This window comes from Pagrus major, chromosome 2 (genome assembly GCF_040436345.1).
Source record: "Pagrus major chromosome 2, Pma_NU_1.0".
Taxonomy (NCBI): Eukaryota; Metazoa; Chordata; class Actinopteri; order Spariformes; family Sparidae; genus Pagrus; species Pagrus major.
This window is the reverse complement of record NC_133216.1, coordinates 21,800,525-21,944,703: the sequence shown is the minus strand read 5'-3', so window position 1 is coordinate 21,944,703 and position 144,179 is coordinate 21,800,525. Positions and strand designations below refer to the sequence as shown.

The 144,179-nt window shown below is 41.0% G+C and overlaps 2 protein-coding genes across 2 annotated transcripts in view; both read left to right on the top strand.

Moving 5' to 3' along the window:
• LOC141020067 (cilia- and flagella-associated protein 337-like) overlaps positions 1–10,399 on the top strand; it is a 31,636-nt gene extending 21,237 nt beyond the window's left edge. The window contains 6 exon segments of the mRNA XM_073495116.1: positions 4,092–4,194; positions 4,337–4,402; positions 6,937–7,150; positions 9,093–9,290; positions 9,501–9,514; positions 10,225–10,399. Of these exon segments, the coding sequence (XP_073351217.1) occupies positions 4,092–4,194; positions 4,337–4,402; positions 6,937–7,150; positions 9,093–9,290; positions 9,501–9,514; positions 10,225–10,399 (770 nt within the window).
• A 21,809-nt stretch (positions 10,400–32,208) lies between these two features.
• zbbx (zinc finger, B-box domain containing) lies at positions 32,209–88,987 on the top strand. Its single transcript, XM_073495104.1, has 21 exons — positions 32,209–32,341; positions 34,755–34,898; positions 35,375–35,488; positions 44,166–44,259; positions 44,863–44,914; positions 45,556–45,665; positions 49,271–49,366; positions 55,741–55,986; positions 57,693–57,918; positions 59,857–60,010; positions 64,426–64,526; positions 69,559–69,680; positions 69,842–69,900; positions 70,526–70,728; positions 71,311–72,120; positions 75,656–75,840; positions 77,993–78,161; positions 81,377–81,541; positions 83,815–84,054; positions 84,241–84,319; positions 88,738–88,987. The coding sequence occupies exons 2-21, from the start codon at positions 34,834–34,836 to the stop codon at positions 88,814–88,816; spliced, it is 3,369 nt and encodes a 1,122-aa protein (XP_073351205.1). The 5' UTR covers positions 32,209–32,341; positions 34,755–34,833; the 3' UTR covers positions 88,817–88,987.
• Positions 88,988–144,179: the final 55,192 nt, after the last annotated feature.

Genomic DNA, 144,179 nt, shown 5'->3' with positions numbered 1-144,179 from the left:
CCCTGTGGCACTTGATCCCATTTGCCAAGCTGTTACATCAAGCAGCTCAAGACTGACAGCCATCTTTAATCAAAGAAACAAAGGACTGTTACATGGATAAATAAAGAAAATCCTGACAAAAGATAATCAGAAAGACCTGGTCTGTTAAGGTCTTAAAATGCGAACACAGCGTGCTTTGAAACACCAGCATTGCGCCTTCATCACATTCTTAGATTTTTCTGCCTGAGGGATTGAACTGGCAGTCCTCCAGTCACTGGTCCACTTCTATAACCATCAAACTACAAGACCCCTGCATCCAATTTTCCCCCAGTATGCTCTTCAGTTTGTGAAGTTGTATCACTGTGGTTCTCGTATCGAAAGTTCAGTTTCAGTTTACCAGTCTGAGCGAGCGGAGCGCGGGCACAAACTGCAGACCTTTTCTCTGGCCTTCTGAGACGCATCAGCCCCAGAGGTAAGTATAGAGTGTGATAAAGTGAAGGGATGGAGGTGGAAAGGTAGATAAGAGTGGCTGCTCTCGACGCCTGGAGGGAGAAATGGTTTGGAAGGAAATGAGTAGCTGGAGCTGGAACAAAAGCACAATTCAGGAACTGCTCTGTGAACTTGGAAACTTCTTCAAAGTTCACTCCCAAATTTCTTTGTCGGTGTGTTTCGGCTCCTCTCTCCGCCTGCTTCCGCCCTCTTTTTTTTTTTTACCTAGTCTCTAACTGATGCTCCCTGTTCGCTTCTGTTTATTTTTTTCACCTCACCTCCCTGGTTAGTGTGCCGCATTTCTTCCCCCACCCACTCACCCACCTACACACACACACAGCCCCACGCTACACCCTCCAACTCCAATTTTATCCAAATGGCCAATTTATATTATGTTTATTAGAGCTCTCTCAGTAGGAGTGAGAGGAAATGAGACAGTACTTTCTGTCTGTCAAGCATGTGTGTGCAAGTGTGTGTGTGTGGCTGCAGGATTTAATGTATGGATATGTTAGAAAGAGATTAAAAGTATGTATTTTGGTGTATTTAAAGTGTATATTTGCGTTTTGGTCTCTGAAATGTGACAGTTTGGTTGCATTTTGGGTCTCAAGCCAAATCACTGCAAACGTTTGTTTAAAGTTGATGAGAAGAATTTGACAAAACAAAATCCATGATTTAATATTTTGCATTTCTCCAGCTGAGTTTTTGCAGGAAATCCCCCTTTTATCTTTATCTTCATTTCTGTCTGTCACTCAGCCAAACGGCTCACTATATTGATGCCTCTTGACAGCTTGTCTGATGAATGCAAATGATTCACCTCATAAATGGCATTTTATATTATAAGCTGGTGCAGCACTCTGTCTGATAATGTCTTTGGCATAGAGTCGATGGTTTCCTGAAGAAAGACGAAAGATTAAAGACTTAATGAGTATCAAACCGGTGACTTTTCAGGTTTTGGGGTGTTTTTCTGTCATCAGAGGTCCTGATATATCCAGATCAACATATGTCCCAGCCAAGAAAAATCACAAAATGATGTAATTCATTCATAGATTCCTCCTACGCTTTAATAGCCTGTGTGTCACTGTCTTTTCCCCGGGCCTTTGGGCAAATGTGAGAAAAAGAATGAATCACATTCAAGTCTCGATTTCCTACATTGCCACAACTATCTTGGCAAAAGGTGGATGTGAACCATCACTGTTATTTTCCAAATTAACTATTTTCGCTAATTCTTTCTTCCTCAAATCCACCGAGCACAAAGACGGCGTCTCAGGGCGATGACGCATGAATTTCAGTTGCCAGCACATTTCTTCAGGGTTGCAGTGACTGATGCAGTTTGACATCAAAGCACGCGTGTTGCCAATTTATGTGCGAACGCTGCCAAGTGCCAGCAGTGGTGGCATCATGGCCACCAGTGACAAAAGTCAATTTAAAGTTCTGTTGGACGCACACATTCTCAGCACTGTGTGTGTGTTTGTGTGTGTTTTTTTGTACATGCATCTGTTTGTTTGGGTCTCAAGTTGAATCAAGTTGCAGCAGGAACATTTGGCTCATGTGGGACTGAAGCCTCCTCATTCATATTCAGAGTCTTCGCTAAGTTCCGCTTGGCTTCTCGCGCACAGACACCGTCAAACACACACAAACACACACACATCCAGAAACGGCACATGTAAACAGGGGTCCTGTGTACCTCCTTCAGTCACAACTTACCCCTTTTCACTCTTCCTTCTTTCCTCGGATCCCTTAATCCTCCATGGCTGAACACCTTCCAAGCCACCAAGCACCAACTCATCTGAACTTTGATGGACGGCCAAAATGTTTTAGAAATGGAAATGCGGGCGTAGAAATCAGAATACTGAGTGACAGCAGTGACATCTTTTTCAAAGGGAGTGCGCTCTGATTTATACATACTGTATATTTCAAATTTTGTTGTTGACAAGTTAGTGAGTTAAAGGGAACTCCAGTAATTTCACACACCAAAGTATGTTTACAGGTCTGATATAGAGTATAACGGCAGATGTGAAAATAGTGGAGGAAGCTGTCAAGTCTGATAAATGTCAGGTGATCTCATTTAAGTCAATGTCATTTGAGGCTAAAAAATGACATGTGACCATTGACTGAATAAAATATGGCTGGAATTTCGGGCCCTGAAAAACAGTTTACATCAAACTGCATTCTTTCTAATGACCAGTAGAGGGCAACTCTACTAGATTCAAAAATACATCCAATTGTATGTAAGCTTATGAGAAAATGACCCTACTTCTCACTTCTTTTATTACCTCAGTAAACAGTTTTCTAATGAGTTTATGGTCTCAGTCTGTAGTCTCAAGTCTTCTTCAGTACAACATGATGTTGATTTCCAATTAAGATATCCTCTGCAGCTCCGCCCTCTCATCCACTCATAGTCATTCTTGATCCATGAAATCAAGATGGCGACGGCCGTAATGCCAAACCTGAGAAAATAAAATGTTAGTCCGCAAACCAGTGGGTGATGTCATGGTGGGTTTATACTCAGACCTTGCCAAGACCACTTCTTATCTCTGCTTGAGGCTAGTGGCTCAAAGCTATATTAGCCACTACTAGCATCAACCTCTGACCTAATTGTTTGCGGTTCATAGTTGCTCCCACACAATTTTGGAAATGAAGGCACCAAGAGAGAAGAATGTATGGAATAAAAAAGATGATGTCTTCGGTTCTGCTGCATTGATTTTTATGTTATAAAAAGTGCAATGCTAAGTTGGTGGAATAATCTTTTAATAAAACAGAGGTATGACAGTTGTTAGTGTGATCATGTACACACTTTCATCCAATTCTCCTTCCATTAATGAACATGTAACCCTGTACTTACAGGCCTTTGTGCTGTGTAGAGTTTATTAGAGCACTTTTAAAAGTTAATGGCGGTGATGTTAGTCCATTCTGAAGCTCAACATTGTGTAGATGATGCAGGTAATCTTCTACACTTCCTCACCTTATCCCTCCTCCATATCCCTCTCTGCCGCACACACACGCACACACACACACAAAGACAGCATGATAAAAGTCACTTGAAATACAGAAGCTGGCCCTGGGCTGCATGAATAATGCAGGCGACCCACACTCTCATAAACTTTATACCTCCTATTGCTCACACATACACACCTCCCATAGCTAACACACTCCTCACATATCTCATTAACTCCTGCTGTTCAACTGTCGAGCCACCTGATGAGATTTCTGCTTTATGTGATAAACACATACACACACACACATGCACACACATGCACACACGCACACTTTCTTATATATATAATGTAGATTATTTGAAAAGCACTCTCTCTTGAGGTGAGTGTTCAGGTTTGAGTGGGGGAACAGATGGTAGCTGGGGACAGATGTTGAGCTTTATCTCCTTGAAAGTGGTTTTAGTGGCTGGCTTGCATGATTCAGCAGCACGAGGAAAGTAAAAGTGTCTGTGTTGGGGAGAAAGTTTGTGTAGATAGTCGAAATTTATTTTAAAAATGTGACATTATCTGACTTAATTACAGGAAAAGCCTCAAGTTTTGCTGTGATTTTGTTCATACAGGAATGCCAAAAAGCAACATGCAGTGTGCTGGATTTTATATGAAGGTCTTACTCACTTCTGACATGTGCAGGAAGCTACGATGGAGAGATTATAGTGTGGAACAACAGCACAGAAAAAGCTTTGAGGAAACTGCGGCCACATTCTGAGCACAGAGAAGGCAAGAAGCAGCTCACTTTCACACACAAATAAATTCAACGCTTTATTTTGCAATTGTGAAGTAAATGTTTCTTGCGCTCTGCCTGTAATCTCTTGTCCTTTATATCTCAATGCTTTGCTGAACTCCGATTTTCTAGGTCATATCCCCTGTTCTCACTTCATTGTGAATGGCAAAGAAGACTCCGATAACTCCATTGCCATCACTAGATTGTTCTTCATACCGGGGTGCACGTCAGGTAAAATGACTAAATGAAATGAAACATCACAGCGTGGGTTCTTTGTTAAAATAGATTCTGTAAGATATGTAGACAATGTTGGACAGCATGATTACAAATTCTTTTTTACCCAAATAAAGTCTGTATTTTGACCTGAGTCACTCTGTTGCTCAATTAAACACGTCATCTTGCCCAAATTCATGACTGAATAATAATAATAATAATGATGACAAATTCATGACTGAAGAAACAGACTGACCTTAAAGCACAACACAATGTCATACCGTTTTACTTTGTTTATATTTGGCGGACCCTGCCACCTTTCTAACTCCAAACAGTGTTCTGGGGACCTTATTTACCTCTGAGAACAGCTTGTTTATTCAGTTATGGAAAAAATAAATATATCTCAGTTTGTATAATCACCTCATTAATATAGTGAATACTAAAATTCTGAGTTTGAATTTCTTCTCCAAAACTACACGGTGCCCCTTTAAAAACATAACGCCTTCCCAACTCTTAAACCAGTAGGTGATTTTGCCTTTTAATTTTAAGCCTTTTTAAAAAAATATCCTGGCTGTGTGTATGTATATAGTTTGAGTGATGTGATCGCCTGCAATTTGAAGAGTTATAGTTGTTGCAAACACAGTGAAGTTACTTGAGCGAGTTGAAAGAGTTCCACAATCAAAAGCCTTTTTTTAAATGTCAAATACACTGCAGCGTTGTTTTTGTTGTTGAAATACACAGTTGCACATACACAGATGCACACTTGCTTTAAGACAGGAAGAAGTTATGATACAGTAGCTACACATCAATGATTGTTTGATGTGCAGAGTTTGCTTCAAGTTTTTCCAATTTTTGAACAACTTTTCATGTGCAGCAACTCCAGGTCTGAAGTTTACTTTTCTTTCTTCCTCTTTTTTAACTATACATGTGGCTGCTTGGGTTTCTACTCCAGTTTGATTTATTCTCAGTGTAACTCCTACAGCATCTGCTGCTTCTCCTAGCTATGGCTGTCTACCTGCTTGGTAAAAAGACACGATCAGCCTTTGGACCCTGGCCTTTATGCCTGCTGCTCAGACAGAGTGTATTCATGTGTGTTGTTGAGACTCAGCCCTCGCAGGTTGTCAATAAAACACCGTGTCTGTGAGCTTCTAGTGTCCCAGATCCAACTCAGTTTCCAACCATAACTTTGGCTAACATCCAGTCAGCTGTGATGAGGAAACCAAAAACTTCCACTTTTTGACTCACCATCTGAGCAGCCGCTCTCCTCGAGAAAAGGCTTTGTTGCTGGAGAGTTTGACAGAATTTTGGCTAAGGCACTGTCTACTTTTGCAAATGCACTATCTCTAGCCAGAGGCTAGGAGATTGGCCCCCAGATGGTCTTGTGGGTGGTCAGACCTGCTTCCTCTATTGATACTGTATCTGTTTCTAACCTCAACTTCCCTGCCATGCTGTCTAAAATAAGAACAGCGATACATCATCAGTGATTGTTCCGATCGTTAAGCTTTTAGAGATGTTCTGTGGTTCAACACGAGGTTGAGGTGGTGCCTCAGGCTGTATTCAAACCAAATCAGGCGTTACAGTGATTACACCAGGGTTGTGCAGCAGTGTGGACAACACAACGGGCAGAGTATCATCATTTGGTCTGTGAACTTTGCCTGGATGGCGTCTGGTTTTAGGCTCCCTGCGTGAGAGCAGCAATTCTTCCAGAAGAGCTTTCTCCATCAAGTTTGCTTGCTTGTAGTCTCCTGGGAGCACGATGTTGTTTGAGGCACCGTGCAACATAACAACTTGATGCAATTTGGCCGACCTCTTGAATGTTTGTTCATGTGTTTTTTTATTGTCACGACAACCTTATAAGAAAACCGCAGCAGCATACGTAAATGCATGCATGCATTCTCAAAATGAATGGGAAGACTGTTATTTTTATCACAACAACTGATTTGATCTAGATGAGGCCTAACAGACAAGGCTAACGCATCACACATCACAGGCTAACATTGCAGTGTTACCGTGGCACACGTACCAGACCTTTGCCGCAGTTTGGTTATGTTTTGGCCAGAATAGTACTTGATTAAGGATAGGCAACATAACTACTTGGTTAGAGTAAGGTAAGAAAAATACTTTCACCACGTTGCTTCTGTGACGTCCATTAGAAACATACATACGTTACCTAGGTACACTATGTATGTGACGTTACTTCACTACGTTGGTAAGTTAAAATAACCAACCACTGACATTTGGTTTCACACTGGATGTTCTGCAACAGTGTGCATACGTTAATAAGAACCCATAAAATCAGTTTTTATACATTTTTCAGACGAAGATATGTGCTTGGTGTGAAAAGGCTTGAAAACGTAAATACTCCGCCAACAAATGGAGTCTTTTTTTCCCTCAATCCCAAGATTTACATGCAGGGTCTGACCTCTGTCCTACCATTCATCTCATTGACATTCTGCTCTTTTCATGTTTGTACTATTGATGCTCTATATTTTCTTTTGTTTTTTTCAACTTATCAAACACTCCTGCAAAAGTCATGCAGAGATGAATGTTCTGTTTTCCACCAGGTGGTGCAGATTTGGTGTCCTGTGGAGGTTCAGGTGTGGTCAGACTCTGGAGCACCAACCGCAGCCGCCTGGTGGGACAGTTCACAGCTCACCACAGAGACCTGGGCTCTATTGTTATGACTGTGAGCCCCTGTGGAAAATATCTAGTCACAGCTGACAGAGAGGGAACACTCAAGACGTGGGACATACAGGTAGGGTTTGTCGCGCACACATGCACTATAGATTGTACATCAGCTGCAGCGGACCACATGAATGCACACTGAAACTACATCTCTCCATGACATTTGAGAACAAGAGACTGAGTGACAAATACAGAGAGAGTGATGGAGGGTGGTGAACAAAGAGCCAGAGGGAGGGACAGAGATCAAGAGACAGGCTGTAGTAGACAGTGATGAGAGAGTGAACCTCGATATTTCCATTAGATCAGGCATGTTGTTCACTCTGAAAATGACAGCACTGTCCGTCATTTTGAAGCCCCGGCAGCTTGCTAGAGTACAACCAGACCAGTCAATCATTTAGAAAATCTCCACTGATATATTGGCAGAAAAGGCAATGTCCCCATTCTTGTTGGCATTTTATCTTAAATTATACAGGGAGTTTAAATGAATAAAAGGAGTATTATTTGCATTGTGTGTCCTCTTTGAAATGTGTGGAAAAACACTGATTTACTGTGACATTTTTTGGCAAATCAGCACTAGAAGAGGATAAAAGCATTAAAGACTTACATTGTCAGTCATTTCAGCCAAGTTAGCCTCTTAGAGATTCAGTTTCATGTATGATCACTTTACACACATAACACACGTTTGGTAGCTGAAGAGTTCCTGACACCTCAAAGAGGCCTTTTGACTTTGTGACTCTGAATATGAAGACTTAGATCGCGCCATCGGTATAGGGCACAGCTGCATCACTGTCATGCCCATAATCACAGTAAAAAGAACTCCCTCTCGGGTATTATTGCCACAATATTCACAGCTCAACTCTCTGTCACAGTTTATAAGAGGGGATGAATTCAAATGGGTGCGTCTCATTTGAATCGCAGTTTAATTAATGGTGATTTATGTATATATGTAGCCGAGTTGAAGAAGAGTTGGACAAGCTCAGTGCTCTGGTAGAAATCCTGTCCTTCGGCAACTTCGGAGCACGCTTTGGAAATCATCTGGATGACTAACGTGATTGCACAGTATACAGTGTTGTGCTTTCAGAAGCACAACTTCACAGTTCAGTACAAGGTCCCAACCTCATGGTGGTTGTTTAACACATTACAAAACATGCCAAAGAAAGTCTTTGATGACAATAATTACAACAACTGTACCGTATGTTTTTGATAATATTTCTTGCAGCAAAATGGATAGGGCCAAAGCTCATATTTCCTTGCCATATGAGCTTTCTAAAGCCAAAAAACACAACGGCAAATAATGTAAGAAATGGATAACGTAATAGACGTGTTTCCATTAACATATTTTTATGCAGATTTTGAAGTATTGCATCAGAGAACTTTGAGAGTAACAGCGTAAAAATGTCCTAAATATCGCAAAAAGTTCTGATGTAGCAAACATTTAACTCCCATGACATTGACCTCAGCTTTCTCTGCTCCGAGAGAGGAAGGATCTCTGTCCTCTGTCGGCTTCTACCCAGATATTCCCATGTTTTGTTTCCAGCTCTCGACATGTACTTTTACTCGGTTTATTACAACGAAGAACAACATACCCTGTAGGCTACTGCCACGCTCTGACAAAACAAGCCTAGTTTATTCAGCTCCAAACCAGCTGATGGAAACATTTTCATTTGAATTCTCTTCTTTTAAATTTGGGGACACTACCTTGAATAGATAAACACAATAAACACAGGACAGTCTGTTAGCTGGAGCTAATAAAATCTGTTGGTGACTTTTCAGCTGGTCACCAACAAGATATTAGAAAAGGCTTTTATTAACCTCTTTGCGAATTCAAGGACCCATCATTTTATAAATTATAAAGAAGTTGGAGTGGTTAATTTGCTTTTGTAAAGAGCTATGTGCTGTGAGAGTAGATAAAGCTCTTATAGTAACAAATGAAATTCCTGTTTTTCTGCTTTTTGTAATGATATTCTAGCCAAATCATAGATGACGTAATCCTTTGCTCCTCTGTCCTTCAGGATTATTGTCTTCAACCAGATGACGGAATAACCAAAGAGCCTCCAAAACTACTGCGTTGTTTCCGCCCGCACTTCGACCGTGTGACTCACCTGGAGATGTTTTTCCAAGATGATAGCCTCCTCCTCCTCTCGGCATCATCAGACTGCAGTGTGGCTCTTAGCTACCTACCCGGAGATACCGTTAGTCTGTTCGGACAGGTACACAAACACACACTTTTACAGGTCATTCAAGTACACTGCGGTAGCTTGAATTGCATAACATAACCTGCATGTTTGAACCAAATTGTTTTGGATGGCGGAGATATTGTTCGGCACCACACTGTCAAGGTTAACGGCCTCAGATCCTCGCAGTTCAAACGTACAGCTGTGCAGGCTGCCTCTGATAATGCCTAACCTCCCTCTCTGCAGGGTGCTGGTGGGTGGTAGTATCCAGTTGATGAAATGGATGTGAAACACAGCATCAAGCCACAGTTAGTCATGAGTGTGTGTGTGTTTGTGTCAAAGGAGGCCCATATTAAGTTAGCCTGGGGCGGTGTCTGCTGAGTGTTGCTTCATTTCAGTTCGCCTCAGGCCCACACACACACACACACACACACACACACAGATGCACAAATACAAAGAAGTGCATGCTTGAATAAAATCAAACACCTACATAATATACTGTATAAAATACGACTAAATGTTTACATGCTACAGTGTAAATGCACATAGCTGGTAGACAAAGAAAAATGTGTTTTATTTTGAATGTTTTAAGAGAAATGACTTAATTAGACTGGATTCATGAATTGTGTGTGTATTCTTTATCAGATGCAAATAAAAGACTATATCCACATCCAACATATCAGCTCATCAAAGGATGCACTGTCAATCAAGAATATGCTTTTGTGCAAGGAGAAAATACAGAGACAGTGGCTCACATTAAAGAGTTTCCCACCACAGTTTGATAAGAGTTCCTCAGGCAGACCGGGCTGTGTGTTTTAAGTCCCCAAATCCACACGAACCCAGCAAATTTACTGATTCAAAGGAGCAGTCTTGTGGCCACAAGGTTGCCTCAAAAAAAACCCCAACAAAACTCACGCTGCTCCCACACATTCTTGCTTTTTTTTTTTTTTTTTGGTCTTCGCTGCTGTAGGAGGAGCAGTGGTGCTTGGAGAGACCTCGGCACCCACAGCAGGAACCGGAGCGGGACCGGGGAGAACACGGAGGGCAAGAAGACCGCAGAGAAGGAAGGAAGAAATCACCTCCAGCTGCCAGTGAGAGGTCCCGAGGATCTGGCACCTCTGCAGAGGTTGGACAGGGAGAACTGAACTGAAATATTTTAACTTTTCTTGCAAGGATTTGGCAAGTTAGATTGAAATTATTTACTCTAATTTTTATATATATATATTTCAACAGTTGCACGAAAAGAACTAGGCCATTGTCTGCCATGAAGTCACAAAAACTCAGAAAAAACGGCACTAAATTGGAGCTTTTTCACATTTTTCATTTCTCTGCCTCGGGACAGTGTGGTGTGTAACAGGGACCGTCTTTCACAGCTGCACAGAATGAAATAGCATTTGTGATGCTCCCAGATTCTTACTCTGATGCTTGGAGAACAGAAAGAGATCACATTCAACATGATTTTTTGGGGAATTAGAGTGTGCCTCATGGTTTGAAAGTGATTGCACTGATGTAACATGAAAGTTGGTAAAAGTTGATAGTCTTCACTGGAGTTCTCAAAGTCAGTCTCCTATTCATTGCTATGTAGTAGCTTCGGGGCTGGTGCAGAGATTTGACAACACACATGAGAGGTTTTGATTATCTGGTTTTCCAGTTTTTCAATTTTATCATCATTAAACTAAGACTTAAACATTACTTTGAGTGGACTGCATCTATTTAACTGCACTTATTAATCTTGTAATTGTGTTTACAGTCATCCAAACATAGGCAGTTAACTGGACAGAAGCTTCCAGGAGAGACGGGGTTAATGAGTATTTGACAACCAACCAAGACACAAAATGGCACCCAGCCTCAGCCTGGCTGATCATTTTGTGGTCCATTTGTCTTCATGCACTCTTGCAGTTTCTGTTCCTTGCTTCATTGACTTTTTGGTTACATGTACTCACGTTTAGCACAGAGCACTGAGTCTTTTTCCACAAGAACGTTATTGTCATGTGACGTATTTATCATCTCAACGCGATGTGAAGGGACCACCTGAGCTACTCTTATCACAGGCTTTGTACATACTTTCCCCACATTTGACAAACCCAGCATTGTGCTATCATGACATTTGTTTATTTGTTGATTGTTGTCATGCTAATTTTGATTTTGTGGCACAATTCAAACGGTATCAAAAAATTATCTGCCACCATCATACATATTTTTTTGAAATAAGGTCCCATGGTGGTCTATTGGAAGGGGCGTGACTTCGCCGCTCTATACGTGTTGAGATATTTCAATCCGGACCGACTGACAGACAGACCACCACTGTCATGTGTCATAGAGCCACACCTCTTGATTGTCCAAGACAATCATCAAAAAGACAGTCTGCTCCTGCAAAAAATACATTTGATATCATGTAACGCAATAGAAAAGTTAACAATAGCAGTTTCTAAGAAAACTAATTTTAAGTCAATGTTGTACCAGCATATGGCTGTTCACGTTCTATCATGTCAGGACGGAGTGGCAGATCTGTACACATCAACACTACATCTTTTATTTTCCTCGTACCAAACATTTAAGCATTCAGGCTCGGGTCTGACATTTTCATACACACAACATGAAGACAGGGAGGAAGTGCAGTAAAAAAATACCTTAGAAGCTTCTCTTAAGAAACTAAAAAGTTGCCACTGCAGTCTAGTGAGGAACGTTTAGACATATGTTTTGCAGTTATAGTGAAAGATGTCCTCTTTGAGTCAAGAAGAAAGATGTCTTCATCTCAAGTCAGCAGTAACGCTGTGCCCGCCCAGCAGTATAAAGCTCTGTAGTGATCATGGTCACACTTGCTACATTTATTAGTCCTCAGTGATGGTGTCTGTGAGAGACAGTTTATTATGTTAAGCTGTTAATAAAGGCCAATCAAACATGTTTGCCCTAAAAGCTGCTGTCTTTTTTTTACCACCAGAGATAGTTATATACATGTGTAATATTGTAATATTTAGCTGTAATGAGATGTAAAATGTAAGGTTATGATTTTAACCTAAGCCCACAAGTAATCCTTACATGACCATAAATTCTGTAACCAATCAAAAGGGTAATGTAATATTAATCTGCAGGGTAATAGTTTCAGAAGGATAATGAAAACGGTAGATGTGGAGAGGAGAGAGTTTAAGTGTCTCAGCGAGCCCAAGGGCAAATCAAATGACAAAGGACTCCACATTTTAAAACAATAGCCAACTTCTGAAACACCTGAAAAGTGTGAACCGGAGAGAAAGTGCGTACTGGGAATCTACAGGGGGAATCGATACTGACTGTGTGTGTGTGTGTGTGTGTGTGTGTGAGAAAGAGTGAGTGTGTGTGTGTGTGTGTGTGTGTGTGAAAGAGAGAGAGAGAGAGAGTGAGAGTGTGTGTTTGTGTGTGTGTGTGTGACAGAGAGAGAGAGAGAGAGAGTGTGTGTGTGTGTGTGTGTGTGTGTGTGTGTGTACTGTACTGAGCTCATCAGAAAAGTTTGTGTGGTTGATTTGGTGGAAGGGCCAATTGGCAAGTCTACACTGGGCTGCCAGCCAGCTACTGGGCATGAGGTGAGGATAGGGAATGGCCTCACTCCATCACCAGCTGAGTGTGTTTGAGTGTTAGTGTGTGTGTGTGTATGTGTGTGTGTGTGTGCGTGCATGCGTGCGTCTAAATAGCCTCAGTCCATCAGAGCAGCCATTTACCGGTGAGTGAGAGCGTCAGGTCTGTTCCGCTCACTCCATCACTGTGTGTGTGTGTGTGTGTGTGTATGTGTGTGTTTGTGGGCAATACAGGAGTCATGGATATTGATGGGTCTGGGCGCTCAGTCTAATCTCTGCGGCAACACAAAGTACTCGAGTATCCTCGGGAGAAATAAGACACCCTGCCCTGTGACACACACACTTGCTGAGATGAAAAAAAACAGAAAAGTGCAGGGTTTAATCTTTGTGGTTTTACACTGCCATAAAGATCACTGGAAATTATAACAAACTAGATTAAACGAGCGAATATTGGAAACTCGTCTGATAACCAAACGAGTCTGTGAAATTTAGAAGTCGTTAAATTTAGCACCAGCTCCTCACACACACACACACACACACACACACACACACACACACACACACACACACACACACACACACACATGATGTGGAGATGGAAAAGCAATTACAAGCAGGCAGGTTGATTTTGATTTTAATTGGAGCCCTTGCTGTGAGCTCCACCTGTTATCGTCGACAGCCAACAAACATAAATGTGGAGTTGTCAGTCCTGCAAAACTCTTTCACTCAGTTTAATCGAAAGTCCTGCGGCCTAATCACCAGGTCCTCCTCCAAGTTCTTGTAATTAATTGGTTGAACAGTTTTAGTAGGCAGTGGTGGTGATTGGCAGTATTTAGTAAAAATGTGTTTTATTATGAATATGAATTTTGCAGGAGTTTTGACCGTACTGCCTCTTTGAAAAACCTAAACATGCAATTGGATTTCAACTCAGTGTCTGTAGCTTTCCTACATCCTTCTCATGGCGCCTGTGGCAGCCTCTTGGCTTATTCTGTCCATATTTTTTTCATAGAAATCGTCTTTTGTTTTTTCTTCATATAAACATGCAAATGAAAGCATGTGTCAGCATAGCTCTAAAAGATTCACATTCACACTTCTTCAGTTAGTGAGTTTTTAAGGTTTGCTGTGCTTCTCTGGTTTTCATTTGAAAGTCATGAATCATGGTTTTCTGCTGTGTATTTGATCAATAAATTCAGTTATTTAAAGATGTGTTGCCAGCGATTTGGCTCTATGGACGGCTGTGTTGGTCAATCAATTCATCACTTTGACCCACACTGAAATATCTCAACAACAACTGAACTGATTGCCATTGACATAAACTTAGTGTATACAGTATAATCCATCCAAACCTCTGATGCATGATTTATAACATCATTATATAACATAGAGCTAGACCAAAAAAAATGACTAGGTCAATATATTGGCTGATATCTGCTAATTACCTCTGCCAAGGAGGTTGTGTTTTCGCCCGTCTCTGTTTGTTGGTTGGTTTGTCAGCGGGATGACATAAAAACTTCTGAACGGATTGCCAAGAAACTTGGATGGAAGATGAGTCTCAGCCAGAGAAAAGGATGGATCCAGAAATTTCTTAGCACTTTGTTTAATATTGCGAGATAGGGCGTTTCTCAAATTTTTTTTTATTAATATCTCAGAGAGAAATGAATGGATCTTGATTATAAAAAAAATCAGGCAAATTTAAGTGGTTGGTATCTCTTTCATGCATATGCAAGATCTAGTAGATTTAAATATGTTTTATTTGATATGGGGCTTGGCTTGATTGTATTAAAGGTGACTAGTGGGCCTTGGCAGAGGTATGCACTCTACTGAGTTGCAGATATATTTCTAGTTATTGGGCAAACAACAAGACATTGCAGCGCAGAAAAGCTAAACAACATTGAGGTAATTAAGGAATAATGTCATCATTACCTAGTTCATCCACCAGAGAGCATGGGAAGGTTTATGTTTTAAAACGTATTGTACAATTAGCCGATATATTATTATCAGATTTTGTAAACTATCGATATCATGGCCTCAAAAATTCAGTAATGGTCAGGCTATACTATAACCAATGCAATTGCTGGAAATGTTGGCAATGTATGTTCTGTAACCACAAATATATGTTGAAACTTTACATTTCTTTATGTTTCAACTTCAAGCAGAGTCCATCACAGAGTAGCAGGAGTCCCATTTCACTTGTAATGTGGTGAGAGTAAGGATAGTTGACTGACAATACCATGGCAAAGGATTTGTTGTCAAACTGTGACTAGCCTTCAAAATAAAACGTGTTTTGCCAGTAAAAGGCTTTTAATGTGAAGCTGCAGCTGTAGGAAATGTTTGGTTTGCATTAGCAGTAAATTAACACAGCACTCTACACACAGTGAGTGTCTTTTCTTGTAAAAAGCTGGTTTGCTGGGTGTAACCGGTGTTGTCAGGAGCTTATAAGTAATAACATTTCATCACAGAGGCAGCCCGAGTTGTGACAATGCTGTGCTTATGGTCTGGTTAGGTTTAGGCACAAAAACCACTTGGTTAAGGTTCGGAAAAGATCATATTGTGGCTTCACACTTACAAATGTTGAAAGCAGCGGTCTCTGGCTTGGCCACCATCTCGCCCAGCTGGTACACCACCACCATCACCTCCACCTCCTGGCAGGAGGAGGAGGTGTGCTCATGTTGTAGATTAAGCTGCGACAGTCATGACTTTACACCTTGATTCACACTAAAATTCTGCCTTTTTCTACAATTCATTAGTAACTTAACAATCAGTCTTTAAACTTACTATCTAGACAGTTTATTCCTTCACACATACCTGCCTGCTGATGAAAATATCTTTGCATGTAATTCAGTTTTCCACAGTTAAAATGAAACCTGCCTGCTTCATTCTATGATTTAATCATTAATTTCCTCTCATTATCACCCCTCCCCCCAAACCCAACACATCTTTGACTGATGCTGAATTCTAATGGCAGAGTTAGAGGTCATTATCATTACTGTAAACCCCACAGCACATGCACAAACACACACACACATAGCAAACATGGGCACTCTTAAATATGCTGCTGTACATTTCAAACACCCCCCTCTTCTTCCTCTTTAATCTGCAATTCAAAGTAGGTCCGGCGTGCAAATGTTGTGTGCCCAAAAATGCCCAATTAATTGTATCCGCTGTGTGTAAAATATGAGGCCACTGCACAACTGTTGTGTTTGGAGAGAGTGGAGTTAAATTGCTGGGGAGTGGGCTGATGATGCCAGCCTACCGCTGCATGCCCCTGAGCCGATGGCAGTGTTAGCATTTCAAATTGAGTTACACGCTAAACAAGCAAAGCAGCGCGCGAGCGCTAACTCATCTGTTTATAGCAGGGCCTGCCTTGTTTGTTCTCTTGATGTGTGTGCTCGGGTATAGATTTGTGTGAAAGAGTGTGTGTATCTGCTTCTAATTCTTTGTCTTTGTAATATGAAAACAAATTACATTCTACCATGTGTGTGTGTGTGTGTGTGTGTGTGTGTGTGTGTGTGTGTGTGTGTGTGTGTGTGTGAAGGTATCTGCATGTACTCGTATTTTCTCCTGTCCCCTTTCCTAGGAGTTTGTCTATGGGGCTAAACACTCATCATGTAAATCAGCAAGCTATTAGGAGCTGGCTCCTCTTCCTCTGCTTTCTTATGAAGATGAATAAGAACCGAGCCAGTGATAAAGGAGAGAGGAGAGGAAATGAAATGAACTCTGTGATTAAAGTGCACCGCTATATGGGCCTCTTGGTGCAGTATACTTATCTTGTGTGTGTGTGTGTGTGTGTTCACATAATTTGCATGCCTTTCAGCCATGGTTTATTCTAATTTAGTCGTGTCTGTCGTTTTGCACAGTTTTTAAGGTGACATTCAAGTTGAGTATATCTCACACTCCGTTCCTATAGCACGTGCATGAATCTTAACGGTTATAAGCGTGTGACCGTACATTACACACATGTTCGCATCATTTGTGATACCATTAAATTGCAATTCCACAGTTTGAGTTCCAGTACTTATTTCCTTCAGAGAATGAGGTTCACTTATGGGTGATTTTAACTCATAATTGAGGTTATGGTAATTGCAGATATACAGTATATTGTGTGTGCATGCATGTTCAAGCACATAATTGGCTAGAAGCGCCCAGGCTTCTAATATTGTCTCATCTGTTTGAATAGTGCATAAATCTCTCTGCTCTTAAACTGTGTTTCTAAGATAGCTTCATTTGTATGTATGAGTTTGGTGGCAGGTGAAGTCGTCTGTGTGTGCATGCACGTTGCAGCTCCGCCTGCCTTATTGCAGCTCTGCTTGCCTTATTGCAGCGTAATTACCATAAATCAAATTTACATTTGTCATGTAATTTAGTTCTCATCTTGGTATTGCCTGGTTAATTTGAGCGTCCACCGCAAATAAGATTTATTGTCATACAGATTAATAACTGGAACACACACACACACACACCACCCCCACACGCATGTCTCAAGGGAGCTATCATAATACCACGACTGTGTGTGAACATCTGACACTTCAAATACAGTATTTCTCCCCACAGCTTTCTCTCTAGTGTGATTACCAGGCCAATTTACTGAGAGCGGGTGTTGTGACTCAGACATGTGAGATGGTTGGGATGCACCGCGAGGACTCATCCACGGGACAGATGTCACAACACGACTTCCAAACCGAAAGTGCTCCCATGTTTGTGTTTGGTTTGAAATGTTTCAAACACATGTCCACACAGAGTTATAAAACTTTGAATTTTCACGACCGAATGCACTACTGTATGTGCAGAACGTTCAGGAAGGACTTGGACTTGTTTGTATCTGAATCCTCCTGTGCTTCCTTACTGCGACGACAGACGTGCACTCGGAGCCAAAACCAGAGAACCGGAGCCAAAAATAAAGCTGGTGGGAGCCAGTTGGATGAATCTACAAATAAACATCATCCTTAAATAACTTCCGCCTTTGTGAAACAAATATAACAACAAACTAAAGGAACACTTTGTGATCATTTTCTTTCCCGATGTTTGCTTTGATTGACTTATTTTAGGTATCTAAAGAGCACAAACAGCAAGTCTTTTGGGCAGCGTGGTGTGTCGGTGATAGAAAACAAACACTTCATGTGGTTTTTGTAGTGCAGAGAGAAGAACTGATCGATCAAACTGTTGGAGCTAAAGTTAGGTATTCCTCCAAACAAGTCTTATGTTAACAAAGCAGTTATGTTGTGTTTTCACAACTCATATTTTTGAACTCTCTTGGCTCCTGTTGATAATAAGAAGAGTCCATGTTGTGATGGATAAAACCAGGACAGAATTAGATGACAGGGATTACTAACTAATAATACAGGGGTATTATATAAAAATAAATCTTTCTTGAGCCTCCTAGGTGACTGAAACACTGCAGGCTATGGCTCCAGAGGAAGCTGCATGTAAGCTGATCAATAGCCTCCACTTATTTCACTCAGTGGCTAAGTTGCATTGTGAGTAATGCAGGCGCCGGGCTTTTCAAAGACAGAAGAATGAGCAGAACTAAAAAATCTGATATTTCTGGTTCTGCTGTATCGATTTTGATCATTTGTTTTCAAACTGTCAATCATGAGTCCAGTGGTGTTATAGGAATGCAGTGCTAGACCAGTGGACTGCTTTTCAAAATCCGTCACCTACATTACCCACAATCCAACCAACCAACATACAAACAGCCATGGTTTAAAACTTAACCTCCTTAGCAGAGGATGCCCCTTTCTTGCCCAATCATGATACTATCACCTGTTACCCACGAACCTGTTTACCTGTGGAATGTTCCAGGTGTGGACAGGTGTTTTTGGAACATTTCACAACATTCCCAGTCTTTTGTTGCCCCTGTCCCAACGTATTTGAAACACGTTGCTGGTAACAAATTCCGAATAAGCAGATATTTACAAAAAATCAATGAAGTTGATGAGGTAAAACCTTAAATGTATTATCTTTGTACCGTTTCCAATTGAGTATATGTCAAAACACGATTAACGAGTGATCGCATTCTGTTTTATTTGTTGTTTTTACACAGTGTGACAACTTTTTCGGAAATCAGGGTTTAGGTTTGCACCTCAGGGTAACGTTAGCTGACACCATATCTATAATTGATGGAAAGCAACAAAATTTTGTTTTAGTTTTTTGGCTTGTTCATCCATCAGTACGCCTGCACATCTGTCTAGCCTGTTCACTTTCTATCAACTAGATCCACTAGTATTAATCAAAACAACGGCTTTAAACCCGATGCCTAAATGAGATGTTCATTTCATTATGATTCCTGCTGCACTTGTTTTCACTCATGAGAAGGGATTGTGAGAGAGGGTACATTTTGACCACGTTACGGGCTGTTCCCACTCTGGCATGTTATGTACAGGAAAAATGCCACTCAAATTAGGCCTGTTTGCTGTGTTATTGTCCCCCTGAGAGAAGGAATGTGTGTGTGTGTGTGTGTGTGTGTGTAAAAGATTTGGATAAAAACCTAGAAAACTTTACTTCTACCCAATGTGTGTGCACAAGAGAGCCTGACTACATTTTAACATGCACTTGAAAGTTTTCTCTGTGTGTATGTTTGTGTGTATATCTGGATTGAATCAGCACAGGAGGGATATTTGACTTAGAGCAGGAAGATGCATGCTACCAGAATGCTAAGCAGCGGTTTTAAACAGTCTTAATATTGAGAAAGTGTAGGGCAATAAATTCCCTTTGACACTGTGCGCTGCTTCCCTGGGGTAAGGCTGCTACTGATCAGCAGGTACACACACTCTTTGGTTGTAAATACTGATGCCCTCACTAGTCAAAACAGGTTTCTTTTCCACTTTATCTACCCTAGTCCGTCCAAGTGTGGAGGAGGGAGGGAGGGAGGGAGGGGGGAGAGGAGAGGCCAGAGGGAGAGGATATATGTAAGATGAAGGGAAGTGTGGAGAGAGAATCAAGTGAGGGAATAGCCGATGAGGGAGGAAACAAGAGGGCGAAGATGAGAGGAAGCAGAGAGAAGATGAAAAGAAGAGAGGGCAGAATGGGGAGATTGAGAGAGGGGAGGTGACTGGCGGAGAGAAATGGGAGGAAACGGAGACGTAAAGGAGATGTGAGAGTGTCGAGGTCAGGGAGGCAAAAGAGAAATTGTAGATAAACAGCAAGAAAGATATGTGTGAGGTGAGGAGAGGACTCAAAGAGATGTAGGGAGATGTTCATTAGTGTGTGTGTGATGTTGTGTGATTTCCTCAGTTTAAAGGTGCACTGTGCAGTTTTGGGGAAGAAAATTTTAATCAGAAGAGAAACATCTTCACTCTTTGTTTTCATGACTGAATAAACTGAATAAACAAACTAACCTTAAAGGACAACAGAGTTTCATACTGCTTTACCTTATATGTGGCGGACCCTGCCACCTTTCTAGCTTGAAACAGTGTTCTGGACCTTATTTTCCTCTGAGAACAGCTTGTTTATTCAGTTATGGAAAAATAAACATTTCTAAGTTTGTAGTATTGCCTCGTTAATATTGTAAATACAACAATTAAGAGTTTGAATTTCTTCTCCAAAACTACATAGTGCCCCTTTAACGAGGAAGACGTGAATGTGTGAGTGTTCCTCCACATCATATTTCATGTTTCAAGCTAGGCTAATGACCTCAACATCAATCTGCATTTGTGAGTTTTAACTCTCTTTTATTTTATTTATTTTTTTATTTTAACCCTTATTCCATGTGGAAACATTTCTGAGCTCCTGATCCAACACGCAGTAACACTTCTCAAACATCGTTCCGTTTGGTTGCGATCGCCAAATTGGCCCCAACAGTTTTGGGAAGATCAAAACTATAAAAGATTCAAAGTTACAAAAACTCAACAGTTCGATAGCCTGGGAGCTATGGCGTTTGATGTCTATCCTCAGATCGCTGAAACGTCTATGTAACTTTAATTCTGTCAACTCTCAGGATGTGAAGGTAAAGTGCTGCGTGTGCGTGCACGGGAGCTCTGCTGTGCACAATCCCGCCACTCCACACATATAAGTACTCTGCACTCCAGACATCCAGCAATAAAGGTCCCGTGCCATCTATAGGCAGTTCAGAATGGAGAATGTGGCATAAATATTCATATATTATTACTATTCTGGAACCATAGCTCACTACTGCAGCGTTCTCCTTAAGGCCACAGTGAGCTCTTCAAAGGAAATGGATTTCTGAGTACTTTAACTATATTATAAAGCCCTGCATTTTAAAAAGCTGTTATGTCTATGTGTGTGTGCGTGTGTGTGTGTGTGTGTGCACTTGCATAGTCCACATTGTCTTTTCTGAATGCTCAAAACCCTTTAACTGAACCACTTTAGTGTGCAAATCTATAGAATATTGCATCTGAAAGTGCAGGAATGATCCACACAGACTGCTCCAGGCTGCTGGCTTAACTCCTTTCATTTGCTATAGGCTCTCCGCGCACAAGCCCGCTCACATGTGTGTTGGCTCAGAATGCGGTGTGACAGTTTGGCCCCGTGGTCACATCCCTGTGGCTGATATCCCCTAATAATCTCCCTGCCGTTTCCATTCAACCGCTTACTGGATGCATGTGTGTGTCGTTAAAGTATTATAGGATGTGTGTGTAGAGATGGAGATAAGAGGAGAAAGCGCGTTGTGTGACGGCACATGAGACAAATCACAAATACGCAGTATTCACAGATTTTTAGCCGGGTATTTAAATATTTGATGCGACTGAAATATTGAAGCCCTCCACCTGCCTGCAAGCGTGTATCTTTTCCAACCTCTCCTCACCTCCTGTTCAAGGTTTTTTAAATTCTGGACAAGCCTTCAGATCTCTCTCTTTATATATCTCTCTCACTTTCTTTCTTTCTTATCTCCTTCCTTCTGTGCCCTTTACACTCCTCCGTGTCCCCCTTTCTCTCCCCAGTATCCTGTCTATCACTGCCGCCCTCCTTGGCTCAAGTAATCTCCCTCTTTACTGTGTCTCACCCGTTCTCTCTCATCTTCCATCCGTCCTTTCAATCTTTGCTCTCTGACTGCTGCTTGTTTCAGTCTCTCTGTTCCTATCAGCCCCCCCCCACTCATCTGTCCGTCTCTCTCTTTCTCCCTCACACCTTCTCTCTCTCCGTCGCTCCCTCTCTCGCTGTCTGTTCTTCCATGAAATTAAAGCGCTCTAAGCTGCTGTTTAATCAGAGCCTGTTTGGGAAAGTGCTGCGATGACAGAAACTGTCCATCCTGAGTGCTGTGTGCATGTATGTACTGTATATGTGTGTGTGTTCATGATTATAATTCTATATACATACGATGAACTGAAAAATGCACAAAGATGCATGTTCCTGAATACCCCCCATGTGTGTTTTTTTCATGTGCATGGGTGGTGAAAGTGTTTAGACGGCCATTAATCCAAAGATAAGCAGTATTAGCAGGTGGTGTGGCCTGATACTGTGATGATTAACTAAGAATCTGGATTGTTTACTGTTGGGGGCTGGATAAATGAACACAGATCAACAAAGCTAATTAAATACCATTTGCCACCACAAAATAGTGGTTAATGTCTCAGTGTTTGGCATGGCGGAGGTGGGGAAAGAGAAGGCATGATTGAAGCCTCTGAACCTCCCACCGACTGCTCCTTAGAAACACTGATTTTGTTGTTGCTTACGCTAAACCAGTGGTTCCCAAATGGTATGCCGAGGGAATGTGTTCATTTCCCAATACAGACGCAAATCTATACCCTTAAAAAATCCTTTTAAAACCTTCCAAGGAACCCCAACAATTTCTCGGTCACGAAATTGTCAGGTGGTGGAAATTAGAGTGCGACACTTCAAAGGCCTTGACTGACAGCCAGGGAGAGAGGGAGGACAAAGAAGGGGGAAAATGGATCACCTTTTTGTGCAGAGCAGTTCATCTCATTTTTAATTTTGTGGCCTGTTTGGTTAAAATGACTGTGTTGCTGCTTTTTTGTAATTTTACAAAGTTTCAAATGAATTTGTGAATAATTTGAACTGCACTAGACTTTCTTGCTGAGAGTTACATGAGAAGATTAATACCACAAGTAGGAGTTTAGTGTGGAGCTGGAGTCTGGTGGTGATTAGCTTAGCTTAGCATGAAGATCAGAGATTGGAAGAAGCTAGCTGGGGTAAAAATAGTTTAAGAAATCTCACACTCTTGCACCTCTAGTGTTCACTAATTAACATGTATATTGTTTGTGTTATTTTATTAACAAACAAAAAAACAGAAATGCAAAAAAGAAGGTTACCACTTATCTTGAACTGCACGTAATAGTGAGCTTTAGAGGCTTTTAGGTAGATTTCTTCACTTTGCACATAATCAGGCAAGCTATTTCCCTCCATTCTCTATGCTAAGCCAAGCTAAGCTAAGCTAAACACCATGAGAGTGGCATTGGTCTGCTTCTCTAACTCTTGGCAGGAAAGCAAACAAGTGTAAACTCAACACCATTTCCAGATCTATCGTACCAGAAGCTTAAAATTGATCTGTTTTGGAGGTAATTATTGTATGCAAGTCAAAACCATGAGAACAAGTAGTCATAAATGTGTGATTTTACACGTATTTAAAATAGTCTGCCTACATCGGAAAGCTGTCTCAGCTATGATGTTTGAAAGGTCAGGCCATAAGCTATGCTAAGTAAATCAATAGCCCTGTAGATTCGAAACAAGTGGACTTGAACGCACCATACCTTAGAGAGAAAGTTTGAGGTTCACCTCCAAGTTGCTTCAAATAGGTGTCCAGCGGCAGGAGGGAGATCGACAGTTGTGCTTGTGAGTCACATTCTTCATCATCATACCCTGAAGCATGATTGGCTGGAAAGAGGTCATGTGGCATGTTGGGTCCATATTTTGGTATCCTAGCTTCGACCCTGGCAAAGGTAGGGGGGTTTTATTTGCTTCTCTATGTGCATCCACAATCTGAATATCTTTCCTTGTCTATAGTATGTATCCTACTGTGGCATGCTTACAGGATCCTGTTTACAAAACCCATCCCAGCACACAGCCGTAAACTGTACAAACTGCTGTGCCCACAGAGAACACACACTGACAAGTACAAACAGTCATACCAGACTCAGTTACACAAACACAGGCATTAGTCAGATTCTGTTGCTACATACATAGAGCTCGGTCTCACAGAAGTTGCACACAGGTGTATGTGCACACTGTCATAGACACAACAGACGAAACAGGTATGATTGATATAAATTGTTGTCTAACTCATCATGCATGCATTTTGTGATTTTATACCATTAAATACATGCTCACCACACTGAATAGGCTACGCATTTTCTAAATATGTTTGCACAAGCAGGAAACAAATGACATGTCATTTGTGATATATCGTGCTGATCACGTTCCCAGAAGTATTTGAGCATTTCCTGAACATGGTGACCACTCCCCTCCCCACCCTGTATGCAGGAAATCACAATGATAGCTCCAGAGGCAACAGTCATTCATCAGGCTGTAGCTCTCATCACTCTGTTGTAATCAATCCAGAGCATGTTCCACCTGCAACCTGTGGATGGCAGTAGAGGTGCAGCTCACTCACAGACTACTGTGATTGTGTGGCTGCGTGCAGGTGTGTGTGTGCACCTGCAAAAATCTGTTTGTGTTTGTGTGAGTGAGACAGAGTGAGGGAGAGAGGGTGCGCTAGAGTGATCAAGCAGAGAAAAAAAAAAAAAGATTCCAGCAGTGAAAGGTATTGGAGTTTTATTTTACCTGTGCTCCCACGCACATTGTTTTACAGACATTGGAGGGAAAATTGTCTATTCTAAATCTTGTTTCGTGCCACCATTTGTCTCTATAATCCATGGCAGAACAATAGGCTGATGTGATCAAACAGTATCAGCTTGTTCCCTGGTTATTAAACGTCATGTCTGACCCAGATTCCTACGCAGCAGTTACTGTCACACTCGCTACCTTTCCTAGAGTTGGATATAATAGAATGGGGTAAAATAAAAAAAATAAATAAAAAAGGAGTGACACGTAATTTTATTTCGACGCAGCTTTAACAAGGCAGTCAGTGTTGCTGTCAAACCTTGCACCCTAAGCCAAAATTAGCAATTCATCATCGTTCAACGGAGGATTGTGGTTTACTGTCCTCCAACTAGTCTCTCTGCACACCTTCCTTGCCCTTTCTCACTTTTTCCTGACTGCTCTCATATAATTGCTCTTTCTTTCTTTCTTTCTTTGACGTCACCACCTCCTTGTCCGTCTGTCTTGTATTTCATCAGCTGATCATCGGAGTCAACAGTAGAATGCCATCAACCAGTCTTAAGCCCCACTAACTGTCAGACTCTCATCTGAGCTTTGACTGATGTATGCAATCCTTATGTATGTGCTTTGTGTGTGTTTAAGTGCCTGAGGGTGTGACAGAGCCATCAGCCTGAGCTACTCCATATGATGAAGGGCCGCTCATGTGCTTTCCTCCAGTGAACCCCCCCCCACCCTCATCTTCCTCCTTCATCTCTCACGCTCATCCATTTCTTCCTCCGTCCCTCAACCTCTCAATTTCTCAGTTGGCCTTTGCGTCCAGCCCTCTGGCCTCTGTCCCGTCCACCAGAGCTCTCATTACCTCTCTGTCTCTGTGACATCCGATGACAGGCTGGCTGTCACTTCCTGACACCTCGATATTCTCCTCTTCCTCTGTTGCTCTGCTGCAACCGTCTTTACGACTTAATCCTTCTCACTCGACTTTTGCTCTTTCTTTCTAATTTCCTATCTACCTTTGAATCCATATACACACTATCTCACTATCTGTTGGTCAGGTTCTCTGTCATATAGTCTTATTCTCATCCTTTCTTTCCATTTCTGCTACTGTCGCAATATTCTGTCATATTCCCGTCTCTCATGTATCAAATGTCAATGTCAGTCCTGTTTATGGTGCTTAGATATATACAGCACATCAGCAAGTCTACAGCAAATGTCATATATTTTGCCATATTTCCTTTTTCCGAAAGGCGGCATCCATATTTATTCAATTCATTTTTTTCTCTTGTTTTATGTTTTATTTTATCTAAAGGCAGAAAACACACACACACACACACACACACACACACACACACACACACACACACACACTACATCAGCTAATCACACACCTTGTGGGACCTTCAGCGGGAAGTCAGAGGAGAACGAAGACATCATTAGAAGCGTCAGTATGTTGGACTGTCTTCATGATGTCAAGGACTTCTGTTCATGTCCTCGTCCCACTGTGGCCCATAGTGATGCTGCTCCCTGGTCTCGCCTCTCTACCTCCTAATCATGTAGCTCACATCTTCAGACTGTCCACTAAGTGCGTCTCTTCACAGTCATGGCCTGAGAGAGAGTTTTCCTGACGAGAACCTCAGTGGGAAGGAATCTCATCTCTCATTATTTTCAGTGGATTGGATCTGCTGTTGGATGTTCCGCACATAACACCACTGAGGGCAAATTAGTGTTGTAGTCGTCGAATCATCTTCTGTGAGAAGTTATCTCGGTTTTTAACGAAGGAGCTCTGCGGTGGCTGCAGGCTTTTAGTGCACAGCAACGATAGCAGCCATGAGCAGAGTTTTTATCATTAAACAGATGCCCCCGGTCCCTGATGCAGGCCCACATGGAATCTGTGGCTGCAAAAATTTCAACGACGACTCCACAGATTTTTTCCGCAGATTTAAAACAAGTTTCTGCTTGTAAAACTCAGAACATTAACACATCTCCATCCCCTTGTGCATGTGTGGCACAGTCGCTTTCAGTTGGTGTTAAGATGTGGTGCAGTTTGACAGAATGTTAAAAAATTAATTTACTGCTGAGGAACTCAATACTGAATATTTATATCAACCAGCTTGAGATCATTTTAGGGTGTTTTAATGTATTATGTTTGCTTATTTTTGCTCATAAACAACCTTTGTCATCTAAAATGAATATTGTCTATCAATCTACAAGTAAAGAAACATTCTGCTGAATTCTGCAGAGCTTCATTCTGCGTCACTGCTGAAAACTGTAAAAAAAATAAAAAAATAAAATTAAAATCGACTTAGGCTGGCAGTGGTTAACTATGTAAAATTGAACACTTACATTTGACCATCAAGGTGTTAGTGTCATTCAGTCAAATGTCATATTATTGCAATTACTAAAATGAACCCCTTATATACTGTAATAACTATAAATTTGAACCTCATGGAAATATGGCACACTTGACTCAGAGTTCTGAACATTCTGACTCTGTTAAAATATGTGCTACATTAGGACGGGAACTTCACTAGTCAAACTGTCCGCTGTGAAAAGAGGCCTGTGGTTGTATGAAGGCCGTGCATATCCACTGTTTACCCACACAGGTGTGTCACTTATTTTGGCTGATCATTACTTGTTACCCTTATCATTCTCATTGGTACGTTGGCTTCGGTGACCTCACTTAATTTCCCGCATAGCTTCGCACCAACTTCAACCTGAAGTTTAATTAACCAGAATAATTGAAAACATGAAAACACCTGTGTGGGTTTTGAGATACCTGGAATAGGACAATTCATCAGCCCCATCTTTTTGCAGAATCATTGTTGCCATTACTCTGGATTATCCACACAGCTTACTGTCAGCAGCGTTCTTGGGTACTATGTCTTCAGTAGAAAGTTTAAATAAAAGCTTTTCAGAGTGGATTATGGGACATTGTTGTGGCGTTAAATGTTTTATATGTAAATTCTTCAATGCTGTGAGCACCTCAAATAAAATTCCAGTCACCTTCATAGGGCATTTTCAGAGCACACATTTTGACTTGTCATAGTAGAAGAAGTGGAATTTCTGTTAATGATGGCTCTGTTCCATTTAAGTGCCTCAGTAAGTGAGTGTATGAGCAATATCTGGACCCTGCCACTGACACATCTAAATGTAATTCAGCCATCATTAATATTATTAATTACACCTGTTCTTCTCCCCACGGTGACATGTCAAAATGTCTGCTGTGGGAAGAGACTCCTGTGCTGCAGAGGAGGCAGAAATCTCAAAGATGGATTCTTTTTATTAAATTTTAATATCATTGCTTTATTAGAAAGGTTCGGCTTAAAGAGGTGTATTCTGGGATGTGTGTTACTGTTGACTGATAAATCTTTGAGGACGCCGTACTGTACTTAAGTACAATTTTGAAATACTTTGAGAATTTCCAATTTTTTCGCTACTTCATACTCCAATGGCTGTATATATTTTTTTACACTTAAAGTTACTTCTTACATAAAAAAACATCCTAATGATGTGACACAATATTATATACTCTGAACTTGGCAGTGCTGATAAACTATAAACAAAGATTTTTTATTGTACTGCCTGATTTTTGGCTAGAATTTTTCAAAAACATGTTGAGTGCTGAGATACAATAATGTTTGTTACTAGCTGGCAGCCTTACTGTTTCTGAGTCAGATACAAGCACCATCCAACTAGCAGTATGTCACCCATCAATGGCTCAGAGTGTTTATTGGTCAGTGCAGTGCATTGTGGTTGTTGTACTGTAGGTTATCTACCTTTTGAGCAAAAGGGAATATCATAACCACTTGTCTCTGTTTTCTCTGGTCATGAAGCACCAATTTCAAAACTATTTGTATCTTTCTACTGCACAGACAGTCCAGTTTTATGCATGGGCTATCTTTCCATCAGTGAAATACTCCTTTTAACTTGGGATTTCCCATCACCCCTCTGCTTCATCAGGTGCCACATCTAAACACATGTATTCGTTTTTTTTTTTTAAAATGTGAATTACACATTCACATACACATTTCCTGTCTTGCTCAGATATCACAGTTTTCTTCATAGAGGCTGTTTTGCAATGTGTGAGCAATGGCTGTTCAGAGACTTCTTATTCCTTGGCTGCTCATAAAGTAGTTGGCCATTTAGTTGTCTTGAAGCATGAAACAAGATTAGTACTGTTCTTTGTTTTTGATCTTTTTGCATCTGTCTCTTTCTTCTCTGTCTTTTCTTCTTGCTCTTTCAGCTGGTGTAATGATGTGACTCGCCAGCATCACTGATTGACTTTAATTTATACATCACATATTCTTTTTGATTTGGACCACTTTAGTTTGATTTGGTGGGATAATTTCAGGTCAGGATCCAATTAGTATGAGACTTAAAGATTCCCCTACCATTCATTTTCAGTCAGGAGCTACACAGTGGCCTGGTGGTTAATGCTGTAGCCTTGACAGTCAAAGCAAGATGGTCCTGGATCATGCGCCCACTGCCGTGTGTGAATGTCTTTCTGTTGCTCTGGTTTCCTCACACAGTCCAAAGACCTGCAGATCAGGTGAACGAGCAGATTAAAATTGCCTGTATAAAAGCATTTGCCTGATGTTAATCCGATGATGGACTGGTGACCTGCTTCCCTGCAATTTGTGCATGCAGGGATAGTCTCCTCCCCCCTGTGACTCTGAGCAAGAATAAGTAGATATACAAGATGGATGTGTGAAAGCTCCCTACCTCCTTCTTCAAGGTTATTTAACAATTTCCCCATTATTTCGTCAGTAGACTCCGAGGATTATCTACAACCCCCCTGTGCATACCAGGAGTCACAAAAACGGTGTCGACTCTGGCTGGCTGACTACTTTCTCTCTCCGTCCTTTCTCTCTGTCCCTGTTGCTGCTGCTCTGTCATTGCTAAAAGGTTTCCAACCATTGCCAAACAGTCAATATATATCCAGCGTGAGGCCGCCGAGGAAGGTTTAACCCAGCAGATGACATTCAGTACAGCGCCATAATCATCGCCTCCTAATGAATTAAATAGCCTTGACATTTCACAGCGTGCTTGTCCTTTTCCTGCAACTGCTCGGCTGTTGTATCCCTCCTTTCATGCATTCTGTCGCTCTCTTGTTCTTATTCTTTCTCTTGCAGTGTTCCAGGTGCCTTCTGGCCTCTTGCACCCCCCCCCCATTACCCTATACTCATTTCTATATCCCTCTCTCCCTCCCTCTTACTCCTTCCCTCGTTTCTTCTCACTCTCATTGGTATGCTACTGCACGCCCAGCTGTCTATGCAGGCAGAGCTGAGAGAGAGAGAGGGAGGGAGGAGGGAGGGAAAGAGGGTTTGGAGGGTGAGAGTCACTGTTTAGCAGCAGAGACAGAATCCAGCTGGAGGGTCACGACCCTAAATGACCGTCCACGCTCACACACACACGGGCACGTTCAATAAGTCATACACCCGCACTTCCCTGATGGCAGGAGCGATAGGTCATTCGCCAACAATGTAGGAAGAGAGAGAGAGACAAAAGGAGAGGGAGGGAGAGAATGAGAAAGCAGGATTTAGGGATGAGGTGGAGGTGTGTTCAGCTGGGCCATAATTGTCCGGTGGTTTGGCAGGGAGGCTGGCGAGGAAGGATGGAGACATAGAGAAAAGTAGCAATGGAAGGGGCATGGCCTGCAGAGGAGAGGTTTTGTAACAGAGTCAGAAAGTTTCTTTTGTCCTGGAATACAGATGAGGGCTGGATGGATGACTGCCTGGCTGCACTGTTACGGGACAGACAGACAGATAGACTCATGTATGCACAAACACAGCCTCGGGGTCTGTCTGAGTTTCCTCCGTGAGGCACACAGATGAGTATGCAAAAACATCACAAACAAAATATATAATAATAAGCAACACTTTTATTATTGTAGACTTAAAGCCATTGCCACTGAGTATGGTAATGTGGTTTCCAATATTGTCTTGCTTTTAAAGATCCCCTTCATACGTGTGTTAAGGCATATATAAAAGTTCTCTAATGTGTGTCTGACATGGGTTTTGCAGAAAAAAAATTGGCACCTACTCCATCTGCCTTTAACTGTTGGACACAATATGTCTCCTACTTCACTGTTATGCCATTCTCAGTGTTTGTGCAGAGGAGGCTTCAAGTTTCCACATGACAGTTGTGTGTATTGTATATTGGACAGGGATTTGCTTCCAAACCATTTGTGATGGCACAAGTCATGCTCGTCATCCTACCTCTTGAAAATCTGACTTTCTACAAGCACAGATAAAATTTACACTTTCAGTAGACGAATGTTAAACAGCCCTCTAGGGTCAAACTCAAACATTCAACTCTGTAGGAACAAGAAGAAAAGAAAAAACACAGTTTTGACTTGAGGGGGATTTTTTAAAATTATGGTGGCATAAGCCTTTGTATTGATTTAAATGAATTTATTTAGAGTGCAAATTAATATTCTGAAAAAAAAAACCCTTATCAGAGACGACCTCGAACATTTGTTTCTCTTGCTTTTACTTCTGAAATACAATCACAAAAAGCCTGATAGATTTGTGATAGAACTTCATTAAAAACAAGATCAAGGAAGGATCATATAAAATATGGAAACACAGAATTGATCCTGTGAAAAATGTACTTTTAAAGGTAACGTTAGTATGGATTACAGTTGTAATTTTTATAGAATGGTCAAGGAAAGCATCTGCTATTTAATCTTTTAGTATATTTACACTAGAATCTTCTATGTTCTGATACAAACACTCGATACTGCTGCAGCAGGACTTTTTTGTGCTCTGTTTTATTTATATGATACATTAAAAAGTTATTTTGTAATTCAGAGCTTTATTTTCCTTGGGAAATATCATATTAATGAAGCAAAATGGGCAAATTCCATGCCGAATTAATGCTTTCCTAAATGTTTAATGTTAAAGCGATGTAAAATTAAACATGAAAACAAAACTTTTATCCTTTATATTGACCAGATTGTATTGCAGTGTAAATAGTTAACTATCTTGTCAAGTCTTGTTTTATTCTCTGTGGCCTGTCGACTTTTGAATAATTAAGATGTCTCTACTCTTGTATATACACTGTAGACTTTTATGTAATAAACAGACACATGGTGACTCAGTTTTCCTGCAGACAAACAAACATAAGCACTCTTGCGGACACACATGCACACTGTATTCATCACTTCGGCGTTATCAAATTCATTCTAGCACATTTCTCTTATGGGATGAATGAGAAATTATTTTGCTTCTGATCTCTAATGATTGTCAACATGAAAGATCTTAACAAGATCATCTTTGAGGACTAAAGACAACTCTGAAAAAAAAAAAAGGGTTCAAAGCTCCAATCAGAGCTATAACATTTATCTTGGTGCCGTGAGGATTTTAATTAGAAGGGAATTCCCGCTGCCCATGATTACTGAGGCAATATGGGACTTTATGTCTTTGAATCCGATGTTTATTCCCTGAACAAATAAAAGCATACTATATTAATTCCTTTAAAAAGTTGAACATTAGCTAACAAATTCAGTCAGGGAAAAGTTCATAACAGCAAACACATGGGGAAACTAAACAACCTCCGGTAAAACCGAGGATAGGTTACATAATAACTGTCAGTGGAACAGCGCTCACCAGCTGCGGAGCTATCGCGAGAGGGGCACTGGTTGCCACAGTAACGCCAGCCCGACACAAACGCCCTGAGCACAGAGGCTGGAGCATGCCGGCGGCGAAAAGCTGAAATATTGAAATAAAAACCGTGAATTATTTAAATATTGGGCTCAGTTAAATGACAATAAAGCAGGCTGAATGTAAAGGTGAAAGACTGATTATGCTGTCATGAGCGGGTAAACCGAGGACAGTCACAGAGCATAAGGTAAGTCGAGTATTTTCAGCAGCTGTGTGAAGTAAGTTAATGTCCTTCAAGTTACGTTAAAGTTAACGTAGAGTTATGAGCCCTGGTTAGCTTTACTAACTCTCAGTTATCGTGTCTGTGACCTTTGCACGACAGTTGCTTAAGGCTTTTTAGGTGAGCCACTGGTAACTTTAGCTTTAGTCAAATGCCTCTTTACACAGACTCCTTCCTGGTAACTGTTGCGCAGGAAAGCTAGTCTACCTAACGCGAGGGTCAGCTAAATGTAGCCACATTTCCCCATTTGACTCTTGTTGTATGCTAGTCATGGGCAAATACTTAGCTATATTAGTTATAATAGGATAGAAACTTTAGCAAAGACAATTTTGGCTTGGACCAAGGCAACTGAACTAACTTATAATGATACATTTTCAGCCATTTTTGCCAAACAAACAAAGATGTCCACTGTGAGTGTCACCTGAATGCTACTGTAATGAAGGTGTAGCGTTGACAGCTGCTGTTGTCAAGAACAACTACAGGCTTCAGTCTGCCTACAAAAGACCATTTTCACCTAAGCATAGCTATAACACAGGTGTTGATAATGTTAATCAAGGCAGCTACATTGTATTAAGGTTTCTGGTATAGCGTCAAGGGCCATTGTTAATGATATTACAAGATGAAGTAAAAGATTGAAGATTTTTGTGCACACAAAAGAATTATATCACAGATTTTGAGGACAAAATTGTTAGTGTTAGTGAGCACTTCTCCTTTGCCAAGAAAATCCAGCCACCTGACGTGTAGCATATAAAAATGCTGATTAAAAAACATTATTAATGCACAGGTGCTCTTTGGACTGGTCCCAATAGCTCAAAGCACTTTACAACACTTGTCGCATTCACCCATTCACACACACAAAACACTGATGGCAGAGGCTGCCATGCAAGGTGCCGGCCTGCTCATCAGGAGCAATTTGGGGTTCAGTATCTTGCTCAATGGCACTTTGACGTGCAGCCGGGGGAGATTTGAAGTCAAACCAGCGACCTGTTGTTTACTGGACGACCTGCTCCACATGTACCTCCTGAGCCACAGCCGCCCACACAACACAGTGCCACAAATGTTGCAAGTTCTGAGGGAGCATGCAATTGGCATGCTGACTGCAGGGATGTGCACCAGAGCTCAACCGTAGGCCACATGTTACCACACCAGCCCAGGACCTCCGCATCCCGCTTCATCACCTGCATGATCGTTTGAGACCAGCCACCCAGAGATGGTTTGCACAACTGAAGAAATTCTGCACAAACTGTCAGAAACTTTCTCAGGGAAGCTCATCTGCATGCTCGTCATCCTCACCAGGGTCTTGACCTGACTTGCATGGGCAAATGCTCACCTTTGATGTCATCTGGCAGTTTGTAAGTGTTTCCTGGATGAATCCTGGTTTTCACTGTACCGGGCAGACGGCGTCAGGGTTTTCCCTTGCTCAAAATAAAGCAGAGGTCTGCTGTTAACTAGGAATTCCTCCTTACAAGGAATGTGTTTTTGGAGTTCTAATAATTATGATTGAAGAAAATGATAAAACATACCCTTTTCAACATTGAGCTAAGTACAACAGATAAAGCTAACATGTAACTTATCTGTTTAACAGCAAAATTAGTCCATCATTTATACTGTAACATAAGCTATTGTATTTTCAAAAGAACACCTGTGCACTAATCATGCTGTTTAATCAGCATCTTGATATACTACACTTGTTAGGTGGATGGATTTTCTTGGCAAAGGAGAAGTGCTCACTGACAAAATTGTGCTCAAAATCTGAGCGATATAATTCTTGTGTGTGCATAAAAAAGGTTTAAATCTTTTACTTTTTACTTGAAGGGTAGTAGATAGAGTAGTCAAGTAAAAATGCCCTCTCTGGAAAAGGTCTGTAAGATAGCTATCATTCAAGCTGACCTTCTATTAAGGTTCTGATTTCAGTCTGCTATACTGTACTGTTGTTTTAGTCTGGTGGGTGGAAGTTTCATACAAGGTAACAATAAGTGAAATGTCAGGGTCTTTGAGGTTACCCACAGTGAGTGAAACTCACTGTAGCTAATAATCACCTCCACCTAATGTCACTTTGCAATAAGCTGAGCAGGCTAGCAGGTGTGGCTGCCTTGCTCTCCTGCTCTAACTACTGTATATGTAATATCTACCTTACTGGCTAATTGGCTTTTACTGATGAAAAGAGTTGCCAGTAATTTGTCAATACAGTAAGTCTGCTAGATACAATTTAAACACACGGGATCGCCTGTTTTAGCTGCCTCTTATACATTTGAGCAAAATCCGTGCCTGCTATTTTGCTCATTTCACTGCAGCAGTGTTCATGTATGGCAGTGCGTGATTTAGCCTAGGCTCAGTGGGATAGCCAGTTTGATGCTGTTATTGTTGGTTTTTATTGCAGAAGAGACTCTTCGGAGAAGAAAAAAAATAGCCCAACGAGGGACACAAGAGGAATACCTGAGCCTGCAGAAAGAAGAGGCATGAATTCAAATGGCTTTGTGGTGCTTCCTAACAACAAGGCCAAATCTGTCAAGCTCAAAGCCAGGTAAGATGAGATAAGATCAATTATGTCATTTGAGGCATTAGGTAGAAGCCCATTAGGGTTACTTGGCTGCCATACTGTTTCCATCTGTTCCTATTAAAATTCTGCCCAGAGAATGAGCATTTGACAAAATGGAGTTTCAGGCGAGTTAATCATGCGACCTGGATTCTGATTCAGAGCAGTGTATTTGTTTTCTTCGTATTGGGCAATGCAAAATTGAGTCCAGTCTCCTACGTAGTTTCTCATTTCCAACAGGTAATTGACTTAATTGATGTCTGCCTTGGCGGCAACCCGATCCAGTGACTAATTGATTAAAGTATTGATCAGTCGTGGCAATGGGGATCTGCTAGTGCAGCAGATGAATTGAACATATTGATGAAAGCCTGGCTGCCCAATCTGACAAAGTAGGTCATTTGTATGATAGATTGTTATTGATTGATTGCATAAATGTGAGTGTGTGTGTGTTTATGTTGCCATAGGAACGTGCAAGAGCTGCAGTTGAAGACGGTGACTCTGGGCCAAGAGGGACAAGAGATGGAGGAGAAACTGCAACAGCTGAAAGAGAGCATGAGTAAAGAGAAGAAGGAGAGAGGGTGAGTATTAGTTTAGCAGTGAGAGAAGAAAGGAGAGGGAGAGACAGAGGAGGAAAGAGGGGCAGACCTTAGTGGGGAGGTGAGAATGGAAGTAAGATAGTAGAAAGCAGAAGTAGAAGATAGGGTGAGTGAGAGAGGGGACACAGGGTAGTGAAGTATGTGCAGGATGGGCTGCAGCAGCTGTAAGAGGAAACAGAGCAAAGGTAGATTTAAATTCCTGAAGGCAAGTATCAGAACAAGTAAAACGGTCTGTAAAATCTCATAGATTTGCGGCAATTGCAGGTGTATTTTTGGACCTCACTTCTTCCCAGAGATCCAGTGTCGCCTGTGTGATGTCAGTCAGTTGGCAGTTGGCAGCTTTGCCATGCCTCCATAACAGCACCACATGAAAGTGAAAAGTGAATATTGTCTTCTGAGACGGTAATTATAACACTTAGTATTTACTGAATAAAAAATGGTTGCTATAAAAGTAACGTTATTTACATACTTATTCATTGTCTTGTCACGGTCTTTTCTTTGTTTGTTCAGCCATGACCGTGAACAGTAATGTTAACTGTTTATTCCCAACGCTAGAGACCGGGACAAACAAAACTGATATGTCGCATGCGAACCACCTACCCTCTCTGGCCAACCAACCACGTTATGTTATTACTATAACACCAGGAAAAGACAACACTCATGCCATTTCACAATACAGCAGAATCCAAATTCTAAGACCTAAGATATATAGTATCATATCACAATAATGATTTTTCGACATATTGCTCAGCCCTACCCACGAGCAACAGGTCTCTAAGAATGGAGCCCTCCATCTGTCTGCCTGTGACTGTCCAACACTTTAACACAATGCAAGATATCTCAACAGCTACATGCCTGATTTTCTCGAGTACTGGAATATATACAGTATTTGATTTGGCATGCTCTGATACTGAAATTGTACCATTATCTTGGTCACAGTAACTGCCAGTGTGAGCTTGAAAATTATAAAGCTACCATCTGTGGACAGATGGGGAGAAAAGAGACAGAGGGAGGCCAGGAAAAGACAGGAACCAGAGAAGACAGAGAAGGAAGAGGGGGAACCAAAAGGTAAAGGGCACTGCTCAGAGAAAGTCGAGGGACAGTGGAATGAATTCAGCAAATTGGTAGTTAAGTGGCTTAATGTATAGATGCTGGATAAAATTAAGTCCAGACTGTCACAGCTAAACACATAGAGAACAGAGCAGGTGACAAATGGAGAGACAGGAGTCGGTTAGGCAGGTACGGTAAGGTGGTGAAAAAGACTCCAACAGCTGTAAAAGAGCAAGCAACAAGAAAGCCGAGACACTGAGTAATAGAGATGGATGGAGGAGGGGACTAAATGAAAGCGAGGGGGAGGTCGATGACATCTCTCCCTATAAAGGTCAAAAAAAGGTTCCCATGAAAGGAAAAAAGGAACGGTCAGAGAATTGAAAAAGGCCACTTATAGATGAAGTAGGTTCATGCTCATAAATGTAGTGGACGATTCTAAAGGTCAGTGCTCTAATGCAGCCTCCCTCACTGGAATCGATGGCCAACAATATTCCCCTCGTGTCGCGTTAAAAGGACGGCATGCTTAGCACAAACAGAGGACGCAAGAATAAGCAACAGTAAACTGAAGAAGGAAAACTAAACTGGAAGATCATATAATATTAAACAAAAAGAAAAAAATGCATGCTACCACATGACAAGTACCCAAGTACTCCATTCATATCAGTTTTTCTTTTCTTACTCTTCCCTCTCATAATCAAAACTACAACTCCTGATTGTACCAGTCTGCACTGTGTTCTGCTTGACATTCTTTTTGTTTTGCCCCTGTAATTTCCACTATATTCCCAATAAGGATTAAATTTGTTTATAGCATGCAATACATTAACTGTCATAACTCCTTAGAGTAATTGCACAGGATCTACAGAGGCTTAATTATTTACTGGTACAACATGTGCACTGGTGCCCAGCAAATGCTTGTATTTATTTCTGTAAATATCTCTCCCATATTTGTTTCATTTTGAGAGGCGAAGGCAATGATAAAAGGCGAGAATTAAAAAAAGGTGAAAAGAAAGTTTCATTATCTTTGAAAGTTTAAGTTCAGCACAGTGGAACCACATGTTATTCCCATGATACTATTCAGCGAGCATTTAGAGCCCAGCCGCTGTCCTTCAGTTGATAGTCTTTCATCTGAAAAACGAAGAATAAAAACAAGGGGTGCTCTTGTGACAGTATTAAGAGTACAGTATTAACTTTATAGATTAAGAATTAACACAGTATCTTTGAGGTTTTGCACCTATGTGGGTGAAGGCCTTTCTCATTACTGAGAACTGCAAGTTCGAAATCGCACACTCTGGAGATTGAACAGCAATTATTTGGACTGTACTTACTTAGATATGGACTTTGAATTGGACCAGTAATTTGGCAGACATGTCTTATCTCCCAAATCCATGACATCATATTAACACAAGTCTACTCTTAACTTGCCTGCAGTAGGAACACATTGTGATCGTGTTCTCTTTGAGGTAGATTAACTGTATTTCTCTCTTGTAAGGGCCAGGCCTGCATGTAATGAAATTGCCTGAGTCAGTGTGCAAACTGATCATAAGCAATGGAAACATTCTATTATGATCGGTGTCATCATGACAAAGGAGATTATGGTTCGTCTGTCATTCCGTTTTGGTGATCCAGAGTGGGCAGAGTACTCATCCTCGTGAGTATTTCTTAACTGGCTGTAGCTAGACATATACAATCAGCTGAACATCAGTTGTAATTTTGTCTCCAGTATGTTTTTCAGTAAAAAAAAGAAGTTGAATTACAGAACAGACATGTGCACCTAGAATCACACAAACACATGCTACCATCAATATCTAGTGGCTCATTAGTAAGTGAGTAAGTGTTTGTGTGACGCTTAAAATATAAAAATCGTATGTGCCCTTCTTTAATTGACTCTCACAAACAAAAAAACATTTATTTTTGCTACACGTTTCATTATAGAGTATGTACCTTGCCCATTACTGTGACTATCATCCAACAAATTCAGATTGAGGGGCACCCCAGCCTGTGTGAACAAGAAATTAATTTGCAGAATGAAAACAAACAGTGGTTATTAACGTGATTGTTTGATTCTCTGTTCCCAGCTCACCTAATTTCATTGATAAGTCTGGAGATGCGTTACCCAATGTGAAGTTATGGAGAACATCTTAATAGAGGTGTATATCACAATATATAAGCACATAACTTAGACACAGTTTTAGGGAGAGGCAGAGTACATATATTACACACAGAATCCTGCAAAATGTAACAGCCACAGAAAGGTTATATACACACACATACACACATTTACAGCCAGCACAGCTAATTACAATATCAGTGATTTAGAGCAGAGGTATGCTGAGAGGCACTCGTTCCACATGATGTATTTCCTTTGGTTTATATTCATACATCACGAACAAACAAGGAAATGCATATTGTAGATTATAATTGTAGGTTAATGTACTTATTGTTTTAGGAGGTGTGTGTGTGTGTGTGTGTGTGTGTGTGTGTGTGTGTGTGTATGTGCGCGCCTGTGTAAATACTACTTTGTTTCTCAGTGGAGGTCTAGCTCTAATTAAGAAGCCATACATCAGTATGGGGAGAGGGCCATCTTGTCCAGGCTGCACCAACGATAAGCACATAAACACAGTGTTTCCTGTCACACTGAAATACTGCAACATTTACCGCTCCACCAGCCCACAAGATACGACAAGGTGTGTGCGTGGCTGCCTGTGTGTGTCACTTGATACTAGCCCTCCATAAATAATGGCACTTTGTTGTTTGTGTATTTTTTTTTAACACTTTGCCCGTTACAGAGAGTGCTACACTTTTTTAGATCTGTATGTCTTGTCCTCCTTAATCAACTCCTCTCGACCGCTACAGGACAGGACTCCTGCTTAAACCCTGCAGTATATCTCTGAAATATCACTAGCCCGAAAAAGATTTTAGTGTGTGTGAGAGGTGGAAAGATACAGAGAAAGTTTGTGTATGTGCTCAAGGTAGAGTGTGAAGGCAGGAGAAGAGGCTCAGCTGGCTGTATGTCAATAGATGAAATAGTGCACTCTGGATGTGAAGTGGCTGAAAGGTAACTGATCAAATGATAACATCATATTTAGAATAATTCTTTTTTTTTTTTTTCTTTTCAAATTTTTACTTCATGTTCATTGTTTATATAGAAAATAAGACAACTTTTCTTTTCAGACAGGCCATTCTTGATAAATAATGCTCTGCTGGTTTGTTTTTTCATATGCAACTAATCAGTCTTGACTGTTCAGAGCTGTTGTCAAGTAGAACACTTCAACACCCTTTTTCATTTCTCGGGCTACTGCTGCTACAGCAGAGGACGGGAAGCAGGCAGTCATAGCAAGTCCTTTGTGCCAGTTGAGATGGGTCAGAAGATTAGCTTTTTATATTTAACTACTGCCTCAAAGTTACTTCCAAACACAGTTTGTGTTTTTTCATTGCTGTCTGTTGGTCGACATTCTTGAATATACATTTGACACAGTGAGCAGAAGGTAGGAAGAAGAAGGATGGAAGGAAGAAGACAAATTTGTAGAAGATGTGATGAAGCTTAAAACAAATGAACTGGTATTGAAGAGGAGCAGTCAGGGAGGAAATTACCTTATTAGGTACTAAAATAAAACAGATGCACATGTCCTGTCAGGCTTTTACAATTGAGCTCCACATTAATGTTCCTGCAGTTCCCTCCTTCCTTTTATCTGAAAGCTGTGTGTAGCGATGCAGCAGTCCCTCAGATGTGAAACTCGGCTTAACAGTTTGAATCAATTAATTGGTACGCCTCTAATGAAAAAGAGGAAACAACTTCTCATCAGCTTCTCTCTGATTGACATGGGAGAGAGCAGGAAGGATGGGGAGTTTGGCGGTTAATCAGGTGCTCAGATGTGTAGGTTACCTGGATTTTCTCTAAGCTCCCTCCCTTACATGTGAGTGTATCTTTGACAAGTCTGTACTGGAGATCTTCAAGCTGTGATTTATGCTCAGGCTGTGTTGTGTACTGTGTGTCTGTGTTATGCACCACTCTGTTTTTCTCTCTATCTGCTCCTCTCTTAGATCGCAGAGCTCCCAGAGTCAATGAATTGTTCATCTCTGTCTTAGTCGGGCTACACACACACACACACGCACGCACACACACACACACACACACACACACACACACACACACACACACACACACACACACACACACATACACACACACACACACACACACACGCACAGAGTCTCTCCCCCTCTCGTACCCAGCCAAAGAATAAGCGAACAAATTCAGTTTGCTGAGAGGAGGTGCGGTATAATCACTTTGTGAAGAGTACACAGGCGATAATAAAGCCAGAGCAGCGGCTTGGGGCAAATGCAGTACATCATTCTCTGCTTTGGCCTGCCCGGATCGCAGATTTAATGTAGCTTTGTCTTTAGCCCTACACAGCTTACAGACACTAGCTCTTGCCTTATCTAAAAGTACAGTTGAGGAACCCCCCTTTTCCCCTGCTTTCTTTGCTGTCTCTGTGCTGTGCTTTTCTTTCTACTGGCTCTTTTACTGCCTCTTTATTTCAGCCTTCATTTATTCTTTTTTCTGTTTTTGGCCAACATGTGTTGTTGTCTCATTTCCTTCAGGTACCTGTTTCAGTCTGTATGTGTTAGAGCTGCAACAGTTTATTTTGTTGATGAAAGAAAATCATTTAGATAATCGACCAATTGTTTAAGTCATTTCTCAAGCAAAAATGTAAAACATTTGCTGATTCTAGCTTTTGAAATGTAAGGATTTGCAACTTTTCCTCGTCATTTAGTCTTTGGGCTGTTTTTTTGGGGAAAAGAAGCAATGTGAAGGCGTCACTTTAGTCTCTGGAAAATTGTGATGAGCACAACAATGTGACATATTATAGACAAAACAATCGATTCATCTTGAAAGTCTGCCATTTATTGAGAATAAAAATAATAGTTTGTCAAGCCCTAATATGTGCTGTGTGTGTCTGTGTATGCTGGACTAAAATGTGTTCGTAGGATTCTATGTCTGAATTGTTCTTGTCTCTAGTAAGTATCTCTCCCGTCTAATCCGTCTCTGAGTTCGCCCTGTCCTCTCATCTCACCCTGGGAGAGAGGGAATCGAGAGAGGACACGATTACTTTGGCATTAGACTTCAAAGTGTGTGCGTTTGCATGTGCGTGTGCTTGCGGGACGCAGATGTTGTCAGTTCTCCCTTTGGGTGAGATGGGTCAGTTAAAGGTGATAGCCGTGTATACGTCTGTGTGCATGTCCTTGTGTCAGACATGAGTGTGTTCAACTACGACAGGTGGTGTTTGCCTCGGGTTGAATTGAATCTTTTGGCGTCTCCTCTCCTTTCATTTCAATATATCTTTTTTATCATTTAGAATTATGAGCTTCCTCTGAGCTAATGTGAAAGTGTTCTCCTCACTGTGCTTCTTCTGCTTTGCTTTTGATGAAGAAATGTTTTTTGATGAGGTGGTATTAGGTGTCTCGTTTGATGTTTGTTTCCAATGTGCAAGCTGTGACTCGGAGGTTGTCATCTGCTATCCACCCACTAGACAGTGAAAGGTGCAATGTGTGATAGTAGTGTGTGAATGCGTGTGTTTTTCTTTCTTTGTGTAACAGGTGTAGTCAGGTCACTGCATTTCTCTCTTGCTGTCTCTCTCGCTCTCTCACACATGTATAGACACACGCGCTGTTATGCTTGGTTAAAAGTGTTTGAACTTTGGTCATGCTGATTAAACTTTACAGTTTGGAGAGGTCTGTCAGCTGCACTGATAGTCTGTGCAATAGGTTAAGATTGTTGAGAAGTGTGTGTTTGTATATTTGTGTGTTTGTAAGACGGAGAAACATCAGCTGCGGGAATGTGTGTGCATCTGTATGCTTCTAAAAACAATGTTAAGCCATTATTATTGTGAAGTGCGTGTTGACTCACACAGTATGTGTATGTGTGGGTGTAATTGAGTGTGTTTCTGTGTGGATTAGATAATGAGATCTTTGCTAATGCAGAGTCCGCAGAGATACACTCAAGCACGCACATACACTTTATCTCTCCAGGCTGCCTGTCCTGAGGGGACACCCTGTCATCTCTCACCAACAGGGGTGTGCCTCAACTGTCTCCCCTAGCGACAGTCCAGTTGCCAAGGTGATGTGGCCAGGGCGATTACCTGACGCCCACCCTCAGTGTCAGCGCAGCACAGCAACGGCGTCAGGGCTGTTGGCAACTCTTGCCATCACACACACACACACACGCAACACACACACAACACACACAGATAGAAAGAGACACTCTCTCATACACACAAATAGAGTCAGACTTCCTGTGCCTTGACAGGCTGCCAGCTCAATCCAAAATAAACTTCTTTCAAAGACAGCCAGACATCACAATAGCATAAATAGCATAAATAATTCAACAACATGAGCATGAATAACTCCCGTCTAAATGAGGATCCCTCTCCATTTCTCAACTTTCTGCAACTGACAGGATCATCCTGCATGAGTGTGCGTGTGTATGCACACGTGTGAACATTTGCATTCATGTTCTTGTATTTGCATCTGTGTCTGTGTGTGTTAATGTTGGAGTCAGTATAATCATATTTCTTCTGTTTTTATGTGTGAAGTTCAATAGACCTCTGTTGTCTGCAACAAAATGAAAAACAATCCTTTTGGTCTTAGACTGAAGTGCGCAATGTGAAAATTTAGGCCCCTGTGACTTTGTACGTGTGCAGAATTTATGTTGGCAGGGCCAAATTCTTGTGTGTATGTAAAGGCGTGTGGTAAAGTGCTTTTCCTTGCTGTTCAACAGTAAGTCCTCTTAACAATAACACAAGGACTGACTGATAACTTAAACACTCTTTTCTGTCTAATGGAACAAAGTGATTTTCCAAATTTCTTTTTTTTTCATGGATTTAGTCTGAAGGACTTAGGATTTAGTTATGTGGTGCTGTTACGCCTTTTTCATGCTGATATTATTTTCTTTTTCTTGACATCAGTTCCTTCTCCTCTTCTTAAGCCTGACACTGTTATTAAAATGCTTCAGTCTCTTCGAGTACTTCAATGGATTAAAATGCATTAACTCTGAGTTTTGTTACATCTATCCTGCCGTCACTTTACCCACTTGAAAATACAAGAATACCAAGGTGTTTGCAATGCAGTTTATGCTTAATCCCAGGTCTAATACATTTTTTTTTTTACAGTTATGTGTGCTCATAAGGAATCTATCCATTCATTATGCTTTATTGGTTCATACTGTATGCTATGTGAACAGTTAAACCAAAGTCCTCAAATACAATGTGAAATTGTCCTAGAAAAACTGCTCTGTGTTTTTCAATGTGTGTGTGTCAATGAAGGATCTTGATTGTTGTGTTTTAAGCTCCATACCCAGATCTCCTGAAGTAGAATGAACATTAGAGTGACTGTTTTCGAAATGGAATATATGTCTTCATGAAAAAAAGAAGCATGAGAAAATCAAATCAAGGACTGAAACAGATTTAATCACTTTCTGTTTTTTTTAGAAATTGTAGCTAAGATACTGTAGATGAGTTATGCATGTCTAATTCAAAGAGGTTGTATTTAAGATTGCTGTTTCATAATTGCCAAAGAAAAACTCCCCCTTTATCTCTCTCTCTTTGTTTAGGCATTCTGGATGGAAGTCTGGACAATGTGATTCTTTAATCAGTAATGCTCTAACAAACAGCAGCAAGAAGAACAAGGAGATCATGCTCCAAAAGGTACCAAATGCATTAATCTGTATGTGTGTATCATTTGGTAATTTCTGTTTCCATGCACTATGTAGATGTCGATGTGCCTGCATCCATCAAAAGTCCACTGCCCCTCCTTTTGTACATGTGCACTTCGCACCCTGCCCCTTGATTTGAGAAGTTTGTGCCCTGGATCTTAGGGGAGGCACGCTAATGTCTTTGAGTTTGCACTAGGAAGAAGTTACTACTTTTCGAAAGGTTACGACTGCCTGAGAGCAAAAAGAACAAGAATGATTGAATTCTCAGTATTTCAATTTCAGCAGAGGACAGACCCTGCTGTTAAATGCTCTTTGTAAAAGGTGGTGGTAGTATTGTTGTCAAAAAAATTAAGTCATTTTATGACAGACTGAAAATATATTGAAGAACACAATGTATAGAAAGTTTTTGTTTATTTATTAAATGGTTTGCAGATTAAAACATGCATGTAAAAGTGCAAACAAGAATATGATCACAGAGTATTTCATACATACAAATGTGCCTATGTATACACGCATAAACAAAAAGGAGTGTTAGGAAGCTGAGAGCTTACACAAACTGTCGCCACTGATTTGTCGCTCTCTGTCTCCTCCACAGCTGTCAGCAGGCAAGGTGAAGATCCGAGTGCTGAAGGATGAACCGCTGACAGGTGAGTAGTTTACAGATCCAGCCTGAGCTTCAGCTGTGGGTTGCCTTCACCAGGTAGACTTGACACCTTTGATACACTGACCTGTAGTGAAATCCTTTCTACCCACCACATAGAAGTTAGCATTCAAGAGCAGCTACAGTCCAGAGCAATGCCCGGGGAACCGGTAAAGGTTCAGTGTCTTGCTCACGGTTACTTCTGTGAGGTGGATACTTGCCATCACAGGCGCTGGACTGTGGAGTTCGCTTGTTAAAGATCGATCTCTGTAACCAGTAGCCAACCTTGGCAGATTTATTAATGTTTTGAAAATGCCTGAGGCACAAAATCCCACCCTGACCTCTGAATGTTTTAGAACGATACACATGCATGTGTTGAATGTATACAGCAGCAGTTAATGCAACTTTATTTGGTTAATCTTTAGTGTGTACAATTATTGTAAGAGTTATATCCTTTGTGTTGTGCTGTTATTTACTGCATGATACATTTCACACATAAGTATATTAACTTTCCTTATGATTTTTTGTGTATATAATTTACTGTATGTTTGACACACTGTTGGACTAGGCAGGAAGTCATTTAAATGTCAAACATATTAACTGAAATCCCCTTGCCAAGTGTTAACAATACTACCCTTCCTTGTTCAGCCCCACCTCAGCCTCCACCTCCACCCCCTACCACTGGTCTTCGGGCGACAAGAAAAAATAGGCTGAGAGGAAGATACTGTGGACAATGTGAAGTCAAGACTGCTGGACTGGTATCTGTGCACACACAAACAGACATTGACATGCACAAAAGACGGTCATAAGTGAAAGAGAAAACTGAACATTTTGTAACTTATTTTGTGTTTGGCAGATACAGAATTTCCTCTGTGGATTGAAGCTCTGTAGCTCTCAACAAACATTAACCTGACAAAAATAAACAAACAATCAAGCACGACCCCACTAATAGTTACACACATTTACAGGTAGTTAAAAAAAACAGGCGTCAGATATACAGTATATATAATAAAATATGTACGCAGAAAACCATGCATATACCATTTCCGAAATATACATACATTTATAAAAGAAGAATGTGCACTGAGAATGTGCACCTCACACATACTTCAGACCAGATGGACACACAGTTTTAAAAAATCACTCCGAGGCAATAATTTAATTTTACTTAATTCATGCCGATATGTCCCTGTTACTGATCTTCTTATTTAATCCTGAGTTCTGAAGCACTTTGTAAAGTCTGTTTCATTGTGTGCTATAAATTAATCATTGCGCATCCTTCTGATGTTTGATAACGATCATTGAGATATGACGGCAAAGATGGTTTACAGGGACATGTGATGCATTAATGGTATGGCCTCTATAAATAGCCACGGCTGTGTGCAATGGTTGTAAAGACCGTTTTGGTGCTGTTGGAGAACCTGTGGCGGTGGAAATGAGGTTTGGCACGTGCGCCCGGTCCCACAATGGCTCAGAGTCATAAAACAGAACCAAGCATATGTGAGGAGTTTTATGCATCTGGCCCCAGGTGTCAAATAACTTGATCTACACTCATAGCTCTCTCCCTCCTTCTCTCTTTTTTTATACCTGTCCATCAACCTCCATCTATCTATTCAATTGTTTCTGGTGCTTTACTGTCCCCTCTGTCTCTTTCTATGTTTCTGTTCTTTCTTTTCCTCCTGCATTGGCTATTATCTTCGTCTGCCATCCAGGTGCCTGCTATCTACCAACCTCCTTCCCTCTTTCTCCTTTTATAATGCATTTCCTTTCTTTATTTCTCACTCTTCTGCACATATCCTTGTCTGTCCTCCTCCTATTCTCCATCTCTGCCTGTTTCTGTCTGTCTGTCGCGACCCCATCCATCATGTTTATCAGTCTTTTTCTCTCCTTTCCCTGCCTCTCTCTTGCTCTCTCTCTCTCTTTCTCTCTCTCGCTGTTCCTCTGCTGTCCTATCTGTTGGTCTATCTGTGTGTTTGTGTTTGCACTGATAACAGTTTAGCCGGATCTGTTCATCGATACTCGAGACCTCTGAGGGCACCATTGTTTATTCTTTCTCGCTCTTCATCCACTACTGCTCAGGAGGTGGGACCGCCGCCTGCAACTGTATGTGTGAACCAGAGGGAGAGAGAAAGAAATGAATGAAAAGCCCTACTGTGCGTGTGTGTATTTGTGGTGCATGTGTGTGTATAATGGACTGTGACAAACTGAGCTGAGTAACACATGCTTGATGACCAGTCGCTCGCACATCCCCGCCCTCTAGATCCTCAGCTACTCATGTGTAATTCCTATCCTTTGTCTGACGGCGAAGCCAGCCGAGTTTAGTATTGAATAACTGATGCTTCTGAAAGGGAGAATGAGAGCAATGAGGGACCGAGAGAGATTGATAGAGGGAATGAAGGAGAGGGAGGGGTCGAACTGATTGAGCTGACAGCCACCATTTTTCTGCCCCTTTTGTTGTGGAATACATTATTTTAAGTGCAGCACACACATTGCGTTAAAATGTAATGTGGTAATTTGCTTGATAGTGCATTTGATGATGATGGCGCTGAATTGTCCAATGAAGGGCCCAATGCCCCCAGTGCCCCATAGTGATGGGTGTAATGGCAGCGCTTATAGTAGTCTGGGAAAGCACATAGACTAAACACACACAGATACACACGATCCACTCACACGCGCGCACACATACACACGCGTTTTGGATAGCCCGGGTGCCCTATAATGATGGCAATAATGGGGAGCGTTATGACTCTGTCTCTGCCATTCTGTCTGGAACTGCACTTAAGCACACAAATGCACACACACGCACACAGGCACACACGCACACACAATCATATAGACATCTGGGCTTGTTGTAAGCTATGACTCACACATACTGGCGCAGACTACCAAAATCACATGTGCACACACACAGACACACACACACACACACACACACACACACACACACACACACACACACACACACACACTGAGCACCTTGCCTTGTACTGTATTCCAGAGTCATCCAGGCAAGAAAGGGAGCTCATTTCCTTCTGCATAGCACAGGAGAGCGCAGTGATATGCCGCTTACAGCCTGATAGGGATGCCTAGTCTCTTGGGAGTGGTTGTAATTTCTCCTCAGGTCTGAGAAGGGAAATTAGGCTCTGCTTTAAGGGACCATTAAAGGGCAATGTCGCTGCTGCAGCGGCTTGGATGTGCACGCACACACACGATCACATAAAAATACAAATAAAAACATTAAGTAATATGATAAAGAATTTAAAGGCCGAGAAGATGAAATGAAAGAATTAAAAGAAAGGAGACGGAATCTGCTGGTAGACATTTGGAACGACATCTGTTGATCCACAATACATTTATATTGCCTTGTTTAGCTCCATTTTCTATTAGAATAAGCAATGGGTACAGAAGTGGCAAGAAGGAATGTTCTAAGTCATTAGATCCAGAACAGTGTCACACTAAAATAGTGAAAGCCCCACTGCAGAGGAGTAGAATTCATACTGTTCCCCCAGGGAGTGCACTTAACTATACTCTCTGAATTTGACATGGTATTGATGATTGATGATGAAACCACACGCCATAATGAAAAATATAACTGCATGTCAAACGAAGGGAACCAAACGAACGGTGGCTGTTTGTTTACGGTTTGTTGTTTCGTGAATTTTAAGAAGCCTCTGTCCTTTTCTCCCTCCCACCTTCCCTTCCACAAATCCTCCCTCTTCATTGGATTTCTCCACTCCTCCTGTCCTCGTCCGTGTGCTCCGTCCACCCGGTCTAGGCCTATCTCTCCAACCTGCTGATGCAAGGACTTTTCCCCACTAATAAGACCGGATTCTCACAGATAGATATGATAATGACCTCCCTTAAGATGCATTCACACACGCACGCACGCACGCACACACACACACACACACACACACACACACACACACACACACACTTAGCACATGTACACACAGGCCGCATGTACACACACACACATGTACACACACACACACTAATACACTCTCAAACACACACAACCGCGCACACACACCTTGCAACATCCTGCCAGAGAATCTATTTCAATATTCATCTCTCCTGTCAAAGTTTGTTTGGCGAGGTTGAGGTGAGAGGAAAGGAAAAGATATCCGGCTTTAGGTTTCAATCTTGAACAAATATTACTTAAGCTTCTGCCTGTCAGTGCAGATAGGTATATGTATGTGCACATGCACATACTGCACATGCACATACAGAGCCACTCTTTTTTAATTTTCTGCTTCCCTAAGACACATAAGTACACAAATCTTCACTTCCATCTCTATCACATATTCACGCACACACACACATACACACACTGACTTTATTGTGTGTCTCTGTATTGTAGATGTGTGCTGAATGCACAGAGGACTACTGCATTGGCTGCTTTGCCAAATTCCACCAGAAGGGGGCACTGAAGCTCCACAGAATCATCCCCATTCAGGTGAGCATGGTCCCACGTGCATCTGATCTATCTCCTCTCCTCACTGTGCCTGCGTCTCTCTGTCTGTCTCTCTCTGTCTCTCTTTCTCTTTCACAGATACTTTCAGTAATATCTGTCCTGATCCCATTCTCCTTCAGCTCCACTCATTCTTTCTTTTCTTTACTCTTTCTTGAATCCCTGACTACAGTATCAAACTCCTCCCCCCCTTTGCACCCTCACTTTTGTATGTGCACACACTCATACACACAAAATATTAACTGGAATGTATGTCTGCACTGGCTGTGTATGTGTTTGTCTTCATTTGTATTGTGCAGTTGCAGGTTTGCAGTATCCTACTTGTGGACAACAAAATGGATGTTCCTCATTAGCAAATGCCTTCATCACAAAAGCTCCTTCTGGTCACTCATATGTACCCACTCAAATGCACACGCACACGCACATGCACACACACACACACATGCACACACACACACACACACATGCGCGCGCGCGTGCGTGCGCAAACTAAGACATTATGACACTCACATTGAGGGCAGGCCTCGGGCAGCAGTCAACCCAAGACCAGCAACTGCCGTCAAAGATAGAACAGAGAGACAAGACAGCAGGTTAACTGCATTGAGTTTAATTAAAGGGAAACTCCACCAATTTTACAAATTAAAGTGTGTTTACAGGTCTCGGGGAGCACTACAGAATATGTGAAAAAAGTAGTATAAAGCCTTTTGTGGCTTCAGAGGAAGCTGCATGTCCTCTGATAAATTGCCTCCAGTGTTGTCACTCAGCAGCTAAGTTGCATTGTGGGTAATGTAGGTGCCAGGTGTTGAAAAGCAGTCAACTGGTCTAGCATTGCACTCCTGTAATACTGTTGGACTCATGATGGACAGTTTAAAAACAAATGATCAAAATTGATATAGCAGAACAAGAGATACCACATTTTTTTCTAAGTTCCACACATATTCTCCCTACATTACCCATAATGCAACTTACCACTGTGTGACATCACTGGGGGCAATTTATCAGATTACATCTAGCTTTCTCTGGAGCCACAAAGGGCTTTGCATTTTTCACACATGGAGTAGTACTTGTGAAAACCTGTAAATGCACTTTAACATGTAAAATTGAGTTACCCTTTGAGCCAACACACTTGTGTGTAAATAGAAGCAGGCAGTTCGTTCATTTGTTGGAATTAGATGTTAGTATGGTGTTTGAACTTTTTGGGACTACATATTGTTACTTGATTTTACTATGCAAAGATATTACGATAATGTATAATTTTTGTGTGCATTGCATTCGAAGACATGTCTGACAATTCTGATTAGTCTGCAGATACAAATCTATGTATGTAGGCACGTATTCATGAACACACACAGATATGTATACCTAAAATGGACACTGCACCAAGAATATAGTACAGGGCAGCTGTAACCACCTGTGCAAAGTACACTCACATACTGTACGCAAGCACACACGCATGCACACACACACACACACACACACACACACACACACACACACACACACACACACACACACACACACACACACACACTCAAACAATGGGTTGTATTTATCAAGCAATGGCCCATTAAACCAAATCTGTGTGGAAAGCATTTTTATTAGGGGCACCTCATTATTCCAAAGCTAGAACAAATAGCTATTATAAGAGTATGCTATATTGTGCAAAAACCCTTTATCTATATGGATTTTTAAATAATTACCTTTGATGTTTTAAATCATGTCATATTTAAACTGCTCAGTATCGGATCTTAAGCAGATATTTTTTTCTTTGTGTTTGTCACTAGATATAGATATGTTTAACCCACTAGTAAACATCCTGTTGCATTGTTGACATCAAAATGCACTAATTTGCTGCCTTAAATAGGCTTTGCTTGAATCAGCTGCTTCTCAGATGAACTCTCTCTTCAAATTATCAATGATTTGGGGTAGGACAAGTGAGTCCACTAACCTTTATTTTTGCTTTTAAGTGCGTAAGAAGCACTGTGACTGTTATCAGGTCTGATGCTGCATATTACTGCAGTGACCCATAATGTTATGGCCCTACTTGGTAGCAAGTCCAAGGCGGGTCTTCACTATTAACCAAGCTAAATTTATTGGTTGTGGTCATCCAGGTGACGAGAGAAAAAGCACCCTTTCTTTCCATTTTCAGCTAGAGAACTTCAGTAGCTCATTACTTGTTCTTACTCTGCTCTTATTTTGTTCTGAAGGGATGTTTTTGTTTTCTTTAACAGTGTTCCTTCATGGCCACTGACCTGTCTTTTGTGTGTGTGCTGGTATCCATGTTTTATCTAGTTACTCCAGGTTCGGTTGGTTTATGTGCATCTTCAGTTTTCTGCTAGCTGTACTGTTTTTTGCTCCCAGGATGTGTGAGATTTCGGCAGCTTCTTTTCATGCGATAGTTTTCTTGGGTGCTATTATTTTCATCTAGAAATTCTCACAAGGAGATTTACTGTGCTATGATGTGTGCTTTGTGAGTGTGCATGGATATTGCTGTGTATAGTTCCTGTACATCCTGTGATTGGTCTGTCAAAAGGTGTTTCTATATGTGTATATGACTTTATATATGCCTGTGTGTTGGTTTGTGTTTATGTATAAAACAGCACACTATTAACCAGGCCTTATGCAGTGTAGCTCAGCTTATGTAGCCATCTCTTTATTCAGTGCTCATGTGCTACCTGAGTGCTGGTTGGGTCAACACACTCATATATTACTGGGTAGCCTCCATGGTGGAACAAAGCCATACTCACTGACAGAGACAAAAAGTACACACATAGAAACAGCTCTGTGAAACCACACAGGACAACTCTACCTCTCTCTATATCTCTTCATCTCCGTTTCTCTCCTCACTTCAGTCAGTTTCAAACACATACAGTACACATGCATAGCCTTATACAATCACACATGGAAAACTGTGTATTTTGGCAGGACATAAAGACTGTGGATTATACACATGCAGCTGACGCAGGCATCTCTTTCTCTCCTCTGTTAATCCTGTTCCATTTGCCATGGAAAAAATGAGGGAGGGAGAGAGAATGAGAGTTAGAGTCAGAGAAAATAATATTAATTTCATCAGAACGCCGTGTTTGCGCTTTTTGTCAGTGCCTCATTAGCTCCTGTTTCATGCCTCACACACACATACCTGGTTCAATTAATGTTTTCAGAGCAGTTTTGGTATTTTATTTAGCCTCACCTCTGTGTAGTATCAGATAGGTGTGGTGTGCTGCATCATAACAATTCTGATGTCAGGTAATTCTTAGTTATACAGCAGTAGATGAGCAGACTTAATTGAGCTAATTGCCTTGTTGCTAACCGCCTGCCCATCTCTCTCTCACTTTCACTTGCATGCTGTGGAAATGCAAAGGGTAAATTTATTTTCCCCTTACTCCTAAGAAAGGCAAGTCATAGCTACCGGTTCGTAACCTGACGCGCCAATAGTTTGTTACACACAACCATTTGGGGAGTCGTCCACAGAAACTGTTCCGAAAAGGGCAGGCACTTTAAAAAAAAGAAAAGAAAATACTTGGCAGGTGATTGGACGAACCAATTGATCAGCCAATCAGAGCAATGAACCGTGAGCCAGCTGGTAAATCAATCTCTTGCTGAAGCCAGTCGGAAGAGAGCGAAATCATCTTTTCCGTTGAGAAAAGCCTTCCCTGCTTTCAATGAAATACACTCTCCAGTTCTGAAAAAACTGATGCTATAGCAGCAGCAATTAGCAACAGCTATCGTTGTATTCAAAATCATCAGTCGCTTCTCTCGCTGGTCGTCACACCTAAACCATGCCCGTAGCTAGATCATGTGATCTTGCAAATCCAGCAAATCTTGCAAAAGGTAAGCTGATTCAACTGCTGAACAGTATCTTGGAGCTGGTATATTAGGGGTTGCCCCATGTAGATGTGGTTGATACTTCTTTCTTTTGATACTCATGATGGAATATGGTGGCTTGAACCCTACAGTAGGTTGCCCTGACTGAGAGACAGTCATCTTGTGCAAAAATACCTGCGAAAGACCCAAAGTACTGTTTTAACACAGTCTGAACATGGTGGTGATACTGGCATGTGTTTCTTTGTAGGCATTCATTGTGTTGCAATTGGTTGTACACACAAAAAGTGACAGGAGTTGTCTGAAGAATAAAAAAGGGAGCTTGAGAGAGAAGTCCATAGCAGTGCCTACTCTTACATCTCCACACACCAGGCCATTGTGTGAAGTTGGTGCGATTATTGGATTGTATGTTTGGGAAAGTTACAGATTGGACTCAGCCCCTTTCATTTATGCCATCAGAGAGTGGGTTTCAGATGCTTTGTGATGATCTGAGAAGCTTTTAATTTGAAGCATACCAAGGCCTCAAGTGTCCATTGATGTGCACCTGTAAGCACAGTTGGCTGGTGAGTATAAAGAGAAAGGAAAACAGCTAGAAGGGTATCGCATGGTTTGAAACATCTTGCAATGCAAAGATTTTCTTTCAGAGAGAGTTAAGATGAGGAAAGTAGTGTCCCCAGGCTTGTTGGATTGTTTGCAGACAAAGATTTGATTCTTAAAGATTTCATGGCCATGAGCAAGTTCCCTCCCACGAGATGCTGAATGAACTAATTCAACACATGGATAGAGTGTCACAGAATGAGCTGCACTCTGCTTTCATCACTGATGAGACCAGAGATATTTCAGACCAAGAACAAATGTCTGTCTTTGCCAGATTGGGCGTGTACAGATTCATCCACCCATAATGACTTTATTACCGTGTGCAACTGTTCAGGACCAGATGCAGGATCTATCAAAGGTGTAAACAAAGAGCTTCTGACCAGGAGACTTCAAACATATGATTGTGCTTCTGGCCTAGAGTGGAAACTGTCTAGTGTTGCCAAAAGAAGGGATCTGAAAGTTTCATTAGTGAAACTGCCAAAGTCACCACAAAGGTCTCTGGGCTGAAGTGGCTCATAAGAGTAATTTTGTGAGGATTAAAGTGATCCTATAACTTTCCTCAGTACTCAATAGATTGCTTATGTCCTGCAGAACCTGGCTAAGTCTTGTCACACAACGTCAATCTCTGTGAAGGTGCTGTAGTCCCAATGTCAAGGTGTCAGAACTGAAAACCAGCAATAAAAGGTATCATAAAGTTACAGAACTTTTACTGTAGCTTATTTGCCTGAATTCTGCATCCATCTTTCTCAAGTGTCTCAGTTCTTCCACATTTTCCCAACTCCACGTTTGTTTGTGTGTTTCTGGCGGACACCTTCAAGGACAGGATAACAGTGTGAGGACAGGTTAACCTCAGCAGCCCTACTGGTCTGTGGTGATTAATGGAATAGAGTAATGAATTCAGCCTGTGGTATAGAGAAAAGCAAAAAGCTCTAATGGATTGTGCTTCCCATTTTTCTCTTGTCTATAACTATGGAGATATCTGATCACACTGTTAATGAATTTTTTCTAGGTAAGAGGAGAATTGACATATGTGTGATGTGTAATTGGGTGGAGTTTGTCAATAGATCCATATTGCTTTGTGGTTTAAATGGGATGTAATGTATAGCCAATATACACGACGTGTCACCAGATTGGTCATGTGATGTGCATTACCTGTGTCATCCTGCACGGACTCTTTGTGGTTTCATTTACATAAAATAAAGGTGCATACGCTAACTCTATTAAATGGAGTTCATCGTGACTTTCAAGGTTATGCTAGTGATGTAGATAGGAGCACTTAAAATGATTAGGTTGTACCCTCTAAATGGGGCTCATGGCAGCTGTCTCTAGTGGCCTCATCTCATTGCCCTCATGTCGTTAGAGCACCTGAAGTAGAACTTCCTTGGTAATATACTTAATTATATGAAAATCTGTGGAAAAGTTGTAATCGATTAATCTCTTGTCTGCAGTTCGACAGTTCTGATGCACTGTTGTTGTTGTTGATCACAAGTTGTAGACAGTGGGGACAACAACAACAATGCTGATGAAAAGTGTACTTTTTCAGTCTTGGGGCTATATTTTTCTCAGAAAGCACAACATTGCCTCTCCGAAACGAAAAAAATAAGACTATTTTTACTGATAGACGGATAGAACAGGTTCTTCTTCTAGTAAACATTCAACAGGGGGTTGAGCAATCCTATAAGTACCTGATGTATGTGATGAAACATTTCAGAGGAATAAGCTTAATAATTTCAACCTCTTAAACTTAAAACGCAAACATATACAAATATTTTCTCATTTGATTCTGATTCGGGTAATTTCCCTGCTTTATTATTTTGTTTTTTATACAAAATGTGTGATATCTCTCTCAGGTGCCAGCTGCCACCATTTTGTTCAGTAACAATAATGTTGATGCAACATAATAAAATGTATATCTCATACACTATGGCCTCCTTTTACAGACAGACCTACAGACCCATGTGAGCTCTCGAGATGTTGTCAACTGCTTTCAGAAACAGATTGATCCTAGCCCCGATCCCGGTACCTTTACAAGCCTTAATCCCAGTTCCAGTTCCAGTTCCAAACCCAGTCCCAGTCCCAGTCACACCATCAAGTCCAATGCAACTACCAGACAAGGAGATGGGAGGCCAGAAGAAGGAACAGAGGCTGTGGCAAAACCTATGCAGTTGCACCTTTATCCCAGCCAGGTAGGTGGTAATTTTGTTACTGTTACTTATTTAGTCGCACACACACACACGCACGCACACACGCATGCACGCAGACACAATGTTACAGAAATACACATACTGTATACTGTATGTGATCAAGGGCTGAGTTGAGGATGAAAAAATACAATTGCAAGGAGATACATTTACATAAATTGTGTATGTACTGTATTTATACACACAGTTCTTCAACTTACAAGCAACATACATACAAAATATACAGGCACATCCATACACCTACTATAACTTAATACATGACACAACATTGTAGGAACCAGCACGACGAGCCCTTCACTGATTTTGCTCCCGTGTAACAGTTAAGTTTTTGTTTTTTACAAAACTTTTAGGAGATTCCATAAAAATATGTGCTTTACTTTTACCGGCAATTGCTTTGTAAAAATAGGTGTAATTTTTCCCAAATGGTTATCGACCCATGAGTGAAATTTCTCTCCATATGTAGTTCCCTTGCTGCGACAAAACAGCAGAAACATGTCAAACAAGCCTGTGCACTGTGTGTGCTTTACCTCTGCACCCTGTGAGTCAATTGAAAAGACTTCAAACAAAAACCTAATTGACGCCATATCCACAGGCTGTATCTACAGGCAGGCTTTTGAACTGCTTGTACCTTTCGACTAAAAAATACCCCCCAACAGTCTAAGTCTGGCAAAAACAGTTAGATTGACATTTCAGTCTCTTTACACCACAGAGCTCAGTTGACCTTATTCACACAGCAGTCATTTCAAACAGCTGGGGTCAGAAGGTACTGAGAAGATCGGTATACTGTATATATCAATCTAGTGTTTACCTTATATGTCCAGTCCTCAGTTAGAGCGAAGACCTATCAAAATGCCACCAACCTGAAAAATGAATACGTTTTAAATCCTGATCATTAGTGTTAACAGGCTGAGTATGTAGAAATATTAACTCACTGTACAGTTTACCGCTCAAGATTCTTGAGATTTTCTTCATATATATTAATGGGTCTACATTGCACACAATTTCCCATTTAACATTTGAAAGTTTAAAGAAAACTTCTCATATATTATAAAGGAGGGCCCAGGAGGAGAAACTGTCTACCTGTCTCATCCCTGTGGATCTAAGGTTTAAAAGTTATGCTGTATAGTCGTGTTTTGAGCAGACTGTGTTAATCTTTTCACCGTGATTTCCTGAAGCTTGACATGAGAAAATTCAACTGCTGCCAAATGCCAACTGATGTTTTATTTGTTCAGCATGAAACTTATGGATTTAATGTATTAAACTATTCTGAAAAATAGACCCCCATTCTTAAGAATTACAAAGCATTGAGCACCTTCACCTCATTTGATATGATTTCCTCACAATGTGAATACAGCTTGCATGTGGGCAAACTTTAGGGACATGTTTGTCCTTGTCTTTGTCTGCAGAATCAAGAGACTATAGTGTGCCAGCAGCGTTGAAAATCTCATTATTTGCCCTTTACGTTATTTTGCACTCATCAACCAATGCATATTCAGTAATGCACACAGTAATACAAATGAGATGTTTCTCTGTTTGCAGAAAACACAATTTTTCTGGCCAGCATTTGATTCATGGTATCGCTTACCTTTAGTAATGATGTAGATATACAGCAGGGAAGGTTCTTCGCCTTACAGTGGATCTTGGCCATCCATTACTTTAACTTAAATCAGGAGATATTTGTTTTGTTGCAGGTGTTGGCTGTGAATCAAGGAAAGGAAAAAAAGGTAGAAATGACTGAAGAGGGGCTGAACAGGGACGATGAAAGAGGAGTTCCCACTGATCTTCTCAGAGGAGAGTACAATGAGGAAGAGTCTGCGAGATCTTTCCAGGAGGCTCTCAGACAGTGGAGAGTAGAGAAGAGTGATGAAGCAGGGGAACCCATGAGTGAGGAGGCAATGTGGATACCTGTCCTACCAGGTGAACTACATAGACATGGTTGCAGGCACACAGACATATACATACACAAATAGCAGGATGACCTAATGGCTAGAAAGACCACCCATCAGTTGGAGGAACCAGGTTTAATCCTTTTGTCGACAAACATCCACAGTGCCACTACATATAAATGTAACCAGTATTTTGGATGAGAATGATGAGGTTATGAGCCCTGTCTTTTATATCCATATTACTTTTTCTCATTGACATCTCTTTTCACCCTCTTTGTCTCTCACTCCACCCCTCTCTCTCTCTTTATTAGTGGTCGACTTTTCTGAGCACCTGTGCAGTCTAGTCCAATGCAACACAATAATAAAAAATGAGTCAGTCCAATATTCATCTTCTACTCTTGTCAATCTCTTACCAGGCTGGAAAGCTCTGAAGAGGCAGATATGGGTGATAACTTAGTACACATAGTTGTTTAATCAATTAGTAGTATAAAATATTGATTAGTGGAACTTAGGGATGCAACAATACCAAAAACTCTCGGTGCGATATCATCACAATAAATAGTCCACGATACGATATTTATCACAATATTAAAAAAACAAACAAAGAAAAAGCTCGACCTAATGAGCCTAGAGACACTCTTGCAGCGAAGAGCTGCTCCGGAGAATGAGTGACCCTGATAGTAGCAGCAGAGGACCGGGAGAATCGCAGAATTCGGTATATCGTTACATCCTAGGTGGAACTTTAAGTGAAAAAAAAAGAAAGAAGCAAAATGCAGTACTTATTCTGAAGAGTGGTCCCATTAAGATGTTTTGCACACCTGGTATGGTAAGTTGTAGATTGTCCAAGTGCTGCTTAATCTAATTCTCCATGTATATATAGAGTTTCATATTTAGCAGCATTTCTTTTGTTTTGCAGGTAAAAACTAATTCTACAAAGTACTGTAACTATGACTATCAGTTTAGACAATTCCCTAATCATGTCAAGTGCAGGTAACTCAAACTTGTGTATTATATGTATTTACAGTAGTACTTCTTTCACTACATCTCTCTCACCATAGGTCTTTTTCTCTCCCGTTCTCCTCCTTGCCTTCCATTTTCACCAATTCCTCAGCTTTCCAGCTCCCCCTCTCCCTGTCTGTGCAATGATCTGTTAGGGCCTTATAGAAAGTGCTTACCACTGCAGTAGGAGGGTAATCCATGGGTGTTGCATATTGAGATAATGAGAAGAGTGTTTGGGGTGGCCCTACTCCACACCACAGCACTAATCGCCTCAGCTGTGTGCATGCGAATGTGTACAAGCTCCACTGCGTCAGGCAATTTTTATGCCTTTTCAAACATACTGTGTTTCTACACGTGCGCATGTGCAACAGTGTTTGTGTGTCCAGGTTGATGTGGGTGTGTATTATTAGTGCTATCATTCCAGGTTGTGTGTGTTTGTGTCTAGGTGTTTGTGCTTTTTATTAGGCCTCCTATTTTCTCTGCTTTACTGCTTGGACAGACTCTGCTCCTCTCTCCCTTCGCTCTGCTCTGCAAATTGCTGCTAGCCCCTCCAGCCCTAATTATTTCTGTCAAGCCAATGGCACCCAGGCCCAATTTAAAGCCACCACTGTGGACTGCCAAAGTGTCTGGAGTACAATCATAACATTTCTCTTTCTTACAGCCATCGTTCCCTTTCTATAATGCACTTACTATGTATCTCTTGTACTGTGTACATCTTTTTCTTATTCCCAGGGGGCTCTCTCCTGTCTGTTTGTGTTTTGGCACTGTTGGTGTGGTGACAAGGTGTTTTCTCACTTCTTGAGGGAGGTGTTTTGAGGAAGGTGTTGAGAAGCTGGCAATAATGTTTTCCTGCTCCTTTTCTTTTCCTTTGTCTGACTCTTTCCTTTCGGCTATGTTTTCCTCCTCCTCACTGTCTTACCTTAACTTTATTTTTGTGTGATCTCCCCTCCCCATATTTCCCCCGTATCAGTGTCAGCTATGGCGACCCAGGCTGACCTCGCTTCAGACAGAAGAGCTGAAAGACGAGGAAGAGGAGGTGGAGAAGGGAGGGTACCTGTCAGGGTGGAGTTCACAGAAAACAGCCTTACCTACTTGGACAGATTGCTTCTCAAGAAGCACCGCAGGTACACACACAGACGAACAGAAAACAGAGTGCATGTACCACACATATATTCTAAATCATGTAGTGGCAGTAGGCTCCATGAAAAGCTGTGCTTCTCCCATCTTCATTATGCCTGACCGCTAATCTTTTTTTCTCTTTCAAAATCATGCTTTATAAAACATAGCTAACTTGCATTTGCACCTTTACACTATTCCTTAATAATGAGCAATGTACATGATGATTATCTCACTTTTTCCACTACATACAAGTAGTACTCAGTATGGAATATGCACTGACAACAAAGTATCTAAACGGGATCGATTCAGGCCGTGTCTACTCATAAACAGATAACATTAATTAATATTTTAGGAAAATGTCATGAACAACTCAGAATTAGAATCAGAAATACTTTACTGATCCCTGTGGGGGGAAATTATGTAACCTCTCAGTGTCTCCCTGCTCCCTTTATTACCTTGATTTCCTCCTGTTCCTCTCCTGGTGCCAGCTGATGTTTCTAAGCAGTTGCAATTGCTTCTTCATAAAATGGGATCATTTCCAAGTCTTCTAGTATGGACTTCTTTTTCTTTGAGGGCTTAGAGGTAATGGACTTACTGTATTCATGCATTAGTCAGACTGAAGTTGAGTGAGTTCTATAGAGAATGGCAAGTTCCGACTGTGATGTATTGTTGAGGAGTGCAGTGGATATTACACATGAAGTCTTTCCATTTGACTCAATATGACAAATGAGCCAGGAGCTAGAGTTCTGAACAGGTGTGGTTAATTAGGTGTAATTGTTAGCATGTTGTGGGTCATAGCAACAGATACATTTTCCCTAAATTTATTGTGAATTTTAGGTTGGTCCTGTTGAGATCAATGATCTCTTTTTTTAAGGGAGACAAGCAGAGAGACCCAAACCTCCATCCATTTCCATTTCATAAACAATGCAGATGATCTCATGTCAGGCATAGATTGTTAAGTTACATGTATGTAGTGCAGTGCTCTGTCATAGTGTTCAAATTTTAAGACTGTAGACTACATGAGATTTTTTTGTGTTTTACTTTTTTATTTTTTATATGTTTCTTGTGTATAATTTTTAAATATTGCATCACTGTGTCATTTTTTTCCCCTCACTTTTTTGTCTCCAAGTGTCCATGGACATCAGATAATTATAGTATACATGCGAACCCTTTAACAAACAAGTGTCACATAGTGATTGGTTGAGGTCTCTAACTGTACAACTGGGAACACATCTTTTTTGCCACTTCCATTACAAGGACACAAATACACTCATGTGTGCAAACAAAATTTTCCCATCACGCACACCTTATCTTGCATGCCTCTCCTGACTCTCTCTAGTCAACCTACATAAGCCACCAGTGTACAAAGCAGTTTCTCAGCACTTATTGTGCAGTAGACTGCCTGAGGGCCGGGCTTCAGCAGGTCCCATTATTATAGCCCTTTATTTAAGCGGCTCCTTTTGGGCTGAGTAGCCCACTGGAGAGCAGGCCAGAGGAAAGGAGAGCAGAGTGCAGTTTTAGGCTCGCTGACTGTCTGAGCTGGAATGCTCAGGTAGTGAGCAAGTCCCCAGCTGTAGCAGCCTTTAACTGTGGAATAGACTAGAGAGCCAATCTAGAGTGCAATAAGCCTGCAGCGGTGATGGTGGCAGAGCTTAATGGAGAGACAGAGAGACTGGCTGGCTTGCAGAAAGAAAGAGTGGGAGGCTGAATTTTAACAAGCTTTTGTAATAATGGAAAAGAGAGTGAAGGAAGGAGGGAGCATGCAGGAGGAAAGAGTTTTAAAGAATTTGCTAAAAGTGTTCAGCTATATTAGAGTCATAAACTCTATCACCTTGTTAGATTTGTGGATAGCCTGCAGGTTACAGAAAGAAAGCTTGCGACCACGGGGGGCATCAATCTGATTTCCTGAGCTGGCTGGGCAGTGTGGGTGGGGTAAGTGAATGCTCGCCTTTCCATCAACTGCCAGAGTCAAAGTATCTGTGATCAAGGCACTGAACCCTGAAATAAAAGTCTGCACAGGAATAGAATTGAGATCTGAACTAGCCCCTGCCTGCATCTGTAAGACCTGACCTGACTGCGTCAGACTTTGTACTGACAAATTTAAAAACCCAACCTTGGCTCAATGAAATGATATATAATTTAGTTATTTGTTGTCGAAGGAAAAAGACATGATTACTTTTGAAATCACTTCAAAGTATAGGTCATCTACAAGGCATATATACTTACTTTTAGATCAATAAAAACAGCTTTCTTGAAGTAGAAAATAACAAATCTGGGAGCCAACATGTTAGGCCTACACACAAAAAGACACCTGCCTGTGGCTTGGCCTGCACAAAACACGCATATTTTAAAAAAGCCATAGAGCCATTATTTGTTTGGTGAACATGGCTCCAATAATATGATCATGTTTCTCCATGTCTGTGTAAGAAAGGAATAAAGGCAGAGCCATTACATTGGTGAAAAAGAGAACAAATTGAAACATTAAGAAATATTACGCTTCAGCACACATCAATGCCAGACTTCCTCTAAACAACTCTAATAACAAAATGTAAGTCCAGTGGAATGTTTTTTAATCTCGTTTGACTGTAATGTGGATTTTTTTGGATGGTTGTTGGGTTAGATGCCTCAATTGAGTTCTGTTGTTAACCAAAGGTTTTTTAGGTTTTGGACTTCACTCGCAAACTATCCTAACTCAAACTTCCCAAGTTGTTGATTGATCAATTTATAGTAAAGTGTGTATAGTATAGTGTAGTAGGAAGCTTTAAAAGTCCCAAGAGTGTTGTTCATTAGTGAAGTGCTGAACAACGCATGCATGTTAATATAAACTTTTGTTTGCCACAGAGCTTATTTTCTGCAAAAATCGCAAATCCATTTGAAAAACCCAGGTTTTTTGTCAAGCGAACCAGGGTGTGTCATCCCTGCAACTCTCTATTGTGTTATAAGTACAGACATCTCTGCCTGATCTGAAGCAGTTAATTTGACCTGCACCACAGAGTCACTTAGTCAGAGTAAAGTAGAGTTTTAGCTTTGAGTACATAAATAGAATCTTGAATAGTTGGAGTAATGGTGAAAATATTGCCTCTGATAGATGTGGTGACTTCCATGAAGCACTTTTGGCACAAATGTCAGATTTGATTGAACTTACCCTCTGTCCGCTGGGCAAATATAGCAGCAATGATGGTCCTACTGAAGGGCTCATCTCTGCCAAATCCCTCTTGCTTTTGCTTTATTGTAGGGGCATCAAACAAGGGTATTTCCATTAGTCTGAGAGTTGCTTAGATAATGATTAAATGAACTGAAATATTGTTTGTATCATCAATAAAACTGACAAGCTGAGAAAGCATGCATTATACATCACTTAGCAGTGTAGCAACTCCCATTCATGCAAAACTACAGTTCTATTATTTGTCTAGAATCTAGTTAGTTATACTGTATCTCACTTTGTCCATTTCAGAGAGATTTAAAATAAATTTTACTCTAGGGAAACTCTCCTAGCCCTTCCTTACAGGGTATAGGGTCATGCGGTAGTGATTCAAAATCCTTCCTCAAAAACACTTCTTCAGGGTTGGTTTTGAGCGCTGTGGATTCTTAAATCATGTTCAGTTGATTAAAGGTATTTTTACTCTGCGCTCCATCTTGTTTTTCTGTCTAATTCAATATTATGTATAACATATATTCTGTGATAGGATGGATTCAATCGTGTATCTCCAGAGTAACTTGAAAATGCAAGACCAGAGGACACCAGGAGGAGCAATATGATTTTTTTTCCCTACAAAAGCCTAAATGCAAACAGCCTAAGGCTAGCAAGGCTACTGCATGTAAAGTACTGTATGCAGGGAGAAAAGAGATGGACGGATGGAGCAAAGGGATAGGAAATGGGATGTGAGGGACAGGATTAAATATAACCCTCAGAGTACATTAAATAGACAGAGAAAAGATAAACATGGCCAGGTTTGAGGAAATGGATTAAGTAAGAGGAAAAGATATAAACTACAAGTAACTTCCCTAGTCAGCCCTTATGGGCAGCCTGGAGCTTCTCACAGAGTCTCTCTCACTGGCCTTGCGCTTTGGCCAGATTTGACCGAATGAATAAAGGTAAGGGGGTGAAATAGGGACAGCGTGAAGGACACATGTGTGTGCTGTTTAGGTGGGGCTACAGTGGATTGATCAGATAAGAGAATAAAACCCAAAACTTTATATATATATATATATATAATATATATATATATATATATATATATATATATATGTATATATGTATATGTATATATATATGTATATATCTATATATATATATATATATATATATATATATATATATATATATTATATATATATATATATATATATATATATATACATATATATATATAAATGTACTGTATAAATTAATTTTTCTCGTTTGTTGTTTCGTTTGCAGAACACCGATCGAAACGTATCATCCCCTGTTGGCCTTTGGTGCAGATTTAAACTCACTACTTAACAAAAACCCAGAGGAGGACACTGTTAGCAGCCTAACAGGTAACACATATGCACACACACACACACACACACACACACACACACACACACACACACACGTCTCTATGTCCATGAGCACCCTTTGACACTAAAATAGGATGTTGACATACCGCCAGTATGACAGTTGTGTGCACAATTTTACTGATGTACATACTCAAACAGGCTCTCAGACTGAGCAAAGATGCAGCTAAGGACGGAATAGTTTGACAGATAACCTGCACCGCATGCACACACTCTCTCACACACGCACACACACACACACACCACACACACACACACACACACACTCACATAAACACACGCTTGTAAAGTAAAAAACCTCTCCCTCTCAGCGGGTCAGACGTATCAGTGCCTGCCCACTCATCCATCCGTGGTGGTGTGACGGGTAATCACTGCCTGTGATTGTGTGGGCAGAGGGCCGTTAGAGGCGGGCTCATGCCTGACAGGTTGCACTCTGCCTGGGTAAGGAATGGGGCCAGGGCGAGGGGGGTGGGTGGGGGTTGGCCTGTAAGTCTGAAGCTCGAGGCCTGGAGCTCATCAGTCAGGGGAGTGTCCTGGCTGTCTGGCCCCCAGCCGAGGCTGTCAGGAGACGGGTAGACTACGGTTATCTCTCCCCTTCCAAACCTCTGGACCCTGGGGCTGTCAACTGCCTCTCATCACATCAATCAAGATTCACTCCAATCTCGACCTTGTTAGGATCTGCAAGTCCTTGCTTGCCCCCTTCCCCATAGCTGTCCATCTCAAATAGTTGTTTCTTTGAAAATCCACGAGGTCAAAATGGTTCGCTGTGCTCCTTAAAGACATGGTTAAGATGTGGCAATGCAACCAAATGGACAGAGTTTTGACTAATATTTCTCAGTAACTGGAGTGCCCTTAAAGGACTATGGTGCATATTATAAATTAACAATATCTGTTGTAGCTCTCCACTTGCCAGATCTAATAAATCAGAGATGCGTTACCAACAATCTAAAAAGTAACACTATACAGCCTTAAACAGCTCCTGTCTCCTCAGTATTAAAACTTTTATGGATGGGCAGCTTTGTAGTTTTTCACTTCTTATTCTCCCTGCCCCAGCATCTTTAATAATGCCAGCCATTTGATCACTGGTTGCACTTTTATAAATCCCATTCCAAACATACAAATCACTCTTCCCACTTTTTGGTTGATTCGTGAAACAAGCTTTTGGCGAACAATGACCTCAAACAAAACATTTGTTTTGAATAAGGACAAAACACCAAACTTTAAATGGATTTGTTGTTTGTTGCTCGACAAAACAGAAAATTTAATAATAACTTCCAGATACTTAATGATGGTGGGAAAGCCATTAAGAGACTGTTTTGGTCAGATCTTGGTCATTAAAAGACTGAAGGCTGAAATTTCCGCCATTTATTTTAGAGGATTAGAACATTTGTTGCAAGTCGTTATATAGTTATATTTAGTGGAAAATGCTCTGCTCTTGAGAAAGGAGTGTCTCTTAACCTTCACTATCCCATGGCCCGGTTACTTTTGTTGCAAATTTTCATTAACCCAGAAAGTTGACAATTTGATATGAGAGTATGGTACACCTTTGTTATGCTTTTTGTAAGGGTATGGGGGGATGTATCAGTCGTCCCATCCTTGCTTGTGAACGACCTTTCGAGGATACCCCTTTCATACCCCAATCATTATACAAATTTCCCATTCTTAATTCAATATTGTGTTTTAATAGTGCAGTGGAGAATTTCATATGCTATTTCAAGTCTAGCTGTAGTCTACAGGGCATTTAAAAATTGAGAAAGAAGATCACCAATTTCGATTGTGGATTGTGATTGCAGTTGATTTTATTTTTTCCCAGATTGCCCACACCTATTACATACACATATAGTTACACACAATTTAATGGACAGATTTGTATATATGTGAACTCTATTTTGTTTTTAAGTTAAGGATTCCCCATAAAGGCAAACTGGCAGATCTGCACACATCTTTGGAGAAAAAGTAAACTAGGCAACTTTACTCAAAACTTGTACCATATGCTTGAAGCAAGTTAGAGAGAAACACTAGTCATTGCTCACGCTCATCTCTCTCAAGCCATTCATAGTTAAAATGGGTATTTTACTTCAGCTCTTAAAATATACCCATCATTGTCTCCTGAAAACACAGTAATTTCACGTCATGAATTTCATTTCTGTCTGCTCATTGCTTTAATAATTGATATTCCATTGTTTCAGTGATATGCAGATGTGAGGAAGACAGAAGTGTCTTTGGGAAATGTAGCGCTGTTCAGCAGCTGATAAACTATTCCTTCCACCTGCTTCAAACTTTTCTAGCACATGCCAATTACAACAGGTGAGGTGCAGAGTTCCTCCTCCTCTTTGAATATGAAAGGGTGGGATATGTGTGTGTCCATGAATAATAAAAGGCATTTCTGGCATCATGTGGGGAGCTCCCCCTTGTTTTAAATTCTCATTTTCCTGAGCTGTCAGACCCATGTGGTGATGTGATAGAAGGATTGTTAGTATGAGAGAGAGCAGGAGAAAGATAAGGAGGCGGCACAGACGGGTAACAACGACAGAAAGACAAAGACTTAATATGAATAATAATATTCATTCATATGTATTCATATTTCTATAATATAGAAATAATATGTATTAATTTGGCATCAAAATGTCAAAATACGACTAGACCTTTGTTATATATTTTGATGAGTTGCACCTACATTATCCTAAATGTTTCCAACAATGTTCAAACCTAGAGAAATCCACAAGTTTACTAAAGGTAATGGTGCGTTTCATTAGGTCACAGCCACTACTTCCGGGATGGGGAAGTCACAAATTAAACTAAATTTAAGGTGAGTAAAACTTGAAACATTACCTCATCTGTGAACAGTTGTGCCTGAGTCATGTCAGATACAGTATATTGTCATCAGCAGTGGTGGTTCTTTAATGGTGTATACATCAACAGTGAAGCGAGTTTGACTGCAGGAGCATTTTAGTGTTTATTTGTGTTACTCATGCAGTGTTTTTCTGCCTCAAACAGCCATCTTACTTTACTGTACACTATGTAAGCTATCATTAGTGAGCAATGGCACACCGAGGGTGTGTATGTCTGTGTAGTTAACTTCAGGGCAACTGTTGGTGAATTCTGGTGCTCACCAGAGACTCTGCTTCTCTGTCTTCTTTTCTTCTGTCTTCTCTGTAACGTTGTCCTTGAAGTAAAGTACATTTTCCCACAAGCTCCAGCCGCCAGTCAACATTACAGAACATAAACACCCGAAAACGGAGGTCAGCGCCGCTTCACTCAGGTTGATAAACAAGAGTAAAGATAAATACACTTTTTAATCCCAAGAGTTCAAAAGTAATCTCTGAGCCCTCCTCCCATCGGCAAACGGTTCCAGATCAGAGCAGAGTCCGAAGTGACTCTAGTTGTTTATTCTTTTGGTCTGTTTCTAATCCAAAATCTCTAGCCAGCTTTAAGCAGCTGAGCAGTGGTTCTTGCCCCACATTCAGCCCGCCCCTCTATGCAACACTCTGCAAACAACGTTTGATTTATTTTGAAAGAGAGCCCCTTAATGCCAGAAGTTACATATTTAACATCCAAGTCAAAGTGTTTTTTTTTTTGTTTTTTTTTTTACAATTTATTGCTCTGTTTTTTAAAATTTCGTTTTGATATCTTACTTTGATCAACTGTTAAAGACTGTGAGATGCGGTTGAAAGCTCGAGAAAAAGGCCATAAGAAGATCTAAAGAAGAGATTTTTTAAATTTCTATAGTTTCATATAGTTGGTTTTAATTTTTTTTAATGTCAGATCATTATTATTGTTTTGTTTATTTCAATTTTATTTTAAATGTGACCAAGCAAAGTTATATGGGTTGACAATGTGCACCAAAGCAATATTCCTCTTAAGATTTCCTGAAATTATGCTGACAACGTTAGGTTTTGTTGTTAATTTGCAGGTTTCTAATTCTAAATATTTTTCTCTATGGAAAGCAGTCAAGTGCCCTAATGAATTTTGAATTACTACATGTATATTTCCAAAAAGACAAGACAGGATAACTTATCTTGTCGCCTCATATCTTTACCCGTAGACAAAACCACAGACGACTATTTCTGCTGCACAGTACTTACGGCTCGAGATGATAATTGCTTCGTAATCTTGCAACAGCAGCATTAAAAAAAGATTTAACCTACGGTCGTTATGGGCTTCTGCATGTTGTTCTACATATGGATAGCTGCATAAATAACCATATGAGCTGAAACTGTCTTCTGATTTTGTTTGATATCAACACATACACACAAGTAATCATATAGAAGTACATGTACTGTAGATTGACACACATGTCTGCTGTCCTTTGAGCGGCAGGGTAGTCATCCCCTGCTGTGTTGGCAACACCTTTCAGCTGAAACAACATATTAGATTAATACAGACCCCAGTGTGCAGCTCTGTATGACCCTGTCCTCTGGAGGAGAAGGAGGAGGAGGAGGAGGGTATAAGAGAATTAAATTTCCCTGTCGGTATCAAGTATCACAGCATGTCCACTGGCATTTTTCACAGGTAGAAAAGTGATAAGAGGTACTGGAAACAATCACCTGACAATACACTCAGAAGAACTCATCTTTCTTTTGATGTGTTTCTTTAAACAATAACTATTGAACTTGATTTATGCAGTTATCAACAATCACAATGACTGGCTCTAATTACCTGGGCGTTTTTTAATTAAAAGCAACAGTGCATACCTCTCTGACAGCTTGGAGGTGGATCTTCCATTATGTGTCCATCATTGGCAATTCCAGTTTGTACTTCATGAGGCCTGTCCCTACAAATGTCGAATGATTTCTGGAATCAACTATGATTGTATCAGTAAAGAACAAATTAACCTAGACTTCAAATCATTTCTCTGAGTCTAAAAGGATTTAATTCTGGAAAACAAATCGTAGCAGCCACGAAAACCAACCACACAAACATACAAACAAACAAAATAAATGCCCTGACACATTTCATTACTGCCTTTCTCTCTTCCTGTTTTGATTTGTGTGTGTGTATTATGTTATAGCTCAGGAGGAGGATTTTCGTCGCTACTGTGCGTCATTGTTTGCTGTACCTGTCAGCAGCGGCAGGACTGAGCCTGAGATTACTACATCTGAATCGTGCCTCACCATAGAAGTCCTGGATGAGGTAAAAATGACTGAAGCATTTTATTTTAACAAAAGTCTTTCACCTTCATGAACACACAGAGTAAACATGCACTTCACAGACACCAGCTTATTCTTTCTTTCCATTTCTTGCTCTCTTTGTCATCCATGTGTGACGACAGTGTTCTCTTTTGTTTTCTACAGAGAGACAGAGACGTAGATGGAGATGTTGTTGCTGAGCAGAGGTCAGACAACAACAAAAAGTGAGCCTCAATCAAAAAATAAAAGAGGCAATTCTGCACTGTGACGTCAGAACCACATTCACTGGCTACATGTGTCTAGACTGTAAGAGAGATCAAGGCTTTTCATCTGCAAGGGAAAGTAATTCATCAGATTAAACAGGTCACCATTTTTTATTAGATCGATCCTCTTTAGTCAATGTTACTCGTCAGTTTTGGCATCATAAATACATGTACTTGTTTTTGAAAGGCTAAACGCCAACAAAGATTATTGAAACAAAAGATTTTGTGAGATAAGAACATGTTGTGAATTTTGTAAATGATTACATCTATCTTTCTCAATTATTTTTTCGACTTTTGCAGTTTTCAGCACTCTGGAGTTTTTGGAAACTAGTGTACTAGTAGAGGCGTGTGAGATACTAGTGTAGCCTAATCAGTGGCTGCAATTGTGCCGAAATATCAGGTCAAAACAGAATGAATAGACTAGCAAAATAGAAAAACAAAAGCGGCATAACACTGGAATGTTGATTATGAATATGAATGTCAAGGTTTCAAAGCTTCAAACTATTTAGTACAGCCCTCACTGTCAGGAAAGTTTTGTGTAACCATCAACAGGTCTCTCTCACAAAGACCTCTTTTTTCCACACAGGGTTCGCTCTATTCAAAAGGTCCTCAGTCAGGTCAGAACACCTGTGCCCCAAACAGCCTTAACTAGTGGTGGGTCCTCAAGAGTCAGCCTCTCTTCTCCCAGTCCAACACAAACATCCAGGCAGTCTAGATCACCAGCGCAACCCAATGTTGCTCAGAAGCTCCATCTATCCAAGACTGCAGGAGCAGAACACTCAATGAAATGTAAGTGTGTTTTTTTGTGAGTAAAAGGGAAATGCTTTCTCTGGTTATTTTACTGGAGAAAAACACACTGTTTTAACGTATTCTCCAGTCTATTATGTATAAATATGACATGAACAATCGCATCAAGATTCATGCAACTTTTTTGGCATATTTGTCATGACTCTGCACTGGAACATTAGGAGAGATGGATGACAGTGATGTATTTGTTAAGTGGTGTGACAGGAAAATTAATAATGGCATAAACATGTTTGAAAGCTATTTAAAATAGATGGCTGAAAGAGGTATATGGGTGGCTGCAATGTCAATATATTATATACAGAAATAGAATTCTTAACTGTAAGGAAGTTGAAGGAATAAAATAACTGTCTATGGTCGTATAACAACTGAAAAATATAATTAAACATTTGAATGTTAGTGGTAAATCAGTACTGAGCTTCAGTCAAAGACAAACATTGTACAGTAGTCACTATACTGGTGAAAAACTCCCTTGTGTATGCTTTTTTTAATAAAAAAAATTATGGGACCAGAAGCCTGCAAGAGCTACTAATATCCTTATTGTTATTTGTGTTATCTTTTGCACAGCTTCGTCCTCTAAAAGTAAGCCATCAGCATGCCCCACCGCTGAGACTCCAAGGACTTCAAAGACATTAATCAAGACACCAACCTCAACGTCACAAAAGCCAAATTGCTCCCCCACTGTTCATAAATCAAAACCTGACCATGGATCAACAAGATTTTCTTCCTCTCCCTCTTTACCACACTACCAAACTGAGATCCCTAAATCCTCACACACTTCTGTCTCTTTTCCACAAGATGTTTCTTCTTTGGCTGGTGCCAGTCCACCAAACCCAGAAGAGCATCTTTCCCTCAGGTCTACCTTCACACTCTCACCATCAGGCTCCACTGAGTCAATCTTATTGCCCAAAGTTGACCAATCAAACCCATTTCATAAAGGCTCATACTCATCACTGTTACCAGAACAAGCCCAATCTTCCCAGTTATTCCCAGAACCAATCTCATCACCGAAGCTGTCCCAATCCCCTCCAAGCAATCTGGAGTCCTCAAGGCAATCCCAACATCCCCTCTGTGACCCAGAGTCTCTCCTATCAGATAATCAACTCCAGCCTCCCCTGTCACCTGTGTCTTCCAGTCCAAACCCAGCAAGAAAATCACCAAGTCCACTAAAATCCCTATTCCGTGTATCTCTATTTAATGATTCTCCTCCAGATGCATATTCTAGACAGAGGTCAACTCCAACAAATGAGGATGCTCCAGACCAAGAATCAACTCTGTCACTTCAGGATGCACAGTTTAACCCATTACATCCCTTAAATGTTATCCATAGTCCTCATTCAGCCGTAAAAATGGAGGAGGAAGAGGAACTATCAATAGGTAAGTAAATTGTAATAATTTCCTCTCTTCGTCTGTATGTGTTTATGTGTGACTGGATGGTGCTGAGATGGTGACAAGAGCACCAATTAGACACACAGAGTTTCCGTTTTTTTTAGTTAAATGTTTGCTAATGGTGAGTAAGTTTACTATTAATAGTATTTATAGGAGAGTTCTTAGATGAGTTTGGTAAAGGCAGGGACACTCATCACAGCTACTGAGCTGATTATGAATATGATTTTGCCGTGATGACTGATCGACCTAGTTAGACCGGATCTGTCCTAGTATGGGTTATCTGGTGTTGACAGTCGGAAGATGAGATCATATAATGTCATTCTCATAAACATGTTTGATATTTTGCGACTGACATTGGCAACTGATGACGTCACTTATGTGTGGCCCTGGGGAGACAAACCTGTACATAAACAGCTTTGTCTGGCCTTTGTTTTATGAAATCTGAGCTAGTTGGTGGAATCAATCTTTATGCATGGTTTGTCCGGTCTTTGTAAGATTCAGCTGGTCTTCAGATTTGTCTCAAGCTTATAGGGACAGGTCACCCCAAAATCAAAAATACATTTCCCTTTAATCTGTCTTTCATCAGTCAGGTATTTGTTCTTGTTATAGCTGTATCAGCACACTTCTGTAGGATGCAAAGCTACTCGATGGTCTTGTCGTTTGGACTTCAACTATAGATCTTGAAGTCTGTTTCTAATTGGGGGCAGTGACTACAACTGGAGCATCAGGTGCCACGCCTACGCTCTGTCACCACGAAGACAAACAAAACTCCTCACTAGCTACATAAATAACAACACATGCAATCAGAAATCAGTCCTCCCACATTGATGTGTCTGCCAACGATACAGTTCTGTGCTCGGATGGTCTCTCTGGAGATTCATTTCTCCACGAAAGATTCCTCATTATTCAAAAAGCATTTGCCAATTTACACCTCATATAATAAACAGCTCCAACTAAGATCATGTGATTTGGAAAGAGCATTTCCACCTCTACTCAGCAGTTTAGGAACATTTCTCGTGGCATAGATCGTGAAATTGTTCTTGAACAACTTATCAAGAACAACTTTATTTTCAAGGCCTCCTGTTTGGCAGAGCTTCATCAATGGAATTCTTTAAAAAAATAAACACTAGATGTAATGCCTAAACAAAGTTCGTGATTACCCTGATGAAGGTCACAGGTGAATAAGGACAAACACGACTTGAACCCAAAGGCTGACGAGCAGCTTGACGCTCGACTGAATTTCAGAGTTAAGTTGCTCCTCTTTAGTACTACAAGTGCTGAGAATTTTGACCTTCAACACTCCTGCCGTCACAAACATCGAATTCAATAGCCACCCACACTATACTCAAAAGCATAACAGTGAGTCAGCTTTATAGTAATTTATCCTCATGTCTGTTTTATTTGTCACTGTGTGTATTTTTTTTTTATCTTTTAGGCCCTCATCAGGGTCATCTCTAAAGAGGCATTCATTATTTTACAAGCAGCCAGGTTAATGAAGGGTTCAAAACAAACTTTTTAAACCAGTTAAAGGAAAAAGTTAGTGTTATATGTTACTAAATGCTGCAGCTGGAGCTTGAAGGTGTATGTACTGTATATGGCATTCACAACTACCGCATTTTAGTTGTCATGGACTAACTCAATAATGTAATCGAATAGCCATTTAATCCAAGAGATTTAACACTATCATGATCAGCTACCGTCTTTGATATCCTCACAGCAGCGACAACTCCGAATAACTGCTTGCATTAGGTTTGGGTAAACACAAGCTGTCATTTTCTTTGACAGGTAAATTAGGTCTCTAACCTAATTTACCTGCAAAGTGTTGTTATTAATAATATCTAAAGGCATCAAACATGTATTTTCAATGAATTAGATGTATACACTTCACACATCATGAAGCTAATGCGTGATACAGGGGTTTTCTAACCAGAAGTTATTGTACACAAACGTGATTCCGTATGTGCGAGCTAACGTTAGCCTCAAGGGCTAGAATGTTTACCTTTCCTTGGTGTCACCATCAGCTGCTCCAGAATGCCTCTCTCATCTGTTGGTGAGGTCCAGCTCAGAAAGTACAGATGTGATCATCCAGATTTTAAATCACAAATATTAAACATGTTTGATATTATCATGACAGCCCCATTGAGACTGAGCAGTTCAGGAGGTTTACAATCGGATCTGTAAAATCCTCACATTACCAGATAATCTGCTCCGAACAGCATGCTTTGAACGAGGACTTATTTAATGTGATGTCATGTAGAAAATGAATGTTCAAACAAATCTATGTTCACAACAGCAACCCCTAGTTTATTGCTACCCTGCTAAACATCCTATCTTTCCACTGCACTACTATTATTTCTACACACAGAACGCCTCCATCATATGGCCAGTTTGTGGAAGTATCTCATATGTGGATTTGATACGTTTTGCGTTCAAGACAGTATGTTTCGGTGAGATTTCCAGAGACCAGACAATAATTTCAGGGGACCAAAAAAAGAAAAAGAAAAAACGAATTCATATTTATGGATGGGGAAGCACAGGTCTTCTCAGTAAAGTGATTCCTGATAGAACACTTTACTGCAGGGCTACATTTTACCTGAACACAATTCTCAAAGCCCAGGCAGTTTATATGAATAAACTGCTTGTGGATCTCGCCAGTAATGGCTTCCTCTTATTCCATGGGGCTGTCAGAGCCAATTTAGACCCAACCATAAAAAGTGTTCTTTATTTTTTTTAATATCGATTAGGGTTTTAAGTAAATACTTGACAAAATGCTACTACAGACAGGAAGGTAATTACACTATAAAGAATGGCCCTCAATTCCCTTAGTATACAGCACACACACACACGCGCGCTCACACACTCACGTTAAGATCCACTGATGCAAACACACATTTCTTTCTCATGTGTGCAGGTGTACCCCCCCACACACAGTTACATGTATTCACACTAGAGTACTTTAGATACACGTGTAAAGGCAATATATCTGTTTATAATTGTTTTTCTGTGACTCTCAGAATTATGTTATATGTTGGCCTTTGTATGTGTCTGTGTTTGTGTCTGTGTGTGCACTCATTCTGAATGTATGAATGTGTGTGTATAGGGTGCTGTCTCTTTAGGATTGCTTTTGCTTCACCTAGTCCCACATCCTGACTTCAGGCATCTTCTTCTCTTCCTCTATTCATCCATCATCTCTGTTTTTTTCCTCATCCTTTGCATCTTCCTGCAGCTCTTTGACCAGTCTGACACTGACGCCTGCTTTTTCGGCTTATAAGAGCTCGATGTGTTTGTGGCAGTGTCAAGGACACTTAGATCACGTTTTAGATTTTTCGTTGGATGTTAGAGATCAAAATGCACCTTCAGTGATTTAAAGCGGGAAAAGTCAAGGATGGTCAACGTGGTCTCACTATTCACCTTGAAAGTGTTTGAGCCATACACATAAAATGTTTTTTTTAAATCATAGTCCAAAAATAGTTCAAAGTAAACTTTAATCCCCTAAAAATATTTGTCTGTATTTTTCATAAAGACAGTGGAGATGAAATGTCCAGTGATAGCTTGGGTGTGGCTTCACATGAGGAAGACTCTTCAGACGAAGGACGTTCAACCAGAGGGAGATCCAGAGAAGAAGAGCAAGAGAATCCTGCCATACGTGCAGAAGGAGAAAAGGATTTTCAGTCTGATGAGAAAGAACAGCTGTCAGAACCAGTCATGGTAACATGTTTCCATATTCCCACATGCTTTCTGCTTCTTGGAGGAAAATCCTTGGGCTATAGAGTTACCATAGCACCATTTTCTGGGGAGCACAAGCCTCATGTTAGTAAAGGAATATTATTCATTCACAGAGTTCAGCTGTGACTATGTTTTATAAGTGGTTGCCAAGCTGACAATCAGGCATCGATACAAAAGAGTTTTATGTTGAACCAGTGTAACTAACAAGTCTATTAAATTGAATCCATAATTTATTCAATTTGCAGCCATTGGTAACCACTTTAAAAGAAAATGCCAAAAGAAAATATAGCTCAGGTAAAATAATGGAAAGCATAAAATCATTTTTCCTGTGTGACTTGTTCAGTAATACTCCACCAATTCATTACTTTCGATAAAACATTTCTCACCCACAGCCACCCCATTAAAGCCAGCACACCCACTGTTTTTGATGCAGAGGTGCACGTCATTGTGCACCTCTACATTTATAGGCACAGGCACATTTTGAATGACGTAAAAATCAAATGCCTGTAGCAAGATCCTTCACTTGATAAAAGTTCTCATTGATATATGATGAAAAATGTTTGACTGCTAACAAAGAATGAAAGAATTACCAAATAGGCTGCAATAGTTATATGACAATACACTAAAGTTTGTCTTTGAATTATCTCAAACTGTGTAATAAAATGAGTAAATGAGGAAGTTTTAGAAGTTTGAGAGAAGCACATCAATACACCGGACATAATCGCTCCATAGAGTGAGAAGACTTCAGCAACATAAAGTTAGAGGTTCTTATTGTAGCTGACCTGATCTATTAGATAACATTTGTATCAGACTAATTACTTAACATTATTCAGCCATAGCTCAGAGACACCTAAGGCAGTGGTGTTAAAGGTGCACACCACTGAGGGAAGAAGAGAGAAACAGAGTGGATTAAAAAGACACTGTTTGAATGGTCCCAAATGACCTATCAGCCATTTATGGTATGAATCCTTTATACTGTGACAGAGGGATGAAAAAAATAAGGGTCGGTGGGAGGTGGGGGTGCTTTATTAAAAAGCTGGAGCAAAATGAGGTTCATGACTGTGAAGACGGTGGTTATCAAACTGCTCCTAAAATGATTAGATAGTCATTTTTTTCTCTCTCTCTCTGTTTGGACCCGGTCTCCTCTCCTCTCTTGTGCTTCATGTATTTCTCACACTTTCTCTCCCTTCCTTTGGTCCATCTTTGTGTCTCTACCTATTCTCTTTCCCCTTTACTTTTGCTCTTTCTCCTCTTTGTTTTACCTACGTCATTTTTCTGGTACGAGGAGCCATTGGTCTGCACAACGACAACTCCAATTTTTCCCTCTACACAGTATCATTGTGTCTGGTCTCTTGCCGTTTCATTGTTATGCCTTTCCTCTTTCTTTTCGGCCTGTCTTCCTCTTGTCATTCTCCATCCTCGCTCCTTCCTCGCTCTTAGCAACACTATTCCCACATGCCTTCCCTCCTATTTTCTCCCGGCCCATCTGCGGTGTCTCGCAGTGCTACGGCTAGCATGCTAATGCATCAGATCTAATCTTAACTAAACAGCTTCCTCATTTTACCCCCGTCTCACAGGAGGACACTTGCGCGGGAGGAACAGCTCACCCACTACACGGTTGTGAGATGCTCTCAGCAGCTCCAGGGGTTAATTAAAAATCAATTCATCAAGTGGAAACAAAGGAAACAGGGAGAGAGGGGAATAATCTCTAGTGAAAGACACAGGCTTATTAATATGCATTTGCACTGGAGAAAATGGAAAATACAAATTTTAACACTCTTACCTATCTTAATAAAAGTTAAATTGATATTGAATTTCAGTTTGTCCTTTGAACTGATTTGGTTAGGATAGAAATTAAACTCAGGCTGTAAGAGCACACTTTTAATTCCTTATTCCCTTGTACTCTCCTCACTCCATGTCCCTCTCTTCACCCACCAATAAACCCCTCCTCAACTTCCTCCATTATCTATTTTTTCTTTCCCTTCCTCCCTTCCCCTCTATCTCCCTTTGTGTATCATCTCTCCATCTCATCCTCACGTGATCTCTTTTTCTGCCTCACTCCCTCCCTTTTATACCACTTTCCCTCTATTCCTCCTTCTCCCGCATCCATCCGTCTGTTTCCTTGTCCCCTTAGGTGATGCACAAGCAGAGCGCTGGGTCTGGATCAGAGCATTTCTCTGATCTGGATGTGTTTCTGCCTCTGGGTTTAGATGTGAATTGTGGTCACTCCGACACACCAAAACACACACACTGGGACTCACAGCACGCAGGCCAGACTTCACCGTATGATTCAGAGCCAAAAGGTAGGTTAAAGAACAGAAGTATTTTTAGCTGTAGGTATGTGTGTGCCTGGATTTTTATTCTCCTGTGTTATTGAGATTTTTTTTTTCTTTAAACTGGCTCATGTTTTCCTATAAACTACATCAGAAAGTGTAGTTGCTGTTTTTGTGCTTCAAAAGATTAGATTGTGAAGATTACCTCTGTGTCCAACTTTTGCCTGGAGATACTTTCCAATTTGCAAGCGTTATTCATATCACAAAGGCCTCATAATAGGATTTAGAACAAATATGTAAAAACGTAGAGCTTACAAGAGAGATGAAAATGAGTTTTAAACCCAGAGGAACGTTGGCTGCTTGGTGGAAAACGAGGGATGGGGGACAACACCGATAATTTACTACTGGTGGGTCCGAAGGGATCTTTCCTGAGACGCCTTTTTATTTTGAGTGTGTATGTGTGCATGTCTAAGCCTGCATGCTTTTTTCGTACTTATATTTTCTACCTCGATTTTCTTAAACTGTTGGTGAACATGGCACACACACATACACCTAACTCCTAGAAACTTGACACACTCACAGACATCACAGGCTTTTCTTGTTTCTTTCGCAGCTGTAAACTGTAGATAATAATGCATGTGTCCTTCACATGGCATATAAAGTTTACTTTCCCTTTACCTTTCTGTGAAACGTTGAAAGGCATAGTTGTCGATGCAATGTCATCTTTCTTGGACAACGCAGCTGAAAACATATTGTTTAATCATTGCTGCCCAGAAAATGCAGGAATAATGCAGGGACTTTTGTTTGTATTGAAGTTTTTTATGTTGCTTTTGTTTTCTTTTTTATGACCCATCACTACCCTTTGAGAGAGAAGGCATGGGCATTTAATTCCATTGTTTTGGGTTTTCTTCCCCCTTTCTTTCATTGCTTCTCTCACTTTGAACTACAACAAACAAACATGGCTAACAGAGATGGTTTTCAAAACTTTAGACATCAACTGTGTCTGGGTTTTGAAAATTGGTTTCTGCTTTCTTCCACTAGCGATTTGTAAACTAGCCATGTCTGTGAGGTGTTCTTACTGCCCAACAAGGCTGTTGGAAGTCGAGTCTGCACCTCCAAATTGCATCAGAGTTTAAGTAATAATATTTGGATCGAATCAAACGCTATAATTTATCATGGTGCTCATTACACCTTATACTCCTGTCCAAGGCTGTTGAATTTCATGCATTTCAAACAGCACTAACTGTTTGATTGAGCAAGGATTTCTAATTCATACCTTGTTGGCTCAACAAACCTGCTACGGGCCAAAGTGATCCCATCAGCCTTTTCCTTCATCGCGTCTCAAAGCCCACCTTTTCACTGTTTCATTGTCAAGCCTGCATTAAATGAATGAGGTTGACAGTGAGAGTCTCCCACAAGGACACCACTACCCTCCTCGCACCATGCAGCCTGCCGCTCGTCAAACCCCGCGCTGTCTCTGCCACCATCGTTAAAGCTCCAAAGTTAATGAGAGAGAAAGGTTAGAGAGGAGGAATATCACCTTGACAACACTCTGCACTCATTTATGTCCCTCCATCCCTCCATCTGTCTCCTGTATTTTTTTTTCTCCAGGCAGGGCTGAGATCCAACAGGTTTTATATGGCTCCTGCTCTACCTTTTCCACCTCTCTCTCCTTTCCGCTCTTACTCCCTGTCACCCGGTCAGTCAGAAAATGAGGTTGTTAGTGTGCAGCTTCTGCCTCATGTGCATTCAGTCGAACAGGAAGAAAGAGGGAGACAGACAGATAGACAGACAGACAGACAGACAGACAGGCAGGACAATGATCAAACCTCAATAGAAAGAGAGAAAGAAGAGATATAGGAGGCACTAGCAGTAAAATTTGATAGACAAGCAGTAAGGAAATCAAAGACCAGCAGACAAGTAGATGAAGAAACGGGCATAAAGATAGAATTTCAAGTGGTATCTTTTGATGCATTTGTAAATCTTTTTTTTTCTTCCCAAAAGAGCTTCAACCCTCTCTATTTTCTTTGTGTGAGTTTAGAAGCTGTCTGACTCCTCTCCTAATTTCCTCTTTTCATTTGCAGCTGATTTAGTCTGGTTAGTAGCTTTTCCATCCAGCCAATAGTATTAATTGATTGCCTAACCACTGGAGACAAAGAAGAAAACTGCAGTAATTGCATTGCAGCTGTCAGGATTGGCTGAATGGGCTTGTTAAGCAATATTGGTTTGGTACAGATGCTGCTGCTGAGTGGATGATTGTATCAAATGTAATGGATGTGTTGTGATCTCCTCAAAGTTCTGTGTGTGGAATTTGAAACTCTGACTATTGAGACTCTAAGTGGAACACTTCAAAAAAGAGATGCAGCAATCTTTTAGTTTTACTTTTTAAATCAATGAACAGCCATTAAAAAGGAATATCCATATTCTGTTATTCACGCAGCTGCTTTGTATTCTATGTAGCATCGGTGCGCTGTCATAGCCAAGAAGTTATTCCATGCATTGAATCTATACGAAATCACACACTGTTGGAGTTAGATAGCAAAGAAAATGCATTGCTATTTCCATTTGCTAGCCATACATCTAACTGACAGCAGTGTGACATTACATGATGTGTCTTGGCATTTTCATTTATCTTGTATCCACATATTCCAAATGTATTTTAGAGCATGCAGAAGGCAGTAAAACATGTGAAAGTGGATGGAGTGATGGGATGCTTTTTAAACAGAGTAAGCAGAGGCGTATGTGGGATATAAAACAGTACTCTGCAAAAATGCTTCATGTACAATATATATTTTTTGAGACATTTTATGTTTCTAGGTCTTTAAAGGATAGCTCGAGCAATTTTACACATTCAAGTGTGTTTACAGGTTTACAGGAGAGTACTACTGCATATGTTAAAAAGTAGCATAAAGCCTTTTGTGGCTCCAGAGAAAGCTGCATGTGATCTGAAGGAGCATTGTGGGTAATGTAGGCACCAGGTTTTGAAAAGTGTCCAAGTGTACATTACCCACAATGCAACTTAGCTGCGGAGTGACATCACTGGAGGCAATTTATCAGATTACATGCAGCTTCCTCTGGAGCCACAAAAGGCTTTTTATTGCTTTTACACATGCTGTAGTACTCCTCAAGACCTGTACACACTTTAATGTGTATGATTGTTGAAGTTACCCTTTAAGTATGGCTGTTCTTTTTTCTTAAGTCAGATTTGGTATGCTCCCTCTCTTACTTTTCTCTCACTTTTTTAGGGTCACAGGGTTATTGGCCAAGCAGCAGCCTCAGTTCCTACACTGAGGAACACCTGGTTTTCGAAATGATGAAGGACAACAACACGCAGTCAACTGGAATTCAAATTCACTCTGCCACACCCACCAGGAGAGGAGAAATATCAGCAAATGAACCAGGAACATCTGGTAAGTATATGTACGTGTGTGCATGTTTGTACTTTGTTTGCGTGAACACGGTCAGGGTTCTTATTTCCTTTCATACAACCAGAACTCCATTTCATACACAATTAATACAGCTCATTTCTGCATATAGTCACACTTTCTTGGCACAGAGTACGCAGGTTTCTTCAAGAGATTATACTGTATCACTCTCAGATGCAAACAGGCACGTGTTATGCACACACATACTGTGTACACACACACACACACACACAGGCAGGATTGGGACTTAGTCCAGGAATATGTCTGCTCATCAATTCTCTCGCTCAGATCCCAGAAACACTGCAGTAATCTGTTTATTCTGAGACACACACGTTTGCATTTACACAAATAAGGACACCTGAGAGACGAGAAGATAATCTGTTCTACTCAGTGATATATCTAATGCCCCCCACTGCTAATCAGTTCACGAGAATCCCTTCTGTTTCTCTTCTTTCTACACTGTCAAGCCTTTCAGTCCTGCTGCCTTTTGTTTCTTCATGTATCTTGCCCTCAAATTTGTATGCATTTGTGGAATTCCATTATCCTTTTTTATGTTTTATTTCTGTCCTTCCTCTATTTATTTGCAATTTGACCTCTAAAGCAAGAACTTTGAGGGACTGAGGCCCATATTGTGCTCACTTGCCCTACGGTGTCGTAAAGTTCAATACTTTGAACAGAGGTTCGCATTAGTAAGACCACTAAAGAGCTTAAAGCCTCTTCAACATGTTTAATTATAGCATCGGAAGGACTCTTTAGTTCTCCACGTTTCTAATATTTTTTAATTCCACAAGGGAACTGAAGCACGGACGTTTCGGCAAGTTGCCTCACTCTTGTCTGCGTGACGCTCCAGTGTGCTGTCTGACAGCTTTCTGAGGAGGGCTTCTCGTCGAAACATCTGTGTTTTGGCTCCCTTGTGCCATTAAAGAATGTCTCGAAATAGTTTCATGCTCCTGAGCATTTTTGTGAGTGAGAACACCTTTTCAAGTTCACAGCGTCCGGGTTAACATTTTGTATTTGGCAGGCTTCATTATACATTATAGCTATATGTACTGTATGTTAGCATAGACTTCAGTTATTCCTGACATTTTTATTAGTCAGGAAAAAAAAAATATGCATATGTCAATATGTAACCAAGCATTTAACAGAATTGAAACTTAAAACTCCACACTATATAACTGAACTCTGGGATAAATGAGGAATTATGTCATATTACATAATGTTACTAACATTAAGTATCTCTGGAAGGCTGCATAGAAAACTTACTTTTATTGCCCAGAAGATAACCATTGTGCCGCTCCAGTGTTGGCTTGTGTGTGATTGTATTCTTTTCAGAAGCTTTGTAATCCAGCTGGTGCCCTTTTTATTTATTTATTTTTTATTTTTTTGCCTCTGCCCCTCAAATAACCTGAGTCCGCCACTGCTGCATATATCCTCTGTGTATCTGAAATCTGTTCCTGAGGAACTCTTGAAGGAGGTCATTTAGTGAGATCAGATTTTAATTTCTCACTCAATTTACACTGAATACATTTTAAAATGGAGCACAGAGCTTTATCAGTAAGTAAAATCTAGAAATATGTCCTATCTGCTTTGAAATGGAAGTAAATTGAGTCTACAGGTGTTATGTGTGAGTGCACATGTGTTAGCAGCACTGTACTGCATGCATCAGTCCTCCCATGCTGCTTGGTTTGACAGTGCAGGTGGTTGTGAAGCAGTAAGTAGAGGTTCTGTGCCAGTTGAAAGACAGAGTCAGGCACTGAAAGGGGGAGGAGGGAGGGATGGGTGAGGGAGGGTGTGTTAAGGAGACAATGTAAGATTGAAAGAATGAAAGACTTAACACTGGAGCTGGTTAGACAGCACGCAGCATGAGGAATCAGTGTGCTGCACACACACCCACACCATCATAGCTTCTCAATGGGGGCCTCGATGTAATTTACAGTGAGCAGGTGGGGATGGATGTTCAATCTGATTCAATTTGATGTGGCTCGCAGTGGAGTGGGATGAGACACCACTCATTCCACTGACTGTTGTGATCGTTTCTCTGTCTCTCAACCTCTTTCCCTGAATCCCGAGCTGTGTGCCTTCCTCTTACTTTCTTCTTTCTTCCTTCGCATCTCCTCTTATCTCTTTCTTGCACTCATACTTTATGTTGCTGTTTTTGTAAGATAACCTGACTGTATGACCTCATATCCATCGCTACATCCATCCATTGATCCTTCTGCACATTAATCATACTACATCTCTCTTTCTTTCTTATTCAGGGTCAGGATCTAACCGGTCCACACCAACTGTGTCTCAGGCCTCTGCTACCTGTTGCCTGTCCCGTCCCGCTTCTTGCTCAGAATTGGGTCCAGTGTTTCGTCCGTTGTCCCGGGCAGCCCAGGAGATCATGGAGATCTGCAGTGTGGACCAGACAGGTTGTGAGGACCCTGACCTGGACACTGACACGACCGTGCACACGCTCCACGAACTGGAGGAGGAACTCAGGCTCATAAGCAAGGGTACAGAAAAACACATACAGTACATTCAGACGTCATGCATTATGATATGACCACCATGATAATAATAAAAAATCAAGAGTGCATTGATGTTAATCATATTCATGTCTGATAAATTATAAGTTACTGTGGTATTAATGGTTTTGAAATAAGGCCATAACTATTAACCCCCCCTAATATTTACTTCAGAAACAGGGATGGAAGCTTCAGTATTTGGGGCAGGAAACAGTGGAAGTCAATATCAGCATGGAAATCATCACTTCACACGGTGGGTAACACACAAACACACAAGAATCCCACATGCTCCACTGCCTGTCGACTCTGCACAGGTAAACAGCTCGACACACTTTTGCCCTGGGTGACGTTATTTGTTGAAGACACACACAGAAAACCTTTCATTTAGGTTTTGCTCCTTCTCCAATTTCACTCTATGCTTTTCAACCAGCTGGCATGTGATCACACCGAGAAAAAAAAATTGTATTCCCATTACTCATTAATACCAACGAGGCTGAATAAAGATTAATGATTCTTATCAGCTCTGCAGTCCGTGACAGTTAGTAGGCTATACTGAAGGCCTTTCCTTGACTCTGCTGACTGGCAGCAGGTGTCCGTTTCATCTGCAGTCTAATTGGAGTGATGTTGTAACTGACAAGACACAATTATGCACAGCAGATCTGCTGGTTAAATTCTGTGCAACGAGCACCAGATAGTTGTAGAATAACTACAGAAACCTTCATGCTCATGTGCACATCAAACTTGTAGTTATAATTATTCCACAGATTGTACTGCAGTTTTCATCCAAATACAAGATAACTGGAGGAACAGCAGTGCACGTCTTCTTCCTTATAAAGATTCTGGTCAAAGTACTGCCTGAGAGTCGTATTTTTAAATTACAAAACAGTAGACGTGACAGAGATTGTTCTGGTTAAGCAGCCTTTTTGTTCCCAGATTGTCAGCAATATTTTTTTTTGTGTGTAAAATGTGAACTAATCTGCGTAAATTTAAAACATAAAAGAAAACAAAACATGCAAAAATAGACACCTTTTACATTTAGTTTTTTGGCACTACAGTGGTATTTTGTAATGCAGATAGTTATTGTAGGGATTCTTTTGATGACAAATAAAACAAGCACAATGATGCACAAAAAACAGGACAACAATATGTCCAACAACAATATGTTTCTTCTAAGGACAACTACCAAACTGTCAATGACGAGCTCTGTGTTTAAAGGGGATGAAAGTGGTGCTTGTGATTGTCGCAGCCTCGAACCAACCAACCATAATATATGATGAGGTTGCTCTCTGTGTTCAAGCACCCCACATGCACCAGCCAAGCATGGCCGCAAAATTATCAAAGCTGCCTTTGGCCATGCCACCAGTTTCATGAATGTAGAGACTTGTATGTTATTGTTATTGAACCTGAAACAGTTAATATACGTTCCACCCTTTTAAGACATTTGCATGCCCTCTAGAACTTAAAAGTAGAAGCTGCAGCTTTGGTAGCTGTTAAAATTCCCATTCCCGCTTGATATCCTGAAAGGCAAAAGTGCTTTTTTTTCTCCTTTGAGAATCTGAGTGGGGCCTTGTAACTTCTTCCTGTTTTCATACTGTTGTCTGTCTCTTTTCACCATGATCGCCATGTAATCCATCGCCTTCTCGCCCTCTACACTTCCCCACACTCCTCCGCTGTTCCAGTGGTCGCGATGGGGGGTAATCCCTCTTTTTTTGTGCTCCGTCAATCCCTCTCTCTGTCGGATGTGTGGAGTGTGTAATGGATCGTTAGCCAGCAGAACGACTTTAGCTTTGACAGCATGTTGGGTATCAGGCCTTAATGTGCTGCTTAATGTGTGCATGTATATGAGACAGAGAGAGAGCGTTGGAGTATTTTTTCTTGCATTTCTGAAACTGTGTGTGGGTGTGTGTGTGTGTCTGTACGTTGTTTATGTTTTTGTGCGTGTGTGTGCAGTGGGCATAATCTGCGCTAGAGGCCTTGTGCTGAGCAGAGAACTGTGAATATCACATTGAGAAGTGTAATAACCGGATTAACACATACTACAGAGAGGGCTCCCAAAATCAGCTCCTTACATCTTTGAAACATGCACACACACACTCAGATATGCACACATGTTGTCGGTCAGTGTTCAATTCACAGGGTGTTTCAGATCAGAGCAATTAATTAGTCGCATCCCAGCTTTAACATCATTAGCTTATTTAAACAAAAGTATTTTACGTGTATGTACATCTAAAGCCCAGTTCAGAAGAAAGATTTGCGAGGAGTTTGTTTTAGAACTTTAGAGGGGAAAGTCGCAGCAGTGTGAACTGACCCGTCCCAGCTCGACTCAGGCGGCCCGATGATGTTGCCTCAGCTTATCAAGTTCCTGGCGGCTGGTTTTAGAACGTAATGCACGTAATGCAATCAGCGCCTCGTAGCAAAGTCAGCTGGTTAGTCAGTTAAAAACTGCCAGTTACAGGTCGAAAATGGCAGTTTTGGACTGACTAAAGAGAGGATCACCTCATTAATTTGTCTGAGTAACAGCTGTGACTGTATGACACAAATCTTTAAGTTCAAATTCAGCCTACTGTTAAACTGACATCTTCACTGCTTTTCTTCTGCTCTGCTTGCATTCACAGCCACTCTCGACCGCTTACTCGCTCTCGCTCAACCACTCACTCATTTATATTTTAAGGTGCTACAAATTATGTCCAGGCATTTTTAAGAAAGCTCAAAAAGCAGGCTGTTAGATCGAAAGTAAAGAGTCATTGCTATAGAGATGATACACCATCGCGTCTCATGGCATTGGTGTAAACTTAAAGGTTTTCAGGACAATGCAGACAGGCACATTGCAAGTGGTTACAGGTTTCAACTCAACTTGGTCTGAACAGGCCTTAATTCTTTTCTCTTTTCCTCTCTAAATGCAGTTTGTACAGTTAAATTGCAAAAAGTTTAACACAAAAACTGCCCCTTTAATACAGGTTTTATGTTATCATCCCCACAGGAGCTTTCAGTTTAATGCTCCTCTCAGCTGCCAGGTACTCACAGAGGCACAATTATTATTTTACAAGATAGCTGTTCTTTTAGACTATGTTGAGTGGTGGGACTATGACTAATAATGATAATGGAGTTATACTGTAGAGTGGTCTCTGCTGCCCGCCGTCATATAGAATAACAGTGTAATCAGGCAAACATGAGTGGCTTCATAATTTAGTCTTGTATTAAACCTATGAAATTTGCGTTCATTTTAGTGACTATAACAGTAATACTACATGTACACTCTAAAGTACACCCACACAACACACAAGAGATTGTCGTATCACAGTATAGTCAGTGAGTTGACGTGTGCATCTGCTATGACCTAGCCTATGTTTACCTCTCATCCAGACAACTATTCATCATCTATCTTTGCTCTGACTCAACTGCTTCCAGCTGCCCGGCTGTGCTTTAATGTTGCCTCAGTCTATTGGCTGTCTTTGATGTAACCTTCAGTCAGTGTATACTCGCACAGCAGTATCACATTAATACTTGGAAAGTGAACATATTTTGAAAATGTCTGATGTATAGTTAATCCAGTGCAAGATTTAGAGTGACCTAACAAGAAGCTTTGCATTGTATAAAAAGCTCAAGTTGGACATCTAGTACTTTTACACTTATCGGTGTATGCTTGCATGATAGTGTAATATTCCGAATGGGATTTAAACACATGTATATATTGACATTTAGCTGAGAAACATGCACTGTAATTGGTCATTCATGACTATTTGGACTGACTTCCTGTAAAATCTGAATGTCAGCTTCTGCTCTCTTGGTAGTGTTGACACTGAGTCCATACATACTACAGGCAGCACAATTTGTAGCCTGATGGTTTTTTTTTAAGTGAGGATAACATTGGCATTAATTTAATTATTTACAGTTGCCGCAGGATATAATACAATATTTACTTGTGGAATTTGCAAGTCAAGTAGACCTTAAAAAGACTGAGGTCAGTTGTGGACTATATCAGAGGTGCAGCTGTCAACCAGCTCAGAAAAGGAAAGAAAAGGAAAATGTCAAAGAGGTAATGATTATTGAAGTTTTAACAACGAGCAACACTTTGGATCAAAGTGACAAAACCTGTTTGAACATCTAACACAATAATAATTGAATGTCATCAAATATATGAGGAGAATGAGGGGCAGCTTGATGACATGAGAAGATTTATAAAGACAAAGTAGTCTAATAAAACCACCACCGCATCTGTTGGAGGATCACTGCAGGCTGAGTTGACACCGGTGTCAGTTCAGGTGGGTGGTGTGTGGATGGCGTTGATAGGCCCGCTGTCTTTATAGAATCCAAAGTTAATTTGGCCTTGTCATAGTCGAATGCAAAATGGGGGAGAGGCTTCTCCTAAATGTCTAAATAAAAAAGTATGGAAGCCCAGTGATGCTGTTAACTGTACCTCCCCTATGTGAGTGTTTTTATTGGTCAGAGCTTAATTTATAATTCTCTACTTTCGTCCTCTTGTTAGAGATAGAGAAATTTCACACAAAATATATGACTACATCGCAAATGTTTATGGAGCAAAATCCATGATGTCTGCATCTGAAATTAGTTGCAAAAGGCTTACCACATCTGTCCGTCAATCACAGGCAGGTATTTAAGTGCTGTTATTATGGGATGATCTGTCTTTGATTGGTGGATTTTGTCTTGCAGGGGCAGAGTCAGCGAGGAACAAAAGGAGGAGGAAGAGGCTGTGCAGAGAGATGAGCAGAGTGTCCTCCTACTACCCTGAGATTCTCACACATGAATATAAACTGACACACTTCTTTGTTCAATGAGCACAAATCAGAAGACACACACTTATAGATATATGTTCATGAGAGAATAAAGCAAGCCAAAACACACAATATATGTAGATTGTGTTCACAACATGTGGTAAAGGCTGGTACAGATGCCAAGGCTAAATCTGCAGGGAACACTTGTGTAAATACATGAACATGAAAATGTAATGCTTTGAAAATACATTGCTGAATAAATTTATAACGTTTTAACGTGTTTTGATTTGAGTTCTGTGTCCATGTTTTCTGTGCTGTCAGATACGTACTTGTTGAAGGCATAAAACATGATGAGACAGGCAGAGGATGAGGACAGAAAGCGAGGTGATGGGAAGGTAAATGGCGAGTTGGGCTTAATTCTCAGCAGGAGTCTGCTTGTGTGTTTGTCAGTGTGTGTATGAGTTTGTGTTAAGCGACAGGTGTTAAAGGGACAGTTGGCCGTGGTGCCAATTTTACCTCCAGGGGTTGATAGCGTGACATTTTTCTCTGTTGTGATCAGTTCCTTTCTTAATAAGGTTATGGTGGTACTGGATCAGGTCAGACTGTCAACACACACACACACACACACACACACACACTGAAGAGGCTGATGCAGGTGATTAATTATGTTTGTAAGGGTGGGAATAAGGAACTGTGCCAATGGCCGCTGCTGCCATCTGTCTGCGTGTGTGTGTGCAGGAGTGGAGGGAACGTAAACAGCAGGCACTGGAACTGGTTTGTCAACTCTGTGGTGAACGTGTACATGTACTGTTGCTGTGTGTGTTTCTCTCTTCTCATTTGGCATTACTCCCCACAGCCAGTCTTAATCTCTCATAGCTGCCACTGTCCTCATCAGAGTTCACAACTCACCATCGACTGCTTTATCTCCAGCCGATGTGCATGTGAGGACCAAATAAGGACAAACAGGAGAAAATCACGCCTGCATTACACGACCAAACACAAAGAGAAACTCAGATAAGAATGAATGTCAAAGACGGCAACTTTGTAATGGAATTTAAGATTAAGGTTCATTTGTGCACTGCATGTGGTTATGAGTGCAAGTGCAAGTACTTCAGTCACCGTGGAAGGATATAAGGGCATTTTATTTGTCCTGACTTTAATCGTGTGAAAGCGGACAGCAAAAGCCCCGTAATCCAACAGCAATCACCACAAGACTGATTGATAGCGAAGAGAAAGCGGGAGAAAGAGCGAGAGACCAAGAGACAGACGAGTAGAGAGAGAGGTGAAAAGGTAGATCTTTGTTATTGTGTCCTTCACTGAGTTTATCACTTAGTGTTTAGGAGAGGAAAATAACAGAGACATAAATCTGATGGATATCGAACCGCTAGGGTGGGTTTAAACAACTCTGAGATCTCTCTCTCTCTCTCTCTCTCTCTCTCTCTCTCTCTCTCTCTCTCTCTCTCTCTCTCTCTCACACTCGTGCATACAAACAGGGACGAGGAACGGAAAAAGTGAGCTGACCTTTGTTAGATTTGGAGTTGTCTGTGATGTTGATGCTGTCAGAAAGACAGTGAAACTGGAGGAGCTGACATTTAACTCCACTATATTAACTGACCCTTCTCCGGAACTGGAGTTCAGACTGGGTGTGTTGCAAAAAAGCAGACGGACAAATATGCTGCGTTATGAAACTAACTTTTTTTTTTTTTTCTCAGGGGCGGATTTCTGAAACTTTTTCTCACAATGTTTTTAATAGAACTCTTGTACCTTTTTCATTTTTAAACATATCAGAGTAGCCATCGAATAGAAGAATGCTGTTCCCCTTTTCTTCTGTCTGTCCCCTCAAGAGTCGCTGTGATTTTTTACCATGTTAGTTTTTGGGGTTTTTGTAGGTTTTGCCTTTTTTTTTTTTCGACAGGAAGTAGCACGGTGGACACACTTTGTTCTGCCTCTGGCTGCCTGTCTACTTGTTTTTTCTGATGAAAATCCATTTGATTTTTTTGCCCAGGGATGCCCTGAAAGGACTCTCTTGTTCACAGTCTCACAAGTCACCTGCAGTGAGCTGCAAAGGACAGCAGTTGCATCCATGTGTGACCATTTTTGTGCACAAATAAACTGTGAAATGGGTAAAATTGACAAAATGACACCTCTAATGTAGAAAAGGGGCTGTTTTCCCTTCTTGTTCTTCACTATGAACTCTTAGAGGGATCGTCTGTATTATATTTTTTTCTCCGTCACAGAAAAATTACAGTACGTTTATTTACTACCAAATGGGTTTGTCAAATACCTGTTGGGAGGAAACTGCTGCCTGAATTCTGCTCACAGTTTCCTGTCCAGGAAGTGTTGCATTCTCGTACGGTACAGCCATTTGAGGGAGGCAGACAGGGTGGACCATGAGCATACTAAGTGCAGGACTTTGACTTGTTGCATTCCAGGTGTGTGAGGTTAAGGCTGCTGTATTTCTTCGTTAAGGTGAGAGAAAGATCATGGTTTTGGTTAAATATTGAAAAAAAAACAGCCTGTCTCAAGCTTCAAGTAATCTTTAGGAGACAGATTTTCTGTAGTTTTGGCTGATATTGGCATATAATTATGGCTGATTAATGGCCAATATAATAATGTCTATCGACATGACTTTTTTGTAGTCATACTGAAATCACATTTTCAGTCAAATTTTTTTAATCAGTAGTTTTTATTAATAAAAAAGGAAGAAAAAATCATCTTTAAGGAAATATCCGAAATGCTCCTTTTCACTCACAAGGTGAAAACAATATCAGCCCCGCTATGGTGGACCACACAACACAAGCATTTAAATGGACTGAGCTGACCTTAGCAGGTAAGTTTACATGCTGTTTAATGTGCTGCAGCTGAGCAGCTAATTGGCTAACTGGCTAACTAGCTTGCAAACTAACATTAGCTGTGCACCTTTTGTTGGACAGAGTCTGTGGTTCTTGTGAATCACTGTCTGCTCTGCCTAAATACATGCTGCTTCTTTGTGTAAGACTTGGTTGGTTATATGGAAACAAGCTCTCCACCTACGTAGATGGAGAACCAACAGCTTCGACTATCTAATGGTGCCCTAATGAAACAAAAAATATGACAAAAAGTCTCTGTTTAACTTTTTTCTCCTAGGACGTGGTATATAGAGCCGGTATTCTCTAGCAGACAAACAGTAATTCAGATAGACTTTGAAAAGCCATGAAACACCCGGATCTGTATTAAAGATAAGGAAAACGTGATATTATGATGACAGAGACTATTGAGTCTCTCTGTTCAATGCATCGGTGGATCACTCAATACTCGTATTATGTCAGTGTATGTTCACGTATACAAGCAGGGACCCTTGACCCTGACAACATACCAGGACTGAAGCATACCCATTCAGTCTATTTGTATTGCACCTGTTTGCCTCTTCAAGAACACCATCTACACCGTTGTATGAATGACTTGCTTCTGTCTCTCTGTGGTTGTCAGGTTGGAGGCATATTTGCCCTGGATGTGCCATCTAATCACCTCCCATGTTGTCTGTTGGAGCCCTGCCGCCTCATTACAGGAGAAGGAGAATACGTGTTGTCTGTCATCTGTGAAACATAAAAAGCCTTGTAGCTACTTAGCTGGTGCGGGCTGCCGTATGTGTCTATCCTATTATTCCCTGGTTCTGAATAGCAGTGTGGGATGTCTTTGGTAAATAGCGAGAGATAATAATGGGATATCTTGTTTGTGCGTGTGTGAACTCCACATATATGCGCCGCAAGCACAAGCTCAGTTATCCTATAGTATAGATGGATAGATGGATTAAATTGTCTCAAGCCAGCTATACCGTTTTATTACTCTAGAGCCCAAAGGATTCCATATTACTCTTATTTTGATAAACACAAATCCCCGTTTCTTGGACACAGTATTATTATGTGTACCTGACCATCCCCCCTGCAGCGTCCTCACATGTTACAGACCACCCTGCTTCAACTGAGTTGCGGGCTGGATATTACTTCCAAGGTTATAGCCTCGTCTGCACTTGAATGACCCCGTACGCTGGAGAGGGAAGTATTACAGTATGCCCTGGACAAAAAGTTCAGGTGGAGGAAGTTATAATGGAGGGGAAGAGGGAGAGGGAGAGGGAGATGAAGTGAGAAAGTACAATGAACAGAGAGGTGGAGGAGTTGGAGGATGGAAATTGAAGAAAGGTGAACAAAGGACATGAAAGAAATGGGGCAGCGCAAGGAGGGAGGATGCCATCGAGTTTGATAAGGAAATTTATTTTCCACGCTTTTTCTCCCCTTTCCTTCAACCCTTCCTTTTTAACTTCACTTTTTTAGACCTCCATACTTTCTTCCCCTCCTTGCGAACACTTCCTTCCTGTTTCCACCTCTCCTTTCCTTATGTCTCCCTCTGTTGCTGTCCTTTCCTCCCTCCTTCAATCCTTCCATTTGTCCCCCGCTCCCTCCCTGTTCGGCAGCAGGTCCTGGTCCCCCGGCTAAGCCACCAGGACCCGCTGACAAATCGATACATCACTGTAATTGATTCTGTCGGGGCTCAAAGTGTTTAATGAGAGCCCCCCCCATCCTCCTCCTCCCCATCCTCCTCCTCCTCCTACACCTCTTTGCACGTGGGCTCCGGCGCTGGCCAGTTTTGTGGTAAATGGAGCAGAGACATCCATGTGCAGCGAAGTGCTGCAGGTGGTGGGTGAGGGAAGGGTGAGGCAGGTGAAGGGGTTTGGGGGAAGGAAGGCAAGTTTGGCGGGTTGAGGGTTAATCAGAGCAGTTCCCGAGGTGGGGGATCAGTCCAGCTGGTTAATTAGGACAGGTAAAGGCTGGATGTAAAAAAAAAACGTCTGGCTTTTGGGAGAAAACGTAGAAAATAGGTGTGTGTGTGTGTGTGTGTGTGTGCGTGTACTTATATGTGCTTTTAGTTGCTCACAGCTTCTCTTCCTCCCTTGACGACACGATCGTGGTAACCTGTTGCTTCACCAATTACAGTCTGTTCTACCTTTGACCAACACCTGCAGGCGCACGCACACTTCACGCACAGATGGCAGGAACAACATTAAGCAAGAGTGAACCGTAAAAAGAGGCAGCAGCAGAATTTCAAAAAGGGAATACGAGGCGAAATTAGAAAAAAAAGCTGAGGCAGCCGAGATTAAAAGACAAACCTGTCTTCCAGAAGGCCAGAGAGCGGACGAGAGGAGAGGGAGAGGGAGAGGGTGAAATAGTATGTGTTTGTTGAGCTTGTTTTTCTGCATGTGTGTGTGTGTGTTTGCGTTAAGGATGGGGAATCTTATGGACAGTGAATCATTAGCATCAGCAGCCTGTAAGACACTAATGAATAACACGGGAATATATCAGCTCATCGTTTGCTGCCTCTCTCCTCGTCGCTCTTCACACTCCCTCTCTTTCTCTCTCTGCACTAGATATTCTGGATTTAATGAGAAACACCTGTTAGAGCTCCTCGTTAGGCATCCCCTGTTCTCGTCCCATCAGACTATTAGTCCCTCTCCTCTGTACAGCGTGGTATCTTTGGTTCAATTATATATAAGAGGATTTTGCGATCTTCAGAATACAGAAAGTGAGGTTTTGTTTTGCTATAGTTCAAAGAATGTAGTTGATGGAGAAATAAAGATGTTTTGTCATTGAGCTTGAATTTGCAGTGCAGTACATTGTATTTGCATACATCGCTATTTATTTTCATTCATTGATTAATCTCATATGGATTGCTTCCATGGGTAAAGTTCCTCCCCCTGCACAGTAATGATTACAGCCGTGGTTACCGGCAAACTGGCCGGTCCTCCCGTAATTTCAATCCTATCCAGAGTGACGTCCTTGTATTTTTAAGTGTATTTTTTTAATTAGCTTGCTCAATGTGAAATTTGACATGTGTGAAACTTGGATAAGTCAAAAAAGTTTTTGCTAGCCTAACAGATGAAACCATGCTAACACTGAAATACAGACCTACAGTACTGTATGTGTTTTTAGGCTTCTATTTGTTTACATTTGGCAAAACTTGAAAAGTATGTTGGATCAGCAATTAGTAGTGATGTACAGACAACTATCAGTGTTACTTTTGACACTGAAGAAAACTTAAACATTTTATGAATCTTAAAGCAGCTTCAAGGATTTTCATTTTGTGGTGATTCTGGCACCCCCTGTGTACAAATGAGCATCGCCGCCTCCGGTCATAAAGACCTTGATCTTGCCAGAGTCAAAAAGGGACCCAGACACAAGAAACACAGCAGCAGACAGGTTGAAAAAAGTGCGCTTCAGCAACAAAGCTCAAGTACAAAATACAAACAACAAAAAGGCGAGGGACAGAAAAAGCTGGCAACATGGAGAATCTAAGAAATATAAAAATAGAGGACAAACCATGAAGACACGGGAAACGACACAGGAATGCTGGAGACAGACGAGCCAACGAAGAGTAAAGGAAGAACACAGACTAAAACAAGCAAGGATTAATGAATGAATGAAATGAAACACACAGTGAACACGGAAAACAGGCGGAAAAAAGACAAAGACAGGAAGTGGAACGTAACACATGAAAAATGAGGATAGAAACCAAAACTAAACCAAAAATCCAACCATGACAGATCTGACTAGTTCTTGCATTTGTTTCAGAAGCAAGCTGTCTTCAGAATGCCTAGCAATGAGTTGATGTATACATTTGTGGCTATGTAAGGTTAATAATTGTGTGATGAAGGTGAAACAAAGTAAACCCAGAGGCTTCATGTAATCCTATACAGCTCACAGATTCAGTTTCTCTAATAATAATTGTGTTACTAACAATAGCTACCTACCTAACAATGTTATGGCTTCATATTAACAAGCCCACAGTAAGATATAGTTCGGTTTGAAGGCCGACATAATGCTGCCGTCTGACAACACAGAAGTATTCACTGCTGTCCCAGTGCAGTGTTAGTCACACTGATTGATATCGATGTATTTTATGTCTTTGTGTCTGTGAGTTTTGACTGAATTATGACTCAGAGAAGAGCGATGTTTTTTGACTCAAACTCAACTCATCTATCATCAAGTATCTTTGTCTCTCTTGTCTCCCCTGTGGAGGCTTTTGGTTTGTCCTGCAGAATGTTCACGTCTGTTACAGATGTTATCCTGTGATTCACGATGAATTAAATAACAGACGAGCACAGTGAACATTTAATTCCCACCCTCCACTGTAACATTAATCCCATCTGAATGGAGCTGTATTCACATGTTGCCTCCTCTTAAGCCCTATTCACATGAGACTAGTATTACCAGGGGACCTCGTGTAATTTAGAAATTACTACCCCGTGTCTGTGTTTCGTGCTGCGCATTCACAGGAGACAAGCAAAGTCTGTATTTCACTCAAATTTACAGACATTACACCCCGGATATAATTTCAAGGCTGTGCGTGACATCCGCCTTTCAGTCTGTTCTTCAGCAACCACATTAATATAATAATTTAAAGTTGTTTTACCCACTTTCTGCATGTGCTATTAACGTAAATTGGTATTTGTAGAGCTGTCAGTGGTCACCGAGGCAAACATTAATCTACCTGTCGAGTGTCGTTAGATACCTCCAAAACGTTGGCCTGCTGCTTGTGCAACTATGAAGTCTTGTATTCTATTTCTTCACATTTTAAATACAGAATATTGGAGCGTATATGCATGAAAGTGTGTTTCACTCTGAGTGTGTTACACCGACAGAAACAGAGTATGTGTGAGTGAGTGCTATAGGGAGCATAATGTTCCATTTAGACGGATAGGGATCCTGCTCCTAAGCCAAAGGGGTTCATTAACTTTCCTCATGATGATGATGACTGCTGGCCTATATAAAATATGAACAAATGCAGCAGCTTGATACCAAACCATGTCTTCCATTAAGACGCTGTACGTTACATTTGTACATTTCTCTCTCGCACTTTTGTTCATTATTTTACCCGCCCTCCCCTTCGCTGTCTCTCTCCCTCGTCTTTGTCATTCTAACACTCTGCCTTTTTACGGTCCGTCTCATTATCCATCTCTTGTTCGCGGCCTTGTTAAATGTGTTCTTTTTCTGTAATTCAGCCCTCTTTATCGAAGTTCCTCTCACGTTGCTCTTTCGTCTTTCCGACTTTGTCCTCACACACACACAGACACACCTTGTCTGCCTCTTGAAAATATGTGTGCATAAGACTGCCAATGAGGTGATTAATGGCTTGTTTGTTTGTCTGTGTGACTGTACCCCTCATCCTAATTAAAGATATTTCTGCTGATTTGGCTGGGCCCCACCCGTGTAGCGTTGTTTATACAGCTGATTCTTACAATACATTTCTTGCTGAGGGCTGTAAACCGATGCTCTACAGTAGTTTGATGAATTTCTCTAAGCTTACTTTTTGATGGGGATGGGATGATTATTTTTTGTGAAGTGTGAACATGCCCAGGGTATTAAAGAAGCTCCCTGTGAATGTGCGTGTGTGTATGTGCTTAGCCAGTTCACGTGTTTAGACATAAATTCTTTGTCGTCCTAATTATCTTGGATCTCGGGGATAGTTAGATTATGTTTTCCTTGTCTACTTACCTAGACTTAAGTAAACTTTCAGGAAATAACAGCAAATAAGACAGTTGATCAATGTGCCCCACACCAGAACAAGTATTAACTCTTCCACATGTGTAGAACTGAAGATCTAAGATATATATCGGATCCAACTGGGAAAACGCTGCACAGCATTTATTCAAGTTTTTAATTTTCGGCTGTGCAGCATTATAAAAAGCTTACAAAGCTTATCTCTCCATGTCAACTCCATAGTGAGCTGACTGAAATGTTTTTCTCCCTAAACCCTTTTAAAGCACTTATCCTGCACCTGGGGTCTCTCCCAGTATGTACTGGGTGAGAGGCAGGGTGCACTCTGAAAAAACTGCAGTGTTTTTGTATGTGAGATTGGCTGGACTGTTGAGTGGCTGGGGATTTTATAGAATTCACCTCCACTGAAAAGAGTATTCGAGGCAGGCTTTTATTTCAGGATGACTTTATCGATACTGTCTGTCTGTGACTAACTTCAACCTTGGAAGCTGTAAGTTGTGACATGTTTTAGGTTGTTTTACTGTTTATATTGTAGGTCAGGTTTGTAGGTTTTGTTGAATTAGCAGCATGTTGCTGGGCTAAATAACGAGGAACAGATTGAAACTATTTTTTCATGTTGCTTTTTAATACTTGTTATACAAAGCCTGTCTTGCTCCGGGATCCACACCGGTATGTGTGTGTGTTAGTACAGTGTGCTAATTTACCTGATAGACAACAGTGCAGCTACGTGTAAAAAAATCATGATTGACATAAATGGGTTTAACAATTCCTTATTAAAGATGCTCAATGTAACAATTTGTAGCACTTTATATACATAAGTCACTTTTCTTGTTGGCCATATGTGAGCAGATTGTAATGTGACATGAAAAATGAGACCCTCCCTGTCTCTCTTGGTTCCCTATACAAGCCTTGGGGATGATTTGGTTACATTGTTTAAGGCTGCTGGACTGCTGATTTATTTGTGATGGACTTGGGTCGGATTTTACGCGACAGTCCAAAGGATGTGACTTTGTGCACATTCTCAAGTGCCTTGTCCCAGTGCTTTTCTCTGCTCCACGAGCAACAGTTGCTAACGTTAGTTTAGAAATGGAGTCCATTATCATAGGCTAACGACCCGCTTCCAGCATAACCCAAAAGTTCCGCAGAGCCCCTTTAAACATTTCCGTCTCGCAGCCTAATTATGGAGATTTTAAGAATCTACAGACAAAACTTTTTTCCTACACCACGTAGATCATAAACCCTTGAGTGTAAGACAAAAATGTAATTGAATGTATTCAGGGTTTTTTCCAGAATTATCAAATATCCACGCTTCTAACACGCAACCATATAAAAACATTCACATCTCTCTGTAATTTGCACTTTTCAATTTACTTAACCTCGATTTTTGTAGACTGCGGGAAGAAATCCATAAAAGCACATGAAAAACATGCAAACACATCACAGAGAAGCCCCAGAAAGCCTGATTCCTGTTCGGCAAACATGGCAAAACTTCAAAACATAACAGTGAGAATGCACCTGAAGGCAGCAACACAGCTCCATGTTAAACAGAAGAGCACTATGTTTCTGGCTCCCTGGCTGAATTCTAGTTAAACATTAAAAGACTTCCAGTGTTTCCCCCTGTGTATGTGTATGTGTGTGTGTGTGTGTGTGTGCGTAGGTGCGTGAAAACCTGTGTGCAAGCTGCTGTGTGCCTAATCGGGACAACCCCGTGGAATACGGGGTGTGTGTCTGCGAGAGCGCATATACAACTGTGTTAAGGCTAAACACACTTAAGGCTAAGCAATCAGCGAGTAAAGTTTCCTCGCCGCTGTCATTAAAGCTCCACATAAAAGCTTAAGCTGCTTTTATCCTTCTAAGGAAGAAAGGGAGAATGTCAGCACATAATTAAATTAGATGAAAGGAGGGGAATTAGAGGCTTCCTCCTCTTTAAACACAAACGACTTAATCAGAACCTTGGGCTAAATGAGAGACAGACGGCTACATGATCATGGGGAGGATAAACATCCCTCTCCTTGCCTCCGTCCTTTTTGCTGTCTCACTTTTCCTCACGTCTTTATTATCTCCCTAACCTGCTGTATATCTCATACCGTCTGTCTGTCCGCCTCTCCGGATCTTGCTTTCTCTTAGCCCCTTTGTCTGGCCCCCATCCATATGTTTGTACAACCTGTGAACATTATCTCTCGCCGGCTCAAGATTATGCTGCTCTCCACCTTCTTTTTAACATCTCCCATCCCCAATTTTCTCTCCCACTCCCATGTCTTAAACTGCATTTCAAATTTCACCTCAGACTCACACCACTTTCCCCTCACATAACCTGCCCAGTTTCTGTCCGTTTGAAAAAAAAAAAAAAAGTCAGGGCCTTGAATGCACCACCTGCAGAATACAGAGTTTCAAGTGTTGGAAACTGTTGAGCCGTGATGTATAAGCACTTATTGATTCGGAATATGAATCCCATCACATCTGACAATGATATCTTTCATCATGTACGGCCTCAGAGAATGGCAGTTTATTTTTTATATGATCCTTATAAACACTGGTTTGAAGGAGGGCATGATGCAAGGCAGTGCATCAGAGGGGAAAAAAAAGCTTCTGAGATCTTGTTTGTTAGATTGAGCTCTGCCTTTAATGTCGGACACGGAGATCCACCGCTGAATCGAACTGACACTAATGGATGCTAATGAAGGTATTAGTTATCAGAGGAAGATCTTACATATTTAAGATACACTTGGCATTTAAGAGCACTTAACAGACATAGGGTTATAATTTGCGTGATATTCTTGACATGCAGGTGCATCAGAGTATCATGGAAAAGTTCATTTTTTCCTGTAATTTAATTCAAAGAGTGAAACTTTCATATATTCTACATTTGTTACACATAAAGTGAAATGTTTCAAGCCTTTTTTTGCTTTAATTTGGATCATTATGACTTACAGCTCATGAAAAAAAATAAATCCAGTATTTCAAAATATTGGAAAATTACATAAGAAATCAAAAAAAGGATTTATTACACAGAAATGTCGACCTTCTGAAAAGTATGTTCATTTATGCACTCAATACTTGGTTGGGGCTCCTTTTGCGCGAATTACTGCATCAATGCACCGTGGCATGGAGGTGATCAGCCTGTGGCGCTGCTGAGGTGTTATGGAAGCCCAGGTTGCTTTGATAGCCGCCTTCAGCTCGTTTGTATTGTTGGGTCTGGTGTCTCTCATCTTCCTCTTGACAATACTCGCCAATCAAGCGCAGCCAACCAGTTACTAGTCCTGCTGGAAAAGGAAATCAGCATCTCCATACAGTATGGAGATGCTGATTTCCTTTTCCAGCAGGACTTGGCACCTGCCCACAGTGTGAAAACTACTAGTAACAAAGAGCTCTCCATCCTCCTCTTTTCTCCTTTCCTGCTAAGCTAAACCAAGAAGATGTTTGCCGTACAGACATAAAATTAGTATTAATCTTAGTTAATTTTGGAAAGGAAAGCGAATACTAGTGAGTACATTTCCCAAAGTGTGAAACTTATAGAAACTGTATTACTGCATATTTTTATATTTATGTTATGCTCCTTAAAATGCCAAGTATTCCAGCAAGTGTGTGTATTGATTATAAAACTTCAGCCTCAGTGCAGCATTCACACATGACTGCATCATACACATATTTCCCAACGCTTATTAATGTTACCTACACATACTGCACAGGTTTCTGTCACCAGAGTACTGTAATATGATTTAATTTAGCCCACAGTAGAATAAGAAGGGGGGGAAAAAGAAGCTCTGGGGTTAAAGCTATTTACCCATTCAGTCCTCAGGTGGATACAAAGAGAATCAGAGTACAGAAGAGGCAGCGAAGAGGAGAGTGATGGAAAGAGGAAGGTGAACAGGGAGTTGTGAGAGAGAGAAAGTGGGTTACATGGGAAATACAGGCAGATGAAGGAAAGCAGGATGCAGCTATCATACAGAGTAAAGCTGTGGAAGGGAGCGTGACTTTTATTTTCCAGGATTTCATTATTGTGCGATACTCAGTTTCAGTACATTTGCAATGGGAGCTGACTGTCTTCCTGCTTTTTTCTCTGTGTTATCTTGTTTCTCTGAATACATCATTAATGCTGGACCCACACCAAAGCATAATTGGGCAGATTTTGGGTCCGATATGCCCTCACAACAATCGCAGTGTATACTGATTCGAGGCTGGTTTGAAGAGATTATCTGCCCAAATGATCGTCAGGTGTGACACGTTTACCAACGTAATATCTTACCGACTGGATCAGAGTCTCCTTGATTTTGAAAAGTTAATATAAATAATGATTGATTCCTGATAGCAGGATTAACTTGAAATCCTTTCGTGTGAAACAATGATGGAATATTAAGCCGAAACCCGCAATAGCCAATAAAGGTGCTCCAATCAGGATTCTTGGGGCTGATCACCAATTGCCTAAAGCAGAATCGGCTGATACAGATCATTGCTTTCATCTCTGTTTGATAAGATGTACACCGATGTACCCTCCAAACTGCACTCAGCTGCAGTACTTTATTTACTCTAAACTTGTTGTGTTCTCACATTAAACTGCAGGTGACTGTTTAACACTTCTCGTTCCTCTGAACAGAAACTCTCTTTCCTGCTGTGTGTTTAGCTCTACTGTAAGCTATCAGCTGCATTAGCTGTTAGCTCCTTCACACCAGCTGCTAACAACTCACTAGCTCACCTGTTGCAGATTTCAGCACTGATCTGCAGTGCCCTTCGATTTAAAACCGGCTCAACATATTTACAAGGTCCTGCAAGCTGTTTGTGACTGAGGTGATAGATGGAGCAGTACGGCGGGAACATTTCAGAATACGTTTTGCAGGACTTGCACTGAGTAGCCAACCAGTGTTGCTGACTATAGTTACAGCATGAAAAGAAACACTCTGTTGTAGTCAGTGCTTGGTTCAGTTTGTCATTTGTTAAGCGATCAGTGGCCAATCATTTGGAGCGCCCTTAATAGCCAATGAGAGCGAACTAATTTGGAATCAGATACCAATAGAGTAGCCTCCTTTTTTCTTTCCCTTTTTGGCGCAACTACAGTAAAAATATTGTCAGATTTCTCTAGATCTTGGAATAAAAAGGGATTGAATGCCGGACTTCCCACAGAAGTCTTGATACCACTTGATACAAGGTTATTTCAGTCGTTACCTTAAAGGTATTTAATACTGATACCCCGCCCTCCTGCCAACAATGGCAACAGTTTGAGTGCTTGTTCAATGTCTCAATGTCAACAACACTACGCCTCCATGTCAGTCACATTTGATCACGTGAGATTCTCTGAGATCCCAAGCGTGGAATTATTACTCTGAAATGGATTTGTACCAAGTTTATGGTCCTACTACTTCACTGATCGTCCATTGTGTGTGTTCTTGCGATTGACATACAAAAAATCCGTTCAATCTGTCGTAGTGTCTGTGCTCCCCCATGTTTTTAAAATCCGTTCTTAAATCTAAAATCCTCTCATGTGCGCCATGCATAAGGCAGAGTGGGGGCGGGGGTGGAAGTGATGCCACACAAAGGGAGAAAAACACCACACACAAACTACAGAGAGGGAGTGAGTTGTGTTCAAGTTGAACCCGTACGATAAAAGCACAGAAGTGTAGCTGTCCCGCTGACAACACCACACACACACCAGCAGCACACTGGTGGAGAACGTGTGTGTTTGTGTTTTTGCGTGCATGCTTTGTTTCTGTGTGTGTATTTCAGCATGAAAGCCTGTTGTCCCACCAACTTCACTACAGACCTGAGGGAAGCCATGAGACTGCTAATTAGCGGCACAGAGGGAAGCAGCCGCAGCGACAAATCAAATCTGCTTTTGAAACCGCTACCCCATGAGACTCCATGGAAACGGGGCAAACGAGTAACCAAGGCGGTGAGATATGATGTCATCTATTTAGAAGTCCAGCATTACTGTAATTTTTTTTAATCCAAAATGAGATGAAAGAAAGATTTTTCGTGCCTTCAAATGTGAGCGTATCCTCTCTGGTGCCATTTTTTTTCCCTGACAGTTCTTGTCCCCGCAGTCGTCTCATTTGCCCATTTAGTGTCATCAAAAGAGGGGAAATGTTTGTGCTCAGAGAGACAGGTTCATTTAGAGTGCATGTTATGGATGAATTGTTTCTTTTTCCACAGGCGTGCTGTGAGTCACCCAGCATAGAGAGCAGCGGACAGGTTCATGCAATGGTATATTTGAAGTAAACTTTTCCGTTGGTGCCGACAGTAACCCACTTTGCCTGCGGATTTGCTAATACACAAAGAGAGGGGATAGAATTCTTGATCTAAATTTACAAGGAGATGAATTGCACAGCCATTGGGGGGGATTAGAGCAGGGAGAGACATAGTGGTGCATCTACCTCCTAGGGATGACAGAGTGATACTAAACAAATTGAAATGCTGCCGTGATTGAAACTCATATACTGGGAATGAGCGGGGACAAAGAGGACAGGCAAGGAAAGAAAGCAAGGTGATCACATCCTCCTCATATGAACATCGCACGAGGGGTCTTGTGGGTGCGTAGTCGGGGAATAGGTCATTTCTGAACACATGATTGCTGGCACATCTTCGATTTGCTCTCTATCTATTATTCATCCGCTCATCCATCTCCCCCACACCACAATTACAAAGGTCAAACTGTCCTCATATGTACTATATGCGCACACACACATACACAGAAACCCATCAATAGGGATTAATGCCTTGCTGAATGCTGTGTGTTCAAAACGATGCGCTCTGCAGGCTTCAGAGTCTCTGGCCAAATTGGCAAGGTAAAATGTGCTTGTACGCTGTTGCTAAAAGCAGAGGGAACAAGAAATAATGCTCTCGGGGGTTGTTAGATGAGCTGCAGGAGCTACAGCAAGGCTAGCTGGATAATGACAACATCCCTCAAGTTGAGAATTAGAAGGCTTTTTAACACTTAATTGTCACTCCTCCGATTGCACAGCTTTTAATATGTAAAAATGAGTTATCGACACCTTTTGAATATCAGTTATTGACTGTATAAAACATGGACAGAGCTTCCAGGTCTGAAAAGTAAAGCCTATGTAGAAGTGCTTTAAACCTGCATTCTTCTTAATGGCCAGCAGGAGGCGACTCAACTAACTTCATGAATGACATCTGATTGCATGTAAGCTTATGAGGAAAATTACCCTTCTTCTCACTTGATTTATTACCTCAGTAAACAGTTTCCTAATGAGTTCATGGCCTTAATTGCTAGTTTCAAGTCTTTTCCAACACAGCATGATGTTCATTTAGTAAATTGTGACATTTAGAGTAAAATAGACAAAAAAGCAGAGTGGCAACTTTGTGAGTGACAAGTGTGTCCTCAGGTCCTCCCCAGCTCCACCATCTCATCCAAATAAGATCACTTCCTGCCTTCAAAAGATGAAGATAGCGATGGCCATAATGCCAAACTCTAGGTTTCAAAATGGTTGTCCAAAAACCAATGGATGACATCACGGTGGGCTGACGCTTGATGACAGTGAAGCCTTACTTCCACATAGCTCTGTGCACATATGTGAGTCTTCATAGGTCATCTTTGTTCTTCAAGAAATATGCTTCACTTTCTTGCTGTAAGTTATAGAAGAAGGTTGATACCACTCTCATATCTAAACACTAACAGCACAGAGCTCCACATAAAATACCAACTTGTCTTTTTAATATTTCTGTTGGTTTACAGATTAAACCAACAAGAAAAAAAATGTGTTAATTATTGAGATTAAGAGGTTCTGGTCAGAGCCAGGCTAACTTTTTTTGCCCCTGCTTGCAGTTTTATATGCTTAGCTAAGCTAATCAGCTCCTAGCTCTGGAGCCATAGCTAATGCACAGACGTGAGACTGAAATTGATCTTTTCATCTAATGCTCTGCAAGGGAGCAAATAAGTGTATTTGCTGCAAATCTGTTTTATCTGTAATCTGTGAAATAAAAATTTCCCCAAACATGCAAGTCATCTGACAACTCCTATTTCTGGGGTTAAGTTTTTATACCCTTACCCGCCTCTTATGAGTGGAGAATTACAGAGGCTGCAGCAGGAATACTCAAGGAGCACTCTGATAGCGTTTTAAGAGCAGATTCCCGAGGCCCATCCACCTGCTCAGCATGGAGCCCATTTGGAGAAGGAGCGAGCTCAAACCCAGAGAAAACGCAAACGATAATGAGATGGATGACATGCATGGCAGCATGTGATAAGGAACATTTATTCTTTCAACCAGCTCAACCCAGGTTTCTTGGGGATGCTACTGCATCACGCTACATTTCAATCATATATGGAGAAACACAGACTTCTTTTATCTGGTGTGAGTGATATGTATGAGTGGGTAAATTACTGCATCAAGAAGTCACTAGGTGCTACAACTCGTGTGCGAGTTGAGCTTAGATTTTTTCGAGCACCGGTCCCCGCTGAGATCGGGTTGCCTTGAAAGACTAAAGTCGTAAATAGTGGAGAATTATACTTGCTTCAATTAAACTTGATGGAACGACACCAAACATTTGTGAGTTCAGGATCTGATTGTTTGATGAGAAAGTCTGGCTCTTGATCAGTGTTCAAATTCCTCAAATACTCAAGTATGATTTTTACCTTTTATACACTTCAGCACTTGTTGGTCCCGCTCTGTGAGTTTGCGTGGTCTACTAATTGGTGGCTGAGCTGTTGTTTGTCCTTGGTGCTTCCGCTTCACTATCACAGCATCTACAGTTTAACCGAGCAGATCATGTTGGGAAAGTTGTGGCAAAAGTGGCTACGACTGTGCCGTGTTTAAGGCACTGAGCACAACATACAAACCATTCTAGATTTGAGATGTTTGTCTATGGAGATTTCATGGCGCATGCTGGATATTATGCCTTTGTTAGCGATGAAGGTGAATTAATCATTAGTAGGGGTGTCCACTGACTTTTAGCCATACAATGTATTTGTAACCTATAGTAAAAAAATACGCATTGACTCTTCAGGTGAAATAAATGAATAAAAGGTTTGTGCACACTTACACAAGGTCGACACATATATACTGTACATGTACATCTTTCCAGTTATCAGGCCAAAACAATAAGCGCTGTTTGTTGTTTAGGCCAGACACCCTGTTAAAGTGCAGTGATTTCTGCAGCTGTAATGCTGGCTACATGCCCAGGAGGGACTTGATATCGATGTGAACATTTTTCTGAACCCTTTCCCTAATACCGACTTGTGCACAATCCATGTCTTTGTAGCCTTAATCCGTATTTATCCTGTCTCCTTTTACTTTTACCCACACCTCCCCTTAATTATCAAAGTCGATTCAATTGTAGAACAAAAAGGGACCCACCTGCAATCACCTGGTCAATCTGTTCTATCCTAAACACTGTCACTGTTAGTTGTCGGCATTGCCAGGTACATGTCATGATCAAACAGCCAAGGTCTTCTACCTAACAATTTGTGGCAGTGTCAGGATGACCTGAGAACTGGTTTGTGAAAAGGAGAGGCACTTTAATTTTCACATTAAGAGTGTTTTGTGTGAAGAAGCCCTTTGTTTTGTAGTTTGAAGTCATGTTCTTCATGTTCAAGGCAATATTACCTTTCATATCTTTCAAGGTTTGTTGAGTTTTACTCTGTCCCCCTGTGCTTGTGTGTGAAATGGGCTGTGCATTTATAATGTTTTTGTTTGTGTGGACACACAGTACAAGTATGTGTTTACCCACTGACTGTTACCACTTCATTGCTCACAATAGCTCCAAGTAGCTTAGTGTCAAACTGCCTCTTAATTATCTCAAAACTAATTGCCCCAATATGTTCAGGACAAGTGCTCTAGAAAGACTTGACTGCATGTTGTTGTGTGTCAACATGGTTGTGAATCTGTGAATGGGGAATTTCATTTTCCTCATAAAAGGTTGCAGAAAAAATAGCAACGTCATTGTGCGTTGTTGCTCAGATCGATGGATGTCACACAGGTGGCTAAGCTAAAGCTATAAATCTTTCCTTGTCTTTACTGTTTTCAGCCTTTTTATTAGTAATTGCCTCTAATCTATTAATAATTATCTGTAGTGGCATTCAATATGACATCAGTATAAAGTTGGCTGCACCTCAGAGGAACTCGGTGGCATTGCTCCTCTGGCCTGTGATAATTCAATGCTGGTGTGATCGTGTCACAACAATCAAATCACTGAGAATGAAAGCATGTTAGCCCGAAAGCACATCTTGACATCGACTCAAGTGAAGCATCAACATGGCACAGGTGTCTGTATAACAACATTAGCGTCACGATATGGATTTTTCATATTTAATGTAACCTGATCATCATCCACATTGGTAACACATGCTGGTACTCATGCTATAACATCTGCCACTGCCATGATCCACTTATCGTCATGATAAAGTGCTTCTGAACAAAAGTCACAGTGATGCATTGAAAATACTGTCCTCTTGGCCAATTTTGATCTTCAGTACCATCATAGCAACCTTGATTTGTGATTGTTAATGTATTTTTTCTTTATCTAGTCCTCTTTATCCGGCACCTATTTTTCTTAACACTGTTCAAATATGCAGCTGTCTAATTTTGCTGAAAAGTCATTCGTAAGACCCACCCGACCACCCCCAGACTTGGACTTTTGCTCGTTATACTACTACGCTAGAGGGGGGAGCTCACTGAAAAAATTCAGTGAACTGCTCCTATGATTGGTTAGTGTAAAATCAAATATTCACCAACGAGAAATCACACAACAAGACAATGTCAGACTGAATAAAAGAGGCCAAATGAAATGGGAATTCAGTCTGATTACCGGGCACTTCCATATCATAGAGTCCCAAGTCAGATTTGTCAAAACTTTCTTTACAGTATTTTCATTTGGTGGTGCTTTTGTTTCTTCATCATGAAAAACAGGAGAGACTCATTAAATACATTTCAGCTACTACAAGGCAATACATATGAAACTGATGACTGATGTCCACAGTTCTCAAATCTGACAGCACAAAGCGTGAAAGAGGATCACTCCTTTGCATGGAAGCCTACTTACCATGTTATTATGTCCAAGCCACTGAACATAATTTCTGTCATTATTCGTCCTTCCTGTTGTAAAATTTCTAGCCTGGAAAATGTCTCAGCTTTCTGCCTGAATTCATTTCTGATCCTGTTTGTCCCTGACCGGAGCTGATTGTCTCCTGCTAACGCTCTGTTCTGGGATGCTCTTTAATGTTCCGCTTGCATTCTTCCATTTTGTTCGTCTGAATCTCTCCCAATATGTTTTGATTTTCTACATCCAGCCACAGCCGTGAACGCTCCACTGGGTTTCCAAGTGCCAGGGAATGGCACCCCTCCTGCTAATGAATACGCCTTAGTGGGTGCGTGTTGTGCTGAGGACCAGTTGAGTGGGTTAGATGCATACGTCTGAGACAACACACTCTGATACACACACGCACACGCATAAATTTGCACAGCCGGCGTCCTTTTAGGAAGAACACCCTAACTAATGAATGCTCTTTCTTTTAATGGCAAGTCAATGAGCCATCCAAGCTTAAGTCTGTGAGAGATTCATGAGCGTGAGGTTGTGTGTGTGTGTTTGCTGTCAGTGAAAGTTATGGTAACAGACAGTCGCCCAGTGCTGAGTGAAAGTACTGTGAATTAATGTTTATGGTGATTAACATACAGTACTGTACCATAAGGTCACACTCCATCTATTAGACTAACCGAGCAGCACGTGTCTTATATTAAACCCAAACAATGACAGCTTATCATACGCCTCACCAATAGATTACTGCGTTATTATGATCACTGTGCAAATAAAACTGTTACACAATAACAGTTGTATGCACAGAAAAACACAGAACACTGACAAACTGGGTACTGGACTGAGGATATTTTCGGGAGGTGGAGGGAACACTGAGGAACACCTGAACCTTACCTGACTGACACACCCTACGTAGAAGAGGCAGAGCTGGAGGGCTCAGGCGGAAGTCTCATCCATGTGTCCGTTTGGTGGTAAAGTGAGGAGATGGTGAAGGCTCAGACCTCAATGTTACTCGGAGGTGGATGACAGTGCCTGTGGACTGATTGGTGGTGGTTCCCATTTATAAGACGGGGATCAGAGTGTGCTCCAGCTACTCGGCCATCATGATGCTTAATCTCTCTGGGAAAGGTTGTGCCAATCGGCTGGAAAGGATAATTACCTTAAGTATCACCATAATTGCCTTTCCGCTGCCTATAAAGTATAGTGTGCATTGATTCTTTAAAACATATGGCTAGTTTCAACATGAGAGCATGGTGATACGAGTTTTAGCTGTAATTACTTCCCTATGGCCTCTGTAGCCTGCCGCTTCAGCCGTTTGGATAAAATATGTAAATATTTTCTTCATATTTTCATTCACTCCATTTTACAGGTACAGACATGTTATGGTGAGTAGATGGTTATTACCAAGGAACATATTTATTACAATAATTACCTCAAAATGCATCCAAAATGAGTCCAATATTATTTAAAACGTGATGTGAAAATGTAAGTGGTTAGAAAATGTACTTCGATTTACAAACCTGCAGAAGCTGGGCAGAAACCATTTGGAAATTAAGCTGCAACAACTGACTTCAGTTTAGTGGACTGGTGAGGGGAAGTTAGACAGAATCTAGTTGGAAAGAAATTTTAAATATGTAACTTGCTAATTAACACCTTCTTACCATGAAATTTGCAGACCTGTACAAGTGATAAAAATGTTGTCATATTTTCCAACTACTAAATAAAAACAAAGCAGATACGTAGATAGATATGTAGATTATATCCTCTTGTGTCATGTGTTACTTTCCACTTCCTGTCTTCTTCTCTTTTCCCGCCCTTTTTCCTGCTCACCAGTGTTCCTCCCCAGCCTATTTTCCATCCACAGCTGTCTTACATCAGCCTTGTTAGCCCTGCCTGTTCCTAGTGTTTTTTCCTTGCTTAGTAGTTCCTTTCCTGCACTTTTGTTTCGTCTGATGGCTTCTGGAGACTTGGATCATGCTTGATTAGCTCTATGGAGCCATTTTATGTGTTTTTCTTTGTGTTTTGTTGACTACAAAACTTTCAACCTCCATGTAGATCAAAAAGTTTGAATTTCCCTTTTCGGTGAACTTATCCTTTAATGTTTTCTATTACCTACTGTGCCATGATCAGTCTGGATCACAGCTCACAACCCCATCGACTGCCATGACATGCAATTACAACACATTCAATTTACCCTGCAACTACGGAAAAGACTGAGCGAGCACTAATGATATCCCCTGACACTCTAATTGACACTTTTAACTTTAACCTGAAATAATTAAAACCACTGGATTGGCAAACGTGGCAGCCTTGAGTACTGTATAGATTTTACTTTCTCCTGCCAAAGCTTTAGAGAGCCGAGCTTCCTTGTCAGCTCAGATAAACAAGACTCAAATTTGTACGTTCACTGAGTTAGCAGACAGGTTGCACTCTTGGATGAAGTTCGCTGGGTGGACTGTGAAGCCATTCGGACTTATTAAAAACTGAGGAGTGCATGCTTCATCCATCATGAAGTAGGCACAAGTTGGACTGAAAGAAATGAAACAAAAGTTCTCCTGTATTCCAGCAAAGGTTTTCAAAGAGAAAGATCAACAAAGTGTCTAAAGACGAGCTACTGAACCACCTTTAAAAAATAAAGGGTGAGGACACTTGAGAGAAGGTCATTAAGTTACTTTGAGGAGAAAAAGAAAACTTCAGCACAATTTTCTCAAGGTAGCTGTCTTTCTCATGCATGTCTCAGACAATCTGAGACTGAGAGACGCGTACACTCTTCAGCGGATTCATTATCCCTTCATTCAGATATTGACGCAAAGTGGCTATCCAAGATTCAAAGTGTGTTATCTATTCCCTTTGTATGTTTTATTCCGTGCTTAATTTGGATGCGTACATGACTTTTAGATACATTTGGCTACTGGGCTTGGCCTTAAAGGTTATAGCCCTGGTGACAAAAGGCATAAGAAAGTAACTATTTTAGTAATTGATGTTCAGCTGTGTATTGGAACTTGAGTCATCTGTCCAACTCAAGACCACTGCAATCAAAACAGCCAATTAACATGCTGTAAGATGTGTGTGAATATGTCTGTGAGTGTGATGAATATTTGATGTGTAGAGTCTCACTACATGCTCCTCTCTCAGATCATGACATCATGTTGGGACCAGAGATAATTTCTGCATAATACATGAGGTCACTTGCCCATCAAATCCAACCACCACTGATTCAAAACCTTGTCCTGAGTACTTTTTCCTCGTGCCTTAAGCTTTTCATCCCTTTTCTGTATTCTGTTTTTTTTTTTTTTATGTGCCATACACTGGGGGCATTGCATCAAATATTGAGTGGTATCGAGAAACAAGTTGGAGACTTCTGGAGAGGGAAGAGGAAAAAATCTAAGCCTCATAAAAATGCCCCATGTAAAACATTTTTTACCAGATTTTTATCATTTGAAAAGAAAATTATGAATTTTTCATTTCTTTTTCGTTACCTTTTTTAATTTTTTATTTTCAAACAGCAAAAACATTTTTCACTCGAATGTAATTCAATAACTATCCTTGGACGACACTAGAGATATACTGTCAGTATATTAAAAAAGATAGTGTTGTGGATATCTCATTTTCGAACAAGACACCAGTAGCTGGGCAGGATCTTGGCATAGACATTCTGGGCACAGGCCTGGGGCCTGATTGCCACTATAGGGGGCCCAAACAGAGGAGAAGAGAACGGACTACTTTATGTTTTACATACATTTTATAACATTTTAAAAATCTAAAAGAATCTCCAGTCTAAAACTTTATTTCAGTGTTTATATATTTGATTTATTCAGTTTTAAACACACACAATTATAGCTTTACTTTTCTTATTAGTACATGGCTAACCAATTGCGTATGAATACTGAAATAAGAAAATAAGAAATAATTAGATTATATAAATCGATAAGCTAAAATATATACCTTACCAAACAATGAGTATAATGTGGCATTTAAGTTATTTTGTTTGTTTATCAAATATCAATATGTGGATATAGGGGAGCCCAGAAAAAAGCTCTTTTTATCTATTTATTTTCTATTTATTTTGTAGGAGACCTATTACGCTTTTTTGTTATTTCTCTTTCCTTCAGTGTTTTTTTTTCTTGTGCATGTAAAAGGTCTCGAAAGTTAAAAAGCCCAAAGTCAGCACCAACAGAAGCTCCCCTCTCCCACAGAAAACTTTAACTCCATAACTTTGTGACATCGGCTACGTCACCATGTCACACATTTGCATAACTTGTGCCAAGCGGCTAGTTTGGCACATGAGAATTCATTCAGCACAGCTTCTCTGGTGTTGATAGTGGTGCTGGCTCAGGCTTTTACGAGCTAACCAATCCGAGCAGACTTGGTAGGGGAAGGAGGGGCCTTAAAGAGACAGGAGCATAAATGTTTTGAGCACTAAAGCATGTAAACCTATTCCAGTATTAACCCAAAATAAAATGATGATTTTGGTTAATTAGGATGAGGCATGTACCACAGCATCTCCATTACTAACTTTAGCCATTTGAAGTAGTTTTAATTAAAGGTAATCACATCCTTTTTTGTGTTTAGACAGCTTTTATGACCCTGGGCCTGTGAAACACTTTGAAAGTGGGCTGTATAATTTGAAAACATTTATGAATGTCAATGAGGCAAAACACCCTCCTGAAAAAAAGTTTTTGGAGAAGGAAGAAGCGTGCTTGACATCAGTCGTGTTGAGGGTTTGAGTCTGGTTCATGCCCTCTTTCTACCCTCCATCTATCATACCGCTCTCAACTTTCAACTGCCAAAAAAAAAAAAAAAAGGCAGTGAAACTTCAAATTTAATGCAGCCAAGACACCTAAATGCAAAATAGGAAGAGGCAGGGAATAGTAATTATGTGTGTGTTTGTATGCGTGTGTGGGGCGCAGACTGGTTGCACGGACCCCCAACAGCGAGGCAGATAGAAGTTTTTCGAAGTCGTCCTCCCCCCTTCCTCTCCGCATTTCACTCTCGACAACACGCAGGAATCAAGCTGTGCAACAGTGTGAGAAGGAGGGAGAGGGAGAAAAAAAGGAGAGAGGAAAGAGGGAGAGAGAAAAAGAGCCAGAGAAAGAGAGAGAGAGAGAGCATCAAACACTCTGTAATAACTGGCCCTAATTAAGACCAGAGGGAATAGGGGAGTTATTAGCTGTCATAAGCAAGTTTATCAGACCCAGAGAGAGCATATCCAAATGTGTGCGTGTGTGTGTGTGTGTGTGTGTGTGTGTGTGTGTGTGAGTGAGAGAGAGAGAGAGAGAGAGAGAGAGAGGGAGAGAGAGAGGGGGAAAGTACCAGCCTGGCTGTGTTTATGCATCCTAGGGTGGATGCATGTGTGAGAGAGACCTAGAGACAGAAAAGAACCGAATATTCTACGTCTGTGCTCGGCCTTGTATGTGTCCGTGTGTGCATGCTTGTATGTGTGTGCGCGCGCGTGTGTGCATGTGTGTGCATTCATGCATGCGAGCTGTGGTAGTGGAGCAGTAGTATTCCCTCCAAACAACCCAACTGTTATTAATATGTATGCAGCTGAGAGAGATACCCTCTCATCTCCTAGCTCATCAAAAAACACTCACAAACGCATTATTATCAATCCCCATTAAGCCGCCAGTCTCTCTCTCTACACGCACACACACAGAGCCATCTATCAGCAAACAAATAATAAGTGTTTAATGCAGTCTGAGACACTTTAGTTCAGTTCCATAAAGGGGAAGCTCTTTAACTTCGGTGACTTATTGTTGTGTTGTTTTATTTCTGACTGTTTATCTTCCACCAGTTGTGTGAGTTTTATGTGGGTGAAGACACACACACACACACACACACACACACACACACACACACTTATCTGCTGTAGTTACTGTTAACTTTAGATATAGATTTTACACACATATGATCGCCCTATGAAATAAGATCTCTTTATTACTACTAAACAGTAAATTAATCAACAATGTTTGCTTTTGCTTTTTGTGCTTTTAGTACATATGGTTGATACTTCAATAGTTTTTCCTTAAACCTACATTAATTGATTTTTTAGCCACTTGGGGGAAGCACAACCAATCAACATATCATCACCTTAACCTGTTAGCTAACCCCCAGATTCCACTGGGCACCGCTGGTCAGTTTTCAAAAAAAAACAAACACCCTGCGCAGACTCGGATCTAGTGCACAACCTAGTTAACTATTTAACTATGTAGCATACTCACCCAAGGTAGAAGCACAAAATCAAGGAAAGGTGACAAAACAAGCCTGATCGGAGCAACTTAATAACATCAGGCAAGCATTGCACTCCTCCGCTGAAATGCTCCCAGTGGAGTATGAAGCTGCATGGAGGACAGAACAAAACAACGTCTCACACAGAGACGTGACCGGTGGAATCAAGGTCTAAGAGTTGGATGGAGCCGTTCAGCCTTGCTTCCAATTGTGCCCTGTGGTCACCAGACTGCCGTCGTACTGGGCCTTCCTCTTCATGTGGTTAAAGGTTAATGGTTTGGGTAAAAATAAGTACGTACACAACTTATTTAACATTATGCATGTTACGTAAGTTAAGTGTGTTGTCAGCACTAGACTAGACTAGAGACTAGACTAGAGGTTGCAGCTGAACAATAAACATAAATATGGGTAGTAATAAGCTGCTTGCACAGTTAACCCACATGGACGTTTTTCTGTTGAGGGTAGCCTGGGGTGAAGAGCTCTGTGACCACACAGTGAAGTGGCGGGTCGTAAAACCAAAATGAGATGAATGAAGCTAAAACGCTCTGCAGAGCTGTAGAGTGGGGCGATAATTCTCTGCAAGTTTGTCACCATTTTTACATTGTGTATAAAATATTGATTAGTGCAGCTTTGAGCTGAATTTTAAAAGCTGCACTTTAACTTCTAGTGGGGTGTCTCTTTTTACATCATAGTTGTACTTTTACATTAGTAAAAGATCTGCATAGTTTACTCCACCGCTGCACACACAGACACGCTGCAGGCCAGCCAGGCTTTTTGTGTCTTGTGCCTGTGATTTGACATGTTTTTGCCCAGCTGGTTAAGATGTCAGACGCAGTTAGTCAGCAAAGTGTGAGAGTGGTTTTGAGTGGCAGGAGGGTTTTCCGTAACCGTACTTTAGTGAGCAAGACTGAGCAATACGACATAATCTGCACTTACTCAACGTCTCCAAGACATCAGTGCCTGTCACATCACTTCTGCTACATTTGCATTGTAAGTGGGGCTGTGCGACTGTACCTGTATTTATCTTAGAAAGTGTTTTGAAGAGCGCACACAATGGGTTTCTTCACAACCTGCTCGGTACAATTAAACTTGAAAACACAAGTTGGCTGTAAGAGCGCTCTGGTGTTTAATTAATTTAAAATACAGCACATTGTCCTACTGCTGTTGTAATAGTGAAACTGCCATTAAAGTCCCTGTGGAAATAAAGGCAGCGTCTATTGAAGTTCACCAGACCCCAAATAAACTCCAATAATGGAGAGGGCAGGAGTCATGTCTGCACCATATTGCTGTCAGCTGTGTTCACAGGTCAGGTGAGCCAAGTACCTGAGAGTGAGGATGTGGCTGTACAAACGCACACACACATTTCTATTATATGCAAATAATCACGGACCCGTAACAGACTGTACCAGCTCTCCATGCTGTTCTCTTTCTTTGTTTCTTCTCTGTTTTTGTCTCTCTTTATCGTTAATTTTCCTCTCATTGGAGCCAATTTCCCTGTATTGCTTTTCTTAAGCATCACAGGGGGTTTGAACAAGCTTACTAAGGCAGCGCAATTATGCAGAAATTTGCCTACGCTGATAAATGTCTTTGTTTTTTTTTCAGCAAGCCTAAATTTACTCCTTTTACCTGCTGCTATGAGCACACATTCCTCTATTTTCTGCTGTTTTTTTTCACTTTAATTCAGCTAATATATTTTTTATCCCCTCGTTCTTTTTTTAATTTATTCTTTTTACATTTTCCCACCTCTCTTTGGTCTCTCTTGGCCTACATTCACATCTTTTTGTGTTTGCTCTCTATCTCTCCGCTCACCCATCCAGTCTCCCTTGACCATACATTCCATTACAGCGCAGCCTCCATTGATTTGCTCTCCGGCTGAAGTGCTATTGATCACAATGCATGCTCCAGTGCTACTGAGCTAAGGCGATGCTGCTGTGCAAAAAAATCGTACATACAAACACACGGACATGGGCTCAAAACCGATCGCTCAAACACACCGTGCTCCTCGCCTTCTTCTGCTTTTTTGACTCCATTTCATGTCACTTCAAACCTCTGGCAATACACTACCTCCATTCTTTAGCTTCTCCTCATCTGCACTGATTCTGCATCTCAGCATTCATTGGCAAATTGATTAGCTCTGCACTACCCAAAGACATGTCTGCATGTGCAATCCCTCAACCATCGTTTTGGAACTGATTGCCATGGAAGAGAGTGAGCAGGAGGGACTTGACATCAGGAGAAAACCACAACTTGTATTGATATCTTTTCCCTGGAAGGAATGCCTCGGACTAAACCTTGAAGATTTTAAGCTCATGTGAGTTTGTGTGTGCGTGTGTGTTTAGAAGAGCAGCGATATGTTGAGAGCCTCACATCTAGCGAGCCATGAATTTATGTATTTATGCAAACGTGCTGAGTGCGAGTGCTTTTTAATGAGAGGGAGACAGTGATCGAGAGAGGACGGGGGCTGATGAGGCAGGAAATGTCCAAGCCTTCGTGTCGCTGGAAGTGACGTATTCACATGCTATGAAGCGGGAGAGGGAGTTCGCTGATGTGGAAAACTGCTGACGGGCTCACTGCCACATGGACAAAATCCATACATCTGCACTTATAAGTGTTTCTCAACAACATCTCCCTCTCTATCGCACCCTCCTCCATCCAGTTGTTTTCACCTGTTTGTTTTAAATGTTCACCTTTAAATTAGTTACTTGCGGTTCCCTCCTTGCGCCTAAAATACAGGAGCTGATGGTACAAATATGTTGTTTGAATAAGCTGTGTATTGCCCTGTTTAAGACATTCTCAGTCAAAATAACTGCTTTGTAAGGTTTAGAAAAAGATATAGGCCTACTTTGGGTCATAAATAGGAATTTAAGTAGGGAATTTATGTCACATAAGTTATGTCAAATCGTCCTTTTAGGTTGCTCTTGGTCACAAACGTGAAAGGAACGCCGGTTTACTGAGGGAATGTCCACTGTGTGACCCATAGCCTACTATCACCCTGATTTTTTTTTAACAGCCAATTTGGCCATTTAGAACAACTACTGGACATATATATAGTCTACATGAAAGTAGCAAAAAAACATGAAACCTACAAACGCTATGATCCGCTATGATTCGTCCTACCTGTCCTCTTACAAATGGTGCAGAACATGTAATCTATTCTGTCCACTTTTTTATGCCCGGTCGGTGTGCATGGTTTGCCTGTGGCTGTTTTCGTATCTTACATTTCTTGAGGAGTAGAGGCTTCATACTTTTCTGTGGCCTCAGCTACAGTACTTGTTGCACCATTGCTTTTTTAAAATTAATATCCCTGGCCCAGGGATGTCTGCTTTGCTTTTGACATTTCGGACGCGTATGAGCTGCTTTCAAGCTAAAGTGCTGGAGTATGCCGCTTTTGAATGCTCTTAGTGCCATGCTTAGGTCCCACGTCCATATATGTATTCAGGTAGATGTCACTGGAGAGAACTTGGATGAGGCGCTTGTGCGGTCAGAGAAAAAAAACCAAAATGTTGCACATGACTAAACTCAGTGAATCTCTCCTGGTCTTTTAGGGAATAGACACAACCAAACTTTAGCAAAATAGAAATTTACTTCTAGGTTTTATTTGACAACATATCTTGCATGTATTCTGGTTGGGAGTGAGAACGGGCTGTACCGTTGTTGGCTGAGTGAAGCTAACAAATTAACTGTTAGTTTGCTAAAGGCCCTAGCAGGGTCATTAACTTTTCAATAGTTTATTGTTGAATGAAATGGTGTGCAATGGTGAACAAAATGCTGGATGAAAGTAAACAAAACAGTAAAGAGAAAATGGACGGACGCTCACAGAGCTCTTGTGAATGTCACTTTACTCCGGTGGCTCGTGACAATGGGGTTTGCTGCTGCATCTTCCTCCACCAGCTCAACATCCAACATATGCAATAAGCTTTTGATATTTTTCATTTAGATTTAGATTTAATGGTCATTCATGTGTTTATTAAGGTTGGATTAGCTCTCCAAGCGAAACCCTCGTTGATGCTCGTACTCTTTGAGAGCTTGCCACAAGTTGTCAGCTCATTGATGTACTGAGTTTAGATGGTTTGCTTATGCCTGTGTGATGGACAAAAACAAAAGCACAGCAAAAAGATACAAGTTAAAGAGCAACTTTAGATCTTAGCTTGCAGAAACAGCCTGACTTAATGAAATGTCGGAGCCCCCATTTGATATGTGCGGGACGTCTGAGGGCAGATTCACTCAGTTCACTGTCGGCACATGAAAACTTCCACCACCGAAGGCTCTGAGTGAAGTAAAGTGTGCTGAATAATTGTTCTACAGTGACGAAGAGATGTCAGGCAGTTATGTAATTTCTTCATTAGTGCCTTACGGGCAATCGGGATCCCCGACCTTCATAACAATAGGGGATCAATAACCGGTAAATGAGCTGAAAACTCTATTGTGGCTTACAATATGAAATCGATCACATATAATAATGTGCAGGCCCGTGTGACAGTAGACTGATCAGTAAGAGATTAGTGGGCACGCAGAAAGGGGAGACGCTATCACCACGCTTGGCTCTGATTTTCATTACTCGGGGATGACTCTGGAGAGAAATTGAATTGAAGATGTGCAGCTGTCAGATATGAAGAGAGCGGGAATGACGTGAAAGCAGCGCTCAGTAGAATTTTAACATGCATATTACATCAGACATTTGACGTAAAATATCTAAGCCATGCATAGGATGCAGCAAAGAGTATTGCTCAAGGGCATTACGGTCCTGAGACCTGAGAATTAACTATTGAAACATATATGTAAAGATGTAGTGCAGGGCTGTAACTATAATGACATGTACTGTTTATCAAAGGACAGCAGCTGGTTCTGGTATTACAGTGTAGTGCTGAAGTTCTGCATGTGTTTTGTCCAGTGAATGTTGGCTCCCTGCAGGCTTTTACAGACATTTCCACCAGTGCTGGGTCGCCGCAGAGGATAGTGTTCAATTTAGATGCTTATTTGCACTGATAAAACTGAATGATGTGACATGGAAAGACAAATAACAAAAGTATGTGCAGGTCAGATCAAGGAAATCAAGCTTGAGTGAAGTTGGGGGCGAAAAAAAAAATCACGTAAAACCAAGATGACAACCGCAGACTGACCTGAATTGGATTACAGAAATTAAAAACACAGGCGGGTCACTCACGACAATGGCTGCCACCGGCCGTCGCTCCCAAATCTAATTGTGCTGTTTCGCTGCTTTCATTTGTGCCAGATTTGCTTTCATTTAACCTTTTTTCCCCCTCTTTTGCTTTTGCTTAAGTTAGGCCGTAAAAAAAATGTGCCTTTCAAGTTGAATTACGGTGCCCACTAAAGCAGCACAACCCCTCACCGCCTCCGACAGCATGCCCGCCCCATCACAGACTTATTAACACACATACATGCCCTCCGCGCACACACACACACATGCACGCACACAACATACACTCTTATCGCAGGGTGATCAATAGCAGTGGTGATGGATGCTGCATGCTGATGTACGCGCTGCCCTCTGACCTGTAATTGAATGTGCAGGGTTCACACACTTTATCATAATAGGGCCATTCCCTCCACAGGTCATCGGCTGCTAAATGGTTGATAAGCCGGCACACTCTGCGTCTGCGGCTCATATGTCTGCTGTCAAAGCAATGGGCTTTGCTGACTGATTCCCACAGAGTGTGAGGGAGCAAGAGTTTGTGCAGGAGGTTTCAGCGAGAGCCCGTGTATGTGCGTGTGAGCGTGCATGAATCGATTCCTAATGCCTCCCCGCCTCTGTCATTTCTCAACTGAGAAGTCTTGATGGGTCTGGAAACAAACGAGTTGGAATATGGCATCAGGATCACTATCAGCATCCTACCCGGTCCATGAACCATTCAATGGCCTCGAAGTCTTAACACCCAACATCATCACAGGCTTTTAACTCTATGGCCACGTCTGGCTCGACAACTGTTTTTAACTTCAGTTTTGTCACATGCTCATTTAAAAACAAGTTGGTACCGGATGCTATGAAGCAGAGACGAAAACTGCAACATCCTCGAAAAACTTCACAGAGACCTATGTAGTAACTGTATTCAGAATAAGATACGTTTCATGCAGATAAAACACAGAGGAATTGAAATCATTAAAGTCCAATTTCATGTTTACAGACACATTTCCTGCTTTGGTTGAAGAATCCCATTCAGGAAACTCACAAAGCTGCAATAACTTTGGTAATTGGTAATGAGGCGCCCGTATTAGAAGCATTTCAAGTAATCATTTCGAAATCACTCAGCAGGAAGATCAGATAATGCAGACAGTAGGTTGCAATATAAACAGGTAAATTGAAAAGGAAATTAGAAACCAAGGCAAGAAATTTATGTTCGCAAACTGGGTTTTTCTTACCATTTGCAGCAGCAGTCTAATGCTGTGCTTTTGATCATTAGAGTCAGCTTTATTGTCATTTTATTCCTGTGAGGTATCCTACATCTCTCAGCTAATATCCTCACATTCATTGCAACGTGATGAGGGACAATATCTTCAATGTAAGTGGATGATAATTGTCGTTGGTTGATAATTGAGCTTGCAATTTTCCAGTAATGGGTAGAATGGGTCCTTTCCTTTGCTATTTTTAGCCACGCTAGCGGCATAGCTCCAGGGTTGGAATTGAAGGCCTGTCAGCTGGTCAGTCCACCAGTCCAGACTGACATATCTCAAAAAATCTGACGGATTGACATAATATTCTGTGCAAACATCCTTCAAAGAAGTTGTGACGTTACTGATCCTCTAACTTTTCCTCAAGCCTCATTGTTCGGCGGACATTTGTAGTTTTAAGACAATTGGTTCAACAGCTGTTGATTTTATTGCAATGAAACTTACTGTGTGCATTCATGTCACCTGGCACCTTCATCAGGTTTCGTGCAACACACTGTTTTCTCCACAACCGTACCTTTTTCACAGTGCTAATTAACACGTTAGCACACTGGTGAACATAGTAGGTTAAACATTATACCTCCTAGGTATCAGTTTAGAATTGGCATTATGGGCATGTTAGCATGCTGATGTTAGCATTTAGCACAATGCACAATTTTGGCAATGTGTGTGAAATAAATGGTTAAATAGTGAATAGATCTCATGTGTTTTATTACAGAGGTGCATTCATGACTTTCTGTGCGCTGGTGCTCCACCGCATACAGCTGGTGCCCTACCCCTCTGCCACCACTGCCTTGTATCATTCCAAACAGGAATCTCACTACTTTAGGACTGCTGCATTCTCAGACAATGTAAAAAAAAAAAAAAAAAGCTGAACTCAGATGTTAATCACCATCTATTTTAGCTTTGTCTTAATTTGCCAAGAGCATCATTACCATTTCAGTAAATCGCTCCTTGTGGTTTCTGGCCTTTCCTCTCTTGGTTCGGCCTCTAATTGATGCAAGTTCATAAACTGAAATGTGTCCTCAGACATCAAGATATAGTATTACCTAATATATAACTATCAATCAGAGGTTCTCATTTGATTTTTTAATATAGCAAGCTCCAGTATAGACATTTCTCAAGTATAGAACAGCAATAAGAGCTAATAATGAGACTCCAGTCGCAGTCTCAGCATGAGACCCAATTTCTGAAATTTGTACATAAGGTCCACTCCCTGATGCATTCATGTCCCTTCAATGACATTAATTGCTGGAGTTAGTTTGTCTACAAGGTTGGCAGGCTTAGTTTTTGGGATAATCTGATTAGTTCCATTGTTGCAGACAAGATAAATGAATCACAGAAAACCAATACTGTAATAATAATACATTTTTTTAATACATTTTAATTCTGATACATACAGCTGCTTCTTTTACAATGTTATATGTAATGGTCCATTATGCCACCTGAAGTTTCTCTCTATATAAAGAAACTGCAGTTGGCATAATGGAACATGAACGCTGGCTTTCTCAAATACATAGCAGGAGACTTTCACACATTTTCAGCACATTCAAAGAGAGTTCTCTAAAAAAAACCCTTCTGATTTAGATTGGACCTGAGGTGCTTGGCAAACTTGAAGGAGACGGTATCCTTGATGCATTATTCTGGAATAACATGAAATATCAGTCAAGCCTGGGTTTCAATGAGGCAATGCGTCCTTGGTTTTATATTTACGGGGGAAACTGCCAATAGCATGGAAGATCATATTAATCATGTTATGGTCTCCTCTCTGTGTGTGTTTGTTTGTGTATGGGTTAGTCTAAATGTTGTTCTGCCCTGGGTAGCGGCCTTCGCTACGTTGTGTTATTTCAGGATCCACTTTTCTACACACAAACACACACGCAGGATTTAGCAGGACATTTGGAGGAGAGTAAACAGAGAATATTTCATCAGCTGTGTGAGCTGGCAATATTTGGGCCTGCGGTAACAGCATTACAGTCTATTTGTTTGAGGTAGTGTGTGTGTGTGTGTGTGTGTGTGCGCGCATCAGCAGCGCCAGAGCCTGTGGTGGTGTGGGATACAAGCTCACCTGAGTTGGTTTGTTTGGAATAATAAGCCTGCATACAGAATCTCAGATATGCTGAAAAATACACAGCGGGTGCAAGAAAAATAGCCACGTAGGAACACCTGCTCTCTGTGAAGTAGACTGTCCAGGTGAATTCAGGTGGATTAGGAAGTTTTATGTGGATATGTGGAGTGGATCCATCCTTCTCGCATGTAAATGCATCAGCACTGACTGCCGAGGAAGCTTCCTCATGAGCGATAGTCTCTAAATTTAAGTAATTTTTCCATTGTGCTTCAACATGCTGTGAGTTGTGCACAGAATTGCAATAACAGAAAAGGCACCAACCCATAATTAAACTTTATTTCCTTCTTTCCAATAAACTTCACAGAGGTGTTTGGATGTTGGCAATTAAAAGGGCTGTTGTTTGGGAGAAAACTACAAAAGAAGAAGACACAACTGTTGTCTTTGAATATGAATCCCACAGAGCCCCAAGACAGTGATCATGCTATAAATGCAAATGTTGCATGTGGATAGATGCTATTTTTAGGCATCATCAGTGTTGGGCAGTAACATGATACCAAGTTTCTCAACAGGAATGTGATTACTTTTATTCAACTTGGTTGGAAGACAGGCCAAACCCAGAATAGACTACATTAACTTTTGGTGTGAAACCGGATAAAGGGACAGATGCAGGAATTTTTTCTCCCCTTTTTGTTAATTTCTTGGTGAATAACGTGTGGATCTGGTCGAAAAATATTGAGGCACTTGGTATTTATGGCTGAGTTCAGAAGGGGACTGTATGGCCTTGGCGGAGGTATTTGCTGTACTGATTAAAACTCCTGCTAATAAACAGTAAATTAATTTCAGGTGTGGACTGGGTTTAGCAGCACTAAATTACTGTGATAGTATTGTCAGACCTAATGTCGATGTATGTGTGTCTGCATTGTTAACAAATGAAGATCAGTGTCAAAAATAAAAACAAAACAACAGTGGCAGCCTCTGAAGAGGTTAGCAAAGATGCTGCTATAGCATCAATTATATCAGAACTGATGAGTATTTCTTCATTGAAAGAAGAGCAAATAACAGCACTCAAGGCTTTTTTCATTTACCACGTCATATAACTCGTTGATCTGTTCTGCACTGAAGGACGGTGATAAACAGATGGTTTGTGCAGTCACCTGCCGAGTATTTGGCCTTTATCCAACAGGTACCGAGATCGACTTCTCAGATGATTCTGTGTAACAAACCATGTGTCGGTTCTGAAATTTGGGTAAAATGATAAAAAAAAATGGCTCCCACCAGGTTCCTTTCATTCCCACCAAAGAGCCATCGAAAAGGATTGTATCTGTGGCCTTTCTGTGTTCATTGGAGAGACCGGTCAAGCAGGCTATATGTTAGATTGGCACAAGGGCTGACATTAACAGGGTGGAGGACGTGCTTAGCTTCTACCAAAAAAGGAGAATTGATAACAAGAAATGTACTCCCCAGGGTAATTTTAAAGTATATGTGTTCATACCTGGTTGATAATGTTAGCCACAATTGAGTCTGCAGTACTGGTTTCGTTCATAGGGTGTGCTGAGAATGTGGCCTCAAAATTGCCTCTGTAGCGCTGTGTGTTCCCAGGGCTAACATTAAGCTAGCTGTTTATGGCAAGTAAATACTGTATATTGTAAGTGAATCTGGAGGTAAAAGTAGCATCAATTCTTTTTCAATGGGAAACATGATGAGTAATTTGATTACTTTTTTCACTTGCTTGTAACACTAGCAATGGCAAATGCTGTACATATGTGCCACATACATGTATTTTCCTATTATGCCGCTCTATCCATCTATACAACAGACACTTGGCTCACAGGTTCTCATACCGAAAGGCGATGCTGTGGGTAGACATCTCTTTAAAAATGGACATTTGGTGAGTTTTAAAAATGACATCTCTTCTGAGGATCACTTCCTTTGTATTCATCCTTTGACTCCATAAACTTCTGTGCTGTCCCTTCCCTCACCCTCATGTTACACCTCGTACTCTCCCTCATCCCTGTTCGTAATTAGGTCCCCTGACACTTTCCTCACTGTCCAGCTGTGAGGGTGTGTGTGTGTATCCTTGTGCTTGTGACTGTGATGAGGAACACATACTCCATTTATCATATCAGAGGTATGTGTCCCTGCTGAATTGAGAGTTTAAGTGTGTTTGTGTCTTCTTTTGTGTCTGTGTGTGGAGTGTTTCTGAGCGTGCCTATGCGTGTTGCACAGTAATTTGGCCCATGTGTGTGTATGTGTGTGCGTGCGGGTGTGTGCACGTGTCTTATGGGCATGCGTTTGAGACGCAGGCAGTGAGAGACACAGCAAAGAGAGAGTTGAAGGACAGTTTATGCTCTTGAAAAAATACCTCTGTATCATATCCAAAAGGTTCAGAAAGTAGCTTCCCTGTTCTCCAGTCTGTCATGTGTAGCGTCATCCCCGGCCTGTGGGGGGCAGTGTGACCCCAATAATTGATGACACCGCAGGATTATAGAAAAATCCAAATTAAATCAAAATGAAAAATAAAAACTGAATTTTGCTCAAACAGAAGAACGTAGCCATAGATTTTTTTGTTTTTGCGATTCTCTTTAATGCTGAATACATCCTCCAGATAAAGGTATGGCAAGACTTCAGACGATATTTATCGCACTTTAGATCGGACTGAGAAGTGTTGCATGACAGAAAGTACTGAGCTGTTTAGGGCAGCTCAACTCCTCTTCCCTTGCGCTGCTTCAAAAATCCCAGACAATGTTTTGCTCATTTGTTTTTCCAAATTATGTGTTTTCCGCAGAAAGCACTCACTGCTGATCCTTTCCCTTTAGTCACACGTTGAAGATATCTATGATGAAAAGTTGTTGTGTTGGTGTTGACACGGTCTTGCCTCCGTATTTCATCAGTGTCGCACGTCACGAGCTATGCTTTTAATGAGGAGACTCATCGAGGTTGGTTGATTCAAGGATCAAGTGATCGAGTGATTTTATGGTGCACTACATATTACCTTGACATATGCACCTGCCATTGACAAAATACATCTTGAATCCTCTCCACTGCTTTTACAACATGCAGAGATTTCTCTCTGCAAGGGTTTCTGAGCTCCACTTTGCAAAACATTCTTTCTTATATTTTTAACTTTCAACTCTGTTACAATTCAAGGCTGCAAACAAGGCCACTCCACCTCCCTTGCATCCCTGAGGCTAAGAGCACAAAAGGCAATCATCTAAACCAGACCTAAAAATCTCTTGATGTACTTAGGAATAAAGGATGCCTGAGGTCAACAGTAGACTGGACCTGCTGTCCCTCATCAGGATAGAGCCTTGAGAGGCTGCTCCAGGCTGGTCTTTGCTCTCGCTGTGCTCTTAACCTGTGACGGCGCTCCCTAACAGTTGGGAGTAGGCCCCGAGGATGCAAATCACTGCACCAGCTCTCTGTGGTGGATTTGTTGGGTGATAGAGAGAACAACAATGGGTGTCACGCCTAGAGGCAAGCAGATCCACTTCCACTTGTGGATACTTCATGGCCCTGTTCAGACCTGGTGTTACCTTCATCCTGTGTGGGCCACGTTCTTTCAGCAGTGTGTATGCACGTGTCCTCGGCCACGCTGAAGGATGGATTCCACACTGTCTGATTTCTGAAACTTAAAAAACTTTGCAAAATGTCTAAATTCTAAATAATTCGTACCTTTTTCTAAATTTGGAATTAAGTGCAATACATGAAGTTGTTTTTTCTCTGTAAAAAGTGTTTGTTGCAGCATCGCTCTGCCAGTTTTTCCACTTTTGTGTCTAAAATGTGTCTGTCACTCGAGACACATGTTGAGATGCATTCTTATGGCATGTGTGAACCGACAGACTGAGAGCTGTCTACTTGTGATTGGATCACTCAGGACGGATGTTAATACCAGGTCTGAACAGGGCCCATGTCTACTGTCTGTCAACATCCCTCTGGACATCATGTCAGCCCCTGTGCTTTACAGTCTCCAAATGTCAGTTGCATTCTTCATGCACGGAGCCTCCTCCTGTCTCAACACCATATTTTTTCCGCAGCCCTCAACAGTAGGACGGGTCAAAGGGTCTTTCTTTCTAAGAAGCCACCCCTGACGTCAAGATGTCCCATAAGACGAGGTATACAGTTTGTCCAGCAGCAGAGCCTCCAAGAAGTTCTGCCTCATTAACAAGGACAGGAGAGAAGAAGAATAAGAGCGGACAGAGCTGAGCCCCCTGTTCCCTGCCCAGAAACATGTCTACGCCATCATCATCATCATCATCATCAGAAGCAGTGGACCTTGACCGTTGGCAGCTGCAATGATCAAGCCGTTGTGAGAAGGGGCAGAATCTGACATTGTCTCAAGGTAAAGCTCTCACGGTTTTTCTGTTGTGTTCCTTCACTTAAGAAAAGCGGATGAAGTGTGGGATTAGCAGTACAGCCTATACAAGACCTGTACTCACAGAGATAAATGGACTCATCCTGATTGACTGAGTATGTAAATGCAAATTTCATTGTTTGGAGGTTCAAAGTTGAGTGCTCAAGACTTAACAGCTCTGCTAGAGAGCAAAGGCTGCGTCAAAGTATAACACAAATTGTCTTTTAGAGATATGAGGCTTTCACTGACCAGAAAAAAAAACAGGGATAAAGGCGAGGAAAAACAAGAAGAGGAAGAAATCACTTCACAGTATTTTGATATGCCCCCATATTATCCTTAGTGCCCCGTGGGGGAGAACCTTTGTGATTGCTCCATTGCTCTTTTAAATCCCCTCGATTACTGTGTCTGCATTTCAAATGCTGCTCTACAAAGTACACTACTTCTGCAAGCCCCTAAAGCCTTAGGGCTAGAACTATTGCGCACTAACTGGGGATTATAGGCTTGTATTTGCCATTTTCTCCTTGTTATTGGTCTTCAGTGGATAGCTCCATTTCCCATGTATAAGAGCTCTCCGACTGTACAAGACTGAGGAGAAATATCTGTGTGCATGGTGAAGCATTGGGCAGCATGCTGAATTATTGATCGGTTCCCATGGACGATGATGATGATGAGACTTTGTAGTGCGCTGGGTTAGCTCTGGGGCAGGCGCTTTGATTAAGAAGAGTGCCCCTCTTCTCCTGCTGGGAGAGACACAGAGACAGAGAGAGGAAGAGATGGGGATCGGCGAAATCTAATACATTTATCAGTGGACAACAACTCTCCTAAACATTTAGACAGAGAGGGGGAGAGAAAGGGAAAAAGATAGTATGGGGAGAAGGCGCATGAGGGGATGCATAAAGAGTGAGAAAAAGGCTGGTAAAAGAATAAAGAGGAGGGAATAAAGGAGAAAATATGAAGCATACAAATGGGAGAACCCCACTGTCAGGACAGTAAATGTTTTACAGTCTATGGGAAATGACTCTGGGCGTTCAGCCCAGCACTGCCTGGGCTGACTATAACAGGGTTGAGTCAATTCTTTGCAGAACCTCACTAGGTTGATGCAGCACCATTGCTCAGTTTTCATATCATGCTTTCTCTTCCCGCTCTACCACTCCGAACTGCTTTGGCCCATTTCCAACATGGCATCTTCCACTGTGGTCAGTTCTCCTGGAAGTCCTGTAATTATCACAATGCCATTTGCCATTTATCTGATAGATAGATGGAAAAGCATGGACGCTCGCAATTCGTTCACTACTTTATGACATCAATCAAGCCATCATATTACAAAGAACACTGCTTCGTTACTGCCTGCTAACATTAGCGATGCTTTATATGCTAACATTAGCAACCCGTGCTCCATGCCGTCAAAATTTGGATGCAACGTTGAAATACGTCAAAATGTGGGAGTGTCATGCACAAATCAGCAATAACAATGTAACTTTAGCAAGCTAACTTGCTCAGTTGTTATTACCCACGCTTTAAAGTGTACCCCTCTATCCAAATGAGAATCGGGACACCCTACCCCTAGATGTGACAGTGCAAATCAGAGGGGTAGAACTAAGTGATAGCGGCAAGGGGTGTATTGGGATTGGGCCTTTGTCTGGTCACAGAATCCCAACATGCATTGCAAAAACTCAAATTCTTACCAAGTGTGAGTCAGAATATCTCATTATTAGTTAAAATCCTCCACAATCGCCTAGAAAGTAGCATTTCAGTTGGATACAGGACACAACATAGGAGTTCAATATTTTTTGAACATATTTCTGAAGTTTTTGAACATTGTTTTATAGTGTAGGTTCCACAGGTGACATGTGCATTGTGTGGCTACATCCTCTTGTGGTCTGTGTTCAACACTTCAAGCTAAAGTTCCACCAGAAAAATCAAGAAAGAATGATACGAGGAGCAGAAATGTCATAATGAATGCGGTGCCTTTCCTTGCAGTTTGTTTGAACTGGTTTTTGTGGGTTCATTGGCTCGAATCAAAAATTACTGTGAAAGCCATTTAAGCTGAAACCAAAACTTGGATTGAAAGTATGAAAATAACATCAGCAACTAATGTGACAAAATCTCTAGATTGTTTCCAGTTTTATTAAACTCTGAATGATTCATTGTTTAATTCGTTGTATATCAATTGACCTTTTTAATATAATGCCTCCCATCTCTGCAAGTACAATTCAGCAGCTGCATAACTTACCACTTCATTTTATTCGTTTTAGTAATAAAATTTAAACAAAATGAAAGCATCGTTAACTCCATTTTCTTCTTCCTCTTTCTCATCTATCTCTTCCTTCCCCCTCTCCTTTCTTTTTCTCTGCAGCTTTACATCCTCTCTTCCTGTTTCACTTGTCTCATTCTCTCTGCCTCACAGTCTCTTTTACCTCAAGTTGTTTAAAAGACATTGGGGGTTTCTGTCTAAATTAGAGCCAGTCAATAGAGAGAGTTTGCCCTTAGGCAAGAAAAGCTGGTACTCTGCTAATATAGCTTAGCACTGATTAAAGAGAACAAGTAAATGTGTGTGTCGGTATGTGTCTGCGTATGTGTCTATGTGCTGTATCCGCAAGTATGTAATGAAGCTGGATTTAAGTGCCGTCGCGAGCACAAAACCTGAGTTGCGAGCTTAGTGGGTGTGACCAACCAATTTTTGCAATTTCGATGACCAGAGGCTTAAGCTTCAACCTGGCACAGTGTTGCACAAACTGGAAGAAGGCTGAAGCACGATGATTGGAAAGTGTTTTTAATAAGAAGAATGCGGTGAGAGCAGGTGGAGTTGAGGTGGACTTCAGTGATATAATTACAAGAGCTCCTCTCATCCCCTGTAAATGCAGCCATCAGTTTAACAGGCAGGGAGTCAATAAAGAGAGGGCTACTCCACCAATTTTACACATGAACATCAGTTTAGTTACTAACAATACAGTTGTATAATTTTTTTCTGTGGGTCTGATGGGAGCATTGGCCCAATCCCAGTACAGACCTTGCCCTACCCCCACATTTAGCATGTTAATGCCTAGGAGTAGGGTGTCCCAATTCTCATTGGTATTATGGTCCTTTTCTTTGTAACAAGCATAAAACAATCACTACTATTTTTGCTGATGTCTCGATAGCTATCTAGGTAGCGAGCTAATGTTACATTGTTATTGCTGATTTGTGCATGACAGTCAAGCATTTTGACGTATTTCAATGTTGCATCCCCCGTTCGATGGCACGGAGCACGGGTTGCTAATGTTAGCCCCAAAGCACTGTTCATGCAAGCGAGTGGTAACGAGGCAGTATTCTTTGTAATTTGATGGCTTGATTGACGTCATAAAGTTGTGAATCAGATGCATGGCAAATGGCATTGTGATAATACCAGGACTGCTATGGTAACGCAAGAGAAATCACCCCAGCTGAAAAAGGCATATTGGAAATCTGTTTACATAAACACTATCAACGACTACTGATGATGTCTGAGGGTCTTAAAGGGTTGTCCCATATTGTAAGGGGAGATTGAGACTACTATCCCTTGTAACTGTGCTCTGAGGGGTAAGGGGGCACTCAAAAACAGGGGGTAGTGGTAAAAGTTGGAAATGTGATTGACTATAGTCTGTCAATATAACCTGTATGATGTCATCAAACTTAATTCACTTTGGGCTCAGAGACATGTGTAGTTACCCCTCTGTGAAGGTCTAATGAAAGACCTATTGAGCTGCATGATGAGAAATGTAGGATTCAGTGCTTTTGAAGCTGACTGGGGACTAAAAGTCAAGAAATCTTGGCCTGCATTGATTTTCAACTATTTTTTTTTTCAATCTGTCCCTTGAAAGTCCTTCAACTTTCTGGGAGTGCAAAAACTAAATGGTGTACCTTTTCAGTTGACATAAAGGAGGCAGACCAGACATAAACGTACATAAATACCAAATAAAGTGTTTTAATGAAATGAATGGAACACAAAATTGAAAATAAGGTGTAACTAAAGGCAAGTCATTAATTTCAGCAGTGTCTGTATAAGTGGAATGCAGAGTGTGGTTGTTGTGGATGTAAAAAAACAAAAGAACAATAAAGACTGAACAAAGACAATTGGCACAGAAGAAGAAAGTGAGACGATCTTTCAGCTTGTGTCCTGAGAGCAGCATACCCAGGTGGACACCATTATCAACGAGCTGTCAGTTCCACCCTCTGACTTCTTAGAAGGAGAAACCAAACTAAACCACAAACAAGGACACAGCCAACCACATATTGACAATTAGACAAGGAGTACGAGTCAAAATATCTTCTCCTATTCCTGTAAAACTTTACATACTGCCCTATATATTTGTGTTGATAAGATTACAACAACTGAGCAACAAAAGCATGGACCCAGTCGACAGGATCAAATGTTGGCAGTTCGGGATTCTGCAAACCACTTAGACGTTCACATTTGCATTTCATAGTTCATATTGGGAGGTCGAGAACCGGTGGTGGTGTCACAGGCGAGAAGGCTACCAGACCAGTGGCTGCTGTTCAAGACTGGGTTTTAACATTTGTAAGCGGGAAACTGCTGGATATTTTTAAGACGACCTTGGGACAATTTCCACCCGTGTTGGTGGAAACAAAAAACAAAGAAAAAGAAAGTTCCAGCTGTGTTTGTGGCTGCCAAAACAGCCAAAACATTGTCTTCTCCCAACTCTAACCAAGTGTTTTTGCCTTAACCTAACCAGAGCACAAGCATAGCATTGTCATACATAAAATAGAAAACCTAAAGAAACGTAAAGTTGCAACATAAAGAGATGGAAAGTTTCAACATCTGTGGTCTAAAAACATACACTGCCAACATTTACACTGGTCATGGGATCGGAACACGCACACACAGACGTGCTGACTCGACTCACATGGAGCCCAAACCTTCACGTAACGTATCTTCTTAGTGTGACGCGGGGCCTGGCCTTTGCATCTGTATGACGTGGCGGATGCAATCCATGTGGAATAATGTGTGTGTGTGTGTGTGTGTGTGTGTGTGAGTGTGAGTGTGTCCAAACCATGATAAATGGTAGCTTACACATGACTTTGATTAACTGCCACTGAGGTCAGATTGCAGTGGTCAGCCAAAAGGCCAGAGGCTGCTCGAGCTGTCAAGAAGCATGACACACACACACACACACACACACACACACAGGGAGAGACGGTCACATTTTTCTTTTCTACATGATTTCCCTTATTTGTCTTCACTATATGTGTGGCCAGGAATTATAACCGTGATCATTGCATTAGTCATAGATCACACGCCTCTTTGCATTACAGTAGATGCAGCCTCTGAAAAATGACCTGGCTTGACCATCAGTTTTGTTATTATTAACATCTCTCTCTCTCTCTCTCTCTCTCTCTCTCTCTCTCTCTCCTGTTGCCCTCTTTCTCTCTAAAATCATATATAATCATATATTTATAATAATCATATATTTTAGGGTAGCAATTTTCAGTCTTGAGTTCAAATCTATTACCCTTGGAACCTCAATAATAATAATAATGATAAGAGATTTAATAATAAGGCATAATAACATGGATTTGTGTGTGTCGGCTCACAGATGCTCCAGACTGCTTTGTTTTAACCTGCAAATGCATGTTCCTCATGTATTTGTACCCAAAGTTTGAATCTGTTTCTGCATGCGTTTCATAAATGAATCCCATCGTCTGTTGGGGGAAAGAAAAAACAAAAACGGCAGCGCGGAAAGCTGGAAACCATCTTATTGCAAAGCCAAGACGGAGAGAAACAGAGAGCCAAGACCATGAAATGAGGGAGAGAAGATTAAAAAGAGTAACCTCTATCTCTCTGCACTTATTTCATTCTTTCTTTCAACACTCATCTGTCTCACTTGTGATGGCTTAGCCCCCCGCCTGCATAATAAGAACTGAAAGTGTTCCTCTTTACCCCCCATTTACCGGCAGGACAGTAACTTATATTTCACATCTGAGTAAACCTCAATGATTCATCATCACGTCTCTCTTATCGAGCCGATGGAACATGGATTCACTTTATCCCTCAATCACAATGATGACTGGAGGAGAAGAATGGACAGGTTCAAATCAGATTTGGTTTGATTCAGAGGTTCAGGTACTTTGCTTTTCTTACTGCTGATATTGAAATTAAAATTCATTCTCAAAACAAGTCTTAACTTTGACTCTAACCTAAACTCAACACTGGCCCTAACCCAATATAATCCTTTAAAGCAGTCAGAGTTGACAAACTGTTCCTGCTTTGGCATATTTTCTTCATCCTTCCATGCTTGTGAAGACATTTTGTCAATATAACACATACGCACACACACACACCACTTTAGGGCCCCAATTGTCTTTCTCCTCATCGCTCTGTCTCCTCTCGTATTTTCTAATCTCACTCCATCTACTTCTTTATGATACCCTTTCTATCAAACTCTGTCACTTTCTTCCTCTCTCCGTCAGTTTCCATCCGTTTTCATTCCCTCGCTTCGTTCTTATCTGGCTCTTCACAGCTGTCTGCAGTGTCATTCACACTTTACTGACGACTGTGCTGCAAGTCGGCCTGTCTCCCTCTCCCTCTCTCTCTCTATCCATCAGCCTAACATACCTCCCTTAGGGCCAGCATTTTCTATCCCATAATTCTTTGCCGTGGCCCACTGATGATTGCCAATTCCTTGCTGTAGGTCTGGATGTGACATCCACTTTCCTAAAGTCACCTTGTGTTGGTGTGTTTCTCTAAGTGACCTCCCTTCATTCACCTCTTGTGCTTTGGCTGCACTGAACATGTAACGCATGTTTGTTTTTTGGGGTTGTGTCTTCAGTTTTTGGACCTGGCAACGCTGTGAAATGTCAACTTTTCACAGAGTTTGCGAGATATGGGTATGTTAACATCTACAGACTACAGTAAGCTAGATAAAGCTACTGAGTAACCACCAGCTGTTGGGTAAATGGTAGTCTTGCAGAGCCTGATCTACTTCCAAAGCACTGTGTCCAGAGTGCTGGAGAGAGGTCTGGCTGCACCAATTCTTAGTCTGGTATGAGGGAAAAAAACGCTCTGGCTTCTTTGCATGACTTTAAACCAGTCACAATCGTCACTTAACCCAGGATGCAGCGACAGTGCCTCTGCAAAATAGTGTCAGGGAAAACTTGGTTTGGATGTGGGGAGGTGAGCCCTGGCATTAAAATGGCTAAATCTCAGCTAAGTGTTAGAGTTACTTGCCAGTTTCAGCTTCTACATTGCGAGCTTGGAGGTGCTTGTTAGCGTAAGGAACGGGAGGAATAGGTGCCCAATAAAATACTTTATACCAACAGTCTACATCCAGTAAGTTGACCATTAAGGATTTATTCTGACCGAACCAGAGGTGATTGTGGAAAGACAAACCAAGATGGTTTTGGTGTTTTTCTTTATCTCTGTCAAGTCTGAATGAAGCGTGTTCTACAGTGGGTTAACAAGGCAATCAAGGTCATCTTAGTTCAGTAAAACTTGAATTCGGAAGCATGCTGGTGAAGATTCTCAGTCATCTACATCATGGTGTATCTAAGTGGTATATGGAAGCAACTGGATAGCTGCATGCTCCTGTTTAATAAGGAAAATAGATGTAAGAATATGTTCTTTGTTGACATTTCATGCCTTTATTTTTTATTCGTTAAAAAACGAGCTTGTGAAACAGCAGACTCGCAGCTTGCATACATCATGACTTTTTCTCCCTCCTCTCACAAACACCATCAGCACCTTCTCCAATTTCTACTTGATAGCACCCCCTTCGCCTTCATTTTTCAAATGTTGGGCTGGGTCTGATATCCACCCTCTGATGTCTGACAGCACAGTTTCATCATCCCTGCATTGTAGCAATTGAATTAAAGTGTATATCACATTTCACAATATACTGAAACACTGCTGTAACACTGCTGTCATTAATACCATTCACAAATATAGATAATAAAGGAATAGGTATATCTAATTGTTTGTTTTTTAACTGTTTTGTGGACTCTTTATTGATAATTTAAACTTACGTTGAAAAGATTTTGCAAGTCCAAGTCAAGTCTCAATCTCTTATGGTTGTAATGAGTGTTGCATGCCATCCGGTCTGCCTTGAACACTGCATAGGTATATCTAAGAAATTCAAAGCATGTACTGTATTATCATCACTCTTTTATCTATTAGCATAGAGCATTATCAGCACTGATTAGTTGTTTGGTATATGATCACTTTAAACAGGCTTTTGCAATGCAATATGAAATATAGCACGCTGTACTAAATGTGTGTAGCAGCATTGGTTCAAGTCACTTACAGTTATACCAATTTAAAATGTAAAAAGACACTGCAGTTTACTTTCCTATGATACAGCATCAATTATTAGTGATTTACTTATTGGCTGGATAGCACAGCCCTTTCATGCTTAAAGGTCCCATATTACACTGTTTTTCATCAATTTCACACAGCTGTCAGAGGTCCAACAACACTGTATTTGAAATGTATTGCCCCAAACCCATCCGTGGTCCTGAACTTCAGCTGTCTAAAAGTCGCTCAGGTGAGCTCTACTGAGAGCAGGCTGTTTCTGTGCCTGCACCTTTAATGCTAATGAGCTCCGTCCTGCTACACGCGCCTCTCAGGGAGAGGATGCCGCTCACGCTAGTGATAGCATGCGCTAATGTTTACAGTGGATGTATGGCTATGGCTCGCTGAGATGCTGTCGTTCAACCCAGAATCGGACCCAGAAGGAGAGGCTCAGAAAAATACAGACTCTGCGGCTGCAGCAGGACTAACACAACACAACCACCGGGCTCCCATCCCCCACTGACCTGCAACAGGTAACATCTAAAAACAGCTAGCGAAAGCTGTGTTTGTCTCCAACACAGTCTCCAAACTCTTGGACACTGTTCTCATAGTCTCTGTCTCCAGTCTGCACATGTTTCCAGACTTTTCACTGTGACAACCAAGCTCCCTCGTAATATTATTAACATTAAACTCGCTTCAAACGCCGTTGCATAGCGGACCGAAGCGGAGCTAACTAGTTAGCCAATTTCAAGCTGACGTCACCATACTGTAGGCAACTGGAAATACTATCAACACGTGGCGACACTTACCTGTGGCTCGGGTGCAGTTGCTGGGTCCAGTATGGTTGGGACTGATCCTTTTACGAGGGTCAGTGTCGAGGCAAAGCCAGCTTCGTACTGACCCTCGTTACTGAAACAGTCCGATGTGAAGTGGTTAGCACACACAAACAGACTTACAGGAACCGTAGCCGGCACGTTGTCTTAAAAATGAAACGCAGCCACTGTCTCTTCTGTTCTTCTGTAGCTGGGACAGAATATAGGCACTTATGTTGAGTTTTACAACCAACAACAGAGCAATTTGCGTGTCTAGCTCTGAGCGACGACATTGTGAAACACTGCTATCTTACCGCTGGACACACCGACCTTCACCTCGGGGATGAACGCCCCCCTCTCGGACATCTCCGGGGAGGGGGGGCGTGTTTTCGGCCTATGAAAATCACTCCTGTCGTTACGTCACGACAGGAGCTGAATCTGAACAGCCTGAAGGAGCCCCGTTTTACCAGTGGGTGGGCTGCAGAGACCATGCAAGACTCGTTTGCTTTCCTCATTCTGGGAGTTGGTAGGCTCAGGGAGGACCAGTTTATATATGTAGAGACCAGAGAAAACGTGTTTTTCATAATATGGGACCTTTAACATTTTTCAGCGATTAAATTAGTGAAGAAATTCTGAACTTAAAGTGAACTGACATGCTGTTGATGCTGAGCGAAACATGTTTGCTAACCGTCCATAGGAGCCTTTTTCCGGGTGTGTCCTCAGGTACCTGATAAAGTTTGATGTGGTCGATCCAGCATCCTTTATATTCATTCCACAGATGGTGCATTTGGCGAGGTTTGCACCTCGTGTGTAGTTCCTATAGGCGAAGCTTATGACAAACGGGAGAGCAGCAGCAGTAGTTGTGCTCGTCGACATAGTGTTGTTGTGATCTAGGGCGCGCGCACCAGATGTGTGAGGTTATGCATGAGGGAATGACGTTCAGCTCGTCAGACATTATCTTGATGTTGATGTTGATTGTTCACGAGTGTTAAGTGCGTTAAGTACGACTTGAGTCCAAGTCGCAAACTCGAATCCCCATCTCTGACGTAGAAAGGTTAATGACAAACACTACCCAATCAAGTAAAATTGCATAACAAATACTCCTTTCATGGTTGTATCTTAGCTTGCAAATTAGTATGGTAGTAACACTGTGGTTAATACATGGTCTGATATGATATGGTCGACTGAAAAACACACAGAAATGGCTCCCTACAGGTTAAAGGACTTAAACAGCAACAGGCAGGACTACAGAACAGCATGCGGGTTGATGCTTTGACAATAACATGGAAATAAATCAATGTTTCTGCTGGGAAAGATATCAGGCTATATGTTTGTCCATATAGTGCAGTGTTGTAATGTAAGAAAGTGAGGGAAGATTTTCCATTTTTGTGTCATGTTTCCAAACTAGTAAAAGGAGTTGTTGGGAAATTGCCTTAAATCACTTAAAGGTAAAAGTGTATTCTTCTGAGTGTGTCATCTTTGTTAAAATAATAGAATAATTTCACTCAGTTGTCTAAGGAGTCATTTGTATCTTTGTATTGTATTACTGTGTAAACTTATCTGTTTATCAATTTCAATTTAATTTGATTTATTTCACTTTTCTACAGTCTTGTGATCATTAATTGACATATCTGGGTCAAAGTTGTGTTTCATTTTTGTGCGGGTTCAACAGAAATGCATCTACTATCCATATTTTCACAGTCAGTGTTGCACAGTGAGGCTGTCATATTTTATGATGTGGTTTAAACAAGTTGGTCTTTTACGCTGTCAGTTCTCAGAACATTGCTGTTGTGATTGTTCATGTCATGTCTTGCCAGGTGAATAAATACGCTGTTTTCATTTTAATCAAAGAAATAATTTATGCCATCTATCAAAATGACCTCAACACTGAGCTTTTCTGTGTTGGTGTAAAAGTGGGAGGACACCTGGGAGCCAGCGGCTCTTTCACTAAGCAGGATGTAATTTCAAACCAGGCTGTGCTCATGCATTAAAGACAAGCAAGATACACAATTGCTTAATAAAATATTGAATTGGTCTTTACTGGAGTATACGACTTCAGCCCTGCAGCTATACTGTACATACAAACTAGCATCCCTGGCAGTAAACAATTAATTGAAGGTATGAACTGTAATAATGATCCAATTATGATGTGAATCAACAGCACCAAATGACTTCCTTCTTTTCTTGGCCTTCTGCGTAAATGCCCTATTTGTTCACTATTGCACACTGTGTGTCGATGATGATAGAAATGCTAATTACCCAACCAACATGTATATACACGTTACTAATCACAGCAATCACTTAGATACATTCTTTGCCTCTCCAATTAGCCTCCTTTTACCAGACTGTGTGCAGTTCGGTAGATGCTACATATGGCTAATTGTCAATGTGTTTAGGGAGCTCTGGGATGACTTGAGCAGTCCCACCCAATAAGAAAATGAACTGAAACATGAAAATTAAACTTTTTTTCTGATTGTGATTTAAATCACTTAAATTTAATTTTTCAAGTATTATAATAATACGACATTTTGGCATTGATTTTGATTCAATTGGTCGGATGACCTGGAAGCTATTGAAAAAATCAGCCGATGTTTTCATGAAAAATGGTGACTTTTCCTTAAAATATTAATGAAAAAAAGAAATTCCACTAAAATACAATAAAAACTGGTGTGTCCAATTCAACCAGTATAGGAAGACATTTTGACATTGATTTTGAAAAAATCGGCTGATGTTTTCATGAAAAATTGAGATTTATAATAACATTATAAGGCTACTGGTGATGATCACTCAGTAGGACATATGTTGTGATATGTGATAAAATCATGGCATGCATATATATTTAAGCTTCTTTGGGCATCAAACTTGAGTTGAGAATCATACATGACACCTGTATATTTAAATTTACTTACTTTCTCGATTTCCTTTTGGGTCAGTATTGATTGTGTGCACTTTTCTGTTATGTAAAAAACACATTGAAATTGTTTTGTGATGTTTCAAGCAGTTATGCTGCAGCCACGGGGAGACACAGAGCAGCTGCCTAGTTATCAACTTCTTAGCATGATGAGGAGTTTCTGCTGTTACATAAATTATTATGCTCCAGTATATGCATTCACGTGGCACCCAATCTCATATATAATCATTCATATATTATATAGAGGAGCAAAGGGCCCAATAATAAGGTGTTCCTTGTGGAATTTCACATAATTAATATTTAAGGGGACCTAAAGGTGCTTTTTCAGTTTTTTTTTCCTTTCCTACATCCCTTTTCTGTATTGAAAAGTTAAATGGTCAAAGTCCACACCAACAGAAGCTCCTGTCTCCCACAGAAAACACTGCTCGTGAATGCCTCGTCAGTAGCCTTGCCTTTAATTTAGTGACTTTGTGACATCACACTATGTCACCATGTCACACATTTGCATAATGTACGCCTAGCGGCTAGTTTGGCACATAAGGAGTTAATTTAGCACAGCTGCTTTGGTCTTGTTGGTAGTGGTTCTGGGTCAGGCGTGTGTGAGCTGACCAATCAGAGCAAACTGGGTAATCAAAATGGGGGCCTTAAGAGACAGGAGCTAAAACAGTGTTTCAACCTGAGGGGGAACACTGTGTTGAGAAAACTGATGTGTTTTAAGCACTAAAGCATGTAAAGTCCAGCCTACTGAAAAAAATAAGATGCTTCAGTTTATTAAGTACAGTATTCAAGGCTTTTTAAAAGAATAAAAATACTGCACCCACTACCTTCACATGACTTCCACACTTCTTTCCAAGACCAATGCCCTTTTTGTACATAAAAAAAGAAGAAAAAAACAACTTTCTTTGGGGTATCTATTAGTGCTGCACGATTTGATGAAAATATGCGATTGCGATTATTGTGGACTATATTGCGATTTGCGATTGCGATTACGATATTATAAATGAATGGTGTCATGAGTCTACTTGCTTGAATATCAAGGACAACACAGAGAATTACAATAGATTGTATATTTCTCAACTCAAAACATACAAATATGACACAAAAAATACAAAACCTGAAGTTTACAGTACTGTATTTTTTCCCCAAATAACTTATGGAGTCAGTGATTTCCATGTGTCTTTTCGAGGTATTTTCGTATGGTGTGACACTTGCAAATGTATCCGTAATTGTGCGTTGTTGTGGTCGTTTCAGGCGTTTTTCAGTTGTATCTTTCACGGTACTTTGTTGGGCTTTCATTTGAATGCATTCTTCGTATTTTTCTTTGTGGTGTTTCAAGTGTTGATATAGATTGGTCGTATTGCCGCGGGACGTAGTGACTGTAGCTTTGCATGTTTTACACAGCACATCTTGCTGTTCAGTGTCGTCGTACCTGAATCCAAAGTATCGCCATATATTAGAAGTTGCAATTTTTTTTCGCCACCAACTGAGCTTGTCCCTCCTCGAGTTCCTCTTCGGCGTCCATGTCGGCTGCTCTGCTCTGCTGAAAGCCGGGTAGTCACGTGACTATACCTGCAGCTGCAGCTGCACACAGTGTGGATGTGGTGTCACCGTGCTCCACACCGCACGGGAGATAGTCCCGTTCATTGTAATATTTGTACTGATATGACTCTATTTTCATGTAGGCTACATGTTGAATGTCTGTATTTTTCAAAATGTTAGATAAAGATTTTCATTAAAAAAGAGAGAGAGAGAGAGTCCAGGCACACACATGCACATTTGTTTACATTAAATCGCAAATCGCAGTCTTTTATGCGATTACATAATTGCACAGCATGACATCGCGATTGCGATTGCGATTAGATTAATCGTGTAGCACTAGTATCTATGGCTCAGGTGGTCGAGCAGGTTGTAAATTGTCGGGTTGTTACTGTAGTTCACATATCGAAGTGTCCTTGAGCAAGACAGTAGGCAGGGCAGCACCTCATACGGCAGCTCGGCTGTGTTTGTGTGTAAGTTAAATAAAGTGCTTTGTCTTGTTTAGATCAGAAACTACTGTATAAATGCAATTCATCTACCATTTGCTTATTTCTTGATCAGAGATTATTATATGTCAAATGTTTATCACTTTCTCCAAAAACAACTTAAACCAGAGAATGATTGGCAGAAACTCACACACTATGAATTCATATGCAGGAGTGTGGACTAGCCTCCTGACCACGGTCGCTCTCCGATTTCGAAATCGTGGTCCGGCCAGGCATCATTAATTTGTGTCGGACGCTCAATTGGTTTACGCAAACCCCGGTTCACCAGTCAGAGGGCTTCTTCCACCTCCTTTGGAATGTAAATGTGATGTGTTGGCACAGCAGAGAACAAAGGTGAGAGAATCGCGTCTGCTCAGGTAATCCTGCTGGTGTCAAAAAGGCTCAGCTTTTATTTTCTAAAGGCTAGAGGGAGAGAGATGGACACACTGACATCCTCACTGGGAGCAAAGACGGGGCAGACAGACAGACCGGCAGGTAGTTAGGATCATCGTTAGAGAGGCCTGCAGATCGTCAGACGGAGGCACAGACTGAAGTAGATGAGTGGAATATTAAAATCTTCACAACAACAAAGACGGATAGTAATATTTGCATGTAAGAGTGGGGTGATAGGTGAGGATAGACGACAGAGAAATAGGAGAGATGGCACAAAACAAAAATATGCAAAAGAGGAAGGTAAAAAGGGGAAGAAATGGAGTATGTAGCACTGACTAGACTTAATTACATCTATTGCTCAGCTCGAAAAAGATCTAATTCATGTTTCTAACATCAGCTACATTAATTAGAAGCAATATCTGAGCTATTGTGCCCTTCCCCAGTGTCATTCAGCCTTCATTACAGCCACTTTGATACTGAAATGAAACAGCCTTCAGCCGGATTGTGGCCATTATATCATAGAGGCTTTCTGCTATTCAGCCAAAATTACACAGTCAAGTTCCTTTTGGGCTTAGCTTGCTCTGTCTGGGTGGGTGATTTGTAATTTTGAATGTATAAGTATCTGTAGGAGCGTTTCAGCATGGGAATGTGCATATTCGAGGTTCTATGCTGATGTGTGATAGCTAATTTGTTGATGTCTTTCCATCCAGATCTGATTATGCGGTCAGTGCCAGCAACCCTTTCATGTTTGTGTGTGTGATTGCATGTAAGTGAACGGACACAAGGCGAAGCATTAAAAGACAAAAAAGACAGCCATTTAAAGCCAGACGGAGAGGGGCCTCAGGCTGATGCAAATTAAAACACATTAGCAATGACAAAAACACACACGAGGACACACACAGCACAGAGAGGCTTACAAATCCACATGCACATTTCCACTCATTGACAATTACAAGCAGATAAACACACATTAATACACTTGTTTCTGAGGAAAACTCACATTAGCCTGTGCTTTATTGAACTCAGTGTTCCAGACAGTTTAAGGCTGGAGCTGTAAGTGATACTTAGAGGTTGAGCTAAAGAAAGAAGCCTTCAGTGAAAATATACAATGTAGTGACGTATATCCGCTTTACTACGGAAGCCCTAAAGGGCCATGCATTCATACATTTTATTTCCTCCGTTTTCCCGTGATAACGAGTTAACTTCATTTGTTTTCTCGAGATCTCGAGTTATTATCTCGAAATAACAACTGCCGTTTTCACGAGATAACGGGATAATTTTCTCGAGATCTCGAGATAACGAAACTTTGTTTTCCCGAGATAACGATATAATTAATTCGAGATCTCGAGATAACGAAACTTTGTTTTCCCGAGATAACGGGATAATTAATTTGAGATCTTGAGAAAACAAAACGATAGTGTAGTATATTAAATCATTGCAGGAAACATCATTCAGTGTAGCAATGTCAGAGGAGCAGGAGAATATCGATCACCGTGTCACATATCTTTTCAATCAAGGCCTGACACAGGCTGAAATAGCATTGCCTTGCTATTACAGATAATATACACATTAGTGTGCGTAATCTAAAAAGACATTGAGCAAGGCTTCAACTATATCGGCGGCGCAATCTAAGTGAGCCTGATGTCGTCGTTAATTACATAGCTGACCAGCTACGAGGTCCCAGGCGTCTCCATAATCTCAGGTTTATCATATCACAGTCATTATCTCGAGATCTCGAATTAATTATATCGTTATCTCGGGAAAACAAAGTTTCGTTATCTCGAGATCTCGAATTAATTATATCGTTATCTCGGGAAAACAAAGTTTCGTTATCTCGAGATCTCGAGAAAATTATCCCGTTATCTCAGGAAAACGGCAGTTGTTATTTCGAGATAATAACTCGAGATCTCGAGAAAACAAATGAAATTAACTCATTATCACTGGAAAATGGAGGAAATAAAATGTATGAATGCATGGCCCTTTAGGGCTTCCGTACTTTACAACTCTACAGTCTACATCTAAAGTTATCTCAGTGCTTTTTTGTCCTTAACCTAATTGAAATACTTCACGCGTCACAGTTCAAACTTTTGTTTTATGTATATACAGTGCTTTTAGCATTTTTGATCATTTTGAAAATCTATTAACAATATATACAAAGTGAACTGTGAAAAGGGAAAAGTTTAACTAAGTTACGGATGAAAAAGCACTGTAGACGTAGACTGTAGAGTTGGCACAGGAAGCAAAAGGACATGCGGTTTGTAAAGTGGATATACGTCACACTACATTGTACAAGTGGAGAATACAGCTGTTTTTCTGATAGGCTACACGTGGATGCTCTACCCGAAATGTGTGTATTTACAGTATTTTCATTGCATTAAAAGCAATCAATCAACAACAGGCAGTTTGCGCACACCATTTTG

What these genes read in the sequence shown, in the direction of transcription:
- zbbx (XM_073495104.1), top strand. Translation starts at nt 34,834, where the DNA reads ATGAATTCAAATGGCTTTGTGGTGCTTCCTAACAACAAGGCCAAATCT. An exon ending in TCTGTCAAGCTCAAAGCCAG is followed by an intron (nt 34,899 to 35,374) that starts GTAAGATGAGAT and finishes ATGTTGCCATAG; the next exon opens with GAACGTGCAAGAGCTGCAGT. An exon ending in GGAAGAGGAACTATCAATAG is followed by an intron (nt 72,121 to 75,655) that starts GTAAGTAAATTG and finishes TTTTTCATAAAG; the next exon opens with ACAGTGGAGATGAAATGTCC.